General features: G+C 40.8%; 4 protein-coding genes and 1 long non-coding RNA gene across 6 annotated transcripts; all 5 read right to left on the bottom strand.

The window, feature by feature from the left end:
• Positions 1 to 22750: 22750 nt before the first annotated feature.
• Positions 22751 to 45763, bottom strand: LOC110945574 (nuclear GTPase SLIP-GC-like; the record flags this gene model as incomplete). Its single annotated transcript, XM_051958193.1, has 19 exons — positions 22751 to 23111; positions 23359 to 23441; positions 23550 to 23628; positions 24219 to 24352; positions 24522 to 24630; positions 25434 to 25551; positions 25709 to 25863; positions 25948 to 26121; positions 26367 to 26488; positions 28181 to 28262; positions 28510 to 28603; positions 38507 to 38679; positions 38797 to 39003; positions 39618 to 39824; positions 39954 to 40170; positions 45074 to 45167; positions 45361 to 45447; positions 45543 to 45567; positions 45716 to 45763. Coding segments are annotated over 19 exons (2253 nt in total), but the record flags the coding sequence as incomplete, so codon positions are not given.
• Positions 45764 to 45869: 106 nt separating this feature from the next.
• On the bottom strand, positions 45870 to 60882 carry LOC110972283 (uncharacterized). Its single transcript, XR_007946009.1, has 15 exons — positions 60147 to 60882; positions 58141 to 58389; positions 57188 to 57282; positions 56989 to 57013; positions 56807 to 56902; positions 56449 to 56542; positions 55875 to 55995; positions 55569 to 55785; positions 54848 to 55434; positions 54512 to 54593; positions 50724 to 50845; positions 47871 to 47992; positions 47655 to 47736; positions 46091 to 46203; positions 45870 to 45914 (listed from the first exon to the last, which is right to left on the bottom strand). It is a non-coding gene; the product is annotated as an uncharacterized LOC110972283 (long non-coding RNA).
• Positions 60883 to 63876: 2994 nt separating this feature from the next.
• LOC127536852 (nuclear GTPase SLIP-GC-like) lies at positions 63877 to 86925 on the bottom strand. The gene is made up of 17 exons (XM_051958192.1): positions 86902 to 86925; positions 86395 to 86510; positions 83781 to 83997; positions 83447 to 83653; positions 82211 to 82417; positions 81918 to 82093; positions 78252 to 78342; positions 77923 to 78004; positions 69264 to 69385; positions 68931 to 69104; positions 68692 to 68846; positions 68420 to 68537; positions 66061 to 66169; positions 65816 to 65949; positions 65146 to 65227; positions 64944 to 65039; positions 63877 to 64674 (listed from the first exon to the last, which is right to left on the bottom strand). The coding sequence occupies exons 1-16, from the start codon at positions 86923 to 86925 to the stop codon at positions 64954 to 64956; spliced, it is 2100 nt and encodes a 699-aa protein (XP_051814152.1). The 3' UTR covers positions 63877 to 64674; positions 64944 to 64953.
• A 24676-nt stretch (positions 86926 to 111601) lies between these two features.
• Positions 111602 to 127192, bottom strand: LOC110969375 (eukaryotic translation initiation factor 4h). 2 transcript variants are annotated; one of them, XM_022219447.2, is made up of 7 exons: positions 127053 to 127192; positions 118687 to 118874; positions 118370 to 118434; positions 118185 to 118281; positions 116034 to 116117; positions 114654 to 114803; positions 111602 to 113400 (listed from the first exon to the last, which is right to left on the bottom strand). In XM_022219447.2, the coding sequence occupies exons 1-7, from the start codon at positions 127112 to 127114 to the stop codon at positions 113261 to 113263; spliced, it is 786 nt and encodes a 261-aa protein (XP_022075139.2). In that variant the 5' UTR covers positions 127115 to 127192; the 3' UTR covers positions 111602 to 113260. The 2 variants fall into 2 exon arrangements, with proteins under 2 accessions (XP_022075139.2, XP_022075140.2); XM_022219448.2 differs by lacking the exon at positions 116034 to 116117.
• Positions 127193 to 128766: 1574 nt separating this feature from the next.
• Positions 128767 to 143446, bottom strand: LOC127536690 (anoctamin-7-like). Its single transcript, XM_051957747.1, is given in 25 exon segments — positions 128767 to 130225; positions 130330 to 130449; positions 130670 to 130760; positions 130868 to 131013; positions 131085 to 131290; positions 131410 to 131576; positions 131691 to 131788; positions 132782 to 132836; positions 132950 to 133061; positions 135660 to 135762; positions 135837 to 135935; positions 136063 to 136200; positions 136281 to 136424; positions 136567 to 136663; positions 136797 to 136887; positions 137741 to 137887; positions 137890 to 137905; positions 137986 to 138096; positions 140062 to 140119; positions 140197 to 140333; positions 141675 to 141782; positions 141942 to 142048; positions 142132 to 142189; positions 142932 to 143037; positions 143355 to 143446. Coding segments are annotated over 25 exon segments (2682 nt in total). The 5' UTR covers positions 143369 to 143446; the 3' UTR covers positions 128767 to 130072.
• Positions 143447 to 144179: the final 733 nt, after the last annotated feature.

Raw genomic sequence — 144179 nt, 5'->3', positions numbered from 1 at the left:
ACAGACAAAAAAGGACCAGAAATACTCAAAATATCCACACAAATACATGAAACAAACACATAATACACAAAACTGACACAAAATGACAACAAAAATGCACATAACTAACTCAAAAATACACAAAGTGATCACAAAAATATACAAACTAACACAAAGTACACAAAATGACACAGAACAATCACAAATAGATGCAAACATCAACAAAAATACACAAAAGGACCTCAGACACAACCACAACCACCACAGAGAGAAAGCTTGACCATAAAATTGTGTTACCATCCACATTTTTGACATTGTGATGCATTGACATAACGTTTTTTACACTTTTGTTGTGCTGATCCGTTTTTGCGTGTCGGGGCAGTAATACATCAGAATGTCAGAATAAGTTTTTGACATTCTGATGAGCTTGTGTCCACGTTTTTTCCACTCTGCTACATTAGTATCAGGACTGTGACATTTTAAAGCATCCATCTTCAGCTTTTTGACATTTGCTGCATCTACTTGACAGATTCCACACAGATATGAAAACTGAACATCTTATTTTGAAGCCAAACGTCGATGAAGTGGAACAGAAGTCTCATTAGAATCTGTCTTTGACTGTGGATGATTATCCAGACATTAGAAGAGCAGAATGAATCCACTTCTCTGCTTCTGTTTACAGTTCTGAGCCTTCAGGTGACAAAAACAACAACGGTTTGTTCTTCTGTGAAATCTGCACCTCTGTGGAGCTGCTCAGAGCTTCTTAAATGTCTGAATAATGTGGGGACGGAAACGTCTCCGGCACAAAGCCGAACCTCAGGCTGTCGCTGTTTGGAGCTTTTAGAGGAGTTTAAATTCACTTTAAAGCAGCCGAGTCTAAACTCTGATTACTGAGGCTGTCAGAGGGTTTAAAAAGCTCCCGTTGTGGAACTTTTTATTCCATATTTCCTCCTTTAAACACTGAAGATCTCAGAGTCCAGCGTGGCTTTTCTTCTGCCTGCAGAAACACAGACTTTACATCAGTTTTAACCTGTTGTTCATCAGAAAAGAAGAAAACTGAGGGCAGGCTTTCAATACAAACTGTAAAAGAGAACGTTTCTTAGTATGTGGCCTTCAAACAAAATGAGTCTAAACTGTCAAAAATAACTACAAATGTCCACAACATGCCAGAAATACCCTAAAAGTACCTTATATAAATGTCCTAAACCTGAAACTCATCCAAAATGGGTCAAAGTTATCCAAAATATCCAACATTCCCGTCAAAGATGACTGAGAACTATTCACAGTCTGCCACAATGAGGAACAACTGGTGCAAAAACTACAAAAAATGTATATAGACATTGCAAAAAGTACAAAACGTCATAAAGATCTTGCAAAAAGTACAAAAAGTCTGTATAGACATTGAAAAAGAAACCCAAAATATCTATTTGTACCTTTCAAAAAGTACAAAAGGTCCATAAAAGACTTGCACAAGTCCATAAAGATCTTATAAAAGTACGAAAAGTCTGTAACGATCTTGTAAAAAATACAAAATGTCCATAAAGATCTTACAAAAAACACAAAATGTCCAAAAAGATCTTATAAAAAACACAAAATGTCCAAAAAGATCTTACAAAAAACACAAAATGTCCAAAAAGATCTTACAAAAAACACAAAATGTCCAAAAAGATCTTATAAAAAACACAAAATGTCCAAAAAGATCTTACAAAAAACACAAAATGTCCAAAAAGATCTTATAAAAAACACAAAATGTCCATAAAGATCTTATAAAAAACACAAAATGTCCAAAAAGATCTTACAAAAAACACAAAATGTCCAAAAAGATCTTACAAAAAACACAAAATGTCCAAAAAGATCTTACAAAAAACACAAAATGTCCAAAAAGATCTTGCAAAAAGTACAAAAAGTCTGTATAGACATTGGAAAAAAAATCTAATTATCTATTTGTACCTTTCAAAAAGTACAAAAGGTCCATAAAAGACTTGCAAAAGTCCATAAAGATCTTATAAAAAGTACGAAAAGTCTGTAACGATCTTGTAAAAAATACCAAATGTCCATAAAGATCTTATAAAAAGTGCAAACTTCTACAATCAAACTGGACAAAACTAAACTTGGGCGTGGACAAAGGACTGTTTGTGGGTGGTCATTATTCCACGATGGTGAAAAAAACAACTTTTGTAAAAAAAATTTTAAAAAAAGTCCTAATTTTGAGAAAATTGTGATTTAGAAAAACAGGTCATATTTCTACTTTTCAAAACATGTAAGGCAAATCCTGTACAGGGAAGTCCCGTGAAGTTTTTTTGTTGGACTAATAATCTGTCCAACAATCAGTAAAAACACTGCAATCTGTCCAAATGTCCAAAGTTAGAGCCAGTTTCACAGAGTTTGGACTTGAAATGTGTCCAGAATGAGTCAAATATAAGTAAAAACGCTCCACAGTCTGTCAGAAATATTCAAAATGAGTTCAAGTTTCTTATAATTTTAACTTGAAACTCATCCAAAATATCATTAAAACGACATTAAAGAGACGTGTTAGCTAAGACAGTCCAACAATGCCCAGAGCCTTCAGAGCCTTCAGCGTCTCTGTTCGCCGTTTGAATCTTTATCTTCTGATGTTCTGCTGAAGGTTTGCGTCCAGCGTCTGGACGATCAAACTCAGATCGGTGTTTCTGTCCTGGGAGACGGTCTGTCTGTCGTCTTCTTTCTGTCACGGAGAAGAACAGTGAAGCTGCGACACGTTTTCCAACCGCAGAAACAGAAAATGACAAATTGAGAGAAGCAGGAACAAAGCAGACGCCCACAGATGTGCAGCAGCTGTCAGAGTTAGAAAAGCATCCAGAGTCGCTTTGACAGCTTCTTCTGGATCCGCAACAACTTTACTACACACAGTACAGCTGTGTCCTACCAAACCTGCACATCTGGACTCTTTTTTGAATGTCCAGTATTAGTGAAAATGCTCCACAATCTTTAAAAATGTCAAAATTCTGTTCCAGTTTCTCACTATTTCAACTTAAAAATGGTCCAGAATGAGTCACAATTGTTCAAATTAACTAAAATTCTGCTCAGAATAAGTGAAAATTCTTCACGATTTGCCAGAAATGTCCAAAATTAGTTCTACTTTCTCACAATTTTGACTTGGAACTTGTCAAAAATGTTTGTATCAGACAAACTAAAGCGTTTATATCTGACTGAAAGTTTTAAAATGTTCTGATTTGATTCTTTTTTAAGTCTGCAAAATGAAAAGTAAAAAACGCTGTTTGTATTTTTACATGATCTGAAACTGAGATCAGCAGAATCTGAGTCAGTGAAGGTATCATCTGGTTTAATCCATCTGTGAAGCTCCACCCACAGGAGCAGGACCTCAGATGAAACGTCTCGCTGGTGTTTATCTCACAGCTGTCAGTGTCCACCGGATTCTAGAGGATCCATGAAGAAGGAAGTTCTTCCTCTAGAAGCAGAACCTTAAAGCTCCAACTCTGAAGGCGAGGCTTTTACCCCAAGAACACCACACCTACCAAAAACCTACCTACAAAAATACTGAAAACTGGTCCAGAATGGCCCTGAGACAGACTGGTGACCTGTCCAGGGTGTCCCCTGCCTTCACCAGAGTCAGCTGGGATAGACTCCAGCACCCCCCATGACCCTAGTGAGGATAAAGTGGTGTATAGAGGATGGATGGATGGATTGATGGATGGATGGATGATGGATATGATGGATATGATGGATGGATGGATGGATGATGGATGGATGGATGGACGGATGGTCCAGAACGTTTTAAAATGTCTCAAATTGGTCTAATGTGACTAACAATTGGTCCAAAAATGTTAAGATTTAGTCCAAAATGACAAAACCTGTCCAAATGACTTGAAACCCGTCCAAAATTACTTTAAGAATGATGAAAAATTACTCAAAATTGGTCAGAAATGACTCAGTTAGTGGTAAAGAAATGGTTCTATCAGGCTGAAATGAAGGTTCTAGATGGTTTCCTCAAAGTCCTGACTTAAACCATCAAGAACCTGAAGAACCAAGTCAGAAAGACGACACATTTAGCGGACATTTGTTGTCTTTCTGTCTCACACTTTAATTGATATTATAATGATACTGCCACCTCCATGCTTGACGGTCGGTTTAAAGTCCAGAGGAGTAAACCAGAGGATTGAAACCAGAATTACAGAAATACTCGTACATGTATCCAGTAAAAGAAGGTCTAAACGGTAAATGTCTGACATCATGATAGAGTTTAGAGTCTTCAGAACAGAAACCGTCTCCACCTCCAACAAACTTCTTCATTCATCTCCGTCCGGCTGCTGCTCAGATTAATGACCCGAGGCGTCTCCTAACGAGGTGCAGTAATGAGCTCCGACCGTCAGATCACTTCCTGCTTCGCCGATCAGGACGGAAAGTTTCCTCAGAGTTACACAAACACGTGATGATGGGTAAAAGTTTCTGTTTGTCAGCAAGAGAAGTTCCATTTTCAGGAAACTTTGGTTTTTAGGTGACGGTTTGTTTACTCCAACAGGAAGCGAGAGCTCACAGATACTGTCAAAAAACAATAAAAAGAAGAACTGTGCACAGTCTGAGGTAGAATAAAGCTTCAGAACACTCAGTACTTGAAGGGAACGTGGTATTTTGATGGAATTAACCTTTAAAACTACAAATACCTGAACAGGAAGTGTGCGTGTGTTTCATTCTCTGTGTGTTTTATTCTATGTAAAGCACTTTGTGCTGTATTTCTAATGTATGAAAAGTGCTTATAAATAAAGATTGATTGATTGATTGATTGATTGATATTTTGGTAACCCTTCAAAACAATAAGTATTTGGAGAGGAAGTGGTATTGTAGCCGAGATTGAAGGTTTTTTGTATTTTTGCTTCCATTTTTAAGGAAATTTTGGAAAAAAATTTTACCAATTTTTGGCAAATTTCAAGTAATTTTGGACAGATTCTGAGTCATTGTGTCAAGTGATCTGATTGGTTCTACGTCACCAATAAAACTCCTTTAACTTCACATCTGTAAACAAAACAAAAACATATCAACAAAGTTTTCTGCTAGAGTTTGTGTTCTTCTAAGTTTAACTCCAAGATTTTAAATACTTTCATTTACTACAAATGAATATCTGCTCCAAATGTCTCACTAATAATCATTATCAGCCTTAAAAACCCACAAACACCCCCCCCCCTCCTCTATACTGGACCACACTTAGTACAGTCCGGTTCCCCCTTCTATAAATCTGCTTGGAATCTTCCACTTCCTGTTTGTCAAAGTGGCCTTCTACCTGGACAGGTGTAGTTGGAGCTCATCAACAAACATTTTGGGTAACTGCACTTTAATCTGGATGGATGACACTGAATTAGAGTCTGTTTTAATGAGACTGAGTTCAGATGTGTAGCTCTGTCATTAAATAGGAAATTATTTCTCAGAATTCACAGAGAAAAGTCTGAAATGTTTGCTAGGTTAGCGTCCCACATGTTCTGTGGCTCAGCTAAAGCTAACTCTCTCCAACTTCTGGATCTCTGGAGCTGCTTGTTGTTCAAATATCTTCTAGAGGTGCTGAAGCTCAGAAAGTCTGAGATGTTTGTTCAGAATCAGCTCATTCTCAAGTCTGATCTGAGCTGTCCTCTTTAGTTTGAACTTTCTCTAAACTTAGGAGTTAATGACAGAGCAGCACATCCAGACTCAGTCTCATTTATGTAGAGATTAAACTTCAGTGTCATTCATTGATGTTAAAGTGCAGTTTTTCACATGTTTGTTGCTCATGCTCCGACCAAACCAGTCCAGGTGGAAGACGAAGTGAAGAGAAGCTCCAGAGCTCTGTGACTATTATTGTAAACGTAAAAACAGACTGACACTCACAGCACTGCAAATATGTCACGGAAAGTATAAATCTACATTCCAACAATATCATCAGCATCTTGACTCACTTCTTTTTCCACTCAGAGGCTTTGTCTTGTCTTTGTCTTTATTTATTTACAAAATCAGACGGTCTCCAGGCCCGGCTCAGAGTACATCCTTCTGTTGTCTCCAGGAGATCAGATATTAATACGTTCTGTACATAAGTTATGGTGGCAGTTTCATCACAACGCTGGGCGGGGACTGTACTGTAACTTTCACTCATTTGTTTGAACCACTGAGCCTCCAGGGGGCATAACTGTGTCAGGTGTTGTTTGTTTGCAGTCAGTGGTCATGTGACAGCGCTGCCTCGGCCAATGACGTCCTCAACAGGAAGCGCTAACAGCTTCATTAGCGCGACGATGCTAGTCTCTTTTCACCGTCTGCCGGTTCGTTCGTAACCCTCTGAGTGGAAAAATAAGTGAGTAGAGATGCTGATGATATTGTTGGAGGGTAGATTTATAGTTGCCATGACATATTTGCAGTGAGTGTCAGTCTGTTATTATGTTTACAATAATAGTCGTGGTTTCAGGCTTCAGGGTAGTTTAGCTTTGAGTCAACCTCCGTACCTTATTGCTTACCGATCACCTGCAGCTGTTTTCTTATGTAAATTAATCCATACTTACCTGTAATACTGATGCATTTGAAGTCTTAAGCAGTTTGTACTGTTACTGACCAGCGTATTCTGTATGTTTATTTCAGTTTCACATTCTCTGTATTAAAATCCATTTAACTACCACACTGGCCTGTTCCTTAGAGGATGAGGTACAGGGGAGAGTTTATCTGTGAATCCCAGTACAGGACAGGAGTCACACTGGGTGGAACAGTACAGTGAATATCACACATTTATGTTGGAAATAAATGTTCTTTAATGAGACATTGTCATGTAAAAGTTGGATTTCCCTTTAATGATGTTCAAATCTTTGTTGAGTGTTTTGTTGATGTTGGTTTCTAAATGTTTTCTGACACTCGGCCCCAAACATTAAAACCTTCTACGCTCACAAGCTGCAACAATTTACACATTATCAACGATCTTTGTGACTAAACTAAGATAAAAAGTGAAAAACTGTTGATTCCTGCATCATGAATGTAAATCTTTTTGTTTTTATGACAGTAAACTCATCCAATTCATCCGAACTTTCTGATCTGATCTGAACTTCCTCATGCAGATGTTCGTCTCCAGATGTTCTTCTCCAGATGTTCTTCTCCAGATGTTCTTCTCCAGATGTTCGTATCCAGATGTTCGTCTCCAGATGTTCTTCTCCAGATGTTCGTATCCAGATGTTCGTCTCCAGATGTTCTTCTCCAGATGTTCGTATCCAGATGTTCTTCTCCAGATGTTCTTCTCCAGATGTTCGTATCCAGATGTTCGTCTCCAGATGTTCTTCTCCAGATGTTCGTATCCAGATGTTCGTCTCCAGATGTTCATCTCCAGATGTTCTTCTCCAGATGTTCCGTTTGAGCTCGATGATGGTGAATCAAAGTGACTTCCTGTCTGTGCTGCAGTTCACCTGAACACGGTGGATCCGTGCTAAAGCTGAGTTTACACACTTGTGTTCCATAATTAATGTCAAAAATATGAGAGTGAAGCTGCAGGAAGCAGAAAAACAGGAAGAAACGAGGTAGAATGATTAATGTGAAGAAGGAGAGCAGAGAAAACAACGAGAACGCGACTCTTTGACCTCCAGCAGTCAGTTTGTTTGTTTTCTGGCAGCAAAAATGGAGGAAATGTTGGAGGTTAACAAGCAGGTCAGTGTTTCCTGTTGACCCACCCACTGTGTGTCACTGTGTGTCACTGTGTGTTACTGTGTGTTACTGTGTGTTACTGTGTGTGTTACTGTGTTTGTGTTACTGTGTGTGTGTTTATCCTGAAGCTACAACTACACACATCAGGGATTAAAGGGACATTAATTTAAGACGTTCTTTAATTTTCTAATTTACTATCAGAGCTCTAAATGTGTGTTTGTGACTGTTGTTCACCAGAAGATCGTCTCCATAAAACCCTAAACACACTCTAAACCCTCTGACTCTGGTCTCTGTTGACATTTTTTTTTACATTAAAAGTTGTTTTACATGGATTTGTCTGCTAAGTGAAAGATAGTAAGAATTACTTTAACGCCATTTTTTAGTCATTTTGACCATTTAGTTATTTTGGAACATTTTTTTTAGTCATTTTGACCCATTTTTTTAGTCATTTTGAAGTGTTTTTAATCATTTTGACCTATTTTTAGTCATTTTGACCTATTTTTTTTAGTCATTTTGACCAATTTCTTGCCATTTTGACCCATTTTTTAGTCATTTCGGAACAATTTCATGCCATTTTGACACTTTTTGGTTGGTTTGGAACAATTTCTTGTTGTTTTGACCCATTTTTTTAGTCATTTTGACCAATTTCTTGCCATTTTGACCCATTTTTTAGTAATTTGACCAATTTTTAGTAATTTTCGACCATTTTTTCGTCATTTTGACCCAGTTTTGGGTTGGTTTGGAACAATTTCTTGCCATTTTGACCCATTTTTAGTAATTTGACAATTTCTTTGTCATTTTCGACCATTTTTTAGTAATTTTGACCAATTTTTAGTAATTTTGGACCTTTTTTTTTTAGTCATTTTGACCATTTTTAGTCATTTTGGAACAATTTCTTGTTATTTTGACCCATTTTTTTTAGTAATTTTGAAGCATTTTTTAGTTGGTTTGGAACAGTTTTTAGTCATTTTGAACCTTTTTATGTGTCATTTTGGACACATTTAAACCACTCTGGACCCATTTTAAGCAGTTTTGACACATTTTTTAGTCGTTTTGGATGTTTTTTGTCGTTTCAGATCGTTGATCAGAAGTTGTTGATTCGGCACATGAACAAACATTTTCCAGTAGAGAGCATGTTTGTGATGGCAGCCTTCAGTTTATCATTTAAATACACAAAATAAAATCCTGTACTTTAGTGGTTTCATATGTTTATTAAAGCTCTTCTGGTTTATCTTTGACTCCACTGGTTCAGTTCCACCACATCTTTAGTCTGTCTGACCTTTGTGTTTGTTTTTTTTTAATAGATTTTTCACTAAATTCTAATAAACTATGTTTGGTCTCTGGTCTCTGGTGTCTCTTTTTTCTCGTCTGTGTTGATACTTGTGAGTTTTTCTCTGTTTGTGCGTACTTAAATCCTCCTCTGTGGCTTCCATCAGTAATTCTTCTTGATCTCAGGTGAGCAGCAGCAGCGAGGCGTTCAGGTTCTGACCTCCAGGTGAACCCGGTGAAGCTGAGGAGCAGGTAGGAGGATTTCTGAGGGATTACAGCCGCCGTGCTCTTCAGCTCACATTCTGCTGTCAGGAGGTTAAAAACATCCGATGAGTCCAGCTGACAGGAAGCGATTAGCTGCTGCTTCTTCCTGCAAACTTATAACTGCTTCCATTTACATTATTTTGGGTTTTTTAATCCATTTTGTCTCATTTGATCCATTGTTGTGTCATTTTGTGGCTCATGTTAGTCATTTTACATCAAATTTAGGTCATTTTAGCATCAGTTTACAAACTGTTTGGCTCTTTTGACCTTGATTTTGTGTCACATATACATTCTTAGGGCTGCTCAGTGGAGTAGTGGTTAGCACTTTCGCCTTGCAGCAAGAAGATCCCTGGTTCGAATCCCGGTCTGGGCCTGGGATCTTTCTGCATGGAGTTTGCATGTTCTCCCTGTGCATGCGTGGGTTTTCTCCGGGCACTCCGGCTTCCTCCCACAGTCCAAAAACATGCTGAGGTTAATTGGTTACTCTAAATTGTCCGTAGGTGTGAATGCGAGTGTGATTGTTCGTCTGTATATGTAGCCCTGTGACAGACTGGTGACCTGTCCAGGGTGTCCCCTGCCTTCGCCCGAGTCGGCTGGGATAGACTCCAGCACCCCCCGCGACCCTAATGAGGATAAAGCGGTGTATAGAGGATGGATATACATTCTTAGACCTGATTTTGGTCATTTTAACAGCGATTTACATTATTTTGGCTCTTATTGTATCCATTATGTCTTGCTTTTTTCCATTTCTGTGTCATTTTGTGCCCCACTGTTGTCACTTTACATCTATTTTTGCTGATTTTAATATAAAAGTACATTACTTTGGCTCTTCTTGCTTGAATCGTGTCATTTCCTGTCAAAATTACTCTTTGACATCATTTAAATCATAAGAATCATCAGTAAAAATATTTTAATTCAAGCCAAAGTTTCAAAACATCTTGAAAAGCTTCTGTACTTTATGTCACAAAAACATTTTGGTCAAATCACAGATGGCTGAGCAGGAATTGTTCTGAGAACTATTTGTTTTAATATATTTTATTTCATCATCAAATTGGTTTGTCGATGTCTGACGAGGATTTTATTTACATTTTTGGTTTTCTTTCAGTAAAATCTTACTGCTTTTTATCTGTTGTCTGCTTTTAGAATGTGGTGAAATTACATCTTAAAAAATATATCATTACTCCACAAAGGAAAGCAGCAGAGTGATGTGACGATCGTTTGTCTGTGAATCTGTCTGTCCGTGTCAAACATTACTCAAAAATGGACCAAAGGATTTGGATGAAATTTTCAGGGGAAGTCAGAAATAACCAAAGACCACCTCATTACATGATGACAGTGATGGAGGTTACAGTGTGGATCCACGGATTGGTTAATGATTTCCCATTGTTGTCCAAAATGGGACAGAAACGTCAATAGTGTTTTTCACGGCCGACTTTAATTCACATTTTTTTCCGACATGGCGTTTTTTTTGGACAAAATTCATGACGATTGTTTTTTAAAGGAAAACTGCTCTATAGTGTTTTTCATGGTCTACTTTACATTATTTCATCATATGGCATGTTTTTAAGAGATGTCAAAAAAATTGCATTTTTTTCCAACATACTATACTATGGCGTTTTTTTTGGACAAAATTCATGACGATTGTTTTTCAAAGAAAACTGCTCTATAGTGTTTTTCATGGTCTACTTTACATTATTTTATCATATGGCATGTTTTTACCACATGTCGAAAAATCGCATTTTTTTCGACATACTATACTACGGCTTTTGTTTTTGGACAAAATTCATGATGATTGCTTTTTCAAAGAAAAACGCTCTATAGTGTTTTTTATGGCCTACTTTACGTTATTTCATGATATGGCATGTTTTTAAGAGATGCCGAAAAAATCGCATTTTTTCCAACATACTATGCTATGGCGGTTTTTTTTGGACAAAATTCATGACGATTGTTTTTTAAAGGAAAACTGTTCTATAGTGTTTTTCATGGTCTACTTTACATTATTCCATCATATGGCATGTTTTTACCACATGTTGAAAAAATGGCATTTTTTTTGACATACTACACTATGGCGTCTTTTTGGACAAAATTTAGGATGATGATTTTGTCAAAGAAAAACGCTCTATAGTGTTTTTCACGGCCTACTTTACATTATTTCATCATATGGCATGTTTTTATGACATGTTGAAAAATTCACATTTTTTTCCGACATACTACACTATGGCGTTTTTTTTGGACAAAATTCATGACGATTGTTTTTCAAAGAAAAACACTCTATAGTGTTTTTCATGGTCTACTTTACATTATTTCATCATATAGCATGTTTTTAAGAGATGTCGAAAAAATGGCATTTTTTTCCAACATACTATGCTATGGCGGGTTTTTTTGGACAAAATTCATGATTTTTTTAAAAAAGAAAACTGCTCTATAGTGTTTTTCACTGCCTACTTTACATTTTTTCATCATATGGCATGTTTTTACCACATGTTGAAAAGATCGCATTTTTTTCCAACATACTATTCTATGGCGTTTTTTTTGGACAAAATTCATAAAAAAATTTTTTTTAAAGAAAACTGCTCTATAGTGTTTTTCATGGCCTTTTTTTGCATTATTATTTCATCATATGGCATGTTTTTAAGACACGTTGAGAAAATCACACTTTTTTCGGCATACTATACTATGGCTTTTCGTCTTTGGTTAGTATTTTATCTTTTCATTCTTTCGACAGTGAAGGGAGACAGGAGAAAGACATGCAGCAAAGGACCACGAGCAGGAATCGAACCCGGGTCACTCTGTCAGAGACCAGCCCCTGCACATGGGTTGCCCGCTTAACCTGTTGAGCTATACGGAGGATGTTAGGATGGTGGGGTTTTTGGACAAAATTCATGATGATGATTTTTTTCAACGAAAAAACTGCTGTGGCGTGTTTTTCACGGCCTACTTTACATTATTTCATGATATGGCATGTTTTTACCACATGTTGAAAAAAATCGCATTTTTTTCGACATACCATACTACGGCGTTTTGTTTGGACGAAATTCATGATGATTGCTTTTTCAAAGAAAAACGCTCTATAGTGTTTTTTATGGCCTACATTACGTTATTCCATCATATGGCATGTTTTTAAGAGATGCCGAAAAAATCGCATTTTTTCCAACATACCATACGATGGCGTTTTTTTTGGACAAAATTCATGACGATTGTTTTTTAAAGGAAAACTGCTCTATAGTGTTTTTCACGGCCTACTTTACATTATTTCATCATATGGCATGTTTTTATGACATGTTGAAAAATTCACATTTTTTTCCGACATACTATACTATGGCGTTTTTTTTGGACAAAATTCATGACGATTGTTTTTCAAAGAAAAACGCTCTATAGTGTTTTTCATGGTCTACTTTACATTATTTCATGATATGGCATGTTTTTAAGAGATGTGGAAAAATCGCATTTTTTTTTCCAACGTACGATACTATGGCGTTTTTTTTGGACAAAATTCATGATGATTTTTTTTTTCAAAGAAAACTGCTCTAAAGTGTTTTTCACTGCCTACTTTACATTATTTCATGATATGGCATGTTTTTACCACATGTTGAAAAAAATCGCATTTTTTTCGACATACTATACTACGGCGTTTTTTTTGGACGAAATTCATGATGATTGCTTTTTCAAAGAAAAACACTCTATAGTGTTTTTCATGGTCTACTTTACATTATTTCATCATATGGCATGTTTTTATGACATGTTGAAAAATTCACATTTTTTTCGACATACTATACTACGGCGTTTTTTTTAGACAAAATTCATGATGATTGCTTTTTCAAAGAAAAACGCTCTATAGTGTTTTTTATGGCCTACTTTACGTTATTTCATCATATGGCATGTTTTTAAGAGATGCCGAAAAAATCGCATTTTTTCCAACATACTATACTATGGTGTTTTTTTGGACAAAATTCATGACGATTGTTTTTTAAAGGAAAACTGCTCTATAGTGTTTTTCATGGCCTATTTTTGCATTATTATTTCATCATATGGCATGTTTTTATGACATGTTGAAAAATTCACATTTTTTTCCAACATACTACACTATGGCGTTTTTTTTGGACAAAATTCATGACGATTCTTTTTTAAAGAAAAACGCTCTATAGTGTTTTTCATGGTCTACTTTACATTATTTCATCATATAGCATGTTTTTAAGAGATGTCGAAAAAATGGCATTTTTTTCCAACATACTATGCTATGGCGGTTTTTTTTGGACAAAATTCATGATTTTTTTAAAAAAGAAAACTGCTCTATAGTGTTTTTCACTGCCGACTTTACATTTTTTCATCATATGGCATGTTTTTACCACATGTTGAAAAATGGCATTTTTTTCCGACATACTATACTATGGCGGTTTTTTTGGACAAAATTCATAAAAAAATTTTTTTTAAAGAAAACTGCTCTATAGTGTTTTTCATGGCCTTTTTTTGCATTATTATTTCATCATATGGCATGTTTTTAAGACACGTTGAGAAAATCATACTTTTTTCGGCGTACTATACTATGGCGTTTCGTCTTTGGTTAGTATTTTATCTTTTCATTCTTTCGACAGTGAAGGGAGACAGGAGAAAGACATGCAGCAAAGGACCACGAGCAGGAATCGAACCCGGGTCACTCTGTCAGAGACCAGCCCCTGTCCATGGGTCGCCCGCTTAACCTGTTGAGCTATACGGAGGATGTTAGGATGGTGGGGTTTTTGGACAAAATTCATGATGATGATGTTTTTCAACGAAAAAACTGCTGTGCCGTGTTTTTCACGGCCTACTTTACATTATTTCATGATATGGCATGTTTTTACCACATGTTGAAAAAAATCGCATTTTTTTCGACATACCATACTACGGCGTTTTTTTTGGACGAAATTCATGATGATTGCTTTTTCAAAGAAAAACGCTCTATAGTGTTTTTTATGGCCTACATTACGTTATTCCATCATATGGCATGTTTTTAAGAGATGCCGAAAAAATCGCATTTTTTCCAACATACTATACTATGGCGTTTTTTTTGGACAAAATTCATGACGATTGTTTTTCAAACAAAAAAACGCTCTATAGTGTTTTTCACGGCCTACTTTACATTATTTCATCATATGGCATGTTTTTATGACATGTTGAAAAATTCACATTTTTTTCCGACATACTATACTATGGCGTTTTTTTTGGACAAAATTCATGACGATTGTTTTTCAAAGAAAAACGCTCTATAGTGTTTTTCATGGTCTACTTTACATTATTTCATGATATGGCATGTTTTTAAGAGATGTGGAAAAATCGCATTTTTTTCCAACGTACGATACTATGGCGTTTTTTTTGGACAAAATTCATGATGATTTTTTTTTTAAAGAAAACTGCTCTATAGTGTTTTTCACTGCCTACTTTACATTATTTCATCATATGGCATGTTTTTATGACATGTTGAAAAATTCACATTTTTTTCCAACATTCTATACTATGGCGTTTTTTTTGGACAAAATTCATGATTTTTTTAAAAAACAAAACTGCTCTATTGTGTTTTTCATGGCCAACTTTACATTTTTTCATCATATGGCATGTTTTTACCACATGTTGAAAAGATCGCATTTTTTTCCGACATACTACACTATGGCGTTTTTTTTGGACAAAATTCATAAAAACATTTTTTTTTAAAGAAAACTGCTCTATAGTGTTTTTCATGGCCTATTTTTGCATTATTATTTCATCATATGGCATGTTTTTAAGACACGTTGAGAAAATCACACTTTTTTCGGCATACTATACTATGGTGTTTCGTCTTTGGTTAGTATTTTATCTTTTCATTCTTTCGACAGTGAAGGCAGATATGAAATTAGACAGGAGAAAGACATGCAGCAAAGGACCACGAGCAGGATTCAAACCCGGGTCACTCTGTCAGAGACCAGCCCCTGTACATGGGTCGCCCGCTTAACCTGTTGAGCTATACGGAGGATGTTAGGATGGTGGGGTTTTTGGACAAAATTCATGATGATTTTTTTCAAATAAAAAACTGCTGTGGCGTGTTTTTCATGGTCTACTTTACATTATTTCATCATATGGCATGTTTTTATGACATGTTGAAAAATTCACATTTTTTTCGACATACTATACCACGGCGTTTTTTTAGACAAAATTCATGATGATTGCTTTTTCAAAGAAAAACGCTCTATAGTGTTTTTTATGGCCTACTTTACGTTATTTCATCATATGGCATGTTTTTAAGAGATGCCGAAAAAATCGCATTTTTTCCGACATACTACACTATGGTGTTTTTTTTGGACAAAATTCATGACGATTGTTTTTTAAAGGAAAACTGCTCTATAGTGTTTTTCATGGTCTACTTTACATTATTCCATCATATGGCATGTTTTTACCACATGTTGAAAAAATGGCATTTTTTTCCGACATACTACACTATGGCGTCTTTTTGGACAAAATTTAGGATGATGATTTTGTCAAAGAAAAACGCTCTATAGTGTTTTTCACTGCCTACTTTACATTTTTCATCATATGGCATGTTTTTACCACATGTTGAAAAGATCACATTTTTTTCCGACATACTATTCTATGGCGTTTTTTTTGGACAAAATTCATAAAAATTTTTTTTTTAAAGAAAACTGCTCTATAGTGTTTTTCATGGCCTATTTTTGCATTATTATTTCATCATATGGCATGTTTTTAAGATACATTGTGAAAATCACACTTTTTTCGGCATACTATACTATGGCGTTTCGTCTTTGGTTAGTATTTTATCTTTTCATTCTTTCGACAGTGAAGGTAGATATGAAATTAGACAGGAGAACGACATGCAGCAAAGGACCACGAGCAGGAATCGAACCCGGGTCACTCTGTCAGAGACCAGCTCCTGTACATGGGTCGCCCGCTTAACCTGTTGAGCTATACGGAGGATGTTAGGGTGGTGGGGTTTTTGGACAAAATTCATGATGATGATGTTTTTCAAATAAAAAACTGCTGTGGCGTGTTTTTCACGGCCTACTTTACATTATTTCATGATATGGCATGTTTTTACCACATGTTGAAAAAAATCGCATTTTTTTCGACATACTACACTATGGCGTTTTGTTTGGACGAAATTCATGATGATTGCTTTTTCAAAGAAAAACGCTCTATAGTGTTTTTCATGGTCTACTTTACATTATTCCATCATATAGCATGTTTTTAAGAGATGTCGAAAAAATCGCATTTTTTCCAACATACTATACTATGGCGTTTTTTTTTGGACAAAATTCATGATTTTTTTAAAAAAGAAAACTGCTCTATAGTGTTTTTCACGGCCTACTTTACATTATTTCATCATATGGCATGTTTTTATGACATGTTGAAAAATTCACATTTTTTTCCAACATACTATACTATGGCGTTTTTTTTGGACAAAATTCATGATGATTCTTTTTTAAAGAAAACTGCTCTATAGTGTTTTTCATGGCCTTTTTTTGCATTATTATTTCATCATATGGCATGTTTTTAAGACACGTTGAGAAAATCACACTTTTTTCAGCATACTATACTATGGCGTTTCGTCTTTGGTTAGTATTTTATCTTTTCATTCTTTCGACAGTGAAGGGAGACAGGAGAAAGACATGCAGCAAAGGACCACGAGCAGGAATCGAACCCGGGTCACTCTGTCAGAGACCAGCCCCTGTACATGGGTCGCCCGCTTAACCTGTTGAGCTATACGGAGGATGTTAGGATGGTGGGGTTTTTGGACAAAATTCATGATGATGATTTTTTTCAAATAAAAAACTGCTGTGGCGTGTTTTTCACGGCCTACTTTACATTTTTTCCATCATATGGCATGTTTTTAAGACATGTTGAAAAATGTCTTTTTTTGACATCATAACTCACCGCCTCGAAGGAGGACGGCTCTCTGAGTGCTTTTCTCGTCATTATTGTTGTTCTTCTAATTATACATCACAATGAGAGTAATATGAGTTTTTAGAGGTAGCTTTAGATAAAAATCTTGTACATTTGATGGATCTTTAAGGTTTATAAAAGTTTGCCCAATCAGTAGATTAGTAGATTTACCACTACAGTGATAATTACAATAATTAACTGTTAATTTTTTACAAAACTGTTGCTTATCTAACCCGACAACTCAGAAGAGTCGTATTACCTTGCTGACATGTTTCGACAGCCTCTGCTGTTTTCTGCACCATGAACCGGGATGAGGGGCCGACATCCTCTAATACCTGGACTGCAGAGACCAGCGGGAGGCGTGGTCAGTTTGACAGATTCTGACAGATCTGTCCAACGACCACGTGATAAAAAGGACACGCCACCAAACGTCAGATGAGGCTCTGAGGAAGACAGGAGAAGCTGCTGAAACATGTCAGCAAGGAAGCACAACTTTTCTGAACTGTTGGTTTAAATAAGCAACACCAACGTACAGTAATAACGACAAAATGAACCGAATCCAACTGTTACATTTTTTATCAAGTGAAACATTTTTATACTTTAACAGACTTCATATTTTACATTAGAAGCATAAACTACAGAAAACATCTCATGTTATTTGACATAGATATTTGCTCTGTTTTTTTAATTAATCCGCAGTCTTTATATATATTTTTCTGTTTTTGTTCGTTATACTTCTTTTTTTGAGGTTGTGAATTCATTTCCTCCAGTGGAGAAAAAGTCACGCTGACTGTTTGAAATCCAGAGAATCAGAAAAACCACAAAGCACAGGAGTCACTGTAAGGCTCCTTCAATGAGCCTTAATTTGGTTTGATTTGACTTTATCAGAGGGTCGAGTCGATACGGAGGATTAGAAAGAGACAACGTCCTCGTCTTTTGTCTAAACACAGACAATAAGGAGAAAAAAGATAAAGTATCAGACTCATTAAACGTGGAGGAAAAAGTGAGAAGAAAGGAGCTAAAAGAGCTGGAAGGACTGAAAAAAAACCACAGATTCAGATAACGGAGGTTTAAAAACCTCAACGAGACTCATCTGGCGCAGAATTAAAGATTTAAAACCACTTTATTAAAGCTTCCTGGACTTAAACAGTCACATTCATTAAGGATGCGGATGGAAAAAGAAGCTCTTTGCATCAAAAATTCACAAAGTCTGAAAGTAAAAAAGAGGCTGTCGAAGCAGGTGATGAGGTAAAAAGCTGAGTTTCATTATCATTTCTTCATCAGAGGCAGAAATAAACCCCAGAATTAAAAGAACTGATCAAGTTTCTTTGCTCTTATAAACTAAAACATCTGCTGCTGGATTCTGTTAAAATATCAATAAAAAGATCAGAATAAAGAGTGAAACATTTAGTTTATAATTCCTGAAATAAACTGACAGTTCAATGTAAGAAGAAAAATCTGTGAAAGTAATTTTAAAAACAAAAATCATCTCTAAAAGAATTCGAAATCAAGTTAAAGCTTCATAAACATCTTTATAAATTTACATATTTTATGTTATGAAACACTTCAGTGGAATCAGAAACGGCTTATTTTAATCTATTTTATTTTATTTAATCATCATATTTGTTTTGTCAATGCCCGATAAGAATTACATTATTTAAATGTATTTATTGTTTTTATTTATTCGTACAGCTTTTGTCTGTTGTTTCGCTGCACAATGTGATGAAATAGTTACATAATAATTATTATTCTTGTTATTATTATTATTTTCTGCTCATTTTAGATCACATTGAGTGTTATATGAGTTTTTAGAGGTCATTTTGGATAAAAATCTTCCACATTTGATGGATCTTAAAGGTTAATAAAAGTTTGTCCACCTATAAAATTAACAGATTTTCCACTAAAATTATAATTTAAATAATAAACTGCTAATTTTAAATAAAGTATGAAAGCTTTTGCACTTTAACAGACTTCATAGTTTACATTAGACATGTATTATTTGCAATTTTATTAATGTTTTAGCCTTTTTTCAAAAATGAAAACACATAATAATAAGGAATAATTCTGTGAAATTACCACAGATCATATTTTTTGTTAAGTTAATCTTAAGTTTTAGAAATAAATCCCATCACACTGACGAGAAACGTCCTCATATCTCTGAAAAATCGAAAAAACTTCCACATTTATATGCAGAAAAGTTCAGTAAGAAAATTAAAGTCGAAATAACGTCAAATATCTGTAAAATAATGATGCAGCTACAACGTTGCACTTCTTCTGCCTGTAGTACCAGTAGTGGCCACTAGGTGTCACTGTCCATCCATTCTCTATACACCGCTTTATCCTCACAAGGGTCATGGGGGGTGCTGGAGTCTATCCCAGCTGACTCTGGTGAAGGCAGGGGACACCCTGGACAGGTCACCAGTCTGTCACAGGGCTACATATACAGACACACAATCACACTCACATTCACACCTACGGACAATTTAGAGTAACCAATTAACCTCAGCATGTTTTTGGACTGTGGGAGGAAGCCGGAGTACCCGGAGAAAACCCACGCATGCACAGGGAGAACATGCAAACTCCATGCAGAAAGATGCCAGGCCGGGATTTGAACCAGGGATCTTCTTGCTGCAAGGCGACAGTGCTAACCACAACCCCACTGTGCAGCCCCAGGTGACACTGTGATAAACTTTAAAGGAAATAAATTACTGTATTTAAAACTCCAGACCCAGGTCAGCATGAGGCAGACATCTGAGGGTTTCAGGTCTTTGTGTCTCCAGGTGTAGTCCAGGTTCAGGTTCTTGTGGAATCCAGTTGCTCCTGGAAGGTTCCTGAAGGTCAATGGTGAGTCAGAGTTCCTTCTGGTCCTCCAGGTTTCACTCATTTCCTGTTTCTATGAGAAAAAATGATGATGATGTCGGACCATAAAGACCAGAGTCATCCAGACAGGGTTTAGTAGATGGATGGATGAAGGATGGATGGATGAAGGATGGATGGATGATGGATGAAGGATGGATGAAGGATGGATGATGGATGAAGGATGGATGATGGATGAAGGAAGGATGGATGAAGGATGGATGGATGAAGGATGGACGAAGGATGGATCATGGATGAAGGGTGGATGAAGGATGGATGGATGAAGGATGGATGAAGGATGGATGGATGAAGGATGGATGATGGATGAAGGATGGATGATGGATGGATGAAGGATGGATGAAAGATGCATGGATGGATGAAGGATGGATGATGGATGAAGGATGGATGAAGGATGCATGGATGGATGAAGGATGGATGATGGATGAAGGATGAATGAAGGATGAAGGATGGATGAAGGATGGATGATGGATGAAGGATGGATGGATGAAGGATGGATGAAGGATGCATGGATGGATGAAGGATGGATGATGGATGAAGGATGGATGAAGGATGGATGAAGGATGGATCATGGATGAAGGATGGATGGATGAAGGATGGATGAAGGATGCATGGATGGATGAAGGATGGATGGGTGATGGATGAAGGATGGATGGATGGATGAAGTATGAATGGATGGATGAAAGATGGATGAATGAAGGATGGATGAAGGATGGATGAAGGATGGATGGATGAAGGATGGATGAAGGATGGATGATGGATGAAGGATGGATGAAGGATGCATGGATGGATGAAGGATGGATGATGGATGAAGGATGGATGAAGGATGGATGATTGTAGAAGAGCTGAGGTCTGAATCTGAACGCCTCTGATGGCGTCTGAAGAACAGACCAACGCTGCCATCTAGTGGAGGAAGCAGCAGATTACCTTTAATTTTCAGATGTGGACGTTATTTACAGTTTCTGATGTGTTTTTATGACTCACAGGTAAACGAATACTTCCTTCTGTGATTTTACTAAATACTATCTGTAACGTTTCACCTGTTTTCACACATTTTTCTGTGATTTTACTGGATGTTACTGGTAATTTAACAAAACTAAAATTCATGAAAACATCACATTTTTAGAGTGTTAGTTCCAGATCTCCTCTGGGTGTGAGGTGATGCTACGTCGTCTTGGGGAGTTTTCTTCAACACGTCCTGCTGCTGAAATAACGTTGATCTGATTACACAGGACTCAATCTGCAGTGAAGGATGAAGAAAACCTCCGACCACAGCGATGGCATCGATCCGTGTGAAAAATGATTATATTCAGGGCTGGCAGGAGGTTCATGAGAACAAAGACCAGGTCAGGAATGGACTTTATCAGAACTACACCTACAGATTCATCATGACAGCAGAGAACGGATGGATTTAAATCCTGGATCAGAACTCCATGAAGACTAAAGAACATTCCAAGAAACTCCAAGGAAAGGTTTTTGAAGAGCATCAGTCAGGACGATACAAGAACATTTAAGGTTCCTGAAGATCTCCTGGAGTCCAGTTAAATCCATCATTAAGAAATGGAAGGAAGATGGAACATGAATAAATGTGACTGGAGCAGGACGTCCTCAAGACCTGAGAGACTAGAGAGGGAGGCCACCAAGACTCTATGACTCCTCTGAAGGAGCTACTAGAAAGAAACTACTGGATGAGGCCACTAAGACAAATATCAGTATTCATTGTTTACAATTATTTCTGGTGTCTGGGTGTTAAATAATGTAGAATTTTACTTCTTTGGAGAAAAGCATTTTAATAAAATAACTTGACAAGTTCATTAAATTGATTTTTTTTGTTAAACTGTAAACAACTAATAGACAGATAAAAAGGAAAACAGTAAAAGTCCTTAAATTTGTAGTGTAGTTTAATATATTTCAAAATAAAATCTAGTTTTGTGTCAATTTAGTTTTAGCAAAAACAAAACAATCACAGCAGTTTTATGTAAGAATTAGACAAGAAAGAGCCTGAAGAATCTACTTCCTTCCATCTGACAATTAAAACAGATTCTAAGGAGAACCTCAAACTATGTTAATTCTTTGACACAGAAATAATAAACTCCATGTGTACTTTTCCTCAGTGTTTATTGGACAGTACATCAGATCAAATGTATGCATTTAGACTCAGTACAGAGCAGACACCAAATCAACCAATGATCCAGTAAATGTTGACTTATTCTGAAAAGCCTGAAGTCACATCAACCTGCAGTTTAGGTTTGATTGAAGGTTCAACAATAATGTTTGATCAGAAACATGTTTTCATTCAGAATCAGTGCAGATTAAATGTAAAATAAAACAACGATATAATAAATGATGACAGTTTGTTCCTTTCATGTGAACACCAACATCATCTCACACTCAGTAAATGTTTGTCCTGGAACTTAAAGGAAACCCACTGATTCAAAATCACTCTTTAAAAGCCTAAAATCTGTTAAATCAAAGCTGAAGTTTTAACTGGATTCTAGGTTGAAGGTTAAATGTGCACACATTGATAGAATCCCTGAATCTGCAGCCCCCCCCCCCCCCCCCCCAAAAGCGTTGGACTATTCTAAAGTGGCCTTCTATGAGCCCAGATCTGAATCCCATTGAACATATGTGGAAGGAGCTGAAACATGCCATTTGGAGAAGACACCCATCAAACCTGAGACAACTGGAGCTGTTTGCTCATGAGGAGTGGGCCAAAATACCTGTTGACAGCTGCAGAACGCTCATTGACAAATACAGAAATCATTTAATTGCAGTGATTGCCTCAAAAGGTTGTGCACCCCCCCCCCCCCCCCCCCCCCCCCCCCATCCCAATGAACCCACAAGAAACTCAGAAAACTAAAACATGCAACTGGAAAGCAAAGAAAAACAGTTCAATCCTTAAAATCTAAATGTTTTATGGTTTATATCTGCATGATGAAAACCAGAACATCACTGGTTCAGATCCAACCAGGCTCTTTCATTTCATTACTATGATTAATTAAAGGTATAAAAAGAAAAACGTCAAAACATCTCTAATAAACAGTCAAAGAACAAACCAAAGCATCAAAGAGTACGTAGAAACCAACTGAATAAAAACATCTCAGACCAAGTCCAGTGTTGACTCGATGATCCTCAGATGTTCAGTAGGAGAGCAGACCTCTGGAGTTTCTGTCCACTGATGGAAGCTGAAACAGAAACCAGACAGACACACAGCCAGGTTGTAACACTGAACAATGATGGAAAACAGTCATCAGGCAGGACTCAACATCTGCTTCCAGCTGTTCACACTGGAACACTGAATCTGATGATTAGTTGAAGTTTTCAGTCTGCATGTGTCATGGACATCAGCTTTACTGCAATTAAAGCTTTTATTAACATTATGTAGAACAAAGACTGTTCATAATCAAAGACATTTAGAAATATCAGACTTACAAAATCTGGAGGTGGAAATTCTTTTGAGCTGCGTTTCAGTTCCTTGTAGTATTTCTTCACCTCCTCAAGTTCTGCTGCAACATCTAAATAACAAAACACTCATTAGAAATGTGTCCACGTCTTTTACATGGATGGTTTATTTACAGGATTCTCAGAGTTCTACATCAATGACTCTGAAATGTTCCTGTTACCTGGAGTGAAGCTGTCATCTGTCTTCATTGAAATCTCAATGGATTTCTCCAAGGTCTGCAGTGTCTCCAGGATTCTAGTCTATTCAGAAAAATAAAATCTTTATCAGTCATCACAGAGAGTTCAAAATGAACTGAATCATAAATGAATGAACTGTTCAGACTAGAAAAAGGACCAGTGACTCCATGATGGAGATAAAATCTATGTCTGAGCTTCAGGAGCAGGACCACACCTCCATCACTCCCTTCCTGTCCTACGTCTGTACGTTCTACTCGTCCTTCACACCTGTTGGTTCTTGTTTCTGGTTCTCCACCCTCCCTGTACTTCTGCCTCCTTTTCCTGTCTTCTCCTTGTCCTAGGAGGTCCACTAGCTGCTGCTGATCTCTAAGCTTTCCTCCAACACCACATCAGCTCATCTCAGTCTTCACATAATGATCCTTTGAATCCACTAAAGAGTCCAGCTTCAGATCAGTGGTGTGGTCCTCACTAGTGAACTGCAGGTTTCTGGATGTCCCTGATTAATAACTACTGATAAAATTAATACACTTCTTTAGTAGTTTATGAATCTTTCACAATGACACATTTTCCACTGAAATACAGAAAAATCCTTCATGTGAACAGTGAATGTGTTTTCAGTCTCATCATATTTCATCTTATAAAACAGAACAAACCTTTAAATCCTTCATCTTCTTCAACATGGCAGCTTTAGCCTCCTCAAACATCGTGTCTTTTGAGTCTCGTAGATGTCGTTCAATAGTCATCCTCATGTTTGCCGGTGTGTCCTTTCCACTAAATGCTGCTGCTTCTACAACAAAATCAAAGTCAAAGTCAGCTTTATTGTCAATTCTTCAATATCTACATGACATTAAACAATAAATAATAGTCTAAAAGTGTTTATTTAATGTCTTCTGTTGCATGAGGAGAGAATAAAGAAATTTTGATTCTTGGCTGTGTGTCATCACTGCATTTCTTACTTTTGTAGCAGTCCAGCATGTTTTCCTTGATTGTGTCTGTCAGGCTGCTGTAGATTTTTTTCTTATGGTCCCGGATAATTTTGTTCAGTTTTGTCTTGATTATGTCTTCCTATGAGAGATAAAAAAAAATGTTTAAAAGTCCTCAATGAAATCATCCATCCATCCATCCATCCATCCATCCATCCATCCATCCATCCATCCATCCATCCATTCTCTATTCACCTCTTTATCCTCTCTAGGGTCATGGGGGGTGCTGGAGTCTATCCCAGCTGACTCAGTGAAGGCAGGGGACACCCTGGACAGGTCACCAGTCTGTCACAGGGCTACATATACAGACACACAATCACACTCACATTCACACCTACGGACAATTTAGAGTAACCAATTAACCTCAGCATGTTTTTGGACTGTGGGAGGAAGCCGGAGTACCCGGAGAAAACCCACGCATGCACAAGGAGAACAAATTCTACCTAAAAATCAGTTATCATGGAATCATGCATGTTAATATCTCATTGTAGTTATACATGTACATAGGCACTGAAGTAAAAAAAAAAAAAATCAGTTTAGTAACCAAACTGTCTTCTAAATGTTTCCACAATGAAATTAAATATTCTTCAACAAGTTCCCATAAATGGTAAATGGTCTGTATTTATATAGCACTTTACTATACCTGCAAGGTACCCAAAGCACTTTACATGATACGTCACATTCACACATTCACACATTCACACACTGTTTGCACACAAAAATGTGTGGTCCTTCTATATATATATATATATATATATATATATATGTGTGTGTGTGTGTGTGTCTGTGTGTATGTGTGTGTGTGTGTGTGTGTGTGTGTGTGTGTGTGTGTGTGTATGTGTGTGTGTATATATAAACCAAAAAACAATGCAGTTCTTATCTCACCTCCGTCTTGAGAAACATCAGCTGCAGTTCCAGGATTTGGTTCTCCTTCATTAGCCTCTTTGTGACCAGGGAAAATGACCTGATGGCGCCGTTGAATGATCCACTATTATCTTCATTTCTAAAAAATATTATCAAGTTAGAATGATAAGAAAACTATCAGTGACACATTTGTGTTTCAATAATAATAAATGCAGAATGTACTAATTCTAAATATCCTCCATTGTTGGAAAGTGATCCAACAACAGGTTTTATGTCCTCATTCAGTCACTTCTTACGGGAAGGTCTTCCTGAACTCCTCATCGATGCTGTCTGTCAGCCATGAAGCTAATGTAGCGTTCAGGTTGATTTGTTGTTCATTTTTCGTTTTGTGGACGCCATCTTTCTGAACTACAGAGTTCAATGTCCTGTGAAAAACACTGCCCGTCTTTGGCTGAGATGAAACAGGGAAAAAGTCACTGTAGATACTCGCTGATAAAAAGTCAAATTACTCTAAATTTAATATTCAAATACATACAGGATATAAGAAGGAGTTCATGGTTTTTTCACATGAACTTTTAGATCTTTCCACCCCCTCAGTAAGACGTGTTTTAAAAGCCTTGTGAGCATCTTCCACTGCTTTCTGGACTCGACCAAGTTGATGCTTTAGATTCTTTTCAAGTTCTTCACAAACATCTGCTTTCTTTTCAGCCTGAAATGAAACAAACAGTCCATTCATAGATAGATAGATAGATAGATAGACAGATAGATAGACAGATAGACAGATAGATAGATAGATAGATAGACAGACAGACAGACAGACAGACAGACAGACAGACAGACAGATGTTTTCACTAAATCTGATCGTTGACTGTTATCTCCTTATTTGCTGTGATTACTATTTTCTGTAAATACTAGAAACAGGACAATGAATGAGCTTTTATTCCTTGTTCTTACCCCTTTTTTAGACTTGGCCCCTTCCATCAATGAGAGGATCCCATAAGCTCCAGACACATAGTTTAATGTATCACGTTGATTGTCACTGAGAAGTTTCAAAAATTCCTGAAGTTTGGGTATTTCTGGAAAAATATAAAGTAGTTTTATAAAGACGTATTTCAATGAAATAAGCCAAAGAGTTATTCTTGACAGCTGTACCAAAACAGAATATGTATTTGGACTATACATTTTCTGCTGTCCAAGTGTTCATATATAGAGCTGTGAAAAAGTATTTGCCCCCCGACAGAAATCATTTATTTCTGCATATTTGTCAGACATAAATATTTTGGATAATCAAATTATTGGTAAAATAAGACAAAGATAACCTAAAAAACACAAAATTCAGTTGTAGGTGGTGATTTTATTTTTTGAAGGAAAACTGCTGTCCAACCTATCTTACTCTGTGTAAAAAAATAAAAAATAGTAATTGCTCTCTTAGCTACCAATCTACCAAATGATCAGATTATTTTTTCAGTTGGGTTCAGTTTCTCCATCCACGCTCACATATGATTCCTGCCAGGCTGGTTGAATTTAAACATCACTAAATAAAATGTGTCTTCATTGTGACACAACTAAAGGATCAGCACATGATGCCACATTCCAAAGACATTCAAGAACAGATGAGGAACAAAGTCATTGACATTCATCAGTCTGGAGGGTTCCAAAGCCACTGCTGAAGATCTGGGACTACAGAGAACCACAGTGAGAGACATTATCCACACATGGAGAAGCATGGAACAGTGGAGAACCTTCAGGAGTGGACCAACCACCAACATTTCTCCAAGAGAACATCAACATCTAATCCAGGAGGTCACAGTAGACCTCACTGGTCTCAGTTAAAGTCTGTTTGTCTACATGATTCCACAATAAGGAAGACTCTGGGAGGAAATTGAACCATGGGAGAAATGGAAGGATCAAACCACTACTGACCAAAAAGAACATAAAAGTTAATTTACAAAAAAATCTGGATGAACCGTAAGACTTTTGGAATAACATCCTGTGGACTGATGAGTCAAAGGTTGAACTTCTTAGAAGACAGGGATCACACATCTGGTGTAAAGCTAATACTGCATTCTACAGAAGAACATGATACCAGCAGTGAAACGTGGTGGTGGTAGTGTGATGGTTGGAGGACCTGGATGACTTGTCATGAATTCTGCTTTCTATCAGAAAATCTTCCAGGAGAACATCCATCATCAGTTCATGACCTAAAGCTCAACAGTAATGGGTTCTGCAGCAAGACAATGACCCAAAAACACAAACAAGTCCACCTCTGAGTGGCTAATAAAAAAATAAACAAACAAAGGTTCTGGAGTGAGAGAGCCAGCAGATGTGTTGGCTGTATAAAGGGCAAGTGTCTTGTGCTTTGGTTTTACATTGTGTTTCATCTTGTTGGGAAATCAAAATGTTGATGCAGTTTGGGAAGTACTGTCTGCGGATTTGCATGGTTAAAATGCCAATCACAGCTGTCCCAAACAAACTATCACAAAGATTTGACAGCAAAATGTTAATACCAGGGTTGAACCAACCAGTTGTTGGGTTTACAGGGACAATTATTTCTTCACAGAGGTAATAGAGGTTTTCAATAAGTCTTCAGTAAAACCACATCTAAAAACTGCATTTTGTGCTTTGTGGACTATGTCTGTCTAATATTCAATACATTTAAATATTAGTTTGATGATCTGGAACATTTAAGTGTGAGTAATATGCAAAAATAGAAGATTTCTGTAGGGGGCAAATACTTTTACACATCACTATGTGGAGACTTCACCTACCGGTGTCCTCTGGATCCAGATGTTTCTTTTTCAGGAACTCTTTGGAGCTCACTGTGAACACTTGGAAATCACTGACATGTTTCTGGTGAAAATGGGTTTAAAGATAAGTCATAAAATAAGATGAGAGAAATTCTACTGATCCCTAACTGGGGAACTTCAAATGTTGCAGCAGCTGAATGTAAAAGAAGCTCAGGAGGAAACCAAACTACAGAAGTATTCATGCAGGAGGACCTTAATTAAGGTTCCTTTATCAGTTAAAAGGTCATCAGTCAGAGCTGCAGTCTGTAACTACAACCATCAATCTGTGTAGATCAGTCTGTAAAACTCACCTTAACCTGGTTTAGACTGTCAAATTCTTCTTTCACTTCTTCCTTGACTTCTTCATTTCTTTCTACGATGTGATCACGAACATCATCTTTTGAACTATAAGAAAAGAAATAGTGACATCTCATCCAGAGTTTAGAGCACTGAAAGATGATTTTTATTTCATACAGCTCATTTCTCTGACATGTTTAAAGTGTAAATGATCTTTTGTTGAACGTGTACCAGTTGATAAAGATGATACGATTTACAATGGAATACTGATGCTTCACTTTACAGGTGTGTGAGGAACTTTCTTGGAACATTTATTATTATACCGAAAACTAATTCAGCTCTTTTAGTTTAGCTAATAATGCTGACTTGTTCATTTATAGAAGAATTTCACTGATTGAACTCCATTATTTGAACCTGATGCTGCAGACCTCTCACCATAAAATCTGAACTTTGATAACCATTCGACACCGTTGAATAACTCCATCCCATGTTACTTCCTGCCTGCACATCCTGCCTTCCCTCTTCAGACCTTGTTTACCTTCGATCCTCCACTGATGTACACCTGTCTCCTGCACCTGTTAAAGTTACCATCCCTGTCACACTTCACACTTCCTTTCTACTGCTTTCCCAGTCAGGCTGTCAGCTACATCTAGTTTCTGTCTCTGGCTTCTATCTAGAATATCGTGTCATGCTTGTGTGTAAACTGTCACGTGTTCCAACCGTGTATTCTCCAGAGTCATGTTTTCATCACGTTCTGTAGTGTTACACAATCGACCGTAGAGTCTTCTTCACTGTGTGCATTTCCTGCTGATCCTGGCCTCTTCAGTCTTTCTTAGCCTGGTGATACACATCACCCCTGTTGTTTTCATCCAGCATAGTATTGCTGGTCAGGGAGCTTTGCTAGGTCAGCATGAGCATGTATTCTATAGTTTGGTAGACTATAATCACGCACTATTAAATCAAGTTACACAGCTGACTAATAAAATGTCTAGTTTAAAACTGCAAACTGTTCAGCTCTCTGTTCATCCACACAGAACCTCAGCTTAGCCCAGCTCCTAGGTTCCAGTCAGGCCTTTTTAACCCAGGTATCCTTGGTATTCAATATGCAGACCCTCTCACATTCCACTGATTGAGCTCGTATTGCCTATTTAATCAGTCTATTAAAGGATCAGCAAGAGAGTGGGTAGCTATACTGTGGGAGGGTCAGGCTGATATGTGGCTGTTCTGTGGCCTTCACTAATGGAATAAAGAAGCTGTTTGACCATCTGGTTCGAGGAAAAGATGCCAGAAATCGACTCATCTCCACTCAGAGAGTCCATGGTGTGGCGTAGTATGCGGTGGAATTCTAGACCTTGGCAGTGGAGAGTGGCTGGAATGTCAAAGCATTTCAGGGCATGTTCTACAAAGGCCTCAATTAAAAAAATGACCAGAGACAAACTGTCAACCAAAGGCGACACCTCCAAATGTGACAGAACAGACCCTCCAGATGACCCCTCCTGTACCCCACTCTGCATACCCAGCCTCCATCATTATCCAACCAACCTATCCAGAATCAGAACCCATGAAACTCAGATGAGCCCAGCTGACTTCTCAAGAGAAAGACCATGGCAGAGGCACAAACACCTGCTCTACTGTGGGAGACTGGGACACTTCATTGCCACCTGCCCTACTGTTAAAAGGATTGGCTTACCCTTTACTACAGGAATATGGTGAGCCAAACATCTACAACTTCTCCCCAACATCTACAGCTTGCTGTCTCCCTCTGCTGGTGAACCCTGTCTGTACCTGTGTCCTACCTGACTGACTCTGGGGCAGAGGAGAACTTCATGGACAGCAGCCTAGAAAAACAAATGCACAACCCCTCTGCTCTGCCCTGACCCCAGCAGCTCCATCAGCCCTGTTCCACCAGAGACATTAAGCCTTACCCAAGTGCCTCTGGAATACCATGACCTGTCCCAGGATTTTAGAGAGGCTCATGTCCTCACATTGCCTCCACAGAGACCCTATGATTGTGAGTTTGACCTTCTCTGCCTGGTCGTTTATACAACCTGTCAAAAACTAAACAGTCTTCATACATTAGAGACTCCCTCACCAGCAAAATCATCCAACCATCCTCCTCTCCTGTGGAGGCTGACTTTTTCCTTGGTGGATAAGAAAGACGGATACGACAACAGATACGACGTTGCATTGACTTCAGAGGCCTACATAACATCACTGTAAAGAACAAATACCTCTTACCCCAATAAGATCCACTTTATTCATTAATCAGCTCAGCATTCACCCCTCTACATGTTGCCACCATCTTCACAAAACTGGGCCTCCATAACTTCTATTACCTCATCCTAATCTGTGAAGGTGAGGAGTGGAAGATAACTTTTAACACTCTGCTGGTCCGCTTTCAGTTACATCGTCATGCCCTTCAGTCTCACCAACGTTTCCACCATTTTCCAACCTAATCAACAACGTCCTCCGAGACATGATCATCCAGTTTCTTTTTGTATACCTTGACGACATCCTGATTTACTCTCTTAACCCTGAGAAACAGACATGTATGACCAGTCCTGGAACAGCTCCTGAAAACCGCCTGTTTGTGAAAGCTGAAGTATGTACAGTCCATGCTGCCACCATGTCTCACATGGGTTTTGTTTTCTCCAGAGATGATGCTTGGATGGACCCCAATAAATTCTCAGCTGTGCAGGACTGGCTGCAACCAGAAAACAGGAAACAGTTCCAGCACTTCTTACCATTCACCAACTTTTATGGGAGATGTATTCACAATTACAGCAAGGATGCCGCTCCTCTGACAAACCCTTCTATTGATCTTCTGAAGCCACCCACACCTTCTAGAACCTCAAGGTTCAATTTGTCTCTCCCCCAGTCCTATTCCAGACTGATCATAGCCAACAGTTCATCAAAGTAGATGCTTCTGACAGTGGAGTGGGGTCAGTCCTCTCTCAGTGCTCTCCAATGGACAATAAGCTCCATCCCTGTGCCTTTCTTTCCAGATGGTTATCTCCAGATAAACAGACCTATAGCATCTTAAACAGAGAGCTACTTGCCATCAAACTCACCTTGGAGGAATGGAGACACTGGTTGGAGTCAGACCAGACATTCATAGTATTCAGACCACCAGAGCATTGAGCACATCCAGACAGCCAAACAGCTCAACTCCTACCAGGCCCACTGGAGTCTGTTTTTGGACATTTTAAGTTCTCCCTGACCTATCAACCAGGTTTCCACAATGTGAAACTGGATGCCTTACCCAGGAAGTTCTCGGTGGAAGATTCCTACATGAGCACGAGTCTATTAGACCCTCCAGAAAAACCTTGACTAAAATCCTTCATTACGCGAATAAATATGCTTTGTTTTTATGCCATTTTATGCGGGAAAATTGCGGAAAGTTGCAAAGTATGCGAATAGTTGTGAAATATGCAAAAATATGCGCGATTCACCTGCCGTCTGGCCGCGGAGGGATGTGTCCTCTAATCAGACACTGGGTCTGCTGTGGGGTTACTGGACTGACAGCCTGTGCTCTGGGAGGGGGAGGAGCTCACAGCAGCACCTACTGCTGGTTGAGGACAGTAACTGCAGAATGATCTGAGTTTTCCTGTCAGTCTCCAAAACGGCAGAAAAAGTCGCTAGCTCTGTAGCTAGTCGCTTTTGACAAAAAAAAGTCGCTGGGACGCTTTGAAAAGTCACTAGATTTAGTGAGAAAGTCGCTAAGTTGGGAACACTGCTGCCGCGGTCCGCATCAGCTCGTGCTTCTAGTGTGTGTGAATGAACTGATGACGTCAGGCCGGGCGTCACATAAAAACTCACAACTCCATTTATATCGGTTATAGTTTTCTCATTTTATGCGGAAATTGTGAATCAAGCGGGACCCGCATATTTCTTTTTTTTTTCGTGGAAATGTTTTTTCAGGCGATTTCAATAGCAACGCAAAAAACAAACATTCCAATATGGTAACTTACATAGAATGCCTGAAAAGGGAGTAGGAGGAAGAAAACTTATTAAATCCTACCCCCAAGCTCATCTACGGAAACACTATGAGCTGTGACTCATCATAACAACGTTATGTTACAATGACAATTACAATATAATATACAAAAAACAATAAACAATTAGACAAATACCAGCAATGGTGATGGACTAATAGCAGAAATGGACAGATACTAGAATGGACAAAATACTGGAAACTGACAAAATACCAGCGATGATAATGGACAAACACCACAATAGGGACAATAAGGACACATTGATCAGTAACTGTAAATGACAAGGTGAATTACAGCATGCAGTGCGTATAATTAGACCAGATCTGATGTTTATAATACAGTTTGAATCTGTTAATATTTTGGCATTGCTTGTGTTGTAAGTCCAGACTGTTCCAGAGTTTCACCCCACACACAGACACACAAAAACTTTTACGAGTAGTTCGAACTTTAGGTAATCTAAAATTAGCATAACCTCTGAAGTCATATGTTTGCTCTCGAATTATAAAGAAGCGCTGAAGATTGGTTGGTAATAATTTATTGAAAGCTTTAAAAAGAATGATTGATGTGTTGTATTTTATAAGATCATTGAATTTAAACAACTTTGATTGAGTAAACAAATTATGTGTGTGTTCTAAAAAGCCTGCCTTGTGAATGAGCCGCACAGCTCGTTTTTGTAACAGTATTAGAGGATTAATTGTGCTCTGGTAGGTGTTTCCCCACACTTCAACACAGTATGTCAAGTAAGGGAGGATTAAAGAGCAGTAAAGTGTGCGAAGTGCAATCACATCCAGGTAAGGTTTTGCTTTGTTTATAATTGAGAGACTTTTGGAAATGTTGGTTTTAATGTGTTTGATGTGTGGTTTCCATGACAACTTGTTGTCAATTACAACGCCCAAAAATTTAATTTCCCGAACAAATTCAATGGGTGCACTATCGACAGAAGGTTGCATTTCTGAGTTCATTTGTAGAGTCCCAAACATCATTGCCTTGGTTTTCTCAATATTTAAAGATAACTTATTTATATCCATCCATTTCTTTATCACTTTGAGTTCTTTATTTACTACAGTAATTAATTCATTATAATTATCATTACTATAGAAAATGTTTGTATCATCGGCAAAAAGGATAAGTTTCAAGGTCTGAGATACATTAAAGATATCATTTATGTAAATGTTGAACAATTTAGGTCCCAAGACAGACCCCTGGGGCACACCACAAGCAATCCCAAGCACATCTGATCTAGACTGTCCCATTTGGACAAACTGTACTCTTCCAGTCAGGTAACTTTTAATCCACTCTCCCGCCACACCTCTAATTCCATATTTATATAATTTACCGAGTAATATAGTGTGATTAATGGTGTCAAATGCTTTTTTTAGATCGATAAAAATGCCAATTGCATGCAGTTTCTGGTCGAGTGCAGATGTGATTCCTTCCATTGCTTCAATTATTGCCATTGATGTTGTCCTTTTAGTTCTGAATCCATACTGCCCTTCATTTATTATTTGATGTTTTCCAAGAAATGTTTCTAAGCGAGAATTAAAAAGTTTTTCCAGGATTTTTGAAAACTGTGGCAACAGTGAAATTGGTCTGTAATTTGTAAAATGGTGTTTATTTCCCTGTTTGTATAGCGGAATTACTTTTGCAGTTTTCATTTTTTCTGGAAAACAACCAGTTTGAAATGATAAGTTAAAGATGTAGGTCAAGGGTTTGACAATGTTCAAAATAACCTGTTTTATTAATGTCATACTAATGTTGTGAGAATCAACAGATGAGTTACTTTTACACTTTTGAACAGTTTTCATAACTTCTTGCTCATTCGTAGCAGACAGAAAAAAGGACATGGAATTATGTGTAATATATGCACAACAGTCATCACTTCCTTGGTAGGGAATTTGTGCTGCCAATTCAGGGCCAACATTTACAAAGAATTGATTGAATTTATTTACAACATTCCTCATATTATAATTTTCACCATTTTCATTGATAAAATACTCAGGATAAGATGACTTAAATGATCCTTGTTTAATTAAACTGTTGAGTGTATCCCAGGTCCCTTTCATATTGTTTTTGTTTTCATACAGTTTATTTCTATAATACAGTTGTTTACTACTTCTTATGATGTCAGTTAATTTATTTTTGTACTGTTTATACTGTTGCTCAGCTTCATTAGTTTTCAGTTGAATAAAATTTCTATAAAGTTTATTCTTTTTCTTACATGCCTTAATTATACCGTTTGTGAGCCAAGAACTTTTCAACTGATTTTTTTTCACGGAATAACTGATCAGTGGGCAGTGTTTATCATACAAGGAGGTAAATAAATCCAGAAATGTATTATATGCACTGTCCACATTTGGTTCACTGAGGACTGTGGTCCAATCCTGACATGCAAGACTATAATTCAAGGAGTGTATAGATTCTTCAGTTATAAGTCTTTTGAAGAAAGTTGTATCATGGATTTCTGTTCTTTTTAAATGGTAGTTATATACAATGAACACAGGTAGATGGTCAGTGATATCACAGGCCACTAGTGATTTTGTTTTCTATAATGTTAGGAAAGATGTTGTCAATAATTGTCGCACTGTGTGAGGTTATTCTACTCGGTTTAGTTATAGTTGGATAAAGGCTTAAAGTGTACATAGTATCAGTGAAATCATCAATAATTTTTAGTTTTGAGGGATTCAACAAATCAATGTTAAAATCCCCACAGACAAACAATGGTTTAGGGCTGACAGTGGAAAACAATTTATCTATGTAGTCATTAAATGTAACTATACATGATCCAGGCATCCGGTATATACAACTGATAATTATATTTTTCCTTTTATCATGAAGTATTTCCACTGTTAGACATTCCATTATACCATCTATAGCGAGTGTCATGCTTGGTACAACTTTAAATTTAATAGATTTATGAATGAGCATGGCAACCCCCCCTCCAGCTTTATTTACTCTATCCATGTGTGTTAATTCATATCCATCAAGACTAAAAAGTGCACCTTTTTCACTATTAACCCAGGTTTCAGTTAGAGCAATAACTTTAAAAGGTTCAGAAAAGGTTTCTAGGTACTGTTTGATCGGCTCAAAGTTTGCGTACAAACTTCTGGAATTGAAGTGTATGATTGACAGTTTGGTATCTGGTTTTATGTGGTTCTCAAATTGTTCATGTGTAAAATAATTGCAGGTATTGGTAACAGAAACAAGGAAATTACTGTCCGGGTCTCTTTCTGCATCATACACACGTGGACAAAATTGTTGGTACCCCTCAGTTAAAGAAGGAAAAACCCACAATTCTCACTGAAATCACTTGAAACTCACAAAAGTAACAATAAATAAAAATTTATTGAAAATTAAATAATCAAAAACAGCCATCACTTTTGAATTGTTGATTAACATAATTATTTAAAAAAACAAACTAATGAAACAGGCCTGGACAAAAATGATGGTACCTCTATAAAAGATTGAAAACTATTTGACCAGAGTGACATGATTAACTCAGGTGTGTCATTTAATTGACATCACAGGTGTTTCCAAACTCATAATCAGTCAGTCTGCCTATTTAAAGGGAGACAAGTAGTCACCCTGCTGTTTGGTGAAAAGGTGTGTACCACACTGAACATGGACAACAGAAAGCGAAGGAGAGAATTGTCCCAGGACATCCGAAAAAAAATGATAGACAAACATCTTAAAGGTAAAGGCTATAAGACCATCTCTAAACAGCTTGAAGTTCCTGTGACAACAGTGGCTCATATTATTCAGAAGTTCAAGACCCACGGGACAGTAGCCAACCTCCCTGGACGTGGCCGCAAGAGGAAAATTGATGACAAATTGAAGAGACGGATCGTTGGAATTGTATCCAAAGAGCCCAGAGCAACCTCCAAAGAAATTAAAGGTGAACTCCAAGGCCAAGGTACATCAGTGTCAGATCGCACCGTTCGTCGTTGTTTGAGCCAAAGTGGACTTCATGGGAGACGACCAAGGAGGACGCCACTGCTGAAAAAAACTCATAAAAAAGCCAGACTGGAATTTGCAAAAATGCATGTTGACAAGCCACAAAGCTTCTGGGAGAATGTCCTTTGGACAGATGAGACCAAACTGGAGCTTTTTGGTAAGGCACATCAACTCTATGTTCATAGACTCAAAAACCAAGCATACGAAGAAAAGAACACTGTCCCTACGGTGAAACATGGAGGAGGCTCAGTAATGTTTTGGGGCTGCTTTGCTGCATCTGGCACAGGGTGTCTTGAAAGTGTGCAAGGTACGATGAAATCTGAAGACTATCAAGGCATTCTGGAGAGAAATGTGCTGCCTAGTGTCAGAAAGCTTGGTCTCAGTCGCAGGTCATGGGTCTTCCAACAGGACAACGATCCAAAACACACAGCCAAAAACACCCAAGAATGGCTGAGAGAAAAGCGTTGGACTATTCTAAAGTGGCCTTCTATGAGCCCAGATCTGAATCCCATTGAACATATGTGGAAGGAGCTGAAACATGCCATTTGGAGAAGACACCCATCAAACCTGAGACAACTGGAGCTGTTTGCTCATGAGGAGTGGGCCAAAATACCTGTTGACAGCTGCAGAACGCTCATTGACAAATACAGAAATCGTTTAATTGCAGTGATTGCCTCAAAAGGTTGTGCAACAAAATATTAAGTTATGGGTACCATCATTTTTGTCCAGGCCTGTTTCATTAGTTTGTTTTTTTTAAATAATTATGTTAATCAACAATTCAAAAGTGATGGCTGATTTTGATTATTTAATTTTCAATAAATTTTTATTTACTGTTACTTTTGTGAGTTTCAAGTGATTTCAGTGAGAATTGTGGGTTTTTCCTTCTTTAACTGAGGGGTACCAACAATTTTGTCCACGTGTGTATATAGCGTTTTCATGATATTCGTCGGTATCCAATTCTATTTGTTCATCAACGTTAATAGTGTGCACCATGTCCATGTCCCTTATAGGCCGTACTATAGCAGTAGTGTTGAGTATTTTGGATAGTTGAGTTCAGTTACCTCAATATTTGTCCAGGTCCTCGATGTTTTTGACCACCAAAACTTTGGCATCCTCTGGCGTCCCGTTCAGTTTGATGAAGATTTTGCAGTTGTTAACCATGTATGCTGAATCTTGCCTTGTTTCTTTAGTTGTCGAGCTTTCCGTGCAATGTCCGAATTCCGTCGTGTCAACTGTTCATTGATGAAGACGTCTGTTCCTTTCAATTTGCGTCCTTGTTTGAGAAGAGCTGTTTTTTTTTTTTGATTTGTAAATCTCATTATTATGGTGGGCGGTCTCCCGGTCCTCGTGGGCAGGGGATGACAAGCCTCAATGTGCTCCAGGTCCAGCTCTATCCCCTTACTTTGGAAAAGTGTGAGATTCTTGTGGGAATTATGCGCTGTTTTGTGGGGATTATGCGGCCTTTTGGGAAATAATTGACCCCCGCATAATCAGCGGCATTTTGGTGATTAATGCGGGAATTCATGCGATCACATAATCGCGTTTTTCTGGAGGGTCTAGTCTATACTGCCCAAGACCAGCTTTGTCTCAGCTCTAACCTAGGAGATGGAGTATTAGGTTCACCAAGCCCAGTCCTTCCAACCACCCCCAGGTAGCAGACCCCCTCTGTTACCAGTAACCTTTGCTTGTGTCTGATTCTTCCTGTTCTCAGGTCCTTCAGTGTACCATTAGAAGATGCAGCTTAGTTATGTAGGAACTTCACCTTTTGGGGACAAGGCTGTCCTGAGGTAAAGTCCACAATTCAAACCCAGTTAAACCACATTCTATTCTTACTGCGAACGACATTACTTTTTTTTTTTACATTTTCTTCAACTACTATACTTCTTACCTTCATCTATAAAATCATTAGTTTGATTTCCTAAAAGCTCCAAAAAGGAATCACGAAGGAAAGAGATGCAGAAATCTGGTTTTCTCACACAATGTTGCCTATTAAAGATGATTAAATGGAGGACATTCACAGATGTGGTGGTCATCTCATGAATGTTTAGTATCATAATTTACTCACTCATCATCTGAATCTCCAATAAAATCTGACATGGTGCAGATGAAGTGAATGCGCTGACACTGTCCATTTCCCATGAGGCTGCAGGTGTTCTCCAGGATCTCCCAGGGTTCTTTATCTGATGTTGCTCGTTTAATTTCAGCCACAATCCACACAGTAGAACAATCTCTAACAATCTGAAAGGATGTAACAGTCTGTTAGTCATCAATACTAAACCATCAGTACTAAAACATGATGTTTGCTTCCATAAAACAGTAATGTTCAATCAACAGCAGTACATGAGGATTAATTACCCCTTTCCACATTTCATCTCTGCTCTTGTTCCGGTCTCCACTTCCAGGAAGGTCCACCAGTGTGACGTGTTGGAGAAGATCATTATGTGGCACCTTGATGGTCACACACTTCACCAGTGGCCAATAACACCTCTTTATTTCAATACTTTGTTCATGTTCTGAGGAAGTTCTTGTGTATCTGATTAATTTTGCAGAAAGATCTTCAGCCTGAAATATGTAATAAAAGAATAACAAGTTAAAGCAATCACATGTAGAATAAATGCTGAAAATACAGATAGAAGTGACATCAGCAACCAGAGGAGAATTAAACAGTAACACTACAAGTTAAGTTGAAATTATATATAATCATATATATGTGCACAAACTGGACATTTTAAACCCAAAATGTAGACAAGAGTTTAATTTATAATATTCCATTGAGTTAAACAGTAAGATGTGACCAACTGGTTCAAAAGCAGCAATTTAATAAACAATAGCAGCAGATTTCATCAGTCTGTGTTCACACCAATACCATGTGTTTAAAACAAGTATTTTTAATCATGTTGCTGCTGTTTTCTAAAAGGTTTTCCTTTGAAGGGTTAATTTGATCTGGATCTGTAGACCTGAATACAGCTGCTTCATATCCAGTTAAAATCTGTAAATAAATGTAAAAAGTAGTTGGTAGTATTTTTTATGCTGCTTTTGTTAAACATTTGTTGAATTACTGTTGACCTAAACAAAACTCTGTATAAAACTATAAACCTCAATAACTGCAGATCTCACTTCATCACACTGATGGTTAAAATGTTTTCAATGTAACTACAGAAGTTTTGTCATCTTACTGATTTAAACGTCAGAGTCTTCTTCTTGGATTGGAGAAATTCTGGAATTTCTCCGAAGTATTTGGGGTCTACAGGGTTTTCAGGGAATTTGTCTTTCCACTCTTTTCCATACAGTGCAGACAGCTTTTCATCGTCATCCTTTTTCTGTTCCTGATCTGTATTATCTCCATGAAACTGCTTCACTGACCAAACCTCATCTTCCCACTCCTAAAAACAAACAAAATGACATCTTAGTTTTACTAAATGGTCTGTAGTGGAACCAGTAACTGTTGCAGACACATTAGAACTCCTCAGATAGTTTCAAGGAAACATAAACTCATCCATCGATCATTTTACCTCTGGTGTAATGAACTCAATGTCTGCTTCATATTTTGGGTTGTTAGGGTTTGACTCCACTTTAATCATGACAGAGGTACAGGCACCATCGTCTCCAGTAGGCAACAGCTTCTTCTCTCCAATGATGGCATTGATCAAAGAGCTCTTTCCAGCCCCAGTTCTACCAAAAACACCGATCACTTCCCTCTTGTCTGTCTCCAAACCGTCGATTTTCTTCCTGTTAGGAGTTGAAATATGGGTTAACTGAGTCATTTGAAAAATATACTGAAACTGGAAAAACCTGTGTCAACATCAAGAGGACATCTGTTACCAGAAGTTTAATTCATAAGTGAGGATATTCAATAGCTTATCTTTGAATTAACAATACCAATAGACTACATCTACAGTGCCTATCATAAGTATTCATCCCCTTTGATGTTTTATCCTTTTATTGCTTTCATAAATCAATCATGGTCAATAAAATTTTGCTCTTTTAACAAAAAAACTCTTTAATGTCAAAGTGAAAACAGATTTCTATAAAGTAATGTTAATGAAAGAAAATTATATCAATGAAAATAATTGTTTGCATAATTACCCCCCCCCCCCCCCCCTTCAAGTCAGTATTTAGTAGATCACCTTTGGCTGCAATCACAGCAGTGAGTCTGTGTGGATCGGTCTCAATCAGTCTGCACATCTGCCCACTGCAATTTTGCTCCATTCTTCTTTGCAAAACTGCTCAAGCTCTGTCAGGTTCTGCGGGTATCGGGCATGAACAGCCCTTTTCAAGTCCAGCCACAAATTCTCCATAGGATTGAGGTCTGGGCTTTGACTCGGCCACTCCAGAACATTTACCTGGTTCTTTTTTAACCATTCCTGTGTAGCTTTTGCAGTATGTTTTGGATCATTGTCTTGCTGGAAAATAAATCTTCTCCCAAGACGTAGTTCTCTTGCAGACTGAAAAAGATTGTCCCCCAGGATTTCAGTGTATTTTGCAGCATTCATTCTGCCCTCTATCTTTACAAGCCTTCCAGGTCCAGTTGCTGACAAACATCCCCACAGCATGATGCTGCCACCACCATGCTTCACAGTGGGGATGGTGTGTTTTTGGTGATGTGCAGTGTTTGGTTTCTGCCAAACATGACGTTTTGTCTGATGGGCAAAAAGCTCAATTTTGGTCTCATCAGACCAAAGAATCTTCTTCCACTTGACCATGGAGTCTTCCATGTGCTTTTTGTCAAACTCTAGTCCAGATCTAATCTGACTTTTCTTCAACAGTGGCTTTCTCATTGCCACTCTCCCATAAAGCTTTGACCGGTGAAGAACCCGGGCAGCAGTTGCTACATGCACAGTCTCTCCCATCTCAGCAGCTGAAGCTTGTAACTCCTTCAGAGTAGTTGTAGGGTCTTGGTGGCTTCTCTCACTAGTCTCCTACTTGTAGGTCACTCAGTTTACGAGGGCGGCCTGATCTAGGCAGATTCACAAGTGCCATATTCCTTCCATTTCTTGATAATTGATTTCACTGAACTCCGGGGGATGTTCAGTGCCTTGGAAATGTTTTTGTAACCATCCCCTGAATTGTACTTCTCAATAACCCTTTCCCTGAGTTGCTTAGAGTGTTCTTCTGTCTTCATGGTGTAATGGTAGCCAGGAATACTGATCAACCACTCTCTGGACCCTTCAGACAGCTGTTTTACAACTCAATCACTTGAAACACACCCACACCACTCAGGTGATCTTCATTTCACTAATTGTGAGACTATTGGCAACAATTTGATGGACCTCTATTGAATTAGACCATTAAATTAAAAAGGAGGTGAATAATTATGCAAACAATTATTTTCATTTATATAATTTTCTTTCATTGACATTACTTTATAGAAATCTGTTTTCACTTTGACATTAAAGACTTTTTTCCAATAAATTTTTGTGTTAAAAAAGCTACATTTTATTGACCATGATTGATTTATGAAAGCAATAAAAGGGTAAAACATCAAAGGGGCTGAATACTTATGATAGACACTGTAAATGTTGTATCCATGCTGCCATCCTGTCCTGTGGACTGATGCTGTGGAGTCACTTCCATCCATTCATTTTCTTCCACTTATCTGGGGTTGGGTCATGGAGGCAGCAGGTCATTCCAGATGTTCCTCCTCTCAGCAACACTTTCCAGTTCTTCCTGGAGGATCCCGAAGTGTTCCCACCTCAGGCGATAAACATAATCCCTCCAGTGAGTTCTGGGTCTACCCTGGGGTCTATGCCCAGGCAGACATGTTTGGAAAACTTCCAAAGGAAGCCTCTCTGGAGGCATCCCAACCAGATGTCCAAACCACCTCAACTGGCTCCTTTAAACATGAAGGAGCAGCAGCTCTACTGAAGTTCCCAATCACTCACCAACAAGGTTCTCCATCATAGCTCAAGTGAGCATTGAAGTCCTTCAGGAGAATTTTGCAGTCCCCAGGTGGAAACCCTTCCAGGACCACCCAGAGACTCCAAGAAGGCCAAAGACTCCAAAGTGCTATTTACTGAATAAGCACAAACAACAACTTTCCCTCCTCAACACAAAGTCACAGAGAGTCAACCCTCTGGTTCTCCAGATAGAACTCCAACAATACCACATTCAGCCAGGGGATTGTGAGTATCACACACCTGTCCAGTACCTCTTACCCTGGGTAACTCTGGAAGAGGAGAGTCCAACCCCGCTTAAGAACCCTTGCTGTGCATGGAGGTGAGCCCAGCCATATCTAGTAAGTAATGCTTCATGTCCCACACCAGCTCAGGTTCCTTCCCCACCAGTGAGGTGATGTTCTGCAGACCTACAACTAGTCTACACCACCAGACACCCACTCCTGCCTACTGCCCGGTGGGCATAGCACCCGAACCCCGATTTTGGTCCTGTAGGTGGTGAGCCTGCTGGGAGGTGGCCCCATGGTACTTTTTCTGGGTTTTCATTGTTGAAATGACATGTCTCCATGGGACCCCAAGGCTCAGCCACTGAGAGCTGTCTGTTGAGGTGTTGGTTCAGTCAGGGAGGAATTGAGGTTCGTTTCACTGTGGTCGAATTGAAAGAAGTTCAGTACGAGTCCCACTGAGCACTTCCCATTCATTTCAATGGGAATGTTTTTTTGCAGTTTGTTTCCAAATTTTGTAAAAAAAAAAAAAAAAATGTATGATGAACCGCTACTAAAAGTCACAGCACATCATTCCTGATGCAGATACACACGTGGACAAAATTGTTGGTACCCCTCAGTTAAAGAAGGAAAAACCCACAATTCTCACTGAAATCACTTGAAACTCACAAAAGTAACAATAAATAAAAATTTATTGAAAATTAAATAATCAAAAACAGCCATTACTTTTGAATTGTTGATTAACATAATTATTTAAAAAAACAAACTAATGAAACAGGCCTGGACAAAAATGATGGTACCTCTATAAAAGATTGAAAACTATTTGACCAGAGTGACATGATTAACTCAGGTGTGTCATTTAATTGACATCACAGGTGTTTCCAAACTCATAATCAGTCAGTCTGCCTATTTAAAGGGAGACAAGTAGTCACCCTGCTGTTTGGTGAAAAGGTGTGTACCACACTGAACATGGACAACAGAAAGCGAAGGAGAGAATTGTCCCAGGACATCCGAAAAAAAATGATAGACAAACATCTTAAAGGTAAAGGCTATAAGACCATCTCTAAACAGCTTGAAGTTCCTGTGACAACAGTGGCTCATATTATTCAGAAGTTCAAGACCCACGGGACAGTAGCCAACCTCCCTGGACGTGGCCGCAAGAGGAAAATTGATGACAAATTGAAGAGACGGATCGTTGGAATTGTATCCAAAGAGCCCAGAGCAACCTCCAAAGAAATTAAAGGTGAACTCCAAGGCCAAGGTACATCAGTGTCAGATCGCACCATTCGTCATTGTTTGAGCCAAAGTGGACTTCATGGGAGACGACCAAGGAGGACACCACTGCTGAAAAAAACTCATAAAAAAGCCAGACTGGAATTTGCAAAAATGCATGTTGACAAGCCACAAAGCTTCTGGGAGAATGTCCTTTGGACAGATGAGACCAAACTGGAGCTTTTTGGTAAGGCACATCAACTCTATGTTCATAGACTCAAAAACCAAGCATACGAAGAAAAGAACACTGTCCCTACGGTGAAACATGGAGGAGGCTCAGTAATGTTTTGGGGCTGCTTTGCTGCATCTGGCACAGGGTGTCTTGAAAGTGTGCAAGGTACGATGAAATCTGAAGACTATCAAGGCATTCTGGAGAGAAATGTGCTGCCTAGTGTCAGAAAGCTTGGTCTCAGTCGCAGGTCATGGGTCTTCCAACAGGACAACGATCCAAAACACACAGCCAAAAACACCCAAGAATGGCTGAGAGAAAAGCGTTGGACTATTCTAAAGTGGCCTTCTATGAGCCCAGATCTGAATCCCATTGAACATATGTGGAAGGAGCTGAAACATGCCATTTGGAGAAGACACCCATCAAACCTGAGACAACTGGAGCTGTTTGCTCATGAGGAGTGGGCCAAAATACCTGTTGACAGCTGCAGAACGCTCATTGACAAATACAGAAATCGTTTAATTGCAGTGATTGCCTCAAAAGGTTGTGCAACAAAATATTAAGTTATGGGTACCATCATTTTTGTCCAGCCCTATTTCATTAGTTTGTTTTTTTTAAATAATTATGTTAATCAACAATTCAAAAGTGATGGCTGATTTTGATGATTTAATTTTCAATAAATTTTTATTTATTGTTACTTTTGTGAGTTTCAAGTGATTTCAGTGAGAATTGTGGGTTTTTCCTTCTTTAACTGAGGGGTACCAACAATTTTGTCCACGTGTGTACATGTTTTCATTCAGAAGTTCAAATCTAATTTTAAAGCTGTGAGACATGTTGGGTGCCAAAAATTGTGACGGAAGAATCAAAAATAAGAATAAACCTGAAGAATGGTGATAAGGGAACTTCAGTTCTTTAATACACACTACAGTCATGATCTTTTATGCTATATTTTATATGATCTTTTATACAACTATATGAAGCTCTTTTGCATGAACTGTTGTAAAGAAACCAAAGACAAACTCTGTTCTCTCTGTGGATCTAGTACCTGGTCAGCAGGTAAACTTCAAACTCACCTCAGGAACTCATTCAGCTTTGTGTTGCCTTGGTAAGGAAGTTTCTTAAGGACAGATCTCATTATACCTTTGACATCAGACAGTATGATTTCTTCTGTTGGTGTAAAAATAAAGAACTGTTTATCAAGAAGCAGGAACCAGTTTATCCAATAATGAACAATATGACGTATTTCGTAAAGGACACTGGTGAAAATGAGAAAGTGTTTTTCATGGAAAAGTTGGGAACAGACATTTGGTGCTCAAGAAAATTGAAGAAAAATTTAACACAAGTCAAGAAATATAATTACCTCTGTCTGGTGGTGCTTCATTGTGACGTCGTTTTCTGGGTGATTGTCCTTCACTGGAATCACCCTGAAGATCCAACTTTCTCTTTCCTTATTGGATTTTTAATAAGAACAAAGAGTCAGCTTTATGTTCATGTTAAGTTATTTTAAATATGATGTAATCAATAATATTCTGCATATCTCACCTTTAGAACTTGTTGATGCCGATAACTACACATGGACATAATACAGTACATATATGAGACAGGATTAAAGACATTTTACCAAAAAAAGCTATTCATATACACTTTGTCCTTTACAAGGCTCAGTAAAACATGTCCAGTCATCACATGTCTGTAAAATTCCGTTTCTTCCTTACCTGAAATGAAACATCTGCTTCTTCAGGCTCCTGTTTACACTGCAGATAAGATTTAGTCCAAGTACAAAGTTAAGTTAAAAGTTTGAGCAGAGACTGAAAATATAATGTGGATAATAAAACATGTCTAATCACAAAACATCTGGATTTAACTTACTTCAATGGGAACATCAGCTGCTTCCTGTTCTGTGATTTGTTCTTCCTAGTGACAACAAAATAGTTTCACATCCTAGTAAATGAGATATTCTAAAGTATTATCTGTAGACAGCATCATCATTTGAACAGAAGTTCAGCTGAAACAGCATGCATCTACATCAGAGAGAGTAATGACACCAAATGATAAAGTGAACAGAACATCTTCATACTGTAGAACATTACCTTTAACTGCTTCAGTTTCTCCCTCAGTGTTGCTTTTGGTCCCACTTCTGGGATCAACTCTTTAATGTCTTCATCATTAAGATGATAGAGATTATTCTTGTTAACTTTTTGAGCTGTAAATGAAATATTCAGTTAAATCTTTGTCATACATTGATAAGAGTTATTCTGAAATCACTTCAGAAATCCATTTCATAAAGGAGTGAACCGGGTGTGTACACAGCTGTTCATGTTTCAGTGTTTTATGACTGAATGCATCTTAATTCTCTTGTATTTAACCTCCAAGATGCTCCAAAGCTCACATCTCTGCTTGTTTTCTGTGATAATGTACAAATGTTTAACCATCAGTATGTTTGTTCACTCACAGATGAGAACTATACAACATATATGATGATAATAATGATGTCCTGATTGATCAGTTTTGGTTTTATTTGGTCTAAATACAGATTTTGTTGATCACAGGATGTTGCCTGTGACTCTGTGGGTAGTGTGGGTAGGTGTGTCTGGCAGGGCTTTGGACTGCTTCTCCTCATATCTCTGATAGCAGTTTGTCCTACAGCCCTGTGGGGTTCCTCAAGGTTCTGTCTTTGGTCCCGTTTTATTCACTTTATATCTGCTACCTTTAGGTCAGGTTATGAGCACATTTGAAGACGTCTCATCCCACTGCAACACTGACAACCAGCTACATGTTTTATTTAAACCTGAACAGACAGAAAAGCTGAACATTTTGCATAACTGTCTGCTAGCTGTGAAGGACCGGATGGCAGACAATTAGCTCCACCTCAATAAAGACAAAACTGAGCTAACTACTGGTCCAGACAGCAGGTCCTGTAAGGTGGCTGAGTGAATGAGGTCTCTGTCTTCTACCACACAGATCAGCCTCAGAACATTGGTGTCACATCTGACCAGTCAGTGCACTTTGAAAATCACATCAGTTCAACAGTCTGCACGTTTCGTTCAGTTAATAAATGATGTCAGTCTCAGGTCCGTTGTATCCCAGCCTCTGATAGAAATGATAATTCATGTTTTTATCTCATTCTGTCTGGATTACTGTACTTCTCTCTTCACCTGCCTCAGCAGTTCATCTTTAGACGTCTACATTTAGTTCAGAAAGCTGCTGCTCAGCTGCTAACAAGCTGCAGGTGGACGTCACATCACAGCTGCTTCATTCTCTACATGGGCTCCCAGCTGGAATGCTCTACCCAGAGACCTTCTTCATGTGGCCTCAGTTGATGCTTTAAAAGCAACTAAAGGCTCCTCTATTTAAACTGGCGTTTGTCCCACCTACTAGGATTCAGGTTTTTAATCTGTATATTCTTATTACTTTTAATAGGACTGTTTATCTCTATATTCTGGATCTGCTGTTGCTTTGTTCTTTATTTCCTGTTTTTGGTGTTTTTAAGGTCTTATGTAGATTTTCTCTGTAAAGTATTTTGTGCTCTGAAAGATGCTGAAGAAATAAACTTTACTTACATGTTTGTGTCTGTATTAGCAGATGGTATGTTTCATTATTGGCAGATTATTATCAAACATTTGGACCCAGAAATCATTTATAGTAATACTTTACCTTTAAAACGATCAATGTAATCGCTTAGACCCCATTCAGTCAGTTTGTTACGAACAAAGTCATCCATGACCAAGAACAGAAACTGAAATGATGGAATCAGTCATTACTGCTCAACATTAAATCCATTTACATGAATCAGAACTGAGTTAGAATTAAAGGTTAAATGGTTGACCTGATGTTGGAGATAACTGAGGAGTTCAGTAGAGAGACACAGACCTGCAACAGGCAGCCGAAGACTTCAGGTAGAAAATACAGCAGCACAAGTTCACTGATGATGGATCAGGTTGTAAAATAAAGTGTTAGAGGGAGGAGGCAGGAATCCAAGCTGTAGGAAGAGACTGATCAGAGATAAAGAACAGGTAAACAGGTTTGGTTCATCAGGTGATGCAGAAATGTTGGAATATTTGAATAAGAGCAGATGGGAGTGTCTCCATCTCAGATGTCATGTTACAGCAGCTGGATCAACAACAGACTATTATTCATCTCTTATATTCCCTAAAATAACTGTTGTTGTTCCATGTAGAGCCTCTAGTGGACAGAGCTGGAGTTGCATCCAGATAACATCTGTTTAGTCTTTTCTCATCACAGCATTGACCTGGTTCAGACACGTTTGGTTTTAATGAAAATTAGGAGTAATTATTTGTGAGGATTCCTGAAGTCTCTCTATTTTCTCCCTTTTCCTTTCTGACTTCTATAAATCAGCCTCCTGACAGTTCCAGCAGCTGAACCAGAGGAAATGATCTGATTTATCACAGAAGCAGGAATGAAGGGAGCAGACAGGAAAAGTATTGAATGAAACACCACAAAGTCCAGTAACTGTCTTTGAACATGACGGTGTTCATGTTTCATTTGTATTTCTGCTTGTAGAGCTGAATCCAACCTGGAGTAAAAGACTGACCAGGAATGAAAGAACAGGTAAACAGGTGTGGTTCATCAGGTGGTGCAGAACGGTTGGAACATTTGAATAAGAGCAGATGGGAGTGTCTGCTGTGGAAAAACAGGAGGGTTAGTTTAATGAAGACAAACAGCAGCAACGACTAAATGAAGGAAATGTGACATTCAGTCTGAGAGGAGACAAGAGTTTAAACTTTAAAGAAACTGAGAAGAAGATGTGAAATTTAAGACAAACAGCAACAATTAAATGAAGGAAATGTGACATTTAGTTTAGTTTCAGAGGAAACAAAGAGATTTAAAGACTCTGAGCTTAGAAAAGAATAAAATCACTCATATTTTTAGTATATATTCACTGTAGCTTTCTGTTCAATAAATCTATAATCCATTATTGATCGGTTCATCAATCCAGAATAACAGCAGGATTCTACATGTTATTTAACTGTCCTTTAATAAAAGCTCAGTTGTGGCTGGAATTAGTTTGTTACGAACAAAATCATCCAAAGAAAACCAAGAACAGAAGTTTAACCCTCCTGTTCTCCTCTTTGATAGAAATCTTCTCATATCTACAGACAACATTAATGGCCATAAGACTATGAATCCTGTTGTCTTTGGTGATGATATGACCGTTCCTGTAGCGCCACCATCTGGTCACACTTTCAGTTTTAGAGTTGGTGAATCTTGGAAACCTCTCATCCAAGTCTTTTCTCATTTCTGGTCCACATTCATGACTCTCAGAATGAACCATACTGACTGATGTTGATGATCCTTTCCTCTCATGAACATGTTTGTCTGACAGTAAAGGGACGTCAGCTGTCTCCATACAACCTTCTGCTCTACATTTGTCATCCCAATAACAGTGTTTCCAATCAAAGGTGTTATAAAGAGCTCTAATGATGTCTTGATGTCTTCACCATGGCTGATATCTGGAGGTTCCTGGAACCATTCTGATCATATTAGTAACACTAAGTCTACCTGCTGTTGAAGTGGGGAAAGGAACCATTTTATCTTTCATTGTTGGAAGAGATGATGTCTGCTGGTGGCTGAGAGACAACAGGAGGGTCAACACTCTCATTCTCATCAGATGAGAAAGCCTCAAAGTCATTGTCCTCCTCAACACAATCCTCTGTCTCACAAACATTCTCCTCAGTAACACTTTGACTGTCAAAGAGCTGTTTCAGAACATCATTGAACATGTAAACCTTTTCAGATGAGAGATGGAGCAGACTGCAGTAAACACAGAGCACAAAGAGGAAGGATTTCAATAGACGGCTGCCCTGCAGGCTGTTAGATGGTTTCTCCTCCCTTATTTTGCATGAACTACTGATGTCCTTGCAGCAGGTGTGAGTCCAGCAGGTCACACACACCTTCATGGCCATGGTGCAGGAAAGTTCTCATGAGAATATTGTTTCCCCTCCCTTATGTCACATTAACACCAAAAACTGAAGATTCTGGTCCCTGTACTGACGTCAACAACAAGATAGACGCTAAGAGTGTCCAACCAGATACACAGTTTGACATGTTGAAGACATAAAGTTACTATACGAGCTCTTCATATAACCATCAGTTGAAAATATTGTACTTGAGATGATCATTTCAGAGGGGAGGACTGTGTTAGAAAGACCTGAATGTGATCACCTCCAAGCCTACAATGGATTCCTCATTTTGGAAGAAGTTCACAAATGAAGTTGTTTCCTTCATGCCCGCCCATGAGAAAAATAGTAATAGCTGTTCATCCACCCTCTGCTATGGATCAACTCTAAACTATCAGCTCTGTTCCTGCAGGTATGGGATGTTAGCTCACACAGACAGTTTTACAGATAAAACAGCTTCCAGAGGAACACTGATGCTGCAAAATGTGTTCATTGAAAAAACATCATCATTTGATGCTCAATCAGTTTTCCTCATCAAACTAGGAAACGTCATGAAATATGAAGTTAAACATAACAGAAACTATTATTTATTGAATGACAAACATTGAACGGAGTAAAACTGACTGAAGGATAATAGAAGAGCTAAAGATAATTAAGATGTTAGAATCAGTCATTACTGCTCAACATTAAATCCATTTACATGGAGTTTATACAGGAAGACGAATCAGAACTGAGTTAGAATTAAAGGTTAAATGGTTGACCTGATGTTGGAGATAACTGAGGAGTTCAGTAGAGAGACACAGACCTGCAACAGGCAGCCGAAGACTTCAGGTAGAAAATACAGCAGCACAAGTTCACTGATGATGGATCAGGTTGTAAAATAAAGTGTTAGAGGGAGGAGGCAGGAATCCAAGCTGTAGGAAGAGACTGATCAGAGATAAAGAACAGGTAAACAGGTTTGGTTCATCAGGTGATGCAGAAACGTTGGAACATTTGAATAAGAGCAGATGGGAGTGTCTCCATCTCAGATCATGTTACAGCAGCTGGATCAACAACAGACTCACTTTGCTTGATATGCTCTTCTACATGCTGTTTGAATTTTACTACCAGCTACACTCAACAAAAATATAAACCAACACTTTTGTTTTTGCTCCTATTTTTAATGAGATGAACTCAAAGATGTAAAACTTTTTCCACATACACAATATCACCATTTCTCTCAAATATTGTTCACAAATCTGTCTAAATGTGTGATAGTGAGCACTTCTCCTTTGCTGAGATAATCCATCCCAGCTCACAGGTGTGCCATACCAAGATGCTGATTAGACACCATGGCTGTGTCCGAAATCGCATACTAACGTACGACATACTACATTCTCAATGAGTATATACTGTATACTACGTACTATAAGTATGATTAGAATGCCGACCGTTCACACTATAGTATACTACTCCGTTTCCCATAATGCATTTCAAACCTCCGACGACAAAAACCGGAAGTACGGCTATCAAATATCACTGTCAGGGCTCCCTCCTCACCCCCGTCCTTCCCACCTGACATCCCCAAATACCCCTTCTCCCGCTTCTCTCCCCCTCTCCTGTTCCTCTGCCCTGCTCTGTCTCCCATCCACTCCTCTGCCCTGCCTGTCTCTCATCTGTTCCTCTGTCCTGTCTTTCCCCTACAGCTCGGTGCCTGAGTGGAGTCTAGCTTCTCCAGCTGACTCCACTCAGGCAATCAACTATCTCCATGGCTCCTGGGCAGCTGACAATCATCATGCTAACGACTCACCTCCACAATAAGTACCGGCTCAGCCTTCCACTCCCTGCCAGAGTATTAAACAAGAACCATGCAGTTTGGTTTGCGCTCTAGCCTTTAACATTTTCTGTTTTGAGTTTCTGCCGTGTTTCTGACGTTGTTTTCTCCTGCTTCTGTTTAGTTCAGCTGCCCGGGATTCCCCGCCATCCTCCTTCCCCTCCGGCTCTCCCGACAAGTCCTCACCGGTTTCTCTTGCCTGGACCCCCCCCCCCCCCCCACTCCTGCCTGGACCCCCCCCACTCCTGCCTGGACCCCCACGCTCCTACACCCTGGTTTTCCCCCACCTAGCCACCATTTTCACCCCCAAACAATAAACCACTTGCATTCAGCCAGCCCTGGTAGTGTGGCTTTCTGCTCGGGTCCACCAGCTCAGCTCGTGACAATCTCGGCTGAATGCCGGCTTCAGGTCGATTTTACGCTAACAAACAGTCGCATAATTAATGTGGTAATTTCAAGCCGGCACTCCTCATGCAGTTATTAGCCAGATTATGCGAATCGTGTCAGTTGTAGCTGCAGGCTACTGGAGGTAGCTGCTACTTGTTCTGTATGCAAAGCGAGCTGCTGCAACTAGCTGCTAGCATTCAGTAGCACGTTGTGAGGCGTCTGACAAATTTAAAACGTTGGTCAGAAAACGCCTATTTCTCAAATCTGTGGGGTCATTAGGATGACTACTTAACCACATAAAATAAAAATCGCCGCGGTCCATTTCGGTGGATAGCTCACAAAGCATTATGGGGCGGTTGAGTATGACTAGTGAGGTCACCGCGCATACTTAAAATTTTTCCGGATATAGTATACATCCGGGTATTTCTCGTGTACTCGATCTATTCATACTATCCAGTGTGAACGCACTACATACTTATTTTGACGTGAGTAGTACGTTAGTATGCGATTTCGGACACAGCCCATGATTAGTGCACAGGTGTGCCTTAGACTGCCCACAATAAAAGGACACTCTGAAAGGTGCAGTTTTATTTTATTGGGGGGGGGGGGTCCACTCCTCTTCAATCTCTGTGTGAAGTTGCTGGATATTGGCTGGAACTGGTCCACGCTGTCGTATACGCCGATCCAGAGCATCCCAAACATACTCAATGGGTGACATGTCCGGTGAGTATGCTGGCCATGCAAGAACTGGGACATTTTCAGCTTCCAACAATTGTGTACAGATCCTTGCAGCATGGGGCCGTGCATTATCCTGCTGCAACATGAGGTGATGTTCTTGGATGTACGGCACAACAACGGGCCTCAGGATCTGGTCACGGTATCTCTGTGCATTCAAAATGCCATCAATAAAATGCACCTGTGTTCTTGGTCCATAACAGACGCCTGCCCATACCATAACCCCACCGCCACCATGGACCACTCCATCCACAACACTGACATCAGAAAACCGTTCACCCACACGACACCACACACGCTGAGTGACATCTGCCCTGAACAGTGAAACCGGGATTCATCCGTGAAGAGAACACCTCTCCAATGTGCCAGACTCCATCCAATGTGAGCATTTGAACACTCAAGTCGGTTACGACGACGAACTGGAGTCAGGTGGAGACCCCGATGAGGACGACGAGCAGCAGATGAGCTTCTCTGAGACGCTTTCTGACAGTTTGTGCAGAAATTCTTTGGTTCTGCAAACCGATTGTTTCAGCAGCTGTCCCAGTGGCTGGTCTCAGACCATCTTGGAGGTGAACATGCTGGATGTGGAGGTCCTGGGCTGCTGTGGTTACACGTGGTCTGAGGTTGTGAGGCTGGTTGGATGTACTGCCAAATTCTCTGAAACGCCTTTGGAGACGGCTTATGGTGGAGAAATGAACATTCAATACACCAGCAACAGCTCTGGTTGACATTCCTGCTGTCAGCATACTAACTGCACACTACATCTGTGGCATTGTGCTGTGATAAAACTGCACCTTTCAGAGTGTCCTTTTATTGTGGGCAGTCTAAGCACACCTGTGCACTAATCATGGTGTCTAATCAGCATCTTGATATGGAACACCTGTGAGGTGGGATGGATTATCTCAACAAAGGAGAAGTGCTGACTATCACACATTTAGACAGATTTGTGAACAATATTTGAGAGAAATGATGATTTTGTGTATGTGGAAAAAGTTTTAGATCTTTGAGTTCATCTCATAAAAAATGGGAGCAAAAGCAAAAGTGTTGGTTTATATTTTTGTTCAGTGTAATACCAACTCAATAAAAATATCTGAGAGGATGTCTGCAGTGTGTTTGCAGTGTACATGGAGTACTTCTTCTGTGTGTTTTCAATATTTCTACGCTTTACCTGCAGTGCGTATGAAGTATTTCTCCTGTCTGTTGCAGTATTTCTACTGTATGTATGCTATGTAATGATAATGTCTAATAATACAATATGTGTAATTCCAGCAGGACAGATCATTGGCATATCCAACATTTATTCTAGTCATACAAACAGACGTGTTTCCAGGAAAACAGTGTGTACACGGTTCACATTTTTCTCTTGAACATGGACATCAGTTCTGCTGTAATTAAACGTTTTATTAACATTATTAAGAACAAAAACTGTTCACAATAAAGGACATTTAGAAATATCATACTGTTGTAACATAGCAGTGGCATTTATGCTTTTGAGCTGCGTTTCAGTTCCTTGTAGTATTTCTTCACCTTCTCAAGTTCTTGTCCAACATCTAAAAAACCAAACACTCATTGGGAATGTGTGGACATCTTTTACATGGATGGTTTATTTACAGGATTCTTAGAGTTCTACATCAATGACTCTGAAATGTTCCTGTTACCTGGAGTTAAGCTGTCATCTGTCTTCAGTGAGTTCTCAATGGATTCCTCCAAGGTCTCCTGCAGTGTCTCCAGGATTTTAGTCTGTTCAGAATAAAATCTTCATCAGAGAACCAAACAAAATGAACTGAATGATGACTGAACTGTTTAGATGGTGTTCAGAGGTTGAACAGGCTGGTTCATACATGTACATTCTGTCTATGATCAATAACTGCTCTACTGTGACAATGAATGCAGTTTTTAGTAGCTTGACACATTTCCACTGAAATACAGAAGTAGCCTCCGTGTTAACTGTGGATAAAGAACCCTCATGTTTATTAGATTAAGATGTGACAAACCTTCAAGTCCTCCAGCTGCTTCAACATTTCAGCTTTAGCCATCTCAAACATCTTGGTATTGTCACGTACATGTTTCTCAATAGTGTCCCTCATTTTTTTCAGTGAGCCTTTTCTAGAACAGACTTTGGCTTCTACAATAAAACACACACATGTTAGATGTATATACACACTACCGGTCAAAGGTTTGGACACACTTTCTCATTTAATGGTTTCTCTTTATTTTCATGAGTATTTTAGAACATCCCAATTTTTCCATTTTTTTTAATCGAAATTGAAGTAGTTCAGGTCCAATGAAGAGCTTGAAATGGTCCAAAGGTAAGTGGTGAACTGCCAGAGGTAAAAAAAAAAAAAAGTTCAGGTTACCCAGAACTGAAAAACAACGTACACTTCAGAATTACACAAAAAGGCCGTTTTCATGGTTAACTTAAAGCTGCTCTGCACCAATGGAGGATGAAGTCTTGAAGGTTGGAGCTACCAAATCCTACAGGTGTCCAACTTTTCTAGATTCCTTCCACTCCCTCAGTCTGCAGAAAGTAGAGTTGGAACACACCATGGAACCCTCCAGAACATTATTAGAACAGGAAGTACTGCAGAAAGTAGAGTTAGAACAGTTAGTTTTACTAAATGGTCTGTAGTGGAACCAGTAACTGTTTGTTGCAGAAACATTAGAACTCTTCAGATAGTTTCAAGGAAACATAAACTCATCCAACGATCATTTTACCTCTGGTCTAATGAACTTGATTTTTGCTTTGTACTTTAAGCTGTTACGGTTTGACTCCACTTTAATCATGACGGAGGTACAGGCACCATCGTCTGCAGTAGGCAACAGATCCTCCTCTCCAATGATGACATTTATCAAAGAGCTCTTTCCAGCCCCAGTTCTGCCAAAAACACCGATCACTTCCCTCTTGTCTGTCTTCAAATCGTGGATTTTAGTCCTGCAAGGGGTTCAAATGTGGGTTACCTGAGTCATTTGAAAAATATACTATAAGTGAAAACTTGTCAACATCAGGAAGACATCTGTTACCAGCCTGCTGTTGTTTCATTTATAAATGGAGATATTCAATAGTTTATCTCTGTATCAACAAAAGACCACATGTACAGTCCCCTCCAAAAGTACTGGAACAGTGAAGCCAGTTCCTTTATTTCTGTTGTAGACAGAAAACATTTGGGTTTGACGTCAAAACATGAATATGAGACAAGATATCAACATTCAGCTTTTTTCAGGTATTTGCATCTGGATCTGGTACATCACTTAGAAGATAGCACCTTTTGTTTGAATCCACCCATTTTTAATGGAACAGTATGTGGTTGGAGATTGGAGATCAGCATACCGGTGTCTTTATTTTCAAGGCCTCATCTAAACAGTCCAGATATTTGACTTCCTTGTTTTAGTTCTGAATCAGTCACCATGACAACAGCATCACAGAAGATTCTCTAAAGACTCTCCACAGAGTCATGACCTTTAATAACATCTTTTATATCACCTTTTATACAGCTATATGAAGCTCTTTTGCATGAACTGTTGTGTTGAAACCAAAGACAAACTCTGTTCTCTCTGTGGATCTGGTACCTGGTCAGCAGGTAAACTTCAGACTCACCTCAGGAACTCATTCAGCTTTGTGTTGCCTTGGTCGGGCAGTTTCTTAAGGACAGATCTCATAATCTTCTTTACATCAAACAGTATGAACGCTTCTGTTGGTGTAAAAATAAAGAACTGTTTATCAAGAAGCAGGAACCAGTTTATCCAATAATATTTAATATAGATAACTGGGGGGAAAACAGTGGACCATGAAAGTAAAGTAAAGTCAGTTTTGAATGCCTCTGAGTGTTTCCGGCTCATATTAATATCACTTACCAAAAAATGAGAAAGCATTTTTCATGGAAAAGTTGGGAACAGACATTTGATGCTCAATAAAAATGCAGAGAAGTTTAACAGAAATCTAGAAGTATAACTACCTCTGTCTGGTTGTGCTTCATGGACACGTCGTTTTCTGGATGATTGTCCTTTACTGGACTCACCCTGAAGATCTGACTTTCTCTTTCCTTATTGGACTTTTAATAAGAACAAAGAGTCAGTTTTATGTTCATGTTGAGTTATTTTAAATATGATGTAATCAATAAGATTCTGCATATCTCACCTTTAGCACTTGTTGATGGAGAATCCTGCACACAAACATTATAATAAACATTATTAATGTTAATGAGATGTAATCTTTTCCTGTAATCACCGTCATAACGTTAATAGAATCTCTCCTCTAACAGCATTCATCTTCATCAGTGAAACTGATGCTACTACATGTGAATGTGAGCAAATATCATCAAAGTTCAGAACATTACCTCTGATGTCTGGCGTTTCTTCATTTTTAGGATCAACTGTTCAGTTTGTCGATCATCAAGGTAATATAGACCCTCTGTGTCAATGTGTGCTGCATCTGTAAATTAAATATAAACATTAATGAACATTATTAGGGTCCAAGCACAAATGGTTCAATTTTTGCACATTTTCAAAAGCTATAAACTCAAACGGTAACAGAGCTGAAATTTGGCCATGATGTACAGCAGGCATTGGTGATGAGAAGTTGTTAAAATGCTCCTCAAAAGTCTGAGGGCGTGGAAATGACGACCCCAAGAACTTTAACATGAAACAGGAAGTGTCAGGGCTCCCTCCTCACCCCCGTCCTTCCCACCTGACATCCCAAATACCCCTTTTCCCATCTGGTTCCTCTCTTCCTCTCCCTCTCATGCTCCTCTCTCCCTCTGCTGTTCCTCTCCCACTCATGCCCCCCTCTCTCTCTCTGTCCCTCGGTTTCGGTCTCTGTGTCTCCCTTCGGTCTCCCATCCACTCCTCTGCCTTGTCTCTCCCCCTACAGCTCGGTGCCTGAGTGGAGTCTAGCTTCTCAGCTGACTCCACTCAGGCAATCAACCTCCTCTACGGCTCCTGGACAGCTGAGGGACATCTCATTGATTACTCCTCTGCAATAAGAACCGGCTCATCCTTCCACTCCCTGCCAGATTGTTGAACCAAGACTGCACAGTTCAGTTCACTTTCTAGCCTTCAGTAAGTCTATTGAATTTTTGGCGTTTTCTCACTTTGTTTCTCTCCTGCCTTCACCCAGACCCAGCTGTCCGGGATCTCCGCCACCCAGAACCCTCGTCCGCCTTCCCCAACCCATTCGGCACCGGTTTCCCCCTATCTGGATCCCCCCCTTCTGCCTGGACTCCTTCCTGGAACCCCGACCTGCTTCCCTCCCCGATCGCTGGAACCCGCAGCACAACCGGCTTCTCCTTACCTCCCGGAACCTCCCAGAACACCACTGGTGAGCCATCCTTCTCCGCCCCCCGCTCCTGCATCCTGGTTTCCCCCCACTGAGCCACTATTCACCCCTTTACAATAAAACTCCTTCTCAGTTCCACCGGCCTTGGTAGTGTGGCTCTCTGTTCGGGTCCGTCCTCTGAGTTCGTGACAGGAAGTGCTGTGTAACTGACCTGTACGTGCTCCAATCTGCTTCAACCTTTACATGTATGATCAGAGTCCAGCCCTGGTGACACACATAGGATGATATACACTCTCAGTCACATCGCCACCTGCTGGACATGTTTTGATCTGCTGAGCGGTAACGATGTGAGGAGCCGACCAACGCTGCTTGCAGCTTTAATTTTCAAATTGCTTCAGAAATGACTGAATGCATCTTAGCTCTTTTCCTCATTACTGTAAATTCAAATGTTATTAAAAAGTGATGAGACTGACTGGAGTTTTGTTGTTAAACAGGAAGATGTTCAGTTTCTATGCTGTATGTCAAAACAAGATCAAGGCTTAAAACAAGGAGTTTGTTTGTTAACATTCTGAGAAAAACTGAGTCTAACAGTGAATTAAACGCAGAGCTGAGGCTTGATTCTCATCGTCTACATGGATGATAAAGTTTAACTATGAGGACTTTATCTGTACTGAGCACTAAGTCAGACAAGAACTCTGAGAATTCAGAGTCTAAAAACTCAACAACTAACAGAACTGGGTTTTCAATTCAACTGTGAAATGAAGACCAAGCCTTTCAAACAAACTATAGCTGAGTTTTAGTCTCTGGTTGATTAATACGTCTGAAAAGATGATGGCTGCCACTCCTCCTCCTCTGTCAGAACTTCTACAGTTATGAAACCTATGATGGATTCATTTAGACTGACATATTCTACATAACCAGCTTTGATTCAGACACATTAACTCAATACGATGATCAGTGATCAGATCATTCACCAAATGATCCAATAATCCACTTTTAATTGTCCTGTTTTTGGTTCTGATGAAGTCGTATTAATTTGGAAAAGGTTGGAGTGAGGAATCGCCTCGCCTCCAGAGCTACCAACAAACTACATTTATTACATGAAAAATAAAGTATTTTACAATGACCCAAAAATTACCCCCAAAATAAAAATAAATGACACTTAAAGATGCAAAAATCATCCCAAAAGATCCAATAAAGAAACAAAAAGATTATAAAAAATGACACTAAAAGATCCAAAAATTACTCCAAAAGATCCAAAAATGACTAAAAGAGTCAAAAATAACACTAAGAGATGGAAATAACACACTAAAAGATAAATAAAAACGACACTAACGGTCCTTACACACCGGGTGCGTTTTTTACGTGCATTTTTTTCGGACGTCAATATTTTGTTTCGAACCTGTATCCTGTCAATACACGTGTTCACATCGGCAACGTTTTCTCGCTCAGCCATTTTGCGGCATTTATTGTTTCGCATCACGGTCGATTTTTCTAAAGTTTCGCATTCTTTGTGACCACTTCTGACCAATCAGATTGCGTGTTGTTGCGACGTCCCATTCACCGGCATATCCAACATGGCTGACCAGCTAATTGTTTACGTGTCGGAGAACCGAGTGCTCTTTGACAAAAAGCAAAAAAGCTGTTTTTTACAACCTCAACCTCATTTCTGGCAGTAATTACTGTTGTTTTCTCAAACTTGAAGCTGCCAATACCAGTGCTAACTTACATGCTGTTATTCCGGCAGATCTGTCAATTAATGTTTAGTTGTTTATGATGCCAGTGTGAGCAAAGACGCTCTGTGGAGAGCTCCGCTCCAGCTGCTGCTGTGAGGTCAGTGACACTGGATTTCTGCTTACAATTGGTGATCTCTGAGATTCAGACATGTGTAGGCTTTTAAAGAAACTGTCAGAATGGCGGGGTGTTTCGTTTTGTTTTTTGTACAAGCAGCTAGAACTGTGAACAATCAAACAGAACTTTCCACTCATTAAATACGCACATTATAAACAACTGTTGCTTACCTCAGACACACGGCCAGTCGCTGCTCCGATCAATCGGCTCCCTGAAATTACTCCTTTGCTTCTTCAAACTTGGAGCTAGCTGTTTCAGAAGAACCTCAAACTGGCCGACGGACATCCAAAAATAAGTTCTGAAGCGACCGTGGTATAGTTTAAGCTCCTGAACCAAGCAGTGGAACTCACCAAGTTCTCTTCTTTCTTGTAGTATTGGGTGCACCCATGTGCTGCGCTTCTTTTTCTTTTTTTCCTTTTTCGCTTCCTCCTGGGACACGTCTTCCTCCCCTTCGGAAAGTCAAAAAAACGCATCGTGCTTGATATGTGTGGCCAGGTGGGTCAAAACTCAAATCCGAATATTTCGCAATTTCGCATCGTTTATTCGCATCGCACCCGGTGTGTAAGGACCTTAAGAGATGCAAAAATCACCCCAAAAGATCTAAAATGTCCTCAAAAGATACAAAATTTACCTCAGGGGATTCAAAAATGACACTAAAAGTGTGAAAAATAACACTAAGAGATGGAAATAACACTGTAAAAGAAAAAGAAAAACGACACTAAGAGATGCAAAAATGACCCCAAAAGATCTAAAATGACCTCAAATATACAAAATGTACATCAAGAGATTCAAAAATGACACTAAAAACTCCAAAAAATCAAACTCTTAAGCGGAAAAATGATACTAAAAGATCCCAAAATTACCCCAAAAGTTCCAAAAAATGACACAAAAAGATCCATAAATAACACTAAGAGATGCAAAAATCACCCCAAAGCATCTAAAATGACCTAAATAGATCTAAAATTTACCTCAAAAGATCCAAAAATGACACTAAAAGATTCAAAAATAACACTAAGAGACCAAACTAAAAGATGGAAAAATTACAGTAAGACATGGAAAACCAACTGATCAAAGAGGCAGGAAACTGAACATACGAGGCACAGATACAGATGAAAGCCATAGCTAGTTAGCTGCTATGCTAGCTTGAAAACACCAACTTCTATAAAGATCGATGGAGCAGTTTCGCTGTGGAGTGATTTAACTGATGGTACTGGTGGTTCTAGAGCCAGTAGGCAGAGTTTAACTGAGAAACTGAGGAAAACAGGAAGTGATCCTTCAGGACAGGACAAAGAAAATCTCTCTAATGCTGAATCCATGCAGGAAGATGAATCAGAACTGAGTTAGAATTAAAGGTTAAATGGTTGACCTGATGTTGGAGATAACTGAGGAGTTCAGTAGAGAGACACAGACCTGCAACAGGCAGCCGAAGACTTCAGGTAGAAAATACAGCAGCACAAGTTCACTGATGATGGATCAGGTTGTAAAATAAAGTGTTAGAGGGAGGAGGCAGGAATCCAAGCTGTAGGAAGAGACTGATCAGAGATCAAGAACAGGTAAACAGGAGGGTGGTAAATCTGAACCAGAGCAGATGAAGCGAGTCTGAAAGAACAGGAGAGTTTGGGTTGATTTAATCTCACAGCTCTTTACTGCAGTACAGTCTTCCCCCATTCTTCACTCTATTTTCCTGTCTGCCTCTCTACTTCTAAAAAGAGAAGTGACCGTTGACTGCACAGATTTATACGGAAGTGAAACTAACAGGAAGTTTTACTGCAGTAGAATCAGTGTGAGGCTGTCCACACTAAACTGATCTTCTTCTTCATGTCCATGATTCACTGATTACTGTGAGAATGTGAAAGAATCTTTTTAAAGACATTTATGTCACATTCTAAGAGAAACGAGTGTAGAGGACAGTATGTATGTTTACTCTGACAGCTGGTAATATGTTAGTAAAATACTTTATATACACACGTGGACAAAATTGTTGGTACCCCTCAGTTAAAGAAGGAAAAACCCACAATTCTCACTGAAATCACTTGAAACTCACAAAAGTAACAATAAATAAAAATTTATTGAAAATTAAATAATCAAAAACAGCCATTACTTTTGAATTGTTGATTAACATAATTATTTAAAAAAACAAACTAATGAAATAGGGCTGGACAAAAATGATGGTACCCATAACTTAATATTTTGTTGCACAACCTTTTGAGGCAATCACTGCAATTAAACGATTTCTGTGTTTGTCAATGAGCGTTCTGCAGCTGTCAACAGGTATTTTGGCCCACTCCTCATGAGCAAACAGCTCCAGTTGTCTCAGGTTTGATGGGTGTCTTCTCCAATGGCATGTTTCAGCTCCTTCCACATATGTTCAATGGGATTCAGATCTGGGCTCATAGAAGGCCACTTTAGAATAGTCCAACGCTTTTCTCTCAGCCATTCTTGGGTGTTTTTGGCTGTGTGTTTTGGATGGTTGTCCTGTTGGAAGACCCATGACCTGCGACTGAGACCAAGCTTTCTGACACTAGGCAGCACATTTCTCTCCAGAATGCCTTGATAGTCTTCAGATTTCATCGTACCTTGCACACTTTCAAGACACCCTGTGCCAGATGCAGCAAAGCAGCCCCAAAACATTACTGAGCCTCCTCCATGTTTCACCGTAGGGACAGTGTTCTTTTCTTCGTATGCTTGGTTTTTGAGTCTACGAACATAGAGTTGATGTGCCTTACCAAAAAGCTCCAGTTTGGTCTCATCTGTCCAAAGGACATTCTCCCAGAAGCTTTGTGGCTTGTCAACATGCATTTTTGCAAATTCCAGTCTGGCTTTTTTATGAGTTTTTTTCAGCAGTGGTGTCCTCCTTGGTCGTCTCCCATGAAGTCCACTTTGGCTCAAACAACGACGAATGGTGCGATCTGACACTGATGTACCTTGGCCTTGGAGTTCACCTTTAATTTCTTTGGAGGTTGCTCTGGGCTCTTTGGATACAATTCGAACGATCCGTCTCTTCAATTTGTCATCAATTTTCCTCTTGCGGCCACGTCCAGGGAGGTTGGCTACTGTCCCGTGGGTCTTGAACTTCTGAATAATATGAGCCACTGTTGTCACAGGAACTTCAAGCTGTTTAGAGATGGTCTTATAGCCTTTACCTTTAAGATGTTTGTCTATCATTTTTTTTCGGGTGTCCTGGGACAATTCTCTCCTTCGCTTTCTGTTGTCCATGTTCAGTGTGGTACACACCTTTTCACCAAACAGCAGGGTGACTACTTGTCTCCCTTTAAATAGGCAGACTGACTGATTATGAGTTTGGAAACACCTGTGATGTCAATTAAATGACACACCTGAGTTAATCATGTCACTCTGGTCAAATAGTTTTCAATCTTTTATAGAGGTACCATCATTTTTGTCCAGGCCTGTTTCATTAGTTTGTTTTTTTAAATAATTATGTTAATCAACAATTCAAAAGTGATGGCTGTTTTTGATTATTTAATTTTCAATAAATTTTTATTTATTGTTACTTTTGTGAGTTTCAAGTGATTTCAGTGAGAATTGTGGGTTTTTCCTTCTTTAACTGAGGGGTACCAACAATTTTGTCCACGTGTGTAGTTTGACCTCAGTAGAGTCAGAGAGGACACCAAGACTCTATGACTCCTCTGAAGGAGCTACTAGAAAGAAACTACTGGATGAGGCCACTAAGACAAATATCAGTATTCACTGTTTTCAATCATTTCTGGTGTTTGGGTGTTAAATAATGTAGAATTTTACTTCCTTTGTAGAAAATCATTTTAAATTAAAGCATCTGACTTACTTCCTTCCATCTGACAATTAAAACAGATTCTAAGGAGAACCTCAAACTATTTTAATTCTTTGACACAGAAATAATAAACTCCATGTGTACTTTTCCTCAGTGTTTATTGGACAGGACATCAGATCAAATGTATGCATTTAGACTCAGTACAGAGCAGACACCAAATAAACCAATGATCCAGTAAATGTTGACTTATTCTGAAAAGCCTGAAGTCACATCAACCTGCAGTTTAGGTTTGATTGAAGGTTCAACAATAATGTTTGATCAGAAACATGTTTTCATTCAGAATCAGTGCAGATTAAATGTAAAATAAAACAACGATATAATAAATGATGACAGTTTGTTCCTTTCATGTGAACACCAACATCATCTCACACTCAGTAAATGTTTGTCCTGGAACTTAAAGGAAACCCACTGATTCAAAATCACTCTTTAAAAGCCTAAAATCTGTTAAATCAAAGCTGAAGTTTTAGCTGGATTCAAGGTTGAAGGTTAAATGTGCACACATTGATAGAATCCCTGAATCTGCAGCCCCCCCAATGAACCCACAAGAAACTCAGAAAACTAAAATATGCAACTGGAAAGCAAAGAAAAAAAGTTCAATCCTTAAAATCTAAATGTTTTATGGTTTATATCTGCATGATGAAAACCAGAACATCACTGGTTCAGATCCAACCAGGCTCTTTCATTTCATTACTATGATTTAAAAAAGGTATAAAAAGAGAAAAACTTTAGAAACATCTCTAAAAAACAGTCAAAGAACAAACCAAAGCATCAAAGAGTACGTAGAAACCAACTGAATAAAAACATCTCAGACCAAGTCCAGTGTTGACTCGATGATCCTCAGATGTTCAGTAGGAGAGCAGACCTCTGGAGTTTCTGTCCACTGATGGAAGCTGAAACAGAAACCAGACAGACACACAGCCAGGTTGTAACACTGAACAATGATGGAAAACAGTCATCAGGCAGGACTCAACATCTGCTTCCAGCTGTTCACACTGGAACACTGAATCTGAGGATTAGTTGAAGTTTTCAGCAGCAGCTTCATCAGATGTTCCTCTGCATGTGTCATGGACATCAGCTCTACTGCAATTAAAGCTTTTATTAACGTTATGTAGAACAAAGACTGTTCACAATCAAACACAGTTAGAAATATCAGACTTACATTCAAGGTTTTACCCCAGTTGTGACGTTTCTCCGGCTCGGCTGCGTTTCAGTTCCTTGTAGTATTTCTTCACCTCCTCAAGTTCTGCTGCAACATCTAAAAAAAAACACTCATTGGAAATGTGTCCACGTCTTTTACATGGATGGTTTATTTACAGGATTCTTAGAGTTCTACATCAATGACTCTGAAATGTTCCTGTTACCTGGAGTTAAGCTGTCATCTGTCTTCATTGACATCTCAATGGATTTCTCCAAGGTCTCCTGCAGTGTCTCCAGGATTTTAGCCTATTCAGAATAAGATCTTCATCAGTCATCACAGAGAGCTCAAGACAAACTTAATCATAAAGAAATGAACTGTTCAGACTAGAAAAAGGACCAGTGACTCCATGATGGAGATAAAATCTATGTCTGAGCTTCAGGAGCAGGACCACACCTCCATCACTCCCTTCCTGTCCTACGTCTGTACGTTCTACTCTGTCCTTCACACTTGTTGGTTCTTGTTTCTGGTTCTCCACCCTCCCTGTACTTCTGCCTCCTTTTCCTGTCTTCTCCTTGTCCTAGGAGGTCCACTAGCTGCTGCTGATCTCTAAGCTTTCCTCCAACACCACATCAGCTCATCTCAGTCTTCACATAATGATCCTTTGAATCCACTAAAGAGTCCAGCTTCAGATCAGTGGTGTGGTTCTCACTAGTGAACTGTAGGTTTATGGATGTCCCTGATTAATAACTACTGATAAAATTAATACACTTCTTTAGTAGTTTATGAATCTTTCACAATGACACATTTTCCACTGAAATACAGAAAAATCCTTCATGTGAACAGTGAATGTGTTTTCAGTCTCATCATATTTCATCTTATAAAACAGAACAAACCTTTAAATCCTTCATCTCCTTCAACATGACAGCTTTAGCCTCCTCAAACATCGTGTCTTTTGAGACTCGTAGATGTCGTTTAATAGTCTCTCTCATGTTTTCCAGTGTGTCCTTTTTACGAAATGCTGCTGCTTCTACAATAAAAAAACAAGTTATTGTCTAATATGATTTTTATGCACATTTATGATCAATGTAAATGTGTGTAATCACACTGACAGGCTGTGTATCATCACTGCATTTCTTACTTTTGTAGCAGATCAGCATTTTTGCCTTGATTGTCTCTGCCAGGGTGCTGTAGATGGTTTTCTTATGGTCCCGAATGATTTTTTTCAGTTTTGTCTTTATTATTTCTTCCTATGAGAGATGAAGAAAATCCATCCATTCATCCATCCTCTATACATCGCTTTATCCTCACTAGGGTCATGGGGGGTGCTGGAGTCTATCCCAGCTGACTCTGGTGAAGGCAGGGGACACCCTGGACAGGTCACCAGTCTGTCACAGGGCTACATATACAGACACACAATCACACTCATGTAACCCAGGTTAACAAATCTGTTTTAGTCTCTCTCCTTTCTCCCTGATGTATTTTTAAAACCTTGCGTTATTTTCTGGGTTTTGTGGGGATAAATTCATGGGGCTATTGGCCAATCATTGCCCTCCATTTAACAATGTCATGCAGTCACGTGACTCAGTCCGGCCAACTACTTCCCCTTTAGTATGGCGCTGCTCGTCATTCCAGCAGCAGCTGTGGGGTAGGCAACACGAGTCCAGAGCTACAGGTCGGTTTAAACTTCTATAATAGCGCTATTTTTGCATTACTTTTGCTTGATATTTATTATTTCTAATCGTTAAACTTGTAGATTCCCCATACTGTCGCCATATTCGCGTGGAAGCAGGCGCTGGGTGGTGATTGGACTGGAAACTGGTGAGTGTTTGGTTGTATGTCCTCGCGCTAGCCGCATTAGCGTTTGTATAGCCAAATTAGCCTAGCCGCCTCCATTCATTTAAACGGAGCAGTTAGCATTGCTTGCGATGTCCATTGTCTGTGAAGAGCACTACATGGTTCATGCCTTGTTTGTCCAAGAACGGCAACCAAACACATGTAACTGTCTGAAGTTCTATGAAGGCATATTAATGCCAAAATTCCCTTTATGACTTAAGGTGTCTTTTTATTTTTTTTAGTGTTTATTCACTGAATTGAGATATTAAGCACATTTATGTATTTTGACCATTCATTGAATTGTGTACAATTTTATTCTACAAAAATAATGTAGGTACCATTATTTTTTTAATTCTTTCGATTTCAATTGATATACATTGTTATTGATATTTATGAATCTTTGTATGCATTGATAGTTACATTTGGAGAATGTGTTTTAGCATTTTAATTTGCATTTATGCAATAAGTGCATTTAATCCTGAATCTTGTATATACTGTACTGACGTAGCTACGAGACTATTTGTGTAAATTTACAAATGATTCATTAGAGCTTTTGGTCCTGTTTAGGCCCAGGGTTTTGGATGGCGAGCTAAGAAGAAGCCTCAAACCTAAGAAACTGGCAACCGCTTCAGTTGTATTCCCTCCACCGGGCCGGTAGGGGGCTCTGTCGCCCACAAGAAACTCTTCCACTGGCTAACTAGCCACTGCCACCTAAATCATACAACACTTACACTTTCCTTTCCCAAAACTCCTTTCCATTCTCCTTTGATCTGGACAATCGAATGCAACCCAGACGTGGGTTTTCAAAGACTTTGGGTGGCTTGAACTGTGGACTTGTTTTTGTTGTTTTTTTTGTCCTTCGGTGACAGAGTTTTGTGCTGTGTGTATGGATTATGGACCTGATTTTTCTAAATGCTCTGGATGTTGTGCATTTATTTGATTGTCGTGGTTGTTTTCGATTAATATGAAAATGAAGCGCTGACGTTCGCAAATAGCCATGCACATTGTTACTCTAATTGTTCATTGTAAATATTTTTTGCACTTTTTGCACTTTACTAAAATGAAACTGATAACAGCATCATAAAAAAAAAACATTCAGTGTCCCGTCAACTCTCTCCTAGAGCGAAATCAGATCTTCTGTTCACTAGCATATTATTATATTTTACCATCATACAGTTGCTACACTCACATTCACACCTACGGACAATTTAGAGTAACCAATTAACCTCAGCATGTTTTTGGACTGTGGGAGGAAGCCGGAGTACCCGGAGAAAACCCACGCATGCACAGGGAAAATATATTTAACCAAAAAATCAGTTATCATGGAATCATGCATGTTAATATCTCATTGTAGTTATACATGTACATAGGCACTGAAGTAAAAAAAAAAAAAAATCAGTTTAGTAACCAAACTGTCTTTTAAATGTTTCCACAATGGAAATCAAATGTTCTTCAGAAAGTTCTTCCAGCTCTGCAGCAGAAGTTCCCATAAATGGTACATGTGTGTCTGTGTCTGTGTTTGTGTCTGTGTCTGTGTGTGTGTGTGTGTGTGTGCATACACACACACACACACACACACACACACACATATATATAAATGTGTGTGTACACACACACACATTTATATATCTGTATATAAAACAATAATTGCAATTTTGTCTCACCTCTGTCATGAGAAATATCAGCTGCAGTTTGAGGCTTTGATTCTCCTTCTTTAGCCTCTTTGTGTTCAGGGAAAATGACCTGATGGCGCCTTTGAATGATTCCCTTTTATCTTCATTTCTAAAACATATCAAGTTAGAATGATAAGAAAAGTATCACTGATGTATTTGTGTTTTAATAATAATAAATGCAGAATGTACTAATTCTAAATATCCTCAATTGTTGGAAAGTGATCCAACAACAGGTTTTATGTCCTCATTCAGTCACTTCTTACGGGAAGGTCTTCTTGAACTCCTCATCGATGCTGTCTGTCAGCCATGAAGCTAATGTAGCATTCAGGTTGATTTGTGTTTCTTTTTCTGGTTTGTGGACGCCATCTTTCTGAACTACAGAGTTCAGTGTCCTGTGAAAAGCACTGCCCGTCTTTGGCTGAGATGAAACAGGGAAAAAGTCACTGTAGATACGCACTGATAAAAAGTCAAATTACTCTAAATTTAATATTCAAATACATACAGGATATAAGATGGAGTGTATTTTTTTTTCACATAAACGTTTAGATCTTTCCACCCCCTCAGTAAGACGTGTTTCAAAAGCCTTGTGAGCATCTTCCACTGCTTTTTGGACTCCACCAAGTTGAAGGTTTAGATTCTTTTCAAGTTGAACACAAACATCTGTTTTCTTTTCAGCCTGAAATGAAAAACAACACATTCATTATTAGATAGACAGACAGACAGATGTTTTCACTAAATCTGATCGTTGACTGTTATCTCCTTATTTGCTGTGATTACTATTTTCTGTAAATACTAGAAACAGCACAATGAATGAGCTTTTATTTCTTGTTCTTACCCCTTTTTTAGACCTAGCCCCTTCCATCAATGAGAGGATCCCATAAGCTCCCTTCACATAGTTTAATGTCTCGGAGTGATCGTCATTGAGATCTTTCAAAAATTCCTGAAGTTTGGGTATTTCTGGAAAAACAAAGTAGTTTTATAAAGACGTATTTCAATGAAATAAGGCAAAGAGTTATTCTTGACAGCTGCGCCAAAACAGAATATATATTTGGACTATACATTTTCTGCTGTCCAAATATTCATAGAGCTGTGAAAAAGTATTTGCCCCCTACAGAAATCATTTATTTCTGCATATTTGTCAGACATAAATATTTTAGATAATCAAATTATTGGTAAAATAAGACAAAGATAACCTAAAAAAAGACAAAATTCAGTTTTAGGAGGTGACTCCATTTTTTGAAGGAAAAATGCTGTCCAACCTATCTTACTCTAAAAAATAAAAAAATAATTAACAAAAAAAGTAATTGCTCTCTTAGCTACCAACCTACCAAATGATCAGATTCATTTGTCAGTTGGATTCAGTTTCTCCATCCACACTCACATATGAATAAAATTTAAATAAAATCTGTCTTCCATTTTTATGGAATGATGGCGCTGGCTATGGCGACACGCAGCAGCAGTGTGTGAGGTGTCCGTTTGTTCGGTGTGTTTAAGTGTTTTTATTAACTCTTTTTACTAACTCTTTTAACCACTTGTGGAAGACAATGTCGGCAGGGAATCATCCCAGTTTGGGGGGCATTCTCTTCTTTTTAACACTTTTATTCCACTTTTTACTTGGAGTATGCGTGAGTGGAAAACCTCACCAGTATAGTCGCAACTTCCTAGTTTTGCTCCGTGACTCCGGATTGGGTACCGTGGATCCCTCAACACCTGTTCCCCCAGAGATCAACCGACTGAATCCCTTCACAGAAAACTGGAGCGGGTCGGATGGACCGAGACGTGCGAGGAAAAGAAGGAAACGCGGCGGACTGCGACAGAGGCTCAAGCGGCAGGGCCACCGTCGGATACCTCTACCCACTGTCATCCTGGCTAATGTTCAGTCGCTCCGGAATAAAGTGGATGAGCTTCAGGGTAACGCCAAGTATTTGGCAGAGTACAGGGATGTATGTATCCTGGCCCTCACGGAGACCTGGCTTAAGAATTTGGAGTTTGGATTTGGAGTTCCCTTCCGCCTTGGCAGAGACCCCGCAGTGACCGGTAAGTCACTCGGCGGGGGGGGGGGGGGGTGTCTCTACGTCAATAAAAACTGGTGTAATACGGTGATTGTCAGGGAGACACTGTGCACCAAAGACATTGAATTATTGTCCGTATCCCTGCGACCGTTTTATCTTCCCAGGGAATTTCCACAGTTATTTATTACTGTTGTTTATGTTCACCCGAAGGCTAATGCTGATGTAGCAACCCAGGCTATGCTGAAAACAGTGCAGCGGCTGCAGGGGTTAACGCCGGACGCACCGTGCTTCATTTTGGGTGATTTTAATCACTGCAAACCGTCAAAGTCCTTGGCCAAATTTTATCAATATGTGACGTGTCCCACTCGACATGCAAAGTGTCTCGACCTTTGTTTTGGATCCATAAAAGGAGCATGTAAGTCCTTCAGCAGAGCTCCACTCGGCATGTCTGATCATAACATGGTTTATTTGGTTCCGACCTACAAATTCGTCCTGAAGAGGAACAAGCCGGAAAGAAGATTGGTTCCGGTTTGGTCAGAGGAATCAATCCACTGCCTCCAGAACTGCTTCCACAGTACAGACTGGGATTTGTTCACAAATGTTTGCACGGATATTGATGAATTAACTGATGTTGTTTCATCATATGTTTCTTTTTGTGAGGTCTCCATTATTCAACACAAAGAAATTTTCCTTTACCCCAATAATAAGCCATGGGTGACCAAAAGTGTCAAAGCTGTGATTAATCAGAGGAACATCTGTTTCACTCAGGGTGACACTGCTAGATATCGGGAGTTTCAAAAGCAGCTTAAAAAGGAGCTTAAACTTGCCAAATGTAAATATAAGGACAAGGTTGAGAGGATGCTAAGGACGGGCAGCTCTCGGCCTGCATGGGAGGGGGTCAAATCTATGATGGGGATGCAATCAAAGAAAAGCCATGTCTCCCTTAATGGAAAGTCTGATCTGGTGCTCTCAAATGAACTGAACAACTTTTACAACAATTTTAACAACTGTGATTTTAGTGAGGAATTGTCAGTTTTTAAAAATGCTGGCCCCTCACAGAATAATGTTGATGACAGGAGCAAGGTGTGTAAAATTTTCTGCGAAATCAATGAAAGGAAAAGCCCTGACCCCTATGGCATTGGAGGGCGTGTTCTTAAGAACTGTGCTGATCAGCTGGCAGATATATTTACTTTCATTTTTTCATTGTCCCTCCAACTATTAGCGTGGCTAATGGATTTTTTAACAGAAAGACCACAACGTGTGAGGGTTAGTGGTATTTTGTCAGACACCCTCATCTCCTCCACTGGATCACCTCAGGGCTATGTCCTTTCTCCTTTACTGTCTGTTTCCAACACGAATGAGTGCCGTAGCCAACATGTGGGGCGTCACATCTTGAAGTTTGCGGATGACTCAGTGATTGTGTCCTTGCTGAGTAATGACCACCCTGACCATGGCCCTGTATTGAAGGAATTCACTGACTGGTGTTCCACATCCCTGATGCACATCAATGTGTCTAAAACTAAAGAAATGTTTATAGACTTTAGGAAACATCAGTCAGTCTTCCCTGCTCTTGCCATCGAGGATCAAGCCGTGGAGGGGGTCCATACTTATAAATATCTCGGTACTAATATTGATGACAAGATGTCTTTCGACTTTCATGTCGATGTTGTTTCTAGGAAGGTGTATCAACGCATGTACTTTTATTGGAAAGTGCAGAGTTTTAAGGTTGATAGTACTTTTATGAAAATGTTTTATTCTTGGTCTTCTGAATCGCTCTTAGTCTGGTCTCTCACCCAGGACCAGTTTGCCTTGGGAGACCCTATCAGGGCTTATGCCCCGGACAACATAGCTCCCAGGATCACCGAGACACTCAAACCCCTCCACCGCGATAAGGTGGCGATTCGACGCATCCTAACCCTTCGAGCATAAGGTTGCTCATAAGTGTACTTGGTACCAGAGCACCTTAGGCCAAAGGTCGATGATCGACTTTATAGTTGTATTGTCAGACCTGCGGCCATATGTTTTGGACACTCTGCTTGAAGAGAGGTGCAGAGCTGTCAACTGATAACCACCTGGTGGTGAGTTGGATCCGATGGCGTGGAAGACTGCCGGACGGACCAAAAGTGGAGTGTGGGTGAACTGGGAATGTCTGGCGGAGGACCCTGTCCGTAGGGTTTTAACTCCCACCTCCGGAAGAGTTTCTCCTGCATCCCGGGGGAGGTTGGGGACATGGCGTCTGAGTGGTCCATGTTCAAAACCTCCATTGCAGAAACAGCTGCTAGGAGCTGTGGTCTGAAGGTCATTGGTGCCTGTCGTGGCGGGAATCCAAGGACCCGCTGGTGGACACCAGCGGTGAGGGAGGCCGTCAGGCTGAGAAAGGAGACTTTTCGAGCCTGGTTGGCTCGGGGGTCTCCCAAAGCAGCTGACAGGTACCGGTTGGCCAAAAGGGCGGCAGCTGTGGCGGTTGTGGAAGCTAAAACTCGGGTGTGGGAGGAGTTCGGGGAGGCTATGGAGAAATGGTAAATGGTAAATGGTAAATGGTTGTATTTATATAGCGCTTTTATCCAAAGCGCTTTACAAGCGACTTTCGGAAGGACTTTCGGTCGGCCTCGGGAAAGTTCTGACAAACCGTTCGACGCCTCAGGAAGGGGAGGCAGGGCTTCCCTCCGGCTGTGTACAGTCGTTATGGAGAACTGTTAACCTGTACTGGGGATATTGTCGAGCGGTGGAAAGAGCAGTTCGAGGAACTCCTGAACCCAGTAAACACATCCTCTATGGAGGAGGCAGAGCCTGAAGACTCGGGTGGATCTTCGTCCATATCCATGGCAGAGGTCGCCGAGGTAGTTAAGAAGCTTCTCAGTGGCAAGGCGCCAGGTGTGGACGAGATTCGCCCTGAGATGCTGAAGGCTCTGGACATTGTTGGACTGTCCTGGTTGACACGTCTATACAATGTCGTGTGGGCATCGGGTACAGTGCCTGTGGAGTGGCAGACCGGGGTGGTGGTCCCTATTTTCAAAAAGGGGGACCAGAGAGTGTGTGCCAACTACCGTGGTATCACACTTCTCAGCCTCCCCGGGAAAGTTTACTCGAGGGTGCTGGAAGGGAGGATCCGACCGTTAGTCGAACGTCGGATTCAGGAGGAGCAATGCGGATTCTATCCCGGTCGTGGAACAGCGGACCAGGGGCCTCATTTATAAAGCTTGCGTATGGTAAATGGTCTGTATTTATATAGCGCTTTACTATACCTGCAAGGTACCCAAAGCGCTTTACATGATACGTCACATTCACCCATTCACACACACATTCACGGCGGAAGCTGCCATGCAAGGCGCTAACCACGACCCATCAGGAGCAATTCGGGGTTAGGTGTCTTGCTCAGGGACACCTCGAACACGACGGGGTGAGGATCGAACCGGCAACCCTTCGGTTGCAAGACGGCCACTCTACCCACTGAGCCATGCTGCACCTAGAAAGTGGCGTACGCCACTTTCTACGCAAAGGTTGTGATTTATAAAAACAAAGTTGGCGTGAGAATGTGTGCACGGTGCGCCAACCTTGATGCTCGATGCTTGCTTACGCACAAAACAGGGCTAGAAAGTGGCGTAAATCACAAACTTTGCGTAGAAAGTGGTGTATGCTGTGTATGTTGTGATTTCTAAAAACAAACTTGGCGTGAGAATGTGCGCACCGGTGCGCCAACTTTGATGCTTGCTTACGCACATTTTGTAGACCGAGGGAACGGCAGTGCCGGAGGGTGAAGTGGTGAATTGAAACCAGATTGATCTCAAACCTTTATTGTCATCACATATTAGACTTGTACAGCCGGATAATCATAAACCCTCATTGTTGTAGATGTTCATATAGTGCGCCATTCGGCCTACGACTGTATTTGCAGAATTATGTTCATATATCAAACTTCCATCTTCAAATGATATAGAGCAGTGAGTGGCACTGATTGATTACTAATTTGAAAAAGGCCTGTGACAATCAGTCCAATCGCTGATCAAGCGGATAAAAAGCGGGTGACAGCTGTGCTTAATGTGGCACAATGGATGCGCTGGCATCGCTGGAAGATCACGTTAAGAATGGAGAGACTTTATGGATCACGGGGATTTGCCCATGACGATGACTGGCTAACAAGCCGATTCAGATTCTCTAGAGCAGTACTCTTGGATCTATGTGCTGAACTGGGCCGTCTTAGACAGACCCACCTGCCGAAACCATCCCGGTACAGACACAGGAGCTGACGACTCCGGGGTTTCTGGCGACACCGGCTCCTTCCAGCGGAAATTGGCCGACAGGTATGTGTTTAATATGAAGAATATATGAGGTTACATATACACATATATGTGGGTCAACACATGATTCATTCATCCTGACGCACAGCAGAGAAAAGACTGCAGGGGGCGCTGCGTAAAATGCCGTGGATCAGCAGCTTATTTATATACAGATACATTCATGAGTTACTTTGCATTGACCATTCATGGTAAAATGTGGGTGTGTTGTGGGCGGAATGTGAGGTGGATCCACCTGTGCAATCTTCCAGCAGGTGTGTGATTTATCAAGAAATTGCGTGCAGCTGTGCTTACACACAGTTTTATAAATCAGGGTCGGAGGGCATACGCCCATTTCGAATTTTCAGCGTACGCAAACTTTAGTATGGATCCTACGCAATGTTTTATAAATGAGGCCGCAGCTCTTTACCCTTGCGGAGCTGCTGAGGGGGTCATGGGAGTATGACCTGCCAGTCTACATGTGTTTTGTGGATCTGGAGAAGGCCTATGACCGTGTCCCTCGAGGGGCTTTGTGGGGGATACTGCGGGAGTATGGGGTCGCGGGCTCGTTGCTATGAGCCGTTCGGTCCCTGTACGACTAAAGTGAGAGCTGTGTCCGCATACTCGGCACTAAGTCAGACACATTTCCTGTGGGATTTGGGCTCTGCCAGGGTTGTCCCTTGTCTCCAATCCTGTTCGTGGTTTTCAGGGACAGGATTTCAAGGCGCAGTCGTGGTGGGGAGGATTTTCGGTTTGGGAGCCTCAGGATCGCATCTCTGCTTTTTGCGAATGATGTGGTTTTGTTGGCGTCCTCAGACCGTGACCTTCAGCACACACTGGAGCGGTTTGTAGCCGAGTGTGAAGCAGGGATGCGGATCAGCACCTCCAAGTCCGAGGCCATGGTTCTCTGCCGGAAACCGGTGGATTGCTCCCTCCGGGTTGGGGGGGAGTTGCTTCCCCAAGCGAAGGAGTTTAAGTATCTCGGGATCTTGTTCACGTGTGATGGGAAAATGGAGCGAGAGATGGACAGGTGGATTGGTGCGGCGTCAGCAGTAATGCGGGCGTTGTACTGGTCCGTCGTGGTGAAGAGGGAGCTGAGCCGTAAAGCAAAGCTCTCGATTTACCAGTCCATCAACGTTCCAACCCTCACCTATGGTCATGAGTTTTGGGTAGTGACCGAAAGAACAAAATCACGGATACAAGCGGCCGAAATGAGCTTCCTCCATAGGGTGGCTGGACTCAGCCTTAGAGATAGGGTGAGGAGCTCAGACATCCGGAGGGAGCTCGGAGTAGAGCCGCTGCTCCTTCGCATCGAAAGGAGCCAGTTGAGGTGGTTTAGCCATCTAATTCGGATGCCTCCAGGGAGACTTCCTTTGGAGGTTTTCCGAGCACGTCTGCCTGGGAGGAGACCCCGGGGTAGACCCAGAACTCGCTGGAGGGATTATATATCCCTTCTGGCCTGGGAACGCCTCGGGATCCCCCAGGTAGAGCTGGAAAGCGTCGCTGGGGGGAGGGACGTCTGGAACGACCTGCTTTGCCTGCTTTGCCTGCTGCCTCTGCGACCCGGCCCTGGATAAGAGGAAGAAAATGGATGGATGGATGGTTTTATTCTTGTTTTGAGTCTGTTTTAACTTTTTCTTTTATCTGCTGGTACAGTTTACTTTCACTTAAAAACAAAAACAAATTACAGAGTACAGTGAGAGTATGCAGCAAAATTGCAGGTATTAACCTCAACAATCTCTCTGATGTATATAAGCTCAGAACCTTAAATAAGGCCCGCACACTCCTCACTGACCAGAGCCACCCCTTGGTTGGTGAGTTTGTGCTGCTCCCGTCAGGCCGCAGGTACATCCTGCCAAGATGCAGGACAAATAGACTTAAGCATTCCTTTGTCCCTGCTGCAATTGTCCTGCTAAACAAGTGACTGACTAACCTGTTGGTGCTATCGATTGTTATTGTCTGTGCTTTATGTAACTGGTACTCTGCGAGTGTTGTTGACTTGCTCTGCTAGCTGTATAGTGATTTGCCACATTCCAAAGACATTGAAGAACAGATGAGGAACAAAGTCATTGATATTCATCAGTCTGGAGGGTTCCAAAGCCATAGCTGAGGATCTGGGACGACAGAGAACCACAGTAAGAGACATTATCCACACATGGAGAAGCATGGAACAGTGGAGAACCTTCAGGAGTGGATTAACTACCAACATTTCTCCAAGAGAACATCAACATCTAATCCAGGAGGTCACAGTAGACCTCACTGACCTCAGTTAAAGTCTGTTTGTCTACATGATTCCACAATAAGGAAGACTCTGGGAGGAAATTGAACCATGGGAGAAATGGAAGGATCAAACCACTACTGACCAAAAAGAACATAAAAGTTAATTTACAAAAAAATCTGGATGAACCGTAAGACTTTTGGAATAACATCCTGTGGACTGATGAGTCAAAGGTTGAACTTCTTAGAAGACAGGGATCACACATCTGGTGTAAAGCTAATACTGCATTCTACAGAAGAACATGATACCAGCAGTGAAACGTGGTGGTGGTAGTGTGATGGTTGGAGGACCTGGATGACTTGTCATGAATTCTGCTTTCTATCAGAAAATCTTCCAGGAGAACATCCATCATCAGTTCATGACCTAAAGCTCAACAGTAATGGGTTCTGCAGCAAGACAATGACCCAAAAACACAAACAAGTCCACCTCTGAGTGGCTAATAAAAAAATAAACAAACAAAGGTTCTGGAGTGAGAGAGCCAGCAGATGTGTTGGCTGTATAAAGGGCAAGTGTCTTGTGCTTTGGTTTTACATTGTGTTTCATCTTGTTGGGAAATCAAAATGTTGGTGCAGTTTGGGAAGTACTGTCTGCGGATTTGCATGGTTAAAATGCCAATCACAGCTGTCCCAAACAAACTATCACAAAGATTTGACAGCAAAATGTTAATACCAGGGTTGAACCAACCAGTAGTTGGGTTTACAGGGACAATTATTTCTTCACAGAGGTAATAGAGGTTTTCAATAAGTCTTCAGTAAAACCACATCTAAAAACTGCATTTTGTGCTTTGTGGACTATGTCTGTCTAATATTCAATACATTTAAATATTAGCTTGATGATCTGGAACATTTAAGTGTGAGTAATGTGCAAAAATAGAAGATTTCTGTAGGGGGCAAATACTTTTGCACACCACTATGTGGAGACTTCACCTACCGGTGTCCTCTGGATCCAGATGTTTCTTTTTCAGGAACTCTTTGGAGCTCACTGTGAACACTTGGAAATCACTGACATGTTTCTGGTGAAAATGGGTTTAAAGGTAAGTCATAAAATAAGATGAGATAAATTCTACTGATCCCTAACTGGGGAACTTCAAATGTTGCAGCAGCTGAATGTAAAAGAAGCTCAGGAGGAAACCAAACTACAGAAGTATTCATGCAGGAGGACCTTAATTAAGGTTCCTTTATCAGTTAAAAGGTCATCAGTCAGAGCTGCAGTCTGTAACTACAACCATCAATCTGTGTAGATCAGTCTGTAAAACTCACCTTAACCTGGTTTAGACTGTCAAATTCTTCTTTCACTTCTTCCTTGACTTCTTCATTTCTTTCTACGATGCGATCACGAACATTTTCTGAACTATAAGAAAAGAAATAGTGACGTCTCATCCAGAGTTTAGAGCACTGAAAGATGATTTTTATTTCATACAGTTCATTTCTCTGACATGTTTAAAGTTTAAATGATCTTTTGTTGAACGTGTACCAGCTGATAGAGATGCTACAAGTTACAGTGAAATACTGATGCTTCACTTTACAGGTGTGTGAGGAACTTTCTTGGAACGTTGCTTTGGTCATTATTATACAGAAAACTAATTCAGAGACAGTTCTTTTAGTTTAGTTAATAATGCTGACTTGTTCATTTATAGAAGAATTTCACTGATTGAACTCCTTCATTTAAACCTTATGCTGCAGACCTCTCACCATAAAATCTGAACTTTGATAACCATTCGACACCGTTGAATAACTCCATCCCATGTTACTTCCTGCCTGCACATCCTGCCTTCCCTCTTCAGACCTTGTTTACCTTCGATCCTCCACTGATGTACACCTGTCTCCTGCACCTGTTAAAGTTACCATCCCTGTCACACTTCACACTTCCTTTCTACTGCTTTCCCAGTCAGGCTGTCAGCTACATCTAGTTTCTGTCTCTGGCTTCTATCTAGAATATCGTGTCATGCTTGTGTGTAAACTGTCACGTGTTCCAACCGTGTATTCTCCAGAATCATGTTTTCATCATGTTCTGTAGTGTTACACAATCGACCGTAGAGTCTTCTTCACTGTGTGCATTTCCTGCTGATCCTGGCCTCTTCAGTCTTTCTTAGCCTGGTGATACACATCACCCCTGTTGTTTCCATCCAGCATAGTATTGCTGGTCAGGGAGCTTTGCTAGGTCAGCATGAGCATGTATTCTATAGTTTGGTAGACTACAACCACGCACTATTAAATCAAGTTACACAGCTGACTAATAAAATGTCTAGTTTAAAACTGCAAACTGTTCAGCTCTCTGTTCATCCACACAGAACCTCAGCTTAGCCCAGCTCCTAGGTTCCGGTCAGGCCTTTTAAAACCAGGTATCCTTGGTATTCAATATGCAGACCCTCTCACATTCCACTGATTGAGCTCGTATTGCCTATTTAATCAGTCTATTAAAGGATCAGCAAGAGAGTGGGTAGCTATACTGTGGGAGGGTCAGGCTGATATGTGGCTGTTCTGTGGCCTTCACTAATGGAATAAAGAAGCTGTTTGACCATCTGGTTCGAGGAAAAGATGCCAGAAATCGACTCATCTCCACTCAGAGAGTCCATGGTGTGGCGTAGTATGCGGTGGAATTCTAGACCTTGGCAGCAGAGAGTGGCTGGAACGTCAAAGCATTTCAGGGCATGTTCTACAAAGGCCTCAATTAAAAAAATGACCAGAGACAAACTGTCAACCAAAGGCGACACCTCCAAATGTGACAGAGAACAGACCCTCCAGACGACCCCTCCTGTACCCCACTCTGCATACCCAGCCTCCATCATTATCCAACCAACCTATCCAGAATCAGAACCCATGAAACTCAGATGAGCCCAGCTGACCCCTCACAAGAAAGACCATGGCAGAGGCACAAACACCTGCTCTACTGTGGGAGACTGGGACACTTCATTGCCACCTGCCCTACTCGACTGTTAAAAGAATTGGCTTACCCTTTACTACAGGAATATGGTGAGCCAAACGTCTAAAACTTCTCCCTACATCTGCAGCTCACTGCTTCCCTCTGCTGGTAAACCCTGTCTGTACCTGTGTCCAACCTGACTGACTCTGTAGCAGAGGAGAACTTCATGGACAGCAGCCTAGCCAAGCAAATGCACAACCCCCACATAGACTGATCCCAGGAAGAAGTAGCCTCTTGGAGCTCTGATTGTCAGGCTAATTGTCTCTGCTCTGCCCTGACCCCAGCAGATCCATCAGTCCTGTTCCACCAGAGACAATCAGCTTTACCCAAGTGCCTCTGGAATACCATGATCTGTCCCAGGATTTTAGAGAGGCTCATGTCCTCACATTGCCTCCACAGAGACCCTATGATTGTGAGTTTGACCTTCTCTGCCTGGTCGTTTATACAACCTGTCAAAAACTAAACAGTCTTCATACATTAGAGACTCCCTCACCAGCAAAATCATCCAACCATCCTCCTCTCCTGTGGAGGCTGAGTTTTTCCTTGGTGGATAAGAAAGACGGATACGACAACAGATACGACCTTGCATTGACTTCAGAGGCCTACATAACATCACTGTAAAGAACGAGTACCTCTTACCCCTAATATGATCTACTTTATTCATTAATCAGCTCAGCATTCACACCTCTACATGTTGCCACCATCTTCACAAAACTGGGCCTCCATAACTTCTATTACCTCATCTTAATCTGTGAAGGTGAGGAGTGGAAGATAACTTTTAACACTCTGCTGGTCCGCTTTCAGTTACATCGTCATGCCCTTCAGTCTCACCAACGTTTCCACCATTTTCCAACCTAATCAACAACGTCCTCCGAGACATGATCATCCAGTTTCTTTTTGTATACCTTGACCACATCCTGATTTACTCGCGCAACCCCGAGAAACAGACATGTGTGACCAGTCCTGGAACAGCTCCTGAAAACCGCCTGTTTGTGAAAGCTGAAGTATGTAAAGTCCATGCTGCCACCATGTCTCACATGGGTTTTATTTTCTCCAGAGAAGATGCTTGGATGGACCCCAATAAATTCTCAGCTGTGCAGGACTGGCTGCAACCAGAAAAACGGAAACAGCTTCATCACTTCTTACCATTCACCAACTTTTATGGGAGATGTATTCACAATTACAGCAAGGATGCCGCTCCTCTGACAAACCCTTCTATTGATCTTCTGAAGCCACCCACACCTTCCAAGACCTCAAGCTTCAATTTGTCTCTCCCCCAATTCTATTCCAGACTGATCATAGCCAACAGTTCATCAAATTAGATGATGCTCTCCAATGGATAATAAGCTCCATCCCTGTGCCTTCCTCTCCAGATGGTTATCTCCAGATAAACAGACCTATAGCATCTTAAACAGAGAGCTACTTGCCATCAAACTCACCTTGGAGGAATGGAGACACTTGTTGGAGTCAGACCAGACATTCATAGTATTCACAGACCACCAGAGCATTGAGCACATCCAGACAGCCAAACAGCTCAACTCCTACCAGGCCCACTGGAGTCTGTTTTTGGACATTTTAAGTTCTCCCTGACCTATCAACCAGGTTTCCACAATGTGAAACTGGATGCCTTACCCAGGAAGTTCTCGGTGGAAGATTCCTACATGTAGCACGAGTCTATCCTCCCCAAGACCAGCTTTGTCTCATCCCTAACCTAGGAGATGGAGTATTAGGTTCACCAAGCCTAGTCCCACCAACCAGACCCAGGTAATGGACTCCCTCTGTTACCAGTAACCTTTGCTTGTGTCTGATTCTTTCTGTTCTCAGGTCCTTCAGTTGTCCTTCATTAGTTTGATTTCCTAAAAGCTCCAATAAGGAATCAAGAAGGAAAGAGATGCAGAAATCTGGTTTTCTCACACAATGTTGCCTATTAAAGATGATTAAATGGAGGACATTCACAAATGTGGCGGTCACCTCATAAATGTTCAGCATCATAATTTACTCACTCATCATCTGAATCTTCAATAACATCAGACTTGGTGCAGATAAAGTGAATTTGCTGACACTGGCCACCATTTCCAATGAGGCTGCAGGTGTTCTCCAGGATCTCCCAGGGTTCTTTTTCTGATGTTGCTCGTTCAATATTGGCCACAATCCACACAGTAGAACAATCTCCAACAATCTGAAAGGATGTAACAGTCTGTTAGTCATCAATACTAAACCATCAGTACTAAAACATGATGTTTGCTTCCATAAAACAGTAATGTTCAATCAACAGCAGTACATGAGGATTAATTACCCTTTTCCACATTTCATCTCTGCTCTTGTTCCGGTCTCCACTTCCAGGAAGGTCCACCAGTGTGACGTGTTGGAGAAGATCATTATTAGGCACCTCGATGGTCACACACTTCACCAGTGGCCAAAAACACCTCGTTATTCCTTTCTTTTGTCTGCGTTCTGAGGAAGTCCTTGTATATTTGATTAATTTTGCAGAAAGATCTTTAGCCTGCAAAATGTAATAAAAGAACAAGTTAAAGCAATCACATGTAGAATAAATGTTGAAAATACAGATAGAAGTGACAGCAGCAACCAGAGCAGAATTAAACAATAACACTAAAAGTTAAGATGAAATTATATATAATCATATATATGTGCATAAATTGGACATTTTAAAATATAGACAAAAGTGTAATTTATCATTCAAAGTAGTTTAAAATCAATCCACTGGACTTTAAGAAAGTTCCTTGAAGACGTTTCACCTCTCATCCAAGAGAGGTGAAATGTCTTCAAGGAACTTTCTTAAAGTCCAGTGGATTGATTTTAAACTACTTTGGATAACCATGACCTGATGAATGAGAACCTACACACTGTAATTTATAATATTCTATTGAGTCCAACAGGAAGATGTGACCAACTGGTTCAAAAGCAGCAATTTAATAAAACAATAGCAGCATATTTCATCAATCTTTTTTCTTTTTAAAAAAAAATTATTTGGACCGGACAGTGCATATTCATGAACACACAATAATAATGGATTAGATTTATATAGCGCTTTTTTGGCCACTCAAAAAAGTGGGAATCAAACCACCAACCCTTGGACAACCTTCTTTATCACCTGAGCCACAGCAATCTCATAATACTTTACACAAAGTTACAGAAAATACACTGGATTTAGCACTATTCTAATTTCTATCAGTTAATCTGTGTTCACACCAATGTCATTTGTTCAAAACAAGTATTTTATTAATGTTGCTGCTGTTTTCTAAAAGGTTTTCCTTTGAAGGGTTAATTTGATCTGGATCTGTAGACCTGAATACAGCTGCTTCATATCCAGTTAAAATCTGAAAATAAATGTAAACAGTATTTATTTTAAATAGTATTTTTTTATGCTGCTTTTGTTAAACATTTGTTGAATTACTGTTGACCTAAACAAAACTCTGTATAAAACTATAAACCTTAATAACTGCAGATCTCACTTCATCACACTGATGGTTAAAATGTTTTTAATGTAACTACAGAAGGTTTGTCATCTTACTGATTTAAACGTCAGAGTCTTCTTCTTGGATTGGAGAAATTCTGGAATTTCTCTGAAGTATTTGGGGTCTACAGGATTTTCAGGGAATTTGTCTTTCCACTCTTTTCCATACAGTGCAGACAGCTTTTCATCCTCATCCTTTTTCTGTTCCCGATCTGTATTATTGTCATGAAACTGCTTCACTAACCAAACCTCATCTTCCCACTCCTAAAAACAAACAAAATGACATCTTAGTTTTACTAAATGGTCTGTAGTGGAACCAGTAACTGTTGCAGACACATTAGAACTCCTCAGATAGTTTCAAGGAAACAAACTCATCCATCGATCATTTTACCTTTGGTGTAATGAACTCAATGTCTGCTTCGTATTTTGAGTTGTCAGGGTTTGACTCCACTTTAATCATGACAGAGGTACAGGCCTTGGAGTCCCCAGTAGGCAACAGATTCTTCTCTCCAATGATGGCATTTATCAAAGAGCTCTTTCCAGCCCCAGTTCTGCCAAAAACACCGATCACTTCCCTCTTGTCTGTCTCCAAACCGTCGATTTTCTTCCTGTGAAGAGTTAAATATGAGTTAATTCAGTGATTTGAAAAATACTAAAATAGAAAACATGTGGCACCATCAGTAGGACATCTGTAGCCAGCCTGCTGAAGTTTAATTTAGAAATGAGGACAATCAGTATTTTATCTTTCTAGTAAAAAATACCAGAATTTGTTGTATCTGTGCTGCCATCCTGTCAGACAGTTGGACTGATGCTGTGGAGTTGCTTCTTACCATCAAAACCTCTATGTAGCATCCATGTAAGTGCATTTATTTTGACAAATGAACATATTTCACAAATCAGTTTTGACATCTATGAGCTTTTATTTTGAAAGTGTAGCATACTCCACAGAATCCTGTTGACTCTGTAAATATGAGGAATTTTCATGGGTAATGGAATTAAGACTTATAAAAAATTAAATCTGGGTCACAATAGAGTTGCTCACTGAGCTCTGTTATTCGGTACAGACTCTTATTCTGAAAGTGAACCCAAACATACAGAGGGTTTGTCCTTCAATAAATGTGTGAGAAAGAGACAGAAGTAGTTTGGTTAGCTCATTTCAATGCAATCCATCCTCCTAACTTTTTTCCTTAACTAACCCTCACCCTTTATTCTTACATTATAGAAGGACACAGAAGAACAAAAACAGCTCCTGTGCCCATGCACACCAGTTAGAACCTATTAGAACCTGGTGGAACCTACTAGAACATGTTAGAACCTATTAGAACATGCATCAAGGCTTTGTTAATATCATCAGTCATCTCTGTATATGTAGCCCTGTGACAGACTGGTGACCTGTCCAGGGTGTCCCCTGCCTTCACCAGAGTCAGCTGGGATAGACTCCAGCACCCCCCATGACCCTAGTGAGGATAAAGCGGTGTATAGAGGATGGATGGATGGATGGATGGATGGCTCTCTGTGTTGATTACTTGAAGCCACTGTTAGACTGTCCTGCTGATAGAACCACTTTAACAGTATAGATCACTGATGGAGGAGGCCATGTTTGTAGTCCTTTCCTAGTCCAGTGTCCATCAGCCAATCAGTTGTCCCTCACTGGTTGCTATGGTGATTCCCTCCAGACAGTCAGACTGAGGATTAAAGCCTCAAACAAACCATCACAGCTCTAAAACTAGGAGTCGGATTGAAGAAATTCTTTCAGTGTGTGAACCAGAATCTTCTTGTGAACGTTCTGATGTATTTTTATGACTGTTCTGTGTTTTCTACAGATCTGTTGGCAGGTTAGAGAGACTCACTGTTTCTGGTTTTACAGCTCAGATATAATGGAGTCAATGAGACTTTTGGTCGACTTTCTCTGAGCTGATTTATGAATAAAACCATGACAGAAGACGAGGTTAGCCTCAGGTTTGTTTGTTTTTTTAATTACACTTGATATCAATGACTTCAGCTGAAGGAAATTTCAGAATTTTACAAAAATAATCATAAAACTTAAACTATAAATGTGTAATAACCATGAAAGATATCAAAACACAGATTTAGGCAAATAACATTCAAAGTCGTTGACATTCATCAGTCTAAAGGGTTCCAAAGCCATAGCTGAGGCTCTGTGACTGGAGAGAACCTCACTGAGAGACATTATCCACTCATGGAGAAACATGGAACAGTGGAGAACCTTCAGGAGTGGACCAACCACCTAGCCTAGCCACGCTAGACAACCCATGGCAACGAATTTAATTCTCTGCCAGGGTGGGTCTAGTTACCCTCCATAAGGCTCGAGGCTGGATTCTCCTAAAACTGGCCGGACCAATCACCATGAAGTGTAGAATCAGAAGGCGGGCGTAACGAAGTGATGACAGAGGCGTGACGATTCTGACAGAAACAACCGGAAACAACTAGCCTAGCCGCGCTAGACAACCCACGGCAACGAATTTAATTCTCTGCCAGGGTCGACAACAAAAACGACAACAGTCGTTGAGCTCCATTAGCACCGACTCTGAATAATCTTTCTGTTAACATGTCTGTAATATACTTGAGCTTCACCCATTGACTGTATAAATAAGGCTTCACCGAACTCCCACATCCTCTGATTTCTGGCGCTCTAGGAGCCTATTCGTTGCACTGATTGATTGTATACCTACCCAATTGCTGCAGAGTGATTTGATAGACAACCTTTAAGCCCGCCTCCCTCCCTGTCGAGCGAGCCTAGACCCTTGTGTCGTAAGAGCTGGCTCTAGCGCGGCTAGGCTACCAACCACCAACATTTCTCCACGAACATCAACGTCTAATCCAGGAGGACCAACGCCAAAGTTCCAAAACACCAACGAACTGCTACCTCTCAGGTTCGAGATCTCAGATTGCTCTTTTGCATGAACTGTTGTGAAGAAACCAAAGACAAACTCTGTTCTCTCTGTGGATCTGGTACCTGGTCAGCAGGTAAACTTTAGACTCACCTCAGGAACTCATTCAGCTTTGTGTTGCCTTGGTAAGGAAGTTTCTCAAGGACAGAACTCATTATGTATTTGACATCAGACAGTATGATTTCTTCTGTTGGTGTAAAAATAAAGAACTGTTTATCAAGAAGCAGGAACCAGTTTATCCAATAATGAATAATATGACAGATTTAGTAAAGGACACTGAGGAAAAAGTGAACCATGAAAGAAATGTGAAGTCAGCTGTTGGTTGAGATTGTTCAGAAAGAATATAACTACCTCTGTCTGGTTGTGCTTCATTGTGACGTCGTTTTCTGGGTGACTGTCCTTCACTGGACTCACCCTGAAGATCCAACTTTACATGAACATTATAATAAACATTATTAATGTTAATGAGATGTAATCTTTTCCTGTAATCACCGTCATAACGTTAAAGAAGCTCTCCTCTAACAGCATTCATCTACATCAGTGAAACTGATGCTACTACATGTGAATGTGTGCAAATATCATCAAAGTGCAGAACATTACCTGAGGCTTCAGGCGTTTCGGCATTTTTAGGATCAACCGTTCAGTTTGTGGATCATCAAGGTAATATAGACCCTCTGTGTCAATGTGTGCTGAATCTGTAAATTTAAACATTAATGAACATTATTTTCAAACTGCTTCAGAAATCCATTTCATGAAGGAGTGTTTAGGAAATGTGTTCATGTTTCAGTGTTTTATGGTTGAATGCATCTTAATTCTCTTGTATTTAACCTCCAAGATGCTCCAAAGCTCACATCTCTGCTTGTTTTCTGTGATAATGTACAAATGTTTAACCATCAAGAACTGAACAACCAGCAGATCAATGATCTTCCATGTTTGTGTCTGTATTAGTAGATGGTATGATTCATTATTGGCAGATTATTATCAAACATTTGGACCCAGAAATCATGTAAGGTAATACTTTATCTTTAAAATGATCAGTGTGAACTAATTTAGACCCCATTCAGTCAGTTGGTTAAGAACGAAGTCTTCCATGACCAAGAACAGAAACTGACATGATGGAATCAGTCATTACTGCTCAACATTAAATCCATTTACATGGAGTTTATACAGGAAGACGAATCAGAACTGAGTTAGAATTAAAGGTTAAATGGTTGACCTGATGTTGGAGATAACTGAGGAGTTCAGTAGAGAGACACAGACCTGCAACAGGCAGCCGAAGACTTCAGGTAGAAAATACAGCAGCACAAGTTCACTGATGATGGATCAGGTTGTAAAATAAAGTGTTAGAGGGAGGAGGCAGGAATCCAAGCTGTAGGAAGAGACTGATCAGAGATAAAGAACAGGTAAACAGGTTTGGTTCATCAGGTGATGCAGAAATGTTGGAACATTTGAATAAGAGCAGATGGGAGTGTCTGCTGTGGAAAAACAGGAGGGTTAGTGGAGAAAGCCTCAAAGTCATTGTCCTCCTCAACACAACCCTCTGTCTCACAAACATTCTCCTCAATAACACTTTGACTGTCAAATAGCAATTTGAAAACATCATTGAACATGTAAACCTTTTCAGATGAGAGATGGAGCAGACTGCAGTAAACACAGAGCACAAAGAGGAAGGATTTGAATAGACGGCTGCCCTGCAGGCTTTTACATGGTTTCTCCTCCCTTATTTTGCATGAACTACTGATGTCCTTGCAGCAGGTGTGAGTCCAGCAGGTCACACACACCTTCATGGCCATGGTGCAGGAAAGTTCTCATGAGAATATTGTTTCCCCTCCCTTATGTCACATTAACACCAAAAACTGAAGATTCTGGTCCCTGTACTGACGTCAACAACAAGATAGACGCTAAGAGTGTCCCACCAGATACACAGTTTGACATGTTGAAGACATAAAGTCACTATACGAGCTCTTCATATAGTGTAGTAATACTGTATTTATTCATTTTCATTCTTGTATATATTGAACATGTTGTTATTGTAAGTATTATCATTACTGTACATGTGGTTAGAGCTGCTCTGAAAGATGCTGCTGGAACTCTGGAAAATTCCTCTGATGTGGGGAGTAATAAAGGCTTATCTTATCTTATCTCATCTCTTTTCGTCTCATCTCATCTCATCTCATCTTATCACCATCAGTTGAAAATATTGTGCTTGAGATGATCATGTCAGAGGAGAGGACTGTGTAGTTAGAAAGACCTGAATGTGATCACCTCCAAGCCTACAATGGATTCCTCATTTTGGAAGAAGTTCACAAATCAAGTTGTTTCCTTCATGCCCGCCCCATGAGAAAAATAGTAATAGTTGTTCATCCACCCTCTGCTATGGATCAACTCTAAACTATCAGCTCTGTTCCTGCAGGTATGGGATGTTAGCTCACACAGACAGTTTTACAGATAAAACAGCTTCCAGAGGAACACTGATGCTGCAAAATGTGTTCATTGAAAAAACATCATCATTTGATGCTCAATCAGTTTTCCTCATCAAACTAGGAAACGTCATGAAATATGAAGTTAAACATAACAGAAACTATTATTTGTTGAATGATAAACACTGAATGGAGTCAAACTGACTGAAGGATAATAGAAGAGCTAAAGATAATTAAAATGATGGAATCAGTCATTACTGCTCAACATTAAATCCATTTACATGGAGTTTATACAGGAAGATGAATCAGAACTGAGTTAGAATTAAAGGTTAAATGGTTGACCTGATGTTGGAGATAACTGAGGAGTTCAGTAGAGAGACACAGACCTGCAACAGGCAGCCGAAGACTTCAGGTAGAAAATACAGCAGCACAAGTTCACTGATGATGGATCAGGTTGTAAAATAAAGTGTTAGAGGGAGGAGGCAGGAATCCAAGCTGTAGGAAGAGACTGATCAGAGATAAAGAACAGGTAAACAGGTTTGGTTCATCAGGTGATGCAGAAACGTTGGAACATTTGAATAAGAGCAGATGGGAGTGTCTCCATCTCAGATGTCATGTTACAGCAGCTGGATCAACAACAGACTATTATTCATCTCTTATATTCCCTAAAATAACTGTTGTTGTTCCATGTAGAGCCTCTAGTGGACAGAGCTGGAGTTGCATCCAGATAACATCTGTTTAGTCTTTTCTCATCACAGCATTGACCTGGTTCAGACACAGGTTTGGTTTTAATGAAAATTAGGGGTAATTATTTGTGAGGATTCCTGAAGTCTCTCTATTTTCTCCCTTTTCCTTTCTGACTTCTATAAATCAGCCTCCTGACAGTTCCAGCAGCTGAACCAGAGGAAATGATCTGATTTATCACAGAAGCAGGAATGAAGGGAGCAGACAGGAAAAGTATTGAATGAAACACCACAAAGTCCAGTAACTTCCTTTGAACTTGACGGTGTTCATGTTTCATTCTTATTTCTGCTTGTAGAGCTGAATCCAACCTGGAATAAAAGACTGACCAGGAAAGAAAGAACAGGTAAACAGGTGTGGTTCATCAGGTGGTGCAGAACGGTTGGAACATTTGAATAAGAGCAGATGGGAGTGTCTGCTGTGGAAAAACAGGAGGGTTAGTTTAATGAAGACAAACAGCAGCAACGACTAAATGAAGGAAATGTGACATTCAGTCTGAGAGGAGACAAGAGTTTAAACTTTAAAGAAACTGAGAAGAAGATGTGAAATTTAAGACAAACAGCAACAATTAAATGAAGGAAATGTGACATTTAGTTTAGTTTCAGAGGAAACAAAGAGATTTAAAGACTCTGAGCTTAGAAAAGAATAAAATCACTCATATTTTTAGTACATATTCACTGTAAAAACAGTAGCTTTCTGTTCAATAAATCTATAATCTATTATTGATCGGTTCATCAATCCAGAATAACAGCAGGATTCTACATGTTATTTAACTGTCCTTTAATAAAAGCTCAGTTGTGGCTGGAATTAGTTTGTTACGAACAAAATCATCCAAAGAAAACCAAGAACAGAAGTTTAACCCTCCTGTTCTCCTCTTTGATAGAAATCTTCTCAAATCTACTGACAACATGAATGCCCATAAGACTATGAATCCTGTAGGCTTTGGTGATGATATGACCGTTCCTGTAGCGCCACCATCTGGTCACACTTTCAGTTTTAGAGTTGGTGAATCTTGGAAACCTCTCATCCAAGTCTTTTCTAATTTCTGGTCCACATTCATGACTCTCAGAATGAACCATACTGACTGATGTTGATGATCCTTTCCTCTCATGAACATGTTTGTCTGACAGTAAAGGGACGTCAGCTGTCCCCATACAATCTTCTGCTCTACAATTGTCATCCCAATAACAGTGTTTCCAATCAAAGGTGTTATAAAGAGCTCTAATGATGTCTTGATGTCTTCACCATGGCTGATATCTGGAGGTTCCTGGAACCATTCTGATCATATTAGTAACACTAAGTCTACCTGCTGTTGAAGTGGGAAAAGGAACCATTTTATCTTTCATTGTTGGAAGAGATGATGTCTGCTGGTGGCTGAGAGACAACAGGAGGGTCAACACTCTCATTCTCATCAGATGAGAAAGCCTCAAAGTCATTGTCCTCCTCAACACAATCTTCTGTCTCACAAACATTCTCCTCAGTAACACTTTGACTGTCAAATAGCTGTTTCAGAACATCATTGAACATGTAAACCTTTTCAGATGAGAGATGGAGCAGACTGCAGTAAACACAGAGCACAAAGAGGAAGGATTTCAATAGACGGCTGCCCTGCAGGCTGTTAGATGGTTTCTCCTCCCTTATTTTGCATGAACTACTGATGTCCTTGCAGCAGGTGTGAGTCCAGCAGGTCACACACACCTTCATGGCCATGGTGCAGGAAAGTTCTCATGAGAATATTGTTTCCCCTCCCTTATGTCACATTAACACCAAAAACTGAAGATTCTGGTCCCTGTACTGACGTCAACAACAAGATAGACACTAAGAGTGTCCAACCAGATACACAGTTTGACATGTTGAAGACATAAAGTTACTATACGAGCTCTTCATATAGTGTAGTAATACTGTATTTATTCATTTTCATTCTTGTATATATTGAACATGTTGTTATTGTAAGTATTATCATTACTGTACATGTGGTTAGTGCTGCTCTGAAAGATGCTGCTGGAACTCTGGAAAATTCCTCTGATGTGGGGAGTAATAAAGGATTATCTTATCTTATCTTATCTCATCTCTTTTCGTCTCATCTCATCTCATCTCATCTTATCACCATCAGTTGAAAATATTGTGCTTGAGATGATCATGTCAGAGGAGAGGACTGTGTAGTTAGAAAGACCTGAATGTGATCACCTCCAAGCCTACAATGGATTCCTCATTTTGGAAGAAGTTCACAAATCAAGTTGTTTCCTTCATGCCCGCCCCATGAGAAAAATAGTAATAGTTGTTCATCCACCCTCTGCTATGGATCAACTCTAAACTATCAGCTCTGTTCCTGCAGGTATGGGATGTTAGCTCACACAGACAGTTTTACAGATAAAACAGCTTCCAGAGGAACACTGATGCTGCAAAATGTGTTCATTGAAAAAACATCATCATTTGATGCTCAATCAGTTTTCCTCATCAAACTAGGAAACGTCATGAAATATGAAGTTAAAAATAACAGAAACTATTATTTGTTGAATGATAAACACTGAATGGAGTCAAACTGACTGAAGGATAATAGAAGAGCTAAAGATAATTAAGATGTTAGAATCAGTCATTACTGCTCAACATTAAATCCATTTACATGGAGTTTATACAGGAAGACGAATCAGAACTGAGTTAGAATTAAAGGTTAAATGGTTGACCTGATGTTGGAGATAACTGAGGAGTTCAGTAGAGAGACACAGACCTGCAACAGGCAGCCGAAGACTTCAGGTAGAAAATACAGCAGCACAAGTTCACTGATGATGGATCAGGTTGTAAAATAAAGTGTTAGAGGGAGGAGGCAGGAATCCAAGCTGTAGGAAGAGACTGATCAGAGATAAAGAACAGGTAAACAGGTTTGGTTCATCAGGTGATGCAGAAATGTTGGAACATTTGAATAAGAGCAGATGGGAGTGTCTCCATCTCAGATGTCATGTTACAGCAGCTGGATCAACAACAGACTCACTTTATTTGATCTGTTCTTCTACACACTGTTTGAGTTTTACTACCAGTTATATATGTAGTAGATTTAATGCCAGAGCTGTACACCAGAACAGTAAACTATGGATCAGTTTACATGTTAGCTTCTACTTTGTATGAATCATCTGTCTGATCATACATGGATCCACCTGTGTGTTCTATGTTCCTTGTTCCTTTCTACCTCCTTCCAGCAGCAGATGTTCCCCACATAAAGAGAAGGGTTCTGCTAAAGGTTTCTTTCTGTTAAAGGGTGTTTTTTTTGTTGCCACTTTGGCCTTACGGCTGCTCGGCGTTCATCTGGGTTCTGGAAAGTGTCTTTAGAGAATGTGACTGTAGTTGGCGCTATATAAATAAAACTGAATTGAACTGAATCAACAGACTCTATTATTAGGGTCCCACCACTGAATGGTGTGAAGTACTCTGTTGTAAAACAAGGAATTTTTCTTATTCCGAAGTGAACACACTTGAACTGGTGAACAATTTAATATTTTCTGGAAATTTTGCGTGTGGCAAAATGGCTCCATAGCGCCCCCTGCAAGATTTGAACCATGGACTACGGGCAGCCTGTTTCACCTACAGCTACCAAGTCTGGTCGGTTTATGCAGCATTTCAGAATGAACAAAAACGTCTGAGCTTCCCACGTCCTAAACCCAACAGGAAGTCCACCATCTTGGATTAACTGTGGAGAATTTCTGAAATGTGGTGACATAAGCCTGAAGATGATTCACAGAGAAAGTGGTGACTCATCATAAAAAGGTGTGTCTGTGGTGATGCAGCAAACTTCGATGTTTCGCCAAGACTACTGAAGTATTTATATCTCATCTGCCCCAAAATTCACATGCTGGACACCAGAACCAGTCTGAACACATCCACACTCATTCAGTCATAGTCATAGCGCCACCTGTTGCTAACAGCAAGTTTATTCTTTACATTTGGCCCCAAACTTTGTCATATTCGTCTGGAAATTGGTCAGCTCAGTCTTCATCCCTTGACAGTTTCACAGTGTGAAGATTTTGACATTTCATACAACGTTGTTGCCATGACAACACATCATTGAGGTGATAAAGTATTTTTTGGAAGGTTAGGAATGCTCAACAGCTCACTAAAATGACCACACACATCACCACCAGATAAAGGAAGTTCACTGTATAGACTTCCTGTATAGAAGAGTCGCGACAGCTGGGGATATGAAGCCATTTTGTTTCCATTCATTGTGTCATGCACTAATGCACCGTGACTGTGTGTGTACTCGCTTCGCGCGCGCTATGTGTTTTATTTGGATTTTTACATTCTAAGCTTTCTATTCATCCTTCAAAAGTAAAAAAAAGGATGATTACTTATCAATAATAATGATTTTTTTTTACAGTTTAGAGGACAGATTTGTGTATGAAGACAGGAGAAACGGAAAGGGGGAAGGGACACTTATGTAGACTTATTTGAGCAATGCGAAATAATTTGCTTCAGCATTCTGCTATATTCTTTTGGTGCCCCCATCTCCTTCATTATTCTTTCTTTTTACCTTCTCTCGCTTTAACTATCTCTCTTCATCTCTCTCATCTAGTGTTCATATCATTCTCATTTCTTATTCATCATCTCATCTTATATAGGTTCTCTCCATCGTCTCATCTTACATTTATCTTTTTTTCATTTCTCTTCATCTCTCCTCATCTCAGCTTTTTTCTTCTCTCTTCTCATCTTTAAGCTATTCCATGTTTCTATCTCTTCATCTTATCTCCCATCTCCCTCTTTTCATCTATCCCCCCCTCTCTCTCTCTGTCTCTCTCTCTTCATATATTTTTTCACCTCTCTCTTTTATCTATTTTCATCTCTCTCATGTTCATCTCATAACATGAAAGTACATACACATGTGGACAAAATTGTTGGTACCCCTCAGTTAAAGAAGGAAAAACCCACAATTCTCACTGAAATCACTTGAAACTAACAAAAGTAACAATAAATAAAAATTTATTGAAAATTAAATAATCAAAATCAGCCATTACTTTTGAATTGTTGATTAACATAATTATTTAAAAAAACAAACTAATGAAACAGGCCTGGACAAAAATGATGGTACCTCTATAAAAGATTGAAAACTATTTGACCAGAGTGACATGATTAACTCAGGTGTGTCATTTAATTGACATCACAGGTGTTTCCAAACTCATAATCAGTCAGTCTGCCTATTTAAAGGGAGACAAGTAGTCACCCTGCTGTTTGGTGAAAAGGTGTGTACCACACTGAACATGGACAACAGAAAGCGAAGGAGAGAATTGTCCCAGGACATCCGAAAAAAACGATAGACAAACATCTTAAAGGTAAAGGCTATAAGACCATCTCTAAACAGCTTGAAGTTCCTGTGACAACAGTGGCTCATATTATTCAGAAGTTCAAGACCCACGGGACAGTAGCCAACCTCCCTGGACGTGGCCGCAAGAGGAAAATTGATGACAAATTGAAGAGACGGATCGTTGGAATTGTATCCAAAGAGCCCAGAGCAACCTCCAAAGAAATTAAAGGTGAACTCCAAGGCCAAGGTACATCAGTGTCAGATCGCACCATTCGTCGTTGTTTGAGCCAAAGTGGACTTCATGGGAGACGACCAAGGAGGACACCACTGCTGAAAAAAACTCATAAAAAAGCCAGACTGGAATTTGCAAAAATGCATGTTGACAAGCCACAAAGCTTCTGGGAGAATGTCCTTTGGACAGATGAGACCAAACTGGAGCTTTTTGGTAAGGCACATCAACTCTATGTTCATAGACTCAAAAACCAAGCATACGAAGAAAAGAACACTGTCCCTACGGTGAAACATGGAGGAGGCTCAGTAATGTTTTGGGGCTGCTTTGCTGCATCTGGCACAGGGTGTCTTGAAAGTGTGCAAGGTACGATGAAATCTGAAGACTATCAAGGCATTCTGGAGAGAAATGTGCTGCCCAGTGTCAGAAAGCTTGGTCTCAGTCGCAGGTCATGGGTCTTCCAACAGGACAACGATCCAAAACACACAGCCAAAAACACCCAAGAATGGCTGAGAGAAAAGCGTTGGACTATTCTAAAGTGGCCTTCTATGAGCCCAGATCTGAATCCCATTGAACATATGTGGAAGGAGCTGAAACATGCCATTTGGAGAAGACACCCATCAAACCTGAGACAACTGGAGCTGTTTGCTCATGAGGAGTGGGCCAAAATACCTGTTGACAGCTGCAGAACGCTCATTGACAAATACAGAAATCGTTTAATTGCAGTGATTGCCTCAAAAGGTTGTGCAACAAAATATTAAGTTATGGGTACCATCATTTTTGTCCAGCCCTATTTCATTAGTTTGTTTTTTTAAATAATTATGTTAATCAACAATTCAAAAGTAATGGCTGATTTTGATTATTTAATTTTCAATAAATTTTTATTTATTGTTACTTTTGTGAGTTTCAAGTGATTTCAGTGAGAATTGTGGGTTTTTCCTTCTTTAACTGAGGGGTACCAACAATTTTGTCCACGTGTGTACATAGGACTAACCTGACACAAAAACCATGATGAAGTCGGTTTCCATCCCACTCTCTGGACTTTATTTTCCCAGTTTCCTTCTTTCACTATTACTGGGAAATCTAAACATGTGGAATCCCTTCTCTGATCGATTTGTGCACCCAAAGGCACAACAGCCCGTCATTTTTCAGGTATTTAGGAAGCCAAAAAAGACCTGGAATTACTCTCTGTGGTGTAAACAACGTTAACAGGAAAACCCGGCGTTCATGAATAGGAAACAAAATGGCGCCCGTAGATCACGTGACCAAATTTTTTGGGACCCGTCATGTCGCTACTCTTCAATACAGGAACTCTATCACTGTATATACTATAGCGCCCCCTGCAGTATTTTAAACAAACAGCCCCCACAGCCTGTTTCACCTCCATCCATGATATTTGGTAGCTTTATATAGCACATCATTGTGAACAAAACAATCTATGGTGCCCAAAACCTAAACCCAACAGGAAGTCCAACATCTTGGATTAGTTGTGAGATATTTGGTCATTTTCAGTGGTTAACTATTCATAGGGGACAACTTCGAGAGACCTCAAATTTGGCCAGTATATAAAACAGGTCTTAATGATGATAAATTATCAAATTCATCTGCATCAGTCAAAGGGCGTAGCCATGGCGACCCCCTGAACATTGATGCTTCACCATGAAACATCAACTACTGTCTAACTATCCTCTGCATTCTTCAATCTGGATCAAACTTTATGTGTAATCACAGTCCTGCTCTGATCACATCCATGTACTGATATCCACTCTCAGTCATAGCGCCACCTGCTGGAGAGGAAATGACACGCTTTACACTTTGACGTATTTTTGTTATTCAGTTGCTCTTTAGTCGTCTCTCTGTGCTTTTCTTGCTGTAACCATCAGAGAGCAGCTGCAGCCATCCATCCATCCATCCATCCTCTATCCACCGCTTTATCCTCATTAGGGTCATGGGGGGTGCTGGAGTCTATCCCAGCTGACTCTGGTGAAGGCAGGGGACACCCTGGACAGGTCACCAGTCTGTCGCAGGGCTACATATACAGACACACAATCACACTCACATTCACACCTACGGACAATTTAGAGTAACCAATTAACCTCAGCATGTTTTTGGACTGTGGGAGGAAGCCGGAGTACCCGGAGAAAACCCACGCATGCACAGGGAGAACATGCAAACTCCATGCAGAAAGATCCCAGGCCGGGATTTGAACCGGGGATCTTCTTGCTACAAGGCCAAAGTGCTAACCACTACTCCACTGAGCAGCCCCAGCAGCAGCCAACGTTCTGATTTACCTCCACAGCATTTACCTGGTTCAGACACATGTTGGGTTTTAATGAAAATTAGGAGTAATTGTTTGTGAGGATTCCTGAAGTCTCTCTATTTTCTCCCTTTTCCTTTCTGACTTCTATAAATCAGCCTCCTGACAGTTCCAGCAGCTGAACCAGAGGAAATGATCTGATTTATCACTAGAGCAGGAATGAAGGGAGCAGACAGGAAAAGTATTGAATGAAACACCACAAAGTCCAGTAACTTCCTTTGAACATGACGGTGTTCATGTTTCATTCTTATTTCTGCTTGTAGAGCTGAATCCAACCTGGAGTAAAAGACTGATCAGAGATAAAGAACAGGTAAACAGGTGTGGTTCATCAGGTGATGCAGAAACGTTGGAACATTTGAATAAGAGCAGATGGGAGTGTCTCCATCTCAGATGTCATGTTACAGCAGCTGGATCACCTCCCCCTCACTATACTTGATGTGTTCTTCTACATACTGTTTTAATTTTACTACCAGTTATATATGTAGTAGATTTAAAGAAACTGAAGAGAAGATGATGTGAAATGTCAAAGAAAACAGTGAAATCACTGAACAGAGCTGCTGGTCTGATACACTCAGACTGTATGTATAAAAGTACACTGTAAAAAATGAACTCATGTTTGTGTTCACCAGTGTTTGTCTTTAACCCGTTCCGCTTCAGTTGCGCTTCAGTGTCCCACCCTTGGTACACTTTGAGATCTGCATAAGCAATTTGCTAAATGTCCGAAGCTGCAAATGCGATCATACAAACACCATACACCGATGGAAAGCTTAGATTCTCATGAATCCGCCGGTATAAACCACTTTCAGATGTGATTACCACAGCGGGTGAGAAAAACACATTTGTCCGACAAAAACAAATATTCATCCATCCGTTCTCTATACACGGCTTCAACGCACACAGCGCGACTCACATTTCCAGGTTCATTATTACACACAGAAGAAAATATTCCACAAAAAACGGCCATAATCCAACCTTTTACATCAGATGACACAAGCCAGGAAACTATTTTATCCAAAACATGTCTTGAAGTCGGTATAAAATCCACGAATCGGTCGTTTTCAAGGAAATGCACCTCGCGATGCGCGTCCAATATTCCCTGTATTTCTCATCATATTTTTATTTACAAATAGAATATTAGCGATTTTTTGTACTAAAAATGGCTGGAATTGACTGAAGCTTAAAGGGTTAACAGATCTCCAATACATTATTGACTACAGGGTCATCAACACAGCCGGATTCTACACGTTATTTTACCGTTTCACTGTCTCCTGATAACTCAGGTGTGGCTGTAATCAGTGGTTTGTTTCTGATTTATGAACAAACAAGTCTGAACTCCACCTCCCACAGAACAGCTCAGTAAAATCTATTATCTGTGGAGCTGCAGTGCAGAAACCTGTCAGAGACTTTATTAGTTGAACACATGAAGAACTCTACAAAATCAGAGACAGTCTGGTTACAGTGAGTTTATGGAAGAAAGCATTTAAGGAGACGTAACCTGCAGACAGGAGATGCTGCTGGTAAACAACCACACTGGAAGAACCACAGAACACATGTCCAAACCATGACCCATACATGACCAGAGAGCATCCATGAACATCCACTGGATTTAATGAACAGCACACAGAAGATAAGCTAAGCTAAGCTAAGCTAAGCTAAGCTAAGCTAAGATAAGCCAAGCCTTTTTTGATCCTCAGAGGGGAAACTGAGGTATTGCAGCAGCACAGGGCAAATACAAGGATACGAGGGTAGCAGCATGCATTGGGTCTGGAGACATCCACTGTATTTGTGGCTCGTCAAATAGAAAACAGATTTAACCCAAGCATTCGTTGATGTCATTGGAAATAACACTAAAAGGAGATCAGTGCTGCTCCATTTGTTGCTGCAGAAGTAGACAGATGTTACAAAACAAGCTGAGACTTCTCTCATATTATGGGATGTGGCTAAAAGTGCTGCAGGCTGTGAGGTGAAGGAGAAGTTTTTGGGTTTTGATGAGTGACTGAGGACAGATGTGGTCCTGACATGTCTGAGATCATCCTGGGAGTGTTGGAGAAGATGACTGGGATGAAAAGCTTGGAGCTCAGACTGACAGTAGGCTTCAAGGGGTTAGCTTTAGCGTGCACGTCATGAAGCTCTGAGGCCATTCCAACGGCCCCATCAGAAGTATTGAATGTGCACAAAGCAGCACTGGGGGAATGGATGCATCTCCTCAGCTTCAGTCTGAAGGATCTGCTCTGTGTGTACACGTAGCATCAGCTGGAGACCAAAAACACACAAAAATGTGTTTTTATTTAATTATAAATAAATTCAAGGGTTAAAAAAAAAGTGCCAAAGCCATGTTTAGCCACTGTGAGGCTCACAAGCTGAACTTGGTGCTGTTTCAGCAACGTGCACGCCAAAGTGTTGCACGTTTTTTAGAACAGCTCAGAGACTGAAGTCTGGATGATGATGTCCAGAGCAGCGTCTAACTGTAGGCTGCTGCAGACACGTTCTCTCATGTTATGACAGCTGGGACAAAGATGGAGGCAGCAGGAAACGATCAGTGGCTGTAAACAGCATCAGCACATGAGGACATTTAATGAAACCAGAGTTTAGAGGTCTGCAGAACAAAGTCATGGACTGAAGATCGTCTTGAACGTAAACGTGACACCGTTGCAGCTCTGAAGTACATGAGACTGGAGTTTCTATTTGAGCAGAAATGCAGCTGTGGACCTGACAGAGGATGGAGACAGACAGTGGATCAGATGTGGATGAAAATGAGTAACATTCTGGAAAACGTCAGCTGTCCACTGAAGGCCAAGTTTGATCTTTCTGGTGAGCTGACTTTGCTCGCTTCACAAAATTCAGTGAAATGTCACCAAAGTACAGAGCCTGTCAGAACCTTTGTGAAACTAGAGGTGGATGTTGTTGGACTGAGGGATGAATGGAAATGGACAGATTCTCAGCTCTTTGGTCCAGAAGGATCTCGTCCAAAGTGTCCCTGAGGCCACGGAGTAGCTCCAGTGATCACCGTTTTAGCTCCTACAGCGTCTATGGAGAGCTCATTGTCTGCACTGAAAACAAACAGAACAGGACTGATCGAGGACGATGTTCTGCTCTGGCAGTGATCTGCACTGAGACAGAGAGACTTTAAACCTGAAGGAAGGTCAGGAAGACGTCTACAAACAAGGACTTCATTTAGAAGTAAAGGTAAGACCAGAAGAAGGTTGGTTTTAATTAAAGGATGTTCTGATTTAATACGTTCACAGTTTGGTAGAACAATGATTAATGTGCTACTGAAGTGTGACCTGATCTGTAAGTCTGGTATGTGGTGAACACCTTTGATCATTTTGTGGTCCAACGGCTGTTTTCCTGCTGCTCACGCCCACATCACACACCATGCTATGTGGTGTTTACAGTGAAGGTTCTACTATGGAACCAGTCTGACATGTTCAGGAGTTGTTTGTGTGGAAACTCAGAGGTTTCAGGGATCAGAAGGTGGTTTTCAACTTTCTCTGTTAACTTTCTGCTTCAACTTTACAGTTTTTCTCACTTGATCAGACACTAAACTCCTGCACACATTTGTCTAAAACAGGACTCTGCTGTCCACATTTTTCACACTATTCATGGTTTGAACAGCTTCCAAAACTCTTGCACTCTTGTTGCAAAACACTGAACACATTTTTTGCTCATTTGAACACACTTTTCTCTCATAACACACATTTTTCAAACAGTGAACACCAGGAGGCAGAGTGGGACACTGTTACACAGTGCTGTCACATTTAAGACACAACAGGTCAGAACTGAAAACACTTATCAATGAACTGCACTCTATAAAACCTGCTGGGAAACAGAATCAGCTGTTCAGAATGCAGTCTGTTGTTGAGTTCAGCAGATGGATGGAGTATAAAGTGAATAGTTTCAGGTTTACTTTACATGGTGTGTAAATGTTGTTTGTCTCTTCAGTCACATGTCTGTACTGGAACAATACGAGCAGTCAGACATGTTCTGAGGACACTGTAAAACAGGAATGTCAAGATCCGTTCCTGTAGGGCCACTATCCTGCATGTTCTAGATGTTTCCCTCTTCCAACACAGCTGATTCAAATGATCAGGCTCGTTATCAGGCTTCTGCTGAGCTTGATGATAAGCTGATCATTTGAATCAGGTGTGTTGGAAGAGGGAAACATCTAGAACATGCAGGATAGTGGCCCTCCAGGAACTGAGTTTGACACCCCTGATGTAAAACAAATCTGATGCATCATTCTGCTTCACAAGTGCTGGTAAAATGACAGAAAGTGTTCATGACTGACTTTTTCTGTTTGGTGTGTGTTTGTTCCAGAGAGTTTTTCAGTTGGATTCTGATGATACACACAAAAACACCTGGAACAATGTTAGTTTTATAGAGGACCACTGATTCAGGAATGGTTCAGTATCAACCTCATGTTCTTGTGGTTTTTCTGCTCCATATTCTCTCTTTCTGAATCCTATAGAAGAATTCTTCTCTAATGGAGGTGAAGGTTTATGAGCAGCAGCCATACTTTGGTAAAATCTCTTCAATCAGTGGTCTTAGCATGTAGTGATGTTTCTGTTGATGCATTCAGGGCTGATCAGACATTCTAGGTCCTTCTATCCAGAGAAAACACAGCTAGTGATGAGGTCCTGTGTCCTGACCAGGCTGAAAGAACTGATGCAGATGTGGTGTAAACATCTGCACACTGTGGACAATATAAGGCTGTATTTATGTCTAACGTTATTTTTATTTATACACTGTTAAAAATGACAGGCTCAATTAGTTATCAGAACTTATTTTTATAAGTTACTTCCAATGAACATCATGAGTTTTGACATTTGAACTTAATTTTTTCAGTTTTTGGGATTGCAGCTCAACATTGTAAGCCAGTTCAATTAAATGTCAGTTTAAAAGTGTGAACACAACTTGACAGTGTCAGTTTAAAAATGGTAACCGGATCACTAAAAACTGGCGATGGCGGCAGTATTTACAGTTTTTCTCTATTGCTCAGACACATTCCTGGAAAGCTGCTCTCCTTTTCCCTAAACTGTGAACACAAAACCTGATTTTCAAGCTACATTCACAAAACCTCTGACTCTTCTTGCCAAACCAAACTTTCACCCCAAAACAGTTCAATCTGTGCTCAAAACTGAACTTTGCTGTCAAATCATGCCTCAAGTCAATCTAAATTAAATACTAGTCACTAAACACTGCATAGAAAAAAGGAAAACACAACGCTCAGGACATGAAGCGGTAGAAATAAATGGTTATTTAGGCTAAGTGCATGCTGCAAAACTAAATACCTGGGCATTTGTAACACTTGTACATAGAAAAAAGAATTAGCAAAAAAACAGAAATCCTGTGCATTTACATGTAGCACTTGTATGTAAAAATAAAGCACAAAAACATACAAATGAAGCACAAAGAAAAGAAGTGCATTACTCTGCCACAGCATCATTTCACCGTACTGGGTCAGACCACTAGCCTAGCCGAGCTAGACCCATGTTCTGAAGGCACAAGGGTCTAGGGAAGCTCGACAGGGAGGGAGGCGGGCTAAAAGGTTGTCTATCAAATCACTCTGCAGCAATTGGGTAGGTATACAACCAATCAGTGCAACGAATAGGCTGACGGAGTTCCTAGAGCACCGGATTGTGGCTAAGTCCCATTAGCTTCCCAACCAGCGGAGCCAACTGGTATATTAAGGATTTGCCATATCCCGTCGGCATAAGTCCAAATACGTCTTTCTTCTCAATGAAACACTTCAGTGCCGTCCTTTGTTTATCTTTCAAGTTGAACTTTAGCTTCAAATCTTTAAGGGCTGTGGCCAAAGCCGAGTCCAAAGATAACTGTTTATTGTTTCCGGTTGTTTCTGTCAGAATCGTCGCGCCTCTGTCGTCACTTCGTTACGCCCGCCTTCTGACTCTACACTTCATGGTGATTGGTCCGGCCAGTTTTAGGAGCATCCAGCCTCGAGCCTTATGGAGGGTAACTAGACCCACCCTGGCAGAGAATTAAATTCATTGCCGTGGGTTGTCTAGCGCGGCTAGGCTATCAGACCACAGGACTTCATCTACATCACAGGACACATTTTCTCTGGCCAGGCAACAGGGGAAAAAAAACCCTGGCATGCCGTATCCAGGCTTGACATGCCTCCACAGGCCAGTTCCATGGCTTACAGGAGGTTTACCCTGGTGTAAGGTTGGTGTTCATGTACCGTCCACCGCCGTGAGGAGAAGAAGTCTTCAGTGGGGTTCAGGAAATGGGAGTACGGTGGAAGACAAAGACATAAAACCTTTATTCATACTGAACCACTCTCTGACCTGCAGGCCTCTGAAAACTCACATTGTCCCAAACAGCAGCAGAGATGGGCTGCTCATCCTGCTGCCCTAACAGAGCATCTCTCATTGAGGAAAATGAGGAGCTGGTGAGTGTTGTAGGGCCCTAGACTGGCATGATGGTGGACAGCACACAATGTGACGTTTCCACCACGCTGCCCAGGGACACCAACAATGACCCGTTGGCCAATCACACCACAGCCTCTCCTTCTCCTTCTGGTGAGGTTAAACCAGCTTCATCCATGTACATGTATTCATGTTTTTCCATTGCATCCAGGTGAAAGTGTAAGGGTCATTCCAGAACTGCAGGACTAAAATATTCCATGTAGAAAACACTAAAGCATGCAGTAGTTGTCTAAATGTTCTTGTCCTGAAACCAAATCTGAAAAAAATAGGAGAAAAGAATGTTTGAAAATAAACGTGGAGTTCCCCTAAAATGACGTTTTTCTCTCGTCCACCCCGACGACCAAAATAAACCTCTAATAAAACCAAGTCTAATCTAAACCTGCTTTATTTTTTCCATTCATGTCTTTTTTAATTGTGGGAACATTTTTTAAATCTACATAATATTTTAAACACTAATGATTAGACGTGGAACATTTCCCATAACGTGAGCAGAACCTGATGTTTCTGTCATTTTACGTCTGTTTGTGTCGTTTGTCAGTGTTCCTACAGAACGTCAGAGCAAAGCTGTGTCCTCTCTTCTGGTTTTCATCTCTAGTGACGGCGCTCCAGCTACAAGATTCCAAGACTTCATATCACACTGGAAAAAGAGGCCATCTCACAGCAAGAAAGACTGAAATTCACTAAACAAGAGACGTTTCAGCAGATGGAGGGACTTACATCCTGTTAAGTCAAACAATCTGGAAATGATCTGGTTTTAACCCTCATGTCGTCCTGCAGGTTTTAAAGTTTAAAATGTGTGTGTGTGTGTGTGTGGGGGGGGGGGGGGGGACAGTAAAAACTTCCACATTTTCAACATTTTTGTGAAATTTTTGAACATTTTTTGATGGAAAAAGAGATGTAAAAAAATATGTTTCTTTAAGAACATTCAGGAAAAAATCAACCAAAATCCAACAAAATTCACTGGATTTTGGTTGATTTTTTTTCTGTATGTTCTTAAAGAAAATATTAGAAGTTTTACTGAAATATATCGAATCATTTTAAATATTTTTAGGAATTTTTAGGAAGATTTTTATTCATTTCTAAAAAAAAATATTACAACTTTTATTTTTTTAATTTCTTGCCAGATTTGGTGATTGCTTTCATTTATTTTTTAAATAAAACTTTTAAGAGATAATTTTATGGAATTTTTTGGAATTTTCCTCCTGAAGGTTTGGAAAATTTTTATAAATTTGGGGAATTTTTTTGCTGAATTTTTGGATTTTTTTCAGACCAGGAAATAATATTTTTGGTGCCTGTAAATGAGGACAACAGGAGGGTTAAAACATCTAAACTTCACAATCCTGGAAAAATATCGTTCAAAATAAGTTTTCCAGCTAATTTTAAGATCTCAATATTTTAAATATCAGATCTTATTTCAAGTAATCTTACAAACCATTTTTCACTTATTTCAAGGTCAAAGTTCCTTGAAATAAAGTTTTTTTTTCTCTTCTTTTGATAGGAGCATTTTTGCAGTGCAGGAGGCTACGATGAACTCTGCTGTTCCAGGTTCACACTGCTGCTACACAATCCAACCAACAGCGCCACCTTCAGGCTACGATGAACTCTGCTGTTCCAGGTTCACACTGCTGCTACACAATCTAACCAACAGCGCCACCTTCAGGCTACGATGAACTCTGCTGTTCCAGGTTCACACTGCTGCTACACAATCTAACCAACAGCGCCACCTTCAGCTGACCCAGCCCGTTTAGGAGATGCTCCAGGCAGGGACCAGATGCTACCAGTTAGCTAGAGCGAGATGCTGAATACCTAGAGCTAACTGCTAAAAAGGGACAAAGAAGCTATACTTATAAACTCTCCAAACCCCTCTAAATGCTAATGCTAGCTGCTAGCCCACCACCATGTCCAAAGCAAACGTACCACTGACAAAAAAATAATACAAGCTAGCTCACCAAGCCTGCTAATGCTAACTGCTAAAATACTTTGCCACAGACAGAGACTACACCAGCAGACTTCATCTAGGATGTAAGGACCAACTGCTAACTGCTAATTGCTAATGCTACCTAACAAGAACAAACAAAGACAGAGACACAGCCGCGAGCTTCCACCACAGACTCACCTGAGATGATGAAAGAGACTCTAACAGGCCACGCCCCCACCTGATCTACACTTCCTCTTCCTGGATCTCTGCCATTGGAGGAGTGAAAAGAAGGCGGGGCCTGCAGAGCGAAGGAAGGACGACTCCCTCACTGCCTCTATTTGTCCTCCATCCATCTCCACTGACCAGATCCAGCAGCGTCCTCCTCAGACTCTGATCTTCAGCAAAGCCTCTCCACCTCACCTGGACCATCTCTGGTTCTCCACCTCACCTGGACCATCTCTGGTTCTCCACCTCACCTGGACCATCTCTGGTTCTCCATCCCCTCTGCTCAGCTTCTGTCCTTCAGTCTGCACATCCAGCCTTCTTCCTCCACTCAATGTTAACTCAATGAAATACACACTTTTCCTTCTCAGACCACAAAACAACGTCTGGACTCACAATAGTTCACACTTTTCTTGGGGAACAACAAGTTCTCCTCCTAAATCTACCTGCATTTCCATCACCAGCTCCTACCAGGCGGCTCCTTCCTCCTTTAACCCAAATTTATCTGTTTTAAAGTCTGAAAACGAGGAAAAAATATATTTTCACAGTAAAACTTCTGATGTCCACATTTTCAACATTTCTGGAAAATTTTTGAACATTTTTGGTGGAAAAAAGAAATGTTAAAAATGTTTCTTTCAGAACATTCACATAAAAATCAACCAAAACCCAGCGAGGAAAATTCCATAAAATTTTTGCTTAGAAGTTTTATTTTAAATAAATGAAAACAATCACCAAATTTGGCAAGAAAAAAAAAGTTTTAATTTTTTTAGAAATGAATAAAAATCTTCAGAAAAAATCCTAAAAATATCTAAAATGATTCGATATATGTCAGTAAAACGTCTAATAGTTTCTTTAAGAACATTCACAAAACAATCAACCAAAATCCAGCGATTTTTGTTGGATTTTGGTTGATTTTTTTCTGAATGTTCTGAAAGAAACATATTTTTTCCTTCTCTTTTTCCATCAAAAAATGTTCAAAAATTTCGCAAAAATGTTGAAAATGTGGAAGTTTTCATTGTGAAAATCTGTTTTTCCCCCCACATTTTAAACTTTAAAACCTGCAGGACGACACGAGGGTTAAAACCAGATCATCTCCAGAACGTTTGACTTTACAAGACGTTTAAGATGCATCGTCTTCAAACAAGGCCCTCCATCTGCTGAAATGTCTCTGGTTAAGAGAATTTATCTTAAATCCAGTGGGACGAGACGTTCTGACTGAAAATGAGACAAACAGACTTGGTAGCATTTAGAGTTTCTGCAGTGTTCCTCCCAGACTCTTCTCAGACGTCTCCACAGGATCCTTCAGACTCCAGGTGAACTCTTTAGACCCTGGAGGGCAGAAGCTCCTCAACCTTTCTTGCGCCACGGACCGGTTTAATGTCAGACAATATATTCATGGACCGGCTTTAAAGGTGTGGCGGATAAATACAACAATATAAAATGAAGGTGACCATACGTCCTCTTTTGAGAGGCTGTTCAGCCTGTCCGGTCGGCGTTTATAAAGTTCAATTCAATTCAATTCAATTTTATTTATATAGCGTCAATTACAGTCAAATTGTCTCAAGACGCTTTACAGAACCCATATGCCTGACCCCCAGAGCAGCCCAAAGGAGACAGTGGCAGGAAAACACCCTTTTAACAGGGAAGAAACCTCGAGCAGAACCCGGCTCTATATAGGGGGGACCCATCTGCCTGCTGGCAGGGCGGGCTCTATATATATTAAATGTAAAGGTAGATAGAGAAGGGCTCAGTGCGTCAAGAAAAGTCCCCCAGCAGCCTATAGGCCTATAGCAGCATGACTAGAGGCAGAACGAAGGGACGTCCAAGAAGGAGTCAGCTGTGCAATGAAGACACAAGCTGAACCTCTGTGGGTCACCCAGTCAGCCCCAACTATAAGATTTGTCAAAAAGGAACGTTTTTAGCCTGGTCTTAAAAATAGAGAGGGTGTCTGCCTCCAGAACCCAAACTGGGAGCAGGTTCCACAGGAGAGGAGCTGATAACTGAAGGCTCTGCCTCCCATTCTACTTTTAGAAATTCTAGGAACAACAAGTAAGCCTGCAGTTTGAGAGCGAAGAGTTCTACTAGGATAATAAGGTACTATCAGATCTTTAAGATATGATGGAGATTGGTTATTAAGAGCTTTATATGTCAGAAGAAGGATTTTAAATTCTATTCTGGATTTAACAGGAAGCCAGTGAAGAGAAGCAAGTATAGGGGAAATATGATCTCTTTTGCTAACTCCTGTCAGTACTCTCGCAGCAGCGTTTTGGATCAACTGTAGATGTTTGAGAGAACTATTTGGACAACCCGATAATAAGGAATTGCAATAGTCAAGCCTGGAAGTAACAAAAGCATGAACTAATTTTTCTGCATCACTCTGAGACAGAATGTTCCTGATTTTTACAATATTACGCAGGTGAAAAAAGGAAGTCCTACAGACTTGCTTTATGTGTGAGTTAAAGGACATGTCCTGGTCAAAAATAACTCCAAGATTCCTCACAGTAGTACTGGAGGCCAATGTGATGCCATCCAGAGTAACTATTTGCTTTGAAAGCGAGTTTCTAAGATGTTTGGGGCCAAATACAATGACTTCAGTTTTGTCTGAATTTAGCAGTAGGAAGTTAAAAGTCATCCAGGTTTTAATGTCCTTAAGACAATCTTGCAGTCTAGCTAACTGATCAGTTTCATCTGGCTTCATAGATAAATACAATTGTGTGTCATCTGCATAACAATGGAAGTTAATACAATGCTTCCTAATAATATTGCCTAAAGGAAGCATGTATAATGTGAAAAGTATCGGTCCTAAGACAGAACCCTGAGGAACTCCATGATTAACTTTAGTCTGCTCAGAAGAGTTATTGTTGACATGCACAAACTGGAACCTATCTGATAAGTAGGATTTAAACCAATCCAGTGCTGTCCCTTTAATGCCAATTGAATGTTCTAGACGCTGTAATAAAATTTTGTGGTCGATTGTGTCAAACGCTGCACTAAGATCTAACAAAACAAGTATAGAGACTAGTCCATTATCTGATGCTATGAGAAGGTCATTAGTAACTTTCACTAGAGCTGTTTCTGTGCTATGATGCACTCTGAAGCCTGACTGAAACACTTCAAATTATTCCTTTGTAAGTGTTCACATAATTGATTTGCAACTATTATTTCCAGAATTTTAGAGAGAAATGGTAGGTTGGATATCGGTCTATAGTTAGCTAACACATCTGGATCTAAAGTGGGCTTTTTAAGCAAAGGTTTGATGACAGCAACCTTAAAAGCCTGTGGTACATAGCCTGTTACTAGAGAGAGATTAATCAGATCTAACATTGAAGAATGAATTAAAGGTAAAATCTCCTTGAAGAGTCTAGTTGGGATAGGATCTAAAAGACATGTTGATGGTTTGGATGTAGAAACTGTTGAAATTAGTTCAGAGAGACATATAGGAGTGAAGAATTCTAAAGATTCATCAGGTCTAACAGCCAATTCAAAAGCATCTGTGACATTTGTAGGAAGGGCCAGATTGATTTGATCTCTAATCAGAACTATTTTATGTGTAAAGAAGCTCATGAAGTCGTTACTGGTTAAAGCTAAAGGAATACAAGGTTCAACAGAGCTCTGACTCTTTGTCAGCCTGGCTACAGTGCTAAAAAAAAAAGTCCTTCAAATGTCTGGGTTTTTGATCTTGCCTAGCTTGAGCGTGTCACAGACCAGTGTATTTATCATTCACGTTGAGTGGTTCCTTTGGAAACACGCTCTGAGAGGCGGAGTTTGAGCCGAACCCCGGAACATGTATTCATTCATTCACAAATCAGTACAGAGGCGCTCCACGCTCACTCACTGGCTGACAGGCAGGTAGACACACTGCGAGAGAACACTCTAACCGAAAGAAAATGCCGAAACGCAAATGTCATTTCACTGATGAAATGTGAAAAAGTACATCAGTGAGTCACAGACAGACGTGGAAGAGAGAATTATTTTTAATTTAAAAAAAATTAAACATCGTTCAGAATCAGATAATAAATAATACGGAAATAATGTAAGTTATGCATTTTTTCTGTGTGGCCCGGTACCAATTGACCCACGGACCGGTACCAGGGACCACTTCTGTAGGGAACTCCATGAGGCCCTGAAGTCTTCGTACATCTGACCAGCAGCAAACTTAGCAACAAAATTAAAGCGTTGCTAAAAATGCTAACCGTGCACGTTCTTTCTCCCTCAGGTCTTCTGAGTGACGCTAACCTGCTTCTCAGTTCCTCCTGCAACACATTAGTCCTTCCCTTTCTTCCTCCTTTCCTTTAGCCTTTCTATTCCTCTGAACTCTGAAGCAGTAAAAACCTGCAGGAAACCATCTGAACGACAGGAGAAACTGAAATCTGTTTTCAGTGACCATCCAGTGCTCCTACCAGCAGAAATCTCCCTCTTTGTCTTTTAACATTTATTTGAAATGAGGACCACAACACCTCGTCATGATCTTTAGCCTCAGGGAGCGATGGAAACCATCTCCATAAACATCACAGAAACAGAAGGTTTCCTGATATGTGGTGGAGATCTGGACATTCGTTCTGACCGTTCCAACAGCAAAGACTGGAGTGCTTCAGCTGAGACAGCATGTGGACGGTGTGATGTTCAGAGATCTTTGCTCCCATTCCTCAGCTCCACTCTGTTTAAACGAGAACCTTTCAAAAGACAGAACTGAGACGTGGGACATCTTTGTGTTTAAAAATAAAAACATGGAAACTGAGTTCTAGTCTGCTTAAAGATGCTAATTTTAAGGAACAAATGAAAAAAGAAATGCAGGACTTCCTTGATATGAACGATCTCTGGGATGCACTGGAAGCTGCAATAAGAGGAAAACTACAGAAATAACAAGAAATAATGGAGGATTTACAGAACAAATGAAAGAAGTGGAAATTAAACAGTCTCTAACACAAAATATCTTTGAAGAAACTGAAAAGATCAGAAACTAAATAAATGGTCAATAGGCCCCCAAGATATTCAGACAAAATGATTCTGAAAGTGAAGAAAACCAATGAAAATACTGGAATGGAACTTAAAAAGAAAACTGCACAAAATACTGGAAGTAAAATTAAAAAACATAAAGATCAAGAATAAACCGCAAGAGATTCACAAAGCATCTGAGATATTTTATAAATCCTTTAGTCTGAAGATCCAGAAAACCAAAACTGATAAATGACTGAAGAACCGACGGAGAACCGACGGCAGATTTATCAGAGGAGGAACGAAAAAAGGCTAAAATCAAACAAGTTATCAGGTTCAGACGGATGAACGCTATGAGGAGCTAAAGCTAGCTGGATTAAACATCTGGATTAAACCTGACTGAATCTCTAGAGTAAACCAGATTAAACCTCTGGATTAAACCTGACTGAATCTCTGGAATAAACCAGATCAAACCTCTGGATTAAACCTGACTGAATCTCTAGAGTAAACCAGATCAAACCTCTGGATTAAACCTGACTGAATCTCTAGAGTAAACCAGATCAAACCTCTGGATTAAACTGGATTAAATAATCTAGTTGAGGTGAAACAGAGACAGGAAGCACAAAGAGAGAGATCGGCAGAACAGAACGAGCTTTATTCTTCTTTCATTTGGAAGAAAAAATAAAAATCAAAACAAGGAATCGACCCCTCCTCCACCCCCACCCCTCCCCACCCTGAAGTCAAACATTCTGATTGGTGCACGACGATGAAGAGGGCGATGAAGATGAGACAGGTTTATTGCCATAAACAGTGGAGGAGAAAGTAAAGGTTAAAACAGACGATTTCATTCCAAGAAACAAAACTACATTCTGAGCAAAACCACCCGACCACTGCACACCTCATCCTGATCCACCTGAGCAGGTGAGCCACCAAAGCCAGCAGACGTTCGTTTGATCCACACTGAAACAAACATCTCTTCTAAACGCTGCGTTCAAAGACAGACGGACGATAAAAGATTAGCAACCAAAGAAACGAGGTTTAAATTCCTCCGTCTCCAATTCGTTCCTCCTTCATGAACCGTTTCCAAAGTTTCTCATTAAATCCTCAGATTTTAAACTGTGGAGAGAAAAACAGATGAAAATGATCAATAAATAGACGATAAAATGAATCAAAAGAAGGCCGTCTGTCTTCCACTTTGCTTTCTGTAGATTTTTCATTTTCCATCTGTTCTTCCTTCCAGAAATCTGCTGTGAATTCATCACTACAAAGGAGCGATAGCGCCACCTGCTGCTGCACAAACTCCTCAGAATTTACTGAGAATCTGCTGTTTGTCTGTAAACTATGAAGAGTCTGTTTTTCTTCTCGTCCTGAAGCTTCTGTGATCTGCAGCTGATGTTTTTAGGAACGTTTGGAAATGACGCGGAAAACATCGAGGAAAAAGACGAGGGGGAAGTTTTCAGTGTGGCTCAACGGACCAATCAGAGGAGAGCTCTGTGGGTGACATCACAGGACAGAAAAACGCTGCAGCCGACCAATCAGGAGCTGTAGCTGCAGGCCACGCCCCTCACCTGCCTCTGAGCAGCGCTGTGTTCAGGGTCTGTGGAAAATCAAAGTTTTAACATCAGGATTATTTTTCAAGGTTGAACAGCTTTTCCCTTTTTTCTTCACAGCGCCTGAACGCAGCGTTTCATCAGCAGCTTTTCCTGCTGACAGTGAACGCAGCTTCACCTGAACAGGTGCAGCAACCAGCAGCAGTGCATCATGGGAGGAGGAAGCAGACCACGGTGCTGCTGTTACACCTGAGGGGCCGGGGCTTCACCTGGCAGCAGGCCCCGCCCCCTCACAGTGTGACAAGCAGGTAACGGAAACACCGAGAAGATTTCAGGACCAAAGGAGAACAGATTGATGAGTTACCACGGCAACGAGCGGCAGCAAATAAAAAACAAAAGCATCTGGCTTCTGCTCGACCAATCAGGGTGAGGGGGCGGAGCTGCAGCTAAACCAAAAGAACCAAAGGACTTTACAGGTGTGACCTCTGACGGCAGGGGGCGGGGCTACAGCACGAAGCAGGTGTGACATCACAGTAAGCGGAGGTGGAGGTGAGTGAGGGGGCGGGGCAGAGGAACCCAAACATGCATTGACGAGCTGCTCGCTGCGTTTGTGTTACAGGTTTATTATTGATCAGAGTGTTTCAGCTTTATTCCACTAAGAATAAATATTCTGAACTCAAACAGCAAGAAGAAGAAGAAGAAGAAGAATTAGAGGAGGAAGAGGAGGGCGTCCGCTCGCTGTCTGTCTGTCTGTCTGTCTGTCAGGAAGGAATGCTAGCTGTGGCGTTTGAACATCCGGTAAAGTTCTGGTTGGCTCCCCTCCCTCCCTCCCCCCCTCCCCGGCTCCCCGCCCCCTCGGCCCCCCGGGGCCCGGCGGCCCTCAGTCTCTTAAGCTTTTTCTTTGGAGATCACTTCCTCTCGCGGCTTCGCCCCGCCGAAGATGGCCGAGTTGGGGTTGGCGACCTGGTTGAGAGGCTCGGAGACGGTGCGAGGCTTCAGCTGCAGCCGAGGCCGCTGTGCACGCTCCTCTGGAAACAAACAAACAAACAAACGATGAGTCACAAACAAACAAACGATGAGTCACAAACAAACAAACAAACGATGAGTCACAAACCATTCCACTCTGTGTGTCGGTTTAAAATGAGCCAAACGTTCATCATTTACACTGAAGAATAAAACTAATCAATCAGAAACCAATGTAACATTTTTATATTTCACATTACGGTCTTTTCTTCATAAAGAATGCTCACAAACTATCATAACAACATAACATATATATATATCAGGGTAGAGACCATTTATAGAATTGGAGTCTCTACCAGTAGAGACTGCGATCCCAATCTCTACTGGTAGAGATTTGTCAGGGCTAAGGTTAGACTTGTAAGGTTAGGGTCAGGGGTCAGATTGAAAGTTCCATCTCTACTGGTAGAGATTACAATTCCACCAAATCACAGTCTCTACCCTGACATATATATGAAGAGTTCATTTGCACAAACAGGTAACTCTGTTTTCAGAAAACTCATTTTTTATTGTTAACTTCAGATAACACTAATAATTTATTTTTTCTCTATTTTCTCATGTATTTTTCTACTGAGTCAAATCCACTCAACTTCAGTTTGATTTTATCTCAAGTAAACAATAAAAATAAGTTTTCTGAAAATGTATCAAAACAGAGTTACCTGTTTTTGCTAATGAACTCTTCATTCATACATCTGCAGACGCTCAGTGATGCAGGCCTCCCTCATCACTGAGGACCTCACATCTCCTCCACTCCTTCATGCTGCTGCTACACAACCCCACCGGCCAGAAAAACACTTAAAAATCTTTCATCCCTCTGCAGTAGCTGCTCTTAAAAACACAAAACAGACTGTTTGTAGATGTTTTATGTGTTTTGTTTTCATTTATTTCAGTGTTTTTTAAATGTGTGAGTGTGGTTTTTAATTGTTGTCATCCAGCCGTGACAAAAGTCACGGCTGGATGACAAAAGTCACAAGTCTGTTTTTACTTTGAACAAATAAAGTTATTCTATAAATAACATATATAATTATAAACCCGAGTAATTAAAACATGAAGAATTAAAACCTGACTGACAGAGAAATTACTCATTTCCATGACTATGAACAAATGTCTGGGATAAACCGCTCAGGATTAGTAATTATGAGAATTAAATATTAACATCCTGCAGTAATAATAAATAAATACAGATAAACCTGATTTAAATATTAACATGAGACCCTCTAAACCATCCCAGTAACTGCTAACAACCAGAAGATGGCGCCACCTTCAGACGGTTCCCTGAAGTCTGTCGTTCCTCCACGAGGGGGGGGTCCGTCTCTGAAGCGACCCGCCCCTCCTCCTGCCCCCCTTCTGTCGCCAGGGCGACCGCCTCCGCCTCGACCCCGCCCTGACATGTAGTCATCGTCTCTAAAACCTGCAGACAGACAGACAGACAGACAGACAGGAGGACAGACAGACAGGAGGACAGACAGACAGACAGACAGGAGGACAGACAGACAGGAGGACAGACAGACAGACAGACAGGAGGACGGACAGACAGACAGACAGACAGACAGGAGGACAGGAGGACAGACGGACAGACAGACAGGAGGACAGACAGGAGGACAGGAGGACAGACGGACAGACAGACAGGAGGACAGGCAGACAGGAGGACAGACAGGAGGACAGACAGACAGACAGACAGACAGGAGGACAGACAGGAGGACGGACAGACAGGAGGACAGACAGGAGGACAGACGGACAGACAGACAGGAGGACAGACAGGAGGACGGACAGACAGACAGACAGACAGACAGACAGACAGACAGACAGACAGACAGGTTAGTGTGCGGCAGACGGCCTCAGGTGAGCTGCAGCATCAGGAACCTAGAAGGTGACCAGTGATTATGAAGATGGAGGAGATGAAAGGCATGATGGGAAATAATGGGTGTGGTCCAGCAGCTTCAGCAGGCGGAGCCAGGCTACAGGTCACAGGGGATTGGTTGGTTTGTGTGGACTCATTTTACAGAGCAGAAGAAGAAGAGGATCCTCCAAGCAGCTATGCTACCACCTACAGGACAGATGTAGAAACTACAGCCTTCTACAGGCTAGCATAGCTTAGTGTTTCATTACTGCACTGGAACTAGCTTAGCATGGCTAACCTGGTTTATACTGAGTAAGATCTCTGAGGTTTGGCTCACCAACGTTTGGTTTCTGAGATTCTGATACCAAAGTTTGGCTTCAGGAGGTTCAGATTAGAGGTTTAGATCATGGAGGTTTTGCTTTTGGAGATCCAGATCTGACTTGTGTCATTATTTATGTCCTGAATAAGCCACAGATTAGCTGGTGTTAGCTTAGCCTTATTGTCTTATTGAGTATAATTCCAACTAGAGCTCCACCAATTAATCAATCGATTGATCGATTAATCTTTCGGTTGATCAGCAGGAAATTACTGATCATAAATAACGCCAGGTCTGTGGTCTGGACTCTAAATAAAACAAACGGCAGATGACTCATTTATAAGCTGCTGTTATTCTTCATCTCTGCGTAGTTCACTGACGTTCTTAGATTAGTTTTGGAACATTCTCCTGCCATCTGATTGGCTACAGCACAGTCAGCTGCCCCCTGATTGGACGGCTGGAATCTGCTGAATCTCTGACCGCACCTCCTCCTGGCTGGTCGTAGAACTCCTCACGGCCGTCTCGTCCTCCTCCTCCTCCTCTGGGAGCTCCTCGAGAACCTCCTCGTCCTGCAGAGGACAGGGGAGTTAACAGGGGGACGAGGAGACAAGGAGGCAAGGAGAGGAGACAAGAGGATACAAGGAGAGGAGACAAGGAGAGGAGGCAAGGAGGCAAGGAGAGGAGACAAGGAGACAAGAGGATACAAGGAGAGGAGGCAAGGAGGCAAGGAGAGGAGACAAGGAGAGGAGACAAGGAGACAAGAGGAGGCAAGGAGGCAAGGAGAGGAGACAAGGAGACAAGAGGATACAAGGAGAGGAGACAATAGGAGACAAGGAGAGGAGACAAGGAGACAAGAGCAGGCAAGGAGGCAAGGAGAGGAGACAAGGAGGCAAGGAGAGGAAAGAAGGAGACAAGGAGGCAAGGAGAGGAGACAAGGAGGCAAGGCGAGGAAAGAAGGAGACAAGAGGAGACAAGGAGACAAGGAGAGGAGACAAAGAGACAAGAGGAGACAAGGAGGCGAGGAGAAGAAAGGAGACAAGAGGAGACAAGGAGAGGAAAGAAGGAGACAAGAGGAGACAAGGAGGCAAGGAGGCAAGGAGAGAAGACAAGGTGACAAGAGGGGACAAAGACAAGGAGAGGAGACAAAAGGAGACAAGGAGAGCAGACAAGGAGAGGAGACAAGGAGGCAAGGAGAGAAGACAAGGACACAAGAGGAGACAAGGAGACAAGGAGAGGAGACAAAGAGACAAGAGGAGACAAGGAGACATGGAGAGGAGACAAAGAGACAAGAGGAGACAAGGAGACATGGAGAGGAGACAGTGAGAGGAGAAAAGAGGAGACAAGGAGAGGAGACAAGGAGACAAGGAGAGAAGAGGAGGTGGTGGCGCCTCCTTATTGAAAAGCAGCACTGAAGAGGTAGAGCTTGTTAGTTGTTCATCAGCCAATCAGAGAGGAGATGTTAGAGAAGCAGAAGCAGTGAAGAACGTTGACCTGTAACCAGGCAACCCCACCCTCCACGTCTGTCACCTGTTCAGGTGTTGTGTGGAGGTTTGTCGGTGAGAATGAAATGACAGATGAAGAGTGAAAGAAGAAGAATCCTAGAATCTACAACACAAACATTCATACTAATAATTATTATTATGAAAGATTCAAGCTGAAGCTGCAGCCATCAGAACATCAGAACATCAGGAGACCAGAAGAGCCTGAGGACTGAAGCTGGACGTCCAGACTGAAGGTTCAGAACCATGACTGTGGGTCAGAGAAGATCTAAACAGTCTGGAGACTAAAAGCAGGAGGACAGAACATGTTTCCTCCATCAGTCTGTTAGCAGAGAGACCTAAGGGCCTGATGTTCAGTCTGAACCAGCTAGAAACCAGTAAGAAACCAGTCAGAAACCAGCTAGAAACCAGTCAGAAACCAGCTAGAAACCAGCTAGAAACCAGTTAGACACCAGTTAAAAACCAGCTAGAAACCAGTTAGAAACCAGTCAGAAACCAGCTAGAAACCAGCTAGAAACCAGTCAGAAACCAGTTAGAAACCAGTCAGAAACCAGTCAGAAACCAGCTAGAAACCAGCTAGAAACCAGCTAGAAACCAGTTAGACACCAGTTAAAAACCAGCTAGAAACCAGCTAGAAACCAGTCAGAAACCAGCTAGAAACCAGCTAGAAACCAGTCAGAAACCAGTTAGAAACCAGTCAGAAACCAGTCAGAAACCAGCTAGAAACCAGCTAGAAACCAGTTAGAAACCAGTTAGAAACTAGCAACTAACCAGCTAGAAACCAGTTAGAAACCAGCTACTAACCAGTTAGAAACCAGTTAGAAACCAGCTAGTAACCAGTTAGAAACCAGCTACTAACCAGCTAGTAACCAGTTAGAAACCAGCTACTAACCAGTTAGAAACCAGCTACTAACCAGCTAGTAACCAGTTAGAAACCAGCTAGTAACCAGTTAGAAACCAGTTAGAAACCAGCTCGCAATCAGTTAAAAACCAGCTGGTAATCAGTTAGTGACCAGTTAGTTACTAGTTACTCACCAATCAATCACCAGTTAGTCACCAGTTACTGGTACTAGCTAGTTAGTAGATAGTAACCAGTTTGTAACTAGTTAGTCTCCAGTCACCGTAGGGAGTTCGTACCTCTGCCGTCATCTTTCTTGAAGCCGAAGGCGCTTCCCCCTCGCTCTTGTCTCCGCCCCTCTGCGATGTCGACCCTCAGTGTCCGCTCACAGAGCAGCTGCAGGTCAGAGGTCACGTTAGCTTTAGCACTTTAGCACAACTTAAGTCACCTGATCAACATGAAGGTTTATGGGTCGGGTACTCACAGCGCCGTCGTACGTCAAAGCTTCTTTTAGAGATTCCTGATCTTCAAACTCAACATAACAAAAACCTGAAAGACACAAACATGGTGAGAGTCTTCAGATGAACACCTGGTTCTGATCCATTTGCTCTTATCAAATGGACCCAGACACCTGTAGACACCTTTAAACAGCTGTCTACATGGAAATAGAAAAACATCTACAGGAGGAGATGGTAGGAGCTTCAGGAGAAACCAGCTGGAGGTTCTGGAAGACGTTTGGTCCAGCTGGTTCCTCCTGAAGCTCCTCTGATCTCCAGGACCTGGATGCCTCAGGCTGCTGACCTTTGAACTTGTCTGTCTCTTTGTCTCTGACCAATCGGACGCTGCGGATGTTGAGATCTTTGAAGATGACGTCGATGTCGCCCTGCACCGTGTTGAACGGCAGGTTTCCAACGTACGCCGTGAAAGGAGGCTCCGACGGCAGCTCCTTCTGCTTCCTGGGGCCTCCGGGGCCGCCACCGCCACGGGGCCTGGCAGAGAGGATCATGGGAAAGGTTTGTGAGCGCACAGCATGATGGGACATGGAGTAGAGACTTTTAAATATTCAAGTTAAATCACGAGGTGAGGAAAAGCAACAGAAGATAAATCAGAGCCGCACCATTTCCTTGATTAGCCGACAGCTTTTATTATTAACTCGGAGGTTTTTTGGAGGTAAATGTGTATTTCCCTCGTATTTCTGACCGTCTCCTAGTTCTGTTTTACTGAGTAAATAAAACTACAGACATATCTTTGTACTCTTGATTCATGTTCTTAGAAGTTAAAACCTTCTTGTGCAGCATCATAAACTCCATGTAAACGCATTATTATCATCAAATGTTCAAAAACACAACATGTTCCATCTTCAGCATCTCCATTCAATGTGAATATTACCAATAGTTGAAACCGTGAGTGGATCAATACCCTGAGATTCTACAGTAGAAGAAAAACATGTCCGGCTCATGTCAAAGGATAAAACTTATCCCACACACCAACACAAACAATGAGACAAAATGACCAAAATGACACAATAAATGAAAAAAAGAAACGATATGACCAAAACAAGACACAAAACAACAAAAAATAGAACACAAAATGACAAAAATGAGACACACAATGATGACTGTGAGGCGTTTATGGAACATCAGTAAACTACAGCGTCTACTGACGATGAGACGTTTAGGGAACATCAGTAAACTACAGCGTCTACTGACGATGAGGCGTTTAGGGAACATCAGTAAACTACAGCGTCTACTGACGATGAGACGTTTAGGGAACATCAGTAAACTACAGCGTCTACTGACGATGAGGCGTTTATGGAACATCAGTAAACTACAGCGTCTACTGACGATGAGGCGTTTAGGGAACATCAGTAAACTACAGCGTCTACTGATGATGAGGCGTTTATGGAACATCAGTAAACTACAGCGTCTACTGATGATGAGACGTTTAGGGAACATCAGTAAACTACAGCGTCTACTGATGATGAGGCGTTTATGGAACATCAGTAAACTACAGCGTCTACTGATGATGAGGCGTTTATGGAACATCAGTAAACTACAGCGTCTACTGATGATGAGGCGTTTATGGAACATCAGTAAACTACAGCGTCTACTGATGATGAGGCGTTTAGGGAACATCAGTAAACTACAGCGTCTACTGATGATGAGGCGTTTATGGAACATCAGTAAACTACAGCGTCTACTGATGATGAGGCGTTTATGGAACATCAGTAAACTACAGCGTTTACTGATGATGAGGCGTTTAGGGAACATCAGTGAACTACAGCGTCTACTGATGATGAGGCGTTTAGGGAACATCAGTAAACTACAGCGTCTACTGATGATGAGGCGTTTAGGGAACATCAGTAAACTACAGCGTCTACTGATGATGAGGCGTTTATGGAACATCAGTAAACTACAGCGTCTACTGATGATGAGACGTTTATGGAACATCAGTAAACTACAGCGTCTACTGATGATGAGGCGTTTATGGAACATCAGTAAACTACAGCGTCTACTGATGATGAGGCGTTTATGGAACATCAGTAAACTACAGCGTCTACTGATGATGAGGCATTTATGGAACATCAGTAAACTACAGCGTCTACTGATGATGAGGCGTTTAGGGAACATCAGTAAACTACAGCGTCTACTGATGATGAGGCGTTTATGGAACATCAGTAAACTACAGCGTCTACTGATGATGAGGCGTTTATGGAACATCAGTAAACTACAGCGTTTACTGATGATGAGGCGTTTAGGGAACATCAGTGAACTACAGCGTCTACTGATGATGAGGCGTTTAGGGAACATCAGTAAACTACAGCGTCTACTGATGATGAGGCGTTTAGGGAACATCAGTAAACTACAGCGTCTACTGATGATGAGGCGTTTGGGGAACATCAGTAAACTACAGCATCTACTGATGATGAGGCGTTTAGGGAACATCAGTAAACTACAGCGTCTACTGATGATGAGACGTTTAGGGAACATCAGTAAACTACAGCGTCTACTGATGATGAGGCATTTATGGAACATCAGTAAACTACAGCGTCTACTGATGATGAGGCGTTTAGGGAACATCAGTAAACTACAGCGTCTACTGATGATGAGGCTTTTAAGGAACATCAGTAAACTACAGCGTCTACTGATGATGAGGCGTTTAGGGAACATCAGTAAACTACAGCGTTTACTGATGATGAGGCGTTTAGGGAACATCAGTAAACTACAGCATCTACTGATGATGAGACGTTTATGGAACATCAGTAAACTACAGCATCTACTGATGATGAGGCGTTTATGGAACATCAGTAAACTACAGCGTTTACTGATGATGAAGCGTTTAGGGAACATCAGTAAACTACAGCATCTACTGATGATGAGACGTTTATTGAACATCAGTAAACTACAGCGTTTACTGATGATGAGACGTTTATGGAACATCAGTAAACTACAGCATCTACTGATGATGAGGCGTTTAGGGAACATCAGTAAACTACAGTGTTTACTGATGATGAGGCGATTATTGAACATCAGAAACTATGGGAGACGCCAGTGTTTACAAACAGTGACATCACAAAGTCACGTGATTACCGCGCTGGTTGGCAAGAGGAACCAGTGAAACAATGGCTGACGATAACAATGTGAACTATCCTTCCGTGAAATTGTCCGATTATGCTCAATCCTTATCACCTGAGGCCCGACAAAGATACGTGAGTAAGCTGAGATATGAGGGAAACAGTGAAACCTTGCCAGATCCCTACAATTTGAAGACTGGGTGGGTTGACGATCCTTCATTGTGGCCGGACATTTCTTGACAAGAAACGTCAAGAAGTTGCTGTATTTTTTGTCTGCAGTATGGCTTCTATGTAACAGTAACAGACCCACAGCATTGGTGATCGAAAATAGGACAATTCTAAAAAACGATCGCTAGACGCATACAGAAACAAATATGGTTACAAATATGAGGCTGCTGGCTTAAGGAGATGTTATTGAATATGCTTCATTGGACTTTAGTATACTTTCATCACCTAAAAAGCGATCGGTAACACATGACAACACTGAACCAAACCGAAAGTGTAGAGATCGCCTCACAAGAAGGATGCGACACTAAATCAATATCTTTTGGTAAATAAGCTCAAAGTTGGACATACTAAACATGCTAAACTGTTGAATAGTTTACCTGAAGAAAAGTGGGAGCCACAAACACGATCTCTGCTGCTTACTGGGGTACAATTTTTCCTGTTGATGGCTGAAGCCACCGCCATCTTCTCTCTCCTGACATCGGTATTCGGTGAAATTTCAACCCTGATCCCTTTTCAAAACGCTTCGTACAACCAACAACTACACACGCTATTACCACTGTGGAAAATACACACGTGGACAAAATTGTTGGTACCCCTCAGTTAAAGAAGGAAAAACCCACAATTCTCACTGAAATCACTTGAAACTCACAAAAGTAACAATAAATAAAAATTTATTGAAAATTAAATAATCTAAAACAGCCATTACTTTTGAATTGTTGATTAACATAATTATTTAAAAAAACAAACTAATGAAACAGGCCTGGACAAAAATGATGGTACCTCTATAAAAGATTGAAAACTATTTGACCAGAGTGACATGATTAACTCAGGTGTGTCATTTAATTGACATCACAGGTGTTTCCAAACTCATAATCAGTCAGTCTGCCTATTTAAAGGGAGACAAGTAGTCACCCTGCTGTTTGGTGAAAAGGTGTGTACCACACTGAACATGGACAACAGAAAGCGAAGGAGAGAATTGTCCCAGGACATCCGAAAAAAAATTATAGACAAACATCTTAAAGGTAAAGGCTATAAGACCATCTCTAAACAGCTTGAAGTTCCTGTGACAACAGTGGCTCATATTATTCAGAAGTTCAAGACCCACGGGACAGTAGCCAACCTCCCTGGACGTGGCCGCAAGAGGAAAATTGATGACAAATTGAAGAGACGGATCGTTGGAATTGTATCCAAAGAGCCCAGAGCAACCTCCAAAGAAATTAAAGGTGAACTCCAAGGCCAAGGTACATCAGTGTCAGATCGCACCATTCGTCGTTGTTTGAGCCAAAGTGGACTTCATGGGAGACGACCAAGGAGGACACCACTGCTGAAAAAAACTCATAAAAAAGCCAGACTGGAATTTGCAAAAATGCATGTTGACAAGCCACAAAGCTTCTGGGAGAATGTCCTTTGGACAGATGAGACCAAACTGGAGCTTTTTGGTAAGGCACATCAACTCTATGTTCATAGACTCAAAAACCAAGCATACGAAGAAAAGAACACTGTCCCTACGGTGAAACATGGAGGAGGCTCAGTAATGTTTTGGGGCTGCTTTGCTGCATCTGGCACAGGGTGTCTTGAAAGTGTGCAAGGTACGATGAAATCTGAAGACTATCAAGGCATTCTGGAGAGAAATGTGCTGCCTAGTGTCAGAAAGCTTGGTCTCAGTCGCAGGTCATGGGTCTTCCAACAGGACAACCATCCAAAACACACAGCCAAAAACACCCAAGAATGGCTGAGAGAAAAGCGTTGGACTATTCTAAAGTGGCCTTCTATGAGCCCAGATCTGAATCCCATTGAACATATGTGGAAGGAGCTGAAACATGCCATTTGGAGAAGACACCCATCAAACCTGAGACAACTGGAGCTGTTTGCTCATGAGGAGTGGGCCAAAATACCTGTTGACAGCTGCAGAACGCTCATTGACAAATACAGAAATCGTTTAATTGCAGTGATTGCCTCAAAAGGTTGTGCAACAAAATATGAAGTTATGGGTACCATCATTTTTGTCCAGCCCTATTTCATTAGCTTGTTTTTTTAAATAATTATGTTAATCAACAATTCAAAAGTGATGGCTGATTTTGATTATTTAATTTTCAATAAATTTTTATTTATTGTTACTTTTGTGAGTTTCAAGTGATTTCAGTGAGAATTGTGGGTTTTTCCTTCTTTAACTGAGGGGTACCAACAATTTTGTCCACGTGTGTACATGTGCAATTTCATTCATGAAAAGCGATAACTTTACGTATTTGTTTCAAACCCGATACCGTTCTCGTAGCAAGCCGTTATGTTACTGCCGGTTCTTGCCAACCAGTAGCAGTCTTGTACCATGTGACCGTAACAAATGACGACACGCTGGCGTCTCCCATAGCGTCTACTGATGATGAGGCTTTTAAGGAACATCAGTAAACTACAGCGTCTACTGATGATGAGGCTTTTAAGGAACATCAGTAAACTACAGCGTCTACTGATGATGAGGCTTTTAAGGAACATCAGTAAACTACAGCGTCTACTGATGATGAGGCGTTTAGGGAACATCAGTAAACTACAGACACAACAGGTCACCTGAAGACATCACCTCCACCCGGGACAAACAAGTCTCCCTGTTCAGTGACGTTTAACGAATCACATCATCCACCAGTGAATCGCCTGAAACCCTCCAGCAGGTTTCCATCACAGAGATCTCTCTCTACCAGCCACAAACTGAAACACCGCAAACAACTTTAGAATGTCAAACATCTGTGACATGCTGGAAAATAATTCAATCTGAGCTTAAAACACCCGAGATTCCATCCATCGTTTGACAAGTGCCACAAAATGAGAAATAAAATGACTAAAACGAGAAAAAAATGACAAGAAATAAAACCACAAAAACAAAACAGAAAAAATGACAAAAACAACACATAAAATAAACAATGAGACACAAAACCAAAAAATAAGAAACAAGACAACAAAAACAATTCACAAAACGACAAAAAACACAAAGTGACAAATGAGAAACAAAATGAGAAAATTTTTTTTATAAAATAGAATAGGTTCATTGTCATCATACATGGCATGACGAAAATATTTCCATTTCCACTGGACAGTGCGAGACACAAAATGATAAGAAAATGACACAAAAGAGAGACAATGGCAAAAACAAGACACCAAACAACAAAAATGAGACACAAAATGACAAAAATGAGACACACAATGACAAAAAATGAGACACACAATGACAAAAATAGAACACAAAATGACAAAAATGAGACAAAATGAGCAAAAAGGGAAAAAACAACGAAAATGAGACAAAACGACAAAAACGAGATATCTGCAACATCTGCTGGTGAGGCGTTTAGGAACATCTGTAAACTAGCAGTGTCTACTGGTGACTGTGAGGCGTTTAGGAACATCTGTAAACTAGCAGTTACTGGATTCATCCACATCATTCTTGTCTACAAAGTTTAACAATAAACTGTCTTCTCTCACCAAGTAAAACCTCAGAGCTCCTAAACTCAGCCGATTCTACATCAGTCAGGTGACAGAAGGCGTCTACAGGTGAGCCGACTGTCTGCAGGTAAAACACGTCCGTCATACGAGGAATCAGCAGCGTCTACAAACACACCCAGCTCTTCTCAGCTGCTGTGGTTTGTTATTAATAAGAGTGTGTTCAGCATCCTGTGGACGTTCTAACCGACAAACCTCTGAACCCCTAAACCTGCAGACAGAATCCAAACCAACCTATGAACACAGAAACAAATAAACTATCAATAATGAAGCTACTCATCAGGCAGAATCTGGAAAAACACAAAGAATCACGACAACAAAAAAGTGTCGTTCCATCATAAAAACAAACTAATCTGAGTTTAAAACTGAGGTATTCCATCAAAACCACTTTGTTCTACATTTGTCGTTTAGAAATTAGTGGAAAATGTGTTTTTGTGGATCAGATTCTGCAAAAACCTACAACTCCTTCACTGCAGGGCACACAACACAAAAGAGACACAAAAGAACAAAAACAAGAGAATAATGACAGTGATCCAAAATAACAAAAATAAAACACAAAATGACAAAAACAAGACAAAAAATGCCAAAAATGACATAAAATGAGCAAAAAAGAGGCACAAATTGAGAAAAATTCAACACAAAAAATGACAAAAAGAGATCCAAAATGACAAAAATATGACACGCAACAAAAATGCCAAAAGAGACAAAAAATGACACTAAACAAGTGACAGAGCATCCTGTGGACGTTCATAGCAACAAATCTCTGAACCCCAAAACCTGCTGATGGACTCAAAACAACCTATGAAGACAGGAAAATATAAAACTTGTGTTTTTGTGAATCAAAAACCTAGAAATCCTCCACTGTTCAGCACAAACATGAAGTCCTGACTGAAGCTGAATCAGTTTCATTAAAACTCAACATCTGCAGTAAGAGGAGCTTTAACGTCTGAGGAATCACGTTGGTTCCATGTTTAGCTTTTTATATAAAAATAATCAATTAAATGTTTTGTTTATAGATAAACTAATTATCTTTTTTTCTGGTTTCCATCATTCTGGCTCCTACTGCCACACTTTTCTCCTTCATGATGTTCTGGTGAAACAGAGATGCAGGACTTTAAAATGAACCACAATAAAGAAAAATGAACCACAGTGAATTAAAATGAACCACAGTGAGTTAAAATGAGGTGCAAACTGCTTGGAGCTCTGGAGTTCATCAATAAAGGCAGATTGATCGGTGATGGCAGTGATCAGTATTTTCAGCTTCTTGTTCCAACTGAACCCAGATTGAAGCTCAGACTCCTGAAAACCTCCAGATCTGGTCCTCATTCATCAGACATCAGGAACCAGCAGAGCCCCTGACCTCACAGTAACTACATCCTATCGATGTTTATCAATAACTGACGGCCCGGATCGATGCCAGCCTCATGTTTGGATCCTACGTGGATGAATGTGCAGCTGCGGACACATGATGCAGCCATGCGGGCAGCCTGCATCTGCAGCCCCGCCATTCCCTCCACCTGTCGCGGTCTTCCGTCTCACCGCATACCGGCCCCGGCTCGTTATTACAAAGATTATCGGACACCGGAGCTCCGGTGGTCGGCGCCGCACGGCTGCCTTTATTTCACTGTCTGTGCGCAACTAGCCTCCTGCTAACAGTTAGCCTGTTAGCTCCGGAGCAGCGGTGTTTCCTAGCCGCTCGGCCCGGCCTGCTCTCACTCCCGCTCGGCCCGGTCAGCAGGCGCTGGGCGTGTCGAGCTCCCGGGCCTGTCCGCCCTGTTCTAGGGCTCGGGCCAGACGGCAACGGGAAACACCGCAACGGTCCAGTCGGGTTTTGTGTTCGGGTAGCACCGCGAATGTGCCGCGCAGAGCCGAGACTCACCCTCTGCCGCCGAAGCTGCCGTAGGCCCGGTCCCGCTCTTCGTAGCTGTCGAAGTCCGCCATTACTGCTGCTGTGTGTCGGAGGAGGAGGTCCTACACGTCACACTCACAGACGGTTTAGCTGCCCGCAGAGCGCCTGACTGTGACAGACCTGCCGCACCATGTTGATGTGGACGTTTAAAAATAAGGTTAACATTTTAACTAACGGTGATAATCCTGGAGGAGCAGACACCAGTTCAGAAAATAAAAGAAGCAAACTTGGAGGGATTCTGATTGTAAAACTTGAAAACACACACTAAAAGAACTAGTCAATGAATTACTGCTGTATCAGGCTTATAGTCAGACCATTCTGTAGCTGAGTGTAGAATGGTCTGCTGCACCTCACTGTCATTCTGCTGCAGAGGTAAACAAAGCTCTGGCTTGTTTGTATTTATCCAAACCAATCACAGCTGTTTTGTTGAATCATAGATGAGGTTCCTTAACCTTCCTGCCGTCTTCATTTACGGGCACCAAAATATACTGTTTCCTTGTATGATTTTTTTTTTAAATCAGTAAAAAAAAAATCCCCAACTTTCTGAAAATTTGCAAAACCTTCAGGAAAAAAATTCCAGCGATTCCTTAAAAATCCCCCAAATTTGGCTAGAAAATTCTTGTGAATATTTTCCAAAAATGAGTAAAAATCTTTTTAAAAAATCCTAAAAATATCTAAAGTGATTACATATATATCAATAAAACTTCTAATATTTTCTTTAAGAACATTCACATAAAAATCAACCAAAATCCAACAATTTTTTTTGTGAATGTTCTTTAGAAGCATTTTTAACATTTTTTTTCACCAAATATGTTCAAAGATTTCCCCAAAATGTTGAAAATGTGGGCATCAGAAGTTTCACTGTGAAAATATAGTTTTTCCACATTTTCAAACTTTAAAACGGGTCAATTTTAACCCACAGGACGACACCAGAGTTAAAAGTAGTAATAGAGGAACATCTGCACGCAGGGAGGCAAAAACCATTGCTGCAGTGGACAGTTTAGAATTTACAAGAAGGACATGGACAGGAACTGAACATGGGTCAACCGTTGGAAGGCAGCTCACCACTTTACCACCATCGCTACCCAAACATGATGTGTTCATTGTGTAGGTTAACCATCATTCGGTGCAGTGCAGCTGTGTATGGGGCAGGAAGATTAAAATAAACATCGAACACGTTTAGATTTGTGAAAATTCTGCCATTCAAAAAGCACGTTATGAAATCAGTTACTGCACGTATCAAACTAAGTAGAAACTTTAAAAAGTCATACTTTATGTGCACATTTTCATCCTGTGTTTTATACCAAAATGACATTTATGTGTCAGACTGATCTTGTCCTGATTTATGATCTAAATTTCTAATTTGCCCTAAAGCCCAAAGCTGTTGTAGGAGACTGTAAAACAGGAAGTCAGTTTTCTTCATTCTACACACTCCCTGCTGCATGTATGTGTTCTGTATCTGTGTATATGGACCTCGTGGTCAGCAGGTGAACTAAGGTTGACCTTCAGACTGTCACATTCTGGATATTTACTGTAAATCTGGTTGGATGAAGTTTCTTGATGTGAACAGTATTTAAAATGGAACCGGCTTTGGTTCCAATGTAAAGTGGAACAGAAACAGATAAATACGCATCAAGTTTGGTTTTAATCTGATTCCAAGATGAAATGAAGAAACACAAACACCTCAGCGCTGTAAGAAATTTATTCTCATAAGAACATTGAAAGGAATTTATCACTAAGATGTTGGTTTAGATGTATAAGTACAACCATCAGCATATGTGTCCATATATATTAAAGTCTCTAGATAATAAAAGTACAATCTGTCTATTCAGTAACAGTAACTCCATGTTCAGTCTCAGTGTGAAATAGTTTTGAATGTTTTGTTGATGAACATTGATAAAATATCCTCACTCAGATGTCTTGTGCAGCTGTTTTAGAGGCTAATGTTCTCTCTGAGGTAGCTTTGACAGAGTTTAAAACGCTTTAGGCTCCAGGTTGGAACTCTAGTCTAAACCTGGTTGAACCTGTAAGGACTCATGACTACCGGAGCACGTTTTGTCTTCATGTCTTGTCTTGTATGTCTTGTTGTCAGTCTCTTGCAGACCTCTTGAGGGATTTAACAACTCCTGCAGTTCTTCTTCTACCAGATGTATTTAAAACCTTGTACAGGTCCAGCAGAGGTCTTGCAGACGTCCTACAACATCTGGTCAGTAATGCAGACCTCTTGAGGAGCTCTTCTAGGATGTGTAAAGATTCAACACAAGGTCCTCCAGACGTCTACCAGATGTTTGATAGATTTTGTAGAACTTTAGAGGGAGTCTTGTAGTTCCCATGAAAGTCCTGAAGAATAGAAGGCAGCTGATGTTCTCTTTGGTTCTTCATCCAACAGGTTCTAACTGACAGATGTGGAGTCCCAGATATTTATTCTCACACTAAACTCAACCCGAAACCCAAGAGTCACAAGACTGGAGGCGTGAATTGTGGTGAAACTGTTTGATGGGGCAATTTCAACTGCCCAAGGAGGCAGCATCACTAAAGGTCACATCTGGACCCGTATGAGCCTTGATTCATGTGATTAGTGAAGGATCTAAACACCTGGGACTCCCCACCATCAGGGAGAACTGAGAAGCCTATTGGATAGAGATAACATGTCTTCAAAAACCAAGAAGTTCAGCCACCTTCTGCTGAAGCCTTGGGATTATCATGACCTGGAAGACTGAGAATCTTCTAGAGTTCTTGAAGAACTTGTTGACTAGATATGTTGAAGATCCTCAAGACCTTTTGCAGAACACTTAGGGGTTTCTAGAGCTTGTCCATGACTGGCCGAGGTCTTTGGAACCACTTGCAGGAGGATGTGTAAAGGTTTAAAACATTACATCTTCTAGACACACAGTTCTTGTAGATCTTGCAAATTTATGGTAGGACTTTCCTCTAAAGGAATGTTGGATCTCAGTTGTGTAGGTATGGAGGCGGTGGGACTCCTCTTCATCTCAGCTGCTGCCTGGTGGATCACTTTCCTCTGGGATCTCCTTCAGGTTTGGTGGAGGAGAGTCGCTCTGTGGTGGTGAAGTTCTGGATCCACGCTGTCGCAGGCTGCTGGATGGAATGTCCTTATGACCAGGAATCATGGTTTTCCCCAAAGACTGCAAAAACACAACAAACCAAACTATAACTCCACTGAAACACAACTACGGTTTACCAAACTGGAGTGACATAAAACAGTCTGATGACAGGTTCAAGTCTGGACCTGGTTCTCAGCCAGCGCCTCTTTAGCCATGTAGTGCTCCCTCTTTATCTTCAGCTCCACCTCTTCAGGGATGTCGGGGACCATCAGGTCTATCAGGCGGCCGATGAAGAAGACCACATGCTGAGGAAGAAAGACGGCAAAACCCTTCAAGATCTAACAGGAAAGTAAAGTTTCTCAAAGTGAACTTCCTGTTTGGATGTTTCTGGTTTTTAAAATACAATCCAGATATTTTACCTTCTGAGTGTGAAAGTTCAGGTTACAGACAGAGCTCAGGTGAATCTCCAGAAGCTTCCTAAAATACGGTCATACCAAGTTCACCTGAAGCGTGAGAGACACCAACCTCAAAGACGATAATGAAACCGAGGCGTATGGCGAGGAGATGGAAGTACTCTGGCAGATATTCACCGTTTTCATCCCTGAAACCTCGATACCTGCAGAGGACGACAGCAAACATCCAGTCAAACACCCGCAGAGACACCAAAGCATCCGCAGGATCTCCAGCATCAGCAGCACATGGAGCTGCAGTCTGCTCACCGACCTGCAGGAGGCGTTGTGGTGCTGCTGGTTGAAGGTGTGTGGAGTCGTGGCCAGAGTGAAGCTGATGAAGCCGCTCAGCGTGCTGTCTCTGGTGTAACGGTAGTACAGACGAGGCAGGAAGGACGAGGTGAACGCTATGAGGAAGGCCTGAAACACAAAGTGGACGTTGTGCTCAGACCGCTCTGGGACCAACACGTCCTCCACGTGCACAGTCTTACGTTGCTGAGGACGGCCATGTGTGTGATGAACTGCAGGATGGGAAACCAGATGCCGATGTCCTGAGCTCGCTCCGCCACCGGCCGGCGATATTCAGTCACAAACTTGTGGGCGTCCAGACGGATCTCCACCCAGTTATTGATGAGAGCGAAGAGAGGAGCGAGAGGACAGGCCGCTACGAAGATGGTGATGAAACCAAACTGCAGCACTGAGGAGGACCAGCAGGACTGTTAGACGCTACATTTCTGAAACTCTCTGAGCTGTTCACAGCTGCTGAACCCATCTGGTGAACCTGAGGCCGGTTCCTGGAGCCTGAGGAGGACTTACCCATCTCCAGATACTCGCTGAACAGTCCCTCACAGACCAGCAGCTGGTAGTCGTCCTCCCAGGGACAGACCTCCTCCTCCTCCTGAGCCTCCTCTCCATCCACCTCCTTCTTCTTCTCCTTCAGCTGAGGTCTCAACTTCCTCTTCTGCCACCAGGACTTCAGCTTCCTGTCAGAGAGACACCATCACGTCCATCCCTCACCTCTAATATCTAATCATATATCTAATGATCCCATCATCCCTGTGGCCTGTCGGTGTTTATTAGTGTGTGTTGTTGTTTACGGGGAGATGAACTCCTGGATGTTGTTGATCAGCTGTTTTCCCACCATGATGACCAGCAGCTCCTGAGCCAGTTCAATCAGACATCCTCCTGCTCCACACTGAGGAAACATCATCCATTCTGTTCTGTTACAGTTCATTCATCCATTTCATCCACAATCAAATCGGACAGAAGAAAACAGGCACGACACGATCGATGCCTCCGCTAAATCCTCATGTTGGACACCCCTGCTCTACATAAACTATCTTCAAGTTTCTCCAATTAAACAACCGTTTAGATCAGCTGTCTGACCAGCTGAGCATCTCTGAGGTAAAAGGATCGACTTTCCTCTGAGGAACTGGATCAATGAGTCTGGCTGGAGAGAGACTGATCTCAGGTCAGAACCACCATGAAGCACCTCACCTGTACCTGCTCTGACTTCCTGTTAGACACAGCTGATGCTAAGCTGTTGTAGTAGATAAAGCCCCGTGTTGGAGGACCATATTCTCTTCTTAGACCACCAAACCTCAGAGGTCAGCTGTTCTACCAGCGAGGCTGCTGGGAAATCAAGTCTCTGCAGCAGCAGCTGGAACAGTCAGAGGAAAAATCTCCACAGATGTGTTTATTCATGCCTGGTGTTAATATTTCACTGTTTTTAACCCTCCTGTTGTCTGAATTTATGGGCACCAAAAATGCTGTTTCCTTGTCTGAAAAAAATCCAAAAATTCAGCAAAAAATTCTCCAAATTCCTGAAAATTTGCAAAACCTTCTTAGAAGTTTTATTTTTAAAAATCCCCCAAATTTGGTAAGAAGGTTCTTGTAAATATTTATTTAAATAAATAAGAATCTTCAAAACAAATCCTAAAAATATCTAAAGGGATTCCATATATATCAGTAAAACTTGTGATATTTATTTTAGAACATTCACAGAAAAAGTTTGAAAATGTGGAAAAAGTATTTATTTTCAGTCAAACTTCTCATGTCCACATTTTCAACATTTTTGGGAAATCTTTGAACAACAAATGTTAAAAATGTTTCTTTAGGAACATTCACATAAAAATCAACCAAATCCAGTGAATTCTGCTGGATTTGGTTGGTTTGTTTTCAGACTCACGTCTTCGTTGCGAACTCCAAACAGAGTGTTGTAGTTTCCGGGGTAACCAACAAACCTGCACACAAACAAACAAAACTACATCAAGTTCAACATCTGATCGTCAAATTGTTTGTCGCCCAAACCCAGAGAAGTCATGTGACCGGAGCGGCCGCTCTGATTGGCTCTCACCTGCCTTTGAAGAAGGCGATGTAAACCGGAGACGAGTAGAAGTTGACGAACTGGAAGATGAAGACCTTGAGGATGAACATGTCTTCATACTTGGTCTGAGTGCGATGCATCTCTGGGAACACACACAGCACACAGACACTGTGCAGCTACACGCGTGTACAGACAGACACACAACCCTCCAACACGTGTTCAGGTTCATTTCAGTCTGACTCTGTCCACTTCAACACCTCAGAGTTTTATTCTAACCTCCTGGACTTCCTATTTTCTGTTTACATACTAATACTTCAGCAGCACCAAACAATGTTTTCATTCATCTATCGGATATTTTCTGCGTTTATCAATCAGCTGCTTGGTTCTAAATGTTAAAAACATTTTGCTTCCTTCTTGTGTCACTTGTCTAGTTTTTGTTGCTTTGTATCTCGATCTTGTAATCGTCTGTCTTGTTTTTTTCCTTTTCTTTGTCATTTTTCTCATTATTTTAGGATCAGGTGAGGTTCCAGGTGAGTCCCAGCAGGGGGCGCCAGCCTCACATTTCTGAAACCTACAACACAAAGTGCTGTGAGGAGAGTGGAGGAGGAAAACCAAAACCTGCTCTTCATTTTGGTTAACCTTCATTCTTTCAGGGAGCTCACTATGATCATATCTACAGCCTGAGGAAAGGAAAGTTAACCCGATCTGCTCAGAAAGGAGGATAAACGCTGAAATAAATCACCCACACGACGCCGTTTATCAGCCAGAAACAGGACACACAATGACAAAAACATGATGCAAAATGACAAAAATGAGACCAAAAATGACAAAAACATGATGCAAAATAAGAAAAACATGATGCAAAATGACAAAAACATGATGCAAAATGACAAAAACATGATGCAAAATAAGAAAAACATGATGCAAAATGACCAAAACGAGACACAAAAGAACAAAAACATGATGCAAAATGACAAAAACGAGACACAAAAGAACAAAAACATGATGCAAAATGACAAAAACATGATGTAAAATGACAAAAACATGATGCAAAATGACAAAAACATGATGCAAAATAAGAAAAACATGATGCAAAATGACCAAAACGAGACACAAAAGAACAAAAACATGATGCAAAATGACAAAAACATGATGTAAAATGACAAAAACATGATGCAAAATGACAAAAACATGATGCAAAATAAGAAAAACATGATGCAAAATGACCAAAACGAGACACAAAAGAACAAAAACATGATGCAAAATGACAAAAACATGATGTAAAATGACAAAAACGAGACACAAAAGAACAAAAACATGATGCAAAATGAGAAAAACATGATGCAAAATGACCAAAACGAGACACAAAAGAACAAAAACATGATGCAAAATGACAAAAACATGATGTAAAATGACAAAAACGAGACACAAAAGAACAAAAACATGATGCAAAATGAGAAAAACATGATGCAAAATGACCAAAACGAGACACAAAAGAACAAAAACATGATGCAAAATGACAAAAACATGATGTAAAATGACCAAAACGAGACACAAAAGAACAAAAACATGATGCAAAATGACAAAAACATGATGCAAAATGACCAAAACGAGACACAAAAGAACAAAAACATGATGCAAAATGACAAAAACATGATGTAAAATGACAAAAACGAGACACAAAAGAACAAAAACATGATGCAAAATGACAAAAACATGATGCAAAATGACCAAAACGAGACACAAAAGAACAAAAACATGATGCAAAATGACCAAAACGAGACACAAAAGAACAAAAACATGATGCAAAATGACAAAAACATGATGTAAAATGACCAAAACGAGACACAAAAGAACAAAAACATGATGCAAAATGACCAAAACGAGACACAAAACAGCAAAAACAAGCTAAAAGAAATCACCCAAACGTTCATGAGCCAGGAACAGGAAGAATGAGCAGATTTTCGTCTCAGGCGTTCGTTGAACTCATCAGGAAATGAACCAAATCTGAGCTACAGCCGTGTTCTTTATTAAAACCACTTTAGTCAACAAATTAAAAACTAAAATTGTTCATAACTTTGACTCATTTTGGGCTTTTTGAGTCAGTTTTGACAAATTTTCAGTCATTTCTGATTATTTTTATTACTTTAGTTTGTTTTTCTTTTAACTGCCCCTCAGGGATAAATAAAGTGTTTAAATTGAGCTGAATAATTTCACAGGAAAAGGAAAAGGAAACATTCTGGGTTTAAAAATAAAATACAGCAGTAATCTTCCAAGCATGGCTGTTAGCTGTTATTTCTGATAAAAGCCTGTTTAGAGTTAAACTGTCCTGGTAAAGTTTTCTGTTTAAAAATAAAAGTAAAGAACGTCTGTAGTCTGTAGTTCCACTAAAGGATGTGAAGATGCTCTGAGCAAAGCTTAAAGTGACGCCCAGCACACACATCTGATTATTCTAACTGCTTTAACGTGTAGTTTGGCTAGCATGGCTCAGAAACAGAGGAGATAGTTACAGATCCATCCAGCATGGTGGAACATCTACTGATGAGGAGCAGAGAGGAAACATGCAGAGCAGGATTATTGTGTTACTGTCTGTTTGAAGCTTAGAGATTTTCCAATAACCTGAGAAATAAATTCAACGAATGAAGACCAAATCTCAGTAAAGTGACTAAAATCAGGAATGAGATCAGGGCGGTGTGAGAGCCAGCTGCTGTAGTAGTGTAAAGCAGCCGGCCTGACTCACCCCAGCGGGTGAGGATGTGGGCCAGAGCGGTGTAGACTCTGGACAGCAGCAGGATGACCAGCAGGTTCAGAACCGACCCGGACAGGCTGGCGATCCTCCCGGCCTGAAACACAAACACACCTTCAGCCTCCTCACGTCTCCAGAGACACTCGGAGACGTTCCGGTCGTCGCGCTCACAGAGAAGTTGAAGAAGCTGAAGTCCGACTTGTAGATGACGATGCTGAGGATGGTGCGATACAGAATGATGGCGATGAGGAACATCAGCACCACGGCAACCTGCAACCAGAGACCGGAGTCAGGGGGATCCAAACACAAACCAGAGGAAAACGACATCAAACCGACATCAAACTGAGATCAAACAACATCAGTCTACATCAAACCCTGTCCACCATCAGAGACCCACCATGATGATGATCACCATGCAGCCCGTCACAGTTCTGTTGAGGCGCGTCTTCTCAGGAAAGTAGGGTTCCTCTGCTCCGGTCACCGGGTTCCTCACCGTCATCGGAGCCATGGCGGTGAACTCTGGACGAGGTCGCTCCTGTGGAGGACGAAGGGACGCCATCGGTGAACTAAACCCGTCTAACGGCACCTGAAGCTGCAGGCGTGAGGACGTCAAACCTCGATGTCCTGGAAGTCAGAGCAGTCCCAGCGGTGGGACAAAGACGAGCAGGTCCTCTTCCAGTACTCCAGGAAGGTGACGGCCCACAGAGACATGAAGACGCTGAGAAACACGGTTCCTCCGTTATCGAACAGCAGACCGGCCTGCAGACAGACAGGAGGACAGACAGACAGACAGACAGACAGACAGACAGACAGACAGGTATAAAGACAGACAGGAGGACAGACAGACAGGTATAAAGACAGACAGACAGACAGACAGACAGACAGACAGACAGACAGGTACCTTGTAGGTGCTACAGATGCTGGAGTAGTTCCAGTAGGAGCAGATGTTACAGATGGGACACATAATGAATCTGTTTCCACTGTTACACACCTCCTTCCTACAAACAACCAATCAGCAGACATTAAACATGTGATGTCATCAGCGTATTATCGATCAGACACATATTGATGACTGATCGGTGCAGCACAGGAAGTGATTCCTGACAAACGCTTTGGTTTGTTTGTACTTACGCTGGAACATCAGTGGCCATGAGGCCGAACCCGATCAGGAAGATCACCGTGCCGACGAGAGACGCCGGTAACAGCCAGGCAGTGTAGAAACCTACAGTCACAGAGAGTTACCATGGAAACAGTCAGCATGAAGACCTACAGTCACAGAGAGTTACCGTGGAAACAGTCAGCATGAAGACCTACAGTCACAGAGAGTTACCGTGGAAACAGTCAGCATGAAGACCTACAGTCACAGAGAGTTACCGTGGAAACAGTCAGCATGGAGACCTACAGTCACAGAGAGTTACCGTGGAAACAGTCAGCATGGAGACCTACAGTCACAGAGAGTTACCGTGGAAACAGTCAGCATGGAGACCTACAGTCACAGAGAGTTACCGTGGAAACAGTCAGCATGAAGACCTACAGTCACAGAGAGTTACCGTGGAAACAGTCAGCATGAAGACCTACAGTCACAGAGAGTTACCGTGGAAACAGTCAGCATGGAGACCTACAGTCACAGAGAGTTACCGTGGAAACAGTCAGCATGAAGACCTACAGTCACAGAGAGTTACCGTGGAAACAGTCAGCATGGAGACCTACAGTCACAGAGAGTTACCGTGGAAACAGTCAGCATGAAGACCTACAGTCACAGAGAGTTACCGTGGAAACAGTCAGCATGAAGACCTACAGTCACAGAGAGTTACCGTGGAAACAGTCAGCATGAAGACCTACAGTCACAGAGAGTTACCGTGGAAACAGTCAGCATGAAGACCTACAGTCACAGAGAGTTACCGTGGAAACAGTCAGCATGAAGACCTACAGTCACAGAGAGTTACCGTGGAAACAGTCAGCATGGAGACCTACAGTCAGATACAGTTTCCATGGAAACATACAGTCAGACACAGTCCCTGATTAAACCAGCAGTAGTGAACCAGCCACTCCGTTAGTGTCGTTGCTATAGTTACCGATCCAGGCAAAGTACAGCGCTATCTTCTCCCCAAAGTACTCCCTGATGTGGTCCAGAGGCTGGTAGCGCTTCCAGCAGGACCACTGGGCCCAGTACGCATACAGGATCTGTCTCAGACCCAAACAGTTGGGCGGTACCGGGGGGAGGGCAGCCGGAAGTCACCCTGCAGACAGAGACAGATGTTCAACAGCTGGAGAACCTGGAGAAGCACAGCTGTGGAGCTTCAGGCGGTCCAGCTCTCACCTGGTGCAGGGGGTAGGCAGCAGTGAAGACCTGCTCACTCACCAGCCGGTCGATTCCCACCTCCCCCTTCTTCACCGACCCGTACGGAGTCCTGGCCAGGATCTCGTACAGCTGCAGGAACACAACACCATCAGGGAGGACTTCCTGTACGAGCACGGCAGGTTTTCTTCTAGCTAGGCTAGGCGCTAAGCTAGGCTAACTGTAGATATGGAGGAGAGGTTTTACATAAATGTTGCAGTGAAAAAACGTAAAATAATAATAATAATCATAATAATAATAATGAATGGACTCAACATATCTAGTATGTTTCCAGAGTCCAGAGCTGAACAAAGTGGAGGCTCCATATAGATGCAGCAGGGGAATGTCCATGTTTTATTGAACTATTTACTACTATTTACCACATTACATCTCCCTGTACTTTAATACTTCTTACCCTGAGTGTGTTTGAGGACGTGTGTGTTTGAGGATGTGTGTGTTTGAGGATGTGTGTGTTTGAGGATGTGTGTGTTTGCTGACATGTGTGTTTGCTGATTGTGTTTGAGGTTGAGGCGTTGCCGTCGGCAGCGTCCGTCTGTTGACTGAAACATCCTGGACCTGTGGGGTTCTGAGTGGGAGCCAATCAAACACAAAGTCTTCACAGAAAAACAGCTTTAATTTTGTGATGCATGAACAGAGTTTTAGACTGAACCAGAGGCAGTGTTTCCTCAGAGAGACTGAGAGGAAAACCAGTCAAATAAATGCAGCAGAAACAGAGAACAGAGGAGATAGCTGCTGGAGATCCATCCAGCCTGGAGAACATCTACTGATGATGAGCAGAGTAGAGAGGAAACATGGACAGGACGAAGAGACAGAACAATCAGAAAGAGACACAAAATGATAAAAATGAGATACAGAACGACAAAATGAGACTTAAAATGACAAAAGTGAGACATGAAATGAGTCGACTGAGACCAACGACGACACAAAGAAAACACAAATCCGGGTTTCTATCATGAGTTCAGAGGATCAGAGAACAGGGAGAAGTGGTTCTTGTTGATGTTTTCATGAATGCTGCTGACTGCTGGAGCTGAAACCTGGAGGTTTCTGTCTGGTTTCCTGTTATGCAGTCACAGCTACGTCTGGAGTAAAGCTCAGAGTTTGAAGCTCAGAGCCGCCGTTCTTATCAGACGCTGCAGCAGGACGTTAATCAGACAAAGTGTTTCTGCAACACTCAGACCTTCACTCACATTAAACGTCCACCAGTCAGAAGGAGGGAAAGCTTCTCAGCAGGAGTTCTCCTAAAGAGCTGTCAGAACATGGTCTTTGTTGTTCTGAATTAAAAACCTCATCAGTCTGAGGAGGAACTGAACCCAACACCTCCTCACATTTTATCTTCTGTTTCTGTTGTTTTCTCATAGTTAGTGTCTCCTTTTGATCTTTCATGTCTCTTTGTGGTGGTTTTATCTCCTCCTCCTGGAGACACTGAACTAGCTACTACTAGCTTTGGTCATTTTGTGTCTTGTTTATGCCGTTTTCAGTCGTGTTTATGTTATTCTGTACCTAGTCTTTGTTGTTTTGTGTGTTGTTTTGGTCATTTTCTTTCCGACTATCATCATTTTCTATCTTGTTTTGTCGTTTTGTCTTACTTTCTGGTTGTTCTGTCTCCTCATCCTGTAGATGCTTTTCCTCTCTACTCTGCTCATCATCAGTAGATGTTTCTCCATCCTGGATGGATCTCCAGCAGCTATCTCCTCTCTTCTCTGTTTCTGCTGCATTTATTTTAGCCTCTCTGAGGAAACACTGCCTGCAGGCCAACCTAAAACTGTTTTGGTCTCAGCTGAATTGGTCCAAGAGAACCAGAACCAGGAGGACGAAGGTTCTGGTTTTGGAGGATCTGGTTCAAACAAACACTTTAACATTTTTGGAGAATTTGTCCAGGAAGAACAAAATAATTTGGATGAAATATCAGGATCTGGATTCATTCAAAGAACGCCTGAAAGCTCAAACCTTCTGTTTTTTCAGGTTGGTCCAGAACGTTAAAACAGCAGATGAAGCTGAACAACCGGTTGTGTAACGTCCTGCAGAACCTGAACTCACCACCTGGTGTCTCTGAGTGGTCTTGAAGAAGGTCTCTTGGTGGTCGCTGCCCAGGAACCTGCAGACAGAAGACAGAGAGGTGATGGACTGAAGCTGCAGCTGGACGCTGAGGACAGAGTGTCTCAGTGGTTGGACCTCTGCAGCTTGTTGGTCCTGAACTGACAGGTGTAGTAGTCGGCTGGGGGGTTGGGGACATCCTGGGACAGAGGGTTGGGGAGGGACAGCTTGGACAGGACCTGTTCAGACCAGTTCAGGTTTGGAGCTTCCACCACCTGCAGGACGACAAGGAACAGTGATGTAACACAAGTGTATTAGGCACCAAACCACAAAAGTGAGGCATGAAACGACAAAAATGAAACACCGAATGACAAAAATGAGACATCGAATGTCAAAAATGAGACATCGAATGACAAGAAAAGACACCAAGGTGGTGGCAAGGACAAGGATCAATGATTTAACAAAAATTATTGTTATTATTATTATTAATAAACTAGCAGTTCCCCATGTTTCCAGTCTTTATGCTAGGCTAAACTAGCAGTTCCTCTTGTTTTCAGTCTTTATGCCAGGCTAAACTAGCAGTTCCCTCTGTTTCCAGTCTTTATGCTAGGCTGAACTAGCAGTTCCTCTTGTTTTCAGTCTTTATGCTAGGCTAAGCTAGGAGTTCCCCCTGTTTCCAGTCTTTATGCTAGGCTGAGCTAGCAGTTCCTCTTGTTTTCAGTCTTTATGCCAGGCTAAGCTAGCAGTTCCCTCTGTTTCCAGTCTTTATGCTAGGCTAAACTAGCAGTTCCTCTTGTTTTCAGTCTTTATGCTAGGCTAAGCTAGCAGTTCCCTCTGTTTCCAGTCTTTATGCTAGGCTGAGCTAGCAGTTCCTCTTGTTTTCAGTCTTTATGCCAGGCTAAACTAGCAGTTCCTCTTGTTTCCAGTCTTTATGCTAGGCTAAACTAGCAGTTCCTCTTGTTTTCAGTCTTTATGCTAGGCTAAGCTAGCAGTTCCCACTGTTTCCAGTCTTTATGCTAGGCTAAACTAGCAGTTCCTCTTGTTTTCAGTCTTTATGCTAGGCTAAGCTAGGAGTTCCCCCTGTTTCCAGTCTTTATGCTAGGCTGAACTAGCAGTTCCTCTTGTTTTCAGTCTTTATGCTAGGCTAAGCTAGCAGTTCCCTCTGTTTCCAGTCTTTATGCTAGGCTAAACTAGCAGTTCCTCTTGTTTTCAGTCTTTATGCTAGGCTAAGCTAGGAGTTCCCTCTGTTTCCAGTCTTTATGCTAGGCTAAACTAGGAGTTCCTCTTGTTTCCAGTCTTTATGCTAGGCTGAGCTAGCAGTTCCTCTTGTTTTCAGTCTTTATGCCAGGCTAAGCTAGCAGTTCCCTCTGTTTCCAGTCTTTATGCTAGGCTGAGCTAGCAGTTCGTCTTGTTTTCAGTCTTTATGCTAGGCTAAGCTAGCAGTTCCCTCTGTTTCCAGTCTTTATGCTAGGCTGAGCTAGCAGTTCCTCTTGTTTTCAGTCTTTATGCTAGGCTATGATAGCAGTTCCTCCTGTTTCCAGTCTGCTAACATCTGCTAACAGCTAAATATGGTAGCCTAGCGGGCTAACCAGGCGAGAACTTGTTGCGGTTTGTACCTGCAGAGGGACTCTGAGGCTGATCTCCTCGGCATAATAACAGAGGAGGCTCCACGGAGCGCTGAGGAGGATGAAGGAGGTCTTCTTCTTCTCCTGGAGGACCACCCTCTGCAGAGCAAACACCTGTCAGGTTCTTGGTTCCACATGGTTCTCTCTAGCTGAGTGTTTATTTTCAGGTGTGAACTATGATGTCATGTGACAGTCAGGTGACATCACCAACAAACAGATCATATCACCCGTGCTGCCAGGTGTGTTGGTTTTACTCACCTGCTCCTGCAGCAGTCCACAGCGTCTCAGTCGTTTCAGAAACTCCTCCCTAAACTTTGCGTGGGCGGAGTCAACACCTTTACGCTCCTCCCATACCAGCACAAAGTCTGTCCAATCAGAGGGCAGGATTTACTCTTTGCTCTTTCTTGTTTCTTTGAGTTGATTGATCATTAACCAGAATTAAACTCACCGACTCCAGTTGATCCATCTCTGAACACGTTTCTGTCCCGATGCTGACCAGGTGCATTCTGGGAAATAATGACAGAAACAGTTCAGCTCCACAGAACCGAACATCAGCTTCAGATCTGAAAACTCGATTTTTCCGGTGGTTTTTTGTGTTTTTGTTTCTTTTCATCATCCATCAGCTTAGTCCCTGACAGCTTTCCTGTCTCCGTTGCTAACGAGGTCGACGACAACCTGAACAAACATTTTCTGTTTTATCAGCTAAACTGCAGCTTCTTGTTCTGTTTCCTGCATTTAATCAGACACAATTTCTTTAAAAACCAGCGGAAACTGAAGCTGCTGATCTCTCAATACTTTATGCAATCAGTTCCCTGTTTCTAGTCTTTATGCTAGGCTAAATTAGCAACTCCCTCCGTTTCCAGTCTTTATGCGAAGCTAAACCAGCAGTTCCTTTTTTTCCAGTGTTCATGCAAGGCTATGCTAGCAGTTCCCTCGTTTCTAGTGTTCATGTTAGGCTATGCTAGCAATTTCTACTGTTTCCAATCTTTATGCTAAGCTGGCAGTTCACCCAGTTTCAAGTGTTTAATGCTAGACTATGCTAACAGTTCCCCATGTGTCCAGTCTTTATGCTAAGCTAACTAGTGGTTTCTCCTGTTTCCAATCTTTATGCCAGGCTAAACTAGCGGTTCTTCCTGTTTCTAATCTTTATGCTATGCTAGCAATTCCCCCCGTTTGCAGTCTTTAAGCTAAGCTAAGCAAAGCTAGCAGCTGCCCTTATTTCCAGTGTTCAGGTCAAACAACTGTTACCGTGGCGATGCTGCCGTAGTTGCTGTCCGGGCTGGTTTCCATGGCGATGAGCGTTGCGCTGTCGTCCCTCTGGTCCCCCCTCCTCCTCATCTTCAGCACCTTCGTCCTGTCGATTCACATACATCATCTCAGTACACATCAGCATGCTAACATTAACTTGTTCACATGCTAACATGCTAACATTAACTTGTTCAGATGCTAACATACCAATATGCTAACATTAACTTGTTCACATGCTAACATACCAACATGCTAACATTAACTTGTTCACATGCTAACATACCAACATGCTAACATGCTAATACATGAACATACTAGCATGCTAACATGCTAAAATTAACTTGTTCACATACCAACATGCTAACATGCTAATACATGAACATACTAGCATGTTAACATGCTAAAATTAACTTGTTCACATACCAACATGCTAACATGAGGTTAGCCTCAGCAGGTGAAACATGAAGCAGAAACAGGTTAAAATCATGCTGCTGTGACGTTTTTACAGAAACATTCATGATGTAATAATTTCACGTTTATTTTTATAAATCTTTTATTCTTTTAATGTGAAGGCTTTCACACATCATCCTAAAGCGCTTTTATTTTGGTAGCTTCCATATGAATAAATGTGTATTATTAATAATCTAAAAACGAAGTAAATGCATTTTTAAAATTGCATTGAAATGAATACAACTCTATCAGGCTGCTGAGAGGACTTTAATGCAGCAGCTAGAACCAGAACTAGAACCGGGACTAGAACCTGATGTGCTTCATCAGTTTAATTCATGCACACAGACATCAGAGACTGAGGAGGACTGACTGAGTTTAAAGCTGAAGTCCCCAATAATGAATTATTATTATATTAATGACTTCATTGATTATCTCACAGTAAGATAATGGATGAAAGGAAACATTTTATGTCCTGAGACTTTCAGAGGATTCAAAATGACCTTTAATATCACCGTATCTATCACAGAGTGTCACTGTCATTTATCATTTAACTGTAGACTTTTGTAAACAAACAGAACAGTAAATTATATTCTCACAAAACATCCAGAGTCTTGCAGACAATAAAATCATTTTACTGTAATGAAATGAGCCCTGGAGGTCGTTGTCTGACACATATCTGCTGTTATTTCTACAGTTTGACTAACAGACTCACCTGTTCAGATGGTGGAGGTCTCAGGTGGATCTAGGTGGATCTCTCTGTGGATCTACTGACCAGTGAGTGTCTGACTGTGCCTCCAG

This window comes from Acanthochromis polyacanthus, chromosome 13, assembly GCF_021347895.1.
Source record: "Acanthochromis polyacanthus isolate Apoly-LR-REF ecotype Palm Island chromosome 13, KAUST_Apoly_ChrSc, whole genome shotgun sequence".
NCBI classification, from domain to species: Eukaryota; Metazoa; Chordata; class Actinopteri; family Pomacentridae; genus Acanthochromis; species Acanthochromis polyacanthus.
This window is presented reverse-complemented; position numbering and strand designations above follow the sequence as displayed.

Excerpts from the sequence above, each read along its gene's own strand:
- LOC127536852 (XM_051958192.1), bottom strand. The coding sequence starts at position 86,925 with ATGCCGAAACGCCTGAAGCCTCAG. Across the intron at positions 68,847-68,930 it reads TACACTCCATCTTATATCCT|CCAAAGACGGGCAGTGCTTT; the intron begins GTATGTATTTGA and ends GTTTCATCTCAG. Across the intron at positions 68,538-68,691 it reads GAGTTCAAGAAGACCTTCCC|AAATGAAGATAAAAGGGAAT; the intron begins GTAAGAAGTGAC and ends GATATGTTTTAG.
- LOC110969375 (XM_022219447.2), bottom strand. The coding sequence starts at position 127,114 with ATGGCGGACTTCGACAGCTACGAAGAGCGGGACCGGGCCTACGGCAGC. Across the intron at positions 118,435-118,686 it reads AGAGACAGACAAGTTCAAAG|GTTTTTGTTATGTTGAGTTT; the intron begins GTCAGCAGCCTG and ends TGTGTCTTTCAG. Across the intron at positions 113,401-114,653 it reads CTTCAGGGAACCGTCTGAAG|AGGAGCGTGCACAGCGGCCT; the intron begins GTGGCGCCATCT and ends GTTTGTTTCCAG.